Source organism: Ambystoma mexicanum, chromosome 9 (genome assembly GCF_040938575.1).
Source record: "Ambystoma mexicanum isolate Mex_15411 chromosome 9, UKY_AmexF1_1, whole genome shotgun sequence".
NCBI classification, from domain to species: domain Eukaryota; kingdom Metazoa; phylum Chordata; class Amphibia; order Caudata; family Ambystomatidae; genus Ambystoma; species Ambystoma mexicanum.
In genome coordinates, this window is record NC_090931.1 from 1,416,879,738 (window position 1) to 1,417,023,916 (window position 144,179).

Sequence of the window (144,179 nt, forward strand, 5' to 3'; positions counted from 1 at the left end):
TCCCCTTGTATTCAATGCCCTCCCATCCCCCTCTGCCTTTCTCTCCTCCTTCAATCCTATCACACCTGATGAGGTCACCACAGTTGACTGCTCCATGAAGGTCACCTCCAACAGGTTTGCTCCTGCTCCTCCAGAACCATTAAGGACAACATTGGCTGCCTTGCCACTGCACTTGCTGATTTGTGCAACCACTCTTTTGCTATTGGATCTTTCCCCTCCTCTCTCATGCACTCCCTTGTGTGCCCCCCTCCTGAAAAAACCTTCTGCAGACCCATCCTGTCCAGCCACCTCTGCCCCATATCTATCACCCCCTTCCTTAAGAAACACCGGGAGAAGCTGGTCTTCCCCCAACTCACCCAGCACACTGAACATGTTGGTTGCCTCAACGACCATCAATCTGGTTTCTGAGCATAAAGAGGCATGGAAACTGCTTTTGTGAACATCCGTGAGGAACTGCTTGCATTTCTTGTTTCAAACTCTCCAGCTATTCTCATTCTACTTATTCTCTCCTCTGCATTTGATATGGTCAACCACTCCATCCTAATAAAAAGACTCCATGATACACTCGGTATCTCGAGCGGGCACTGGATTGGCTGACCTCCTTCCTTAGTGACCATCTGTGCCAGGATCTTCTGGCCTCTTATTACTGCCACACCTCTATCCCCACCTGTGGCATCCCCCAGGGCTCCAAACTGTCTCCCCGGCTCTTTAATATCTGCCTTGCACATCTCATTTCTACCTTCTCCCCAAACTTCCAGGGTTATGCAGATGAAACTCTTCTTCAAACTTCCCTCTGATCCATTTCTTACTTCCTCCATCATTCCTGACTGCCTATCTGCCATCCAGTCCTGGTGTACTTCCAATGATTGCTGTCTCAAAGCCAGTAAGACTGATATCCTTCCTATTTGGACTCCTGCTCCCTCTTTCTGTCCAGCGTCACTCTGGCCATCGTCTATGGGTTCTCCCCCTTTTCCTTCATCTTAAGCCAGAAACCTTGGAGTCATCTTCAACTCCTCTCTTTCCTTCATCCCTCACTTTCAGGACCTTGCCAATAAGTCTCACTTTCAACTCCACCTCTTCAAAACAATTCTTCCTTTCCTCACTTTCCCCCAGAAGCTCAATATCTGCTTCTCTCTCAGCTAGACTACTGCAATAGCCTTTTCCTTAATCTACCCTCTTCTTCCCAACGACCCCTACAGCTAATCCATAATAGGGTTGTGAGACTTATCCTTGGTCTCAAGCCCAGGGACTGCATCTCTCCAGCAGTAAAAACTCTCCACTGTCTCCTGGTTGCTGCAAGGATCCAATTCAAATTCCTCTGCATCATCCACAAGGCTGTCTATGGTTGGGGACCACGGTATCTACAACTTGCTCTCACTAAATACTCTCCCTCAAGATCTTTATGTTCCTCTGACATTGTCAAGATACACAATAATCGGAAGAGAGGTTGACACTCTCCCCCGAACCACAGAAGTCGAATGAAGTCGACCCTCCCCCCGTGGTTGGCACAGGTACCTGATATCTATAATAGACAGGACACCACGTGGCAGACAGTGGGGGGAAGAGGGTTAAGGAGAGGTTGTGGACAGGGTAGGGAGGTTTAGGAACACTGGATAGAGGGTAATGGAAAACCTAGGTTGGATAGGACTGGTGGAAGCACAGGGAAAAAACCTACTCTTATTAATAACTTATAATACCATAAAATGAAATGCTTTGATCACTTGATACCATATGCCGTAGTACTGCTTGTTACCTATAAACATATACCTTGAGAACACCTTATTACATGTACCTCAATTACTCAGATTTTGAAGGAACTTTTGGGTTGATATCACTTAGAACCCCGTGACCTGATTAAATGCAAACATTTGCAATGTCGCATTGGTGTGCCATAGAACGGAGACTTCGAGTTCCTCAGCTCCGTTTATTTAATTAGGAAACCAGGCTGCTGTGGTCACACCTTATTACTGTGCCAGAAAAAAATGATGCTGGAGACTAAGTCCAATTGCTGTTGTGTGATAAGGAAGTTTAATTGATCTGCCCTATGGATTACACGTGTTTCGGCAAGGTGCCTTTCTCAAATCAGGGCTTATCTAATTATGACCCATCATAAGTGAAAATATTAAATGCACCATCCAATCCCCATGTACCAAACCACATCGTAATAATCAAGGTAAAACGGAATATCCAGAAAAGAAAGTTAAGTAATTCAATCAAACGTTATTGAGAAGAAAACAAAAGCAAATGACATTTTTTAAACGTATGCATTTCCATTTCAGTTTCCCATTCACAGAGAGAGATGGTAGGGGATAAGGGATGGATGTTTAGGTTTGGAAAAGTCAAAAGGAAAAAAGGAAAACACATTAGAAATTAATAATTGGTGAGTGGTTGTGATTGAACAAACTTGTGCTAAGTGTGCTGTAATGTGAGAAAAGATTTCTTACCCAACTTTACTTCTCTTGATCATTACTGGAAGTGTAATAACGGGGATCAATCCCAACTGTGAGGTAAGGGCGTGGGAGAGAAAGGAAAGAAGGTGGCGGTTTGTGAACACTTCTATGCACATTGTCAGCTAAATTTGCAAAAAGGCGCTTTTACTTTTAATGCGGGTCGCATCATGTTAAAAGGCTCGCGCTGCCCTTGGTTCCATTTTAATAGAAGTTAAGACTAATTTGCTAATATTTGTGGTTGTACATTAAAAGCCACAAATGGCGTTTGTGCTGTCAGTTGATTTAAATATCTTAGACCCGATTTTTACATCACATGTGGCAATAGCTGTAACTGATTCAACAAGAGCTACTCTTTGTATTAATATTAATATTTTCGGTTGTACGTTGAAAGCCACAAATGGTGTGTGTGCTGTCAGTTGATTTAAATAGCTTAGACCCGATTTTTACATCACATGTGGCAATAACTGTAGCTGATTCAACAAGTGCTGCTCTTTGTAATAATTCGACTATGTGCTGGAATTAATCGCACCCTGATGCGATTGGTCCTGAGAGCGGGTGGGCTGTCAAAGACCCCAGGGCTTACCTGCAAATATCATTGCTGCGTCCCGCGTTCAAGCGAAGTGTTGCTGTGGTCCCTGCTTGTTGCCATGTAATGAGGGGATGACTTGGCAACTAATCCCTTGTTTGTGTCATTGCCGACTGTCTGTTTGTCTACAGGTTTAGAGTCGGCCATGTTGTAATGTACTTTGTGATAACCTCTTCATGGGAGACACAAACTGAGTGCTAATCACAGGGTTCTATTCCTTAACTGTGTGGGAATCTTATGTTACCATTTATTATTTGATTCATACAGGAGTATTTGAAGCTTGAAATGCATTTAAACTCATAGTCACGTTCCAATTGTTACTAGGTTTGTCTCATGGGATTCTCAGTGGTGTATTGTGGGAACCCTAGTACTGTGTTGGTTACAGTTCTGAAGAGTTAGACTTTGCCTAAAAATCACTTGTAAAGAGTTTTGCATTAAAACTCATAGTCACGTTCCAATTGTTACTAGGTTTGTCTCATGGGATTTTTAGTGGTGTATTGTGGGAACCGTAGTACTGTGTAGGTTACAGTTCTGAAAAGTTAGAATTTGCCTAGAAATCACTTGTAAAGAGTTTTGCATAGTACATATTTGATACGTATTGTATTTAAGGTTGCCCTTGATTCTGGTTGTATCTTAGTAAAAACCTTATATGTATTGAAAGTTTTTAAACCCTGGGGGTAGACAGTTCCTATTGATGGTTGCATGTGCGTGGGAATCTTAAGTCTCGAGGGATTCACAGTGGTGTATTATGGGAATCATAGTTATTAGTATCATTAATATTCTAAATGTGTTTAAGAGTGCCAGGAAAGCCAATATAGTGAAAACATAAGTTACATATCCATCAAAATTATATCTTAGTATAGACCACATTGTTGACGAACAAATTACAGAAAATATGACATCTCATTGTCCGTGTTTAAGCCAGTGTCCACACTTCTGAAGCGACAGATATATCTGGCCTCTTCGCGGCGAAGAAGCTATTCCTGGTTGCCGCCCCTAGGTCCCAATGTTACTTTCTTTAAACCTATAAATCTAATGTCTCCTTTGTCTTGCAATTGGTGTACTTTCTGCCAGTGGCCGGCTAGGGGTAGGTTTTTGTCTAGGCTGCCAATTGTTGAGAGGTGCTCTATTATCCGTAGCTGTCTGATTGTGCTGCCGATGTAAGTTTCTTTACAGACACATATGATCGCATAGACGACATATTTTGTTCGGCAGTTTATCTGCTCCTTTACTTTTGTTTGAATTCCATTCATGTCTTTGTAGAAATCTGTACTAGTCGTTGCATATCTGCACATAGTGCAAGTACCACCTCTTCTAAAGCCTGGTCTTGGGCCGTCTAACCAGCTCAAAGTTTTTAGTTTTTTCTTTTCAGGTAGTAATGATGGGCTTAGACTGGTTCAAAGTGTTTTCGCTCTTCTATAGATTATAGAAGGGTGATCATGAAGAAAAATCCCTACGTGTGGGTCAAGTTTGAGCAGATGCCAGGTTTTTTTTAGACTTTTTCTGATCTCATGATTGTTCGCACAATATGTAGTAATGAACTGTACTTTAGTGTCTTGAGTAGGTTTGTCCTTTTTTAACAAGGTTTGTGTTCTAGGTATTAGTTGCGCCTTGTCCTGGGCAGCTTGTATGCTTTTTTGTGAATAGCCTCTAGCCTTGAATCTATTTGTTAAGAGATTGCATTCCTCCTTGAAATGTATTGGGTCGGCACAGTTCCTTCTTGCTCTTATGAATTCCCCTTTAGAGATGTTTCTAATCACCGGTTTGTGATGACAACTAGTGGCAAACAATGTTGAGTTGACTTCTGTCTCCTTCCAGTAAGTTCTGGTTATAAGTTTGTTGTCTTTAGTTGAGATTATTAGATCCAGAAAGTTAATTTCCAATTGACTGCTTGTGCCTGTAAATTCAATGCCCCAATTGTTGTCATTGGTCTGAAGTATGAAGCTTTTTAAGTCTTGCAAGGTGCCATTCCAAATAAAGAAGACATCATCAATGTAACGTGTCCATTTGATGATGTTAGTTTTGTATGCATCTGTTGTATAGATCAGAAGGTCTTCGAACATGCCCATGACCAGGTTGGCCAATGCTGGGGTGTATTTAACGCCCATTGCCACGCCTTTTTTTTGCTTATAGAATTGGTTTTCAAAAATGAAGATGCTATTTTCTAATGTCGCCATGAGCATTTCTTTTATCATGCATACAAAATGGAAATGTGATGCGGATTCCTGCATAAATGTGTAGGTTATTGTGTCCAGAGCCAGGTTGTGTCCAATTGAGGTGTGTAGGGCTTTAACATCCCAAGTGGCAAGATGGTATGTTGGGAGCCATTCAACTTCTTCTAACATTTGTATTGCTGATGTAGTATCCTTCAAATATGCTTGGATTGCTTGTGCTCTTGGTCGCAGTATGTGGTCAAGATATTCTGCCAAACGCTCGGTTGCCCAACCTATTCCACTGAGGATGGGCCTCCCTTCAGGGATATTGGTAAATGGTTTGTGTACCTTTGGGAGAAAGTAGATGGTTGGAATAGTTGGTTTGGGAACTAGTAGAAAACAGTTTTCTTCAATCGAAATAAGACCTTGGCGATGCCACGCTTGAATTAAGTTACTCAACTCTGTGATAATGTCTTTCTTTGGATTGGAGGCCAGTATTTCGTAACAGTTAGGCGTCTCTAAATGTTGTTGTGCCATTTTGATATAATCTTGTCTGTTCATCACAATGATGTTCCCGCCCTTGTCAGCTTCCTTAATAACTAATTCCTCGTTGATTCTTAAAAGTCGAAGTGCTTCTTTTTCTTGTACTGTTAGGTTATCTTGTTTCCCTCTTTTGGTTTTTCCCTGTTTGTCATGAGCTTTGTGTAGATCTCGTGTCACTGATTTATAGAAAGTGTCTATCATGTCAGTTCCAAAAGAAAGTCTGTTTTCAGATACCAATCCCACCAGACAAGACGCAACCTTTAGTAGGAGGAGAGGAAGGAGGGTGTCAGGTAGACAAGCAGAAGGACAAAATTACCGTAGTCAAATTTACCATCAAAGATTTGGAAGGCATTCACATATTGAGATCGCTCCAGGAACCAGACACTTTCCCAATGCATCAAACTTTGCGAGAATTGGACATTCACCCAGTAGGGCTCATACAAAAAGATCTCAAACCACAATCTAAATTTCTACCGCAATAGGCACCAGACAACATGATAGACGCTTTCTATTAGTCTCCAGCATCATTTTTTTCTGGCGCAGTAATAAGGTGTGACCACAGCAGCCTGGTTACCTCAATTACTCTATGACATGAAACAGAAAGCATTTTACGCAGGATGAAACATACAATGGGAATGTTCCCATGATGAACGACATAACACATGGCCCCCTGGGCTGGCTAATGCAACACTTACAAACAAGAACATGAAGAATACTTCACATATAAGCATAGCGTTTTGCCAAAAATGCACTCTTTCAGCATTAACCTAGAAATGTGCTAAGTGCTTGTTTAGTAATTTTCTCCACTTGCATAGAGTTAGCAGTCCATACCCATTGGCAGTAATGTTGGGAATAATACATACATTCACACTACCCAGAACACAAGTTTAGTGTGTCCAAAATGGGAGCTGCCTCAACCCTAACAAGCCTTAAGTCCTTCTGATAACGTGCTCGTGGTCAGCGTGTGCATATTCAAAAGAAATAAAGCCCTTCCCGCCCTTATCTTAGGTCCGGGAGGCTCCAGAGCCTTCCCGGACGATGCTTGCAGTAGCCCGTAGCAGCCGCCGTGATAATTCCTCTCAAGGCTGCAAACCTGCTCACGCCCGCCGCCTCTGCATTCCTGCAATTTCCATGAACGAGCGGCTCCTGACTTCTCCGACGCAGCTTCGTTCTCCGAATCCAAAATAAGCCACACCCGCCGTGCGTCGTGGGCCCTTCATAAACCGTTGCTAATCAGGATCAGCTGGCCCACGCCGGCACGGCAGTAAACTACCCAGGCTCCCAAGGGCTGCTGGGAATTGTAGTCTTTTAGAGTTTTAGCCCGTTCTGAGCCCCCGAAACACACATCTGCCCTTATTCCTAACAGGCATCAACTCCCTGTGTGTTAAGCACTTCAATTAACAGCGAGCTGGTGGCCGATCTCGTTCCTCAGCAGGCTCCTTCCTATGTAACAGCCTCTCCCTTCCTCTTCTCAAATTCCAGAAGCTCCTCAAGACTTTTGTTTTCACCTTCTCCTTCCCTCCCTCCACTGTTAAATCCCACAGTTGCTGATATTGGTGACCAGGGCCCTTATGTGTCCTCCTGGGTCCTGGCCTCCCACACCCAATCGCCTACAGTCTCCAGCCTCCACACATCCCAGAACTTTTCCTTGGCACTCACTGGCCTATGTTACCACAGGCCTGCACTTATTTATTAGCGGCTGACCAATCCAACTAGGCACTTACAGCTGTTCATTTTCAAGCACTGCCCTCTTGATACACCTAGCATTTACCCCCCCCCCACTACCTCATCCCTTCTCTCTCTGCACTTACAAGTTCTGAATGCTCACAAGGCCTTGTAGGTCTTCCTCTATCTGTCATTGCTGTATCTTTTCTTCATTCCCATGTTGCCTCCGTGTAGCCCTGTGGGCACTTCGAAACACAATTTACTTGATGTGTAAGTGCCTTACAAATGCACAATAAATAAATAAATAAATAAATACACCTCTCTCTCACAGATCTCTACTCTTCCCTCCTATATATCCGGCTTGTCTCTAGACCTAAACTTTACCTCAATGCCTCTTGACTCCCCTATGTCTTCTAATCCAATGTATTCTTCTGATCATTTATTACTTTCTTTCTCCTTAAACTCTACTCTTGCCCCCTCCACTTCATTCCTATGACATGACTTACGCTATTTGTCATCATCGTCTTTACTTTGCTCCCTCTCATCCATCATTCTGCCCCTTGGACATTTCTCTACTCTATCACTCCATCAAGCCTCTTCCTCTCTCCATAACCCTCTCGCTGCTACTCTTGATTCTTACTACTCCCTTTGCCCCATCCTATACTTTCGTAACCCACCACAACCTTGGCTGTCTCCCAATGTCTGTTCCATCCATTTATCCCTATCTAAAGCAGAACACCTTTGCAAGAAAACACGGGAAACTTCTGATCTGACCCTCTGTACTCCACTCATCCAACGATTCTTCATTTCTTTGTGCTAAAAAATCACTATTTCTCTATGCATACCTCTTGTATTTCCCAACAGCCCTGTCACCGTTTCTAATTTACCAATAAAGTGCTATCTTCCACTCCCCCATACTTCTATTTCTTCCAACCTTTCCCCTTCTGATTTTGCTTATTTCGTTACTTCTGTGTCCTGCAAGGATCCGTCTGAGGTCCTCTGACATTTTCTGACTACTCTATTCCTTTTTTCTCTCTTCATGAATCTTTCATACTCTCATATCACTTCAATGATTGTGACTTCCAGATGTTCTTCCCCTTCAGCTTCTTCTCCAGTTCCCCACCATCTCTGCTTGTCTCACTGCTGTCCAATCTTGGAAGCTGTCCCAATGTGTTCATCTGAACCGCTCTAAAATGGACATCTTCTTCTTTCCACTATCGTACCCTGCCTCTCTTTCTCATTCTTCCTCTTTCTGTACTAACTTGTTCTTCGTCTGCACATTATCTTGCTGTCACCTTTGACTCCCCCCTCTGCTTCTCATCTCACAGCTGCTAAACTGCCCACACCAGTAGCTTGCATTTTCACAATACTCATCATATTTGTCCCATTCTGTCTTTTCATGCAGCTAAGATTCTTATGATATTCTCAATCTTCTCTTTTCTGGAATATTGTCCTGCTCTCTTTGTTGGCCTGCTTTCTTCACACCTTACCCCTCTTCACTCAGCCGGTAACTCATCTTTGTTCACTTCCACCTCATTCCTGTACTACCCCTTCTCTTCAGTCCATCTCCTTTCTTCCCTTTGACTCCTGCAATTGCTTCCATAGTCTGTTTTGTCTTGAAATTGTATCACTGACTCACTGACTTGCTCCTCCTTACTTTGCTGCTTTTTATCTTGCCTCACTCCCCTTCCCGTCATCTTCGCTCAAACATCTTCACCTTCATCTATGTTCTTCCCCTCGAACTCCCTGTACCCACTCTCGCTTCCGCTCGTCCTCTCCTTCTTGCGCCCAATCGCTGGAACTCTTCGCCTCCTGACCTTCATGCTTCCGCTTCACTCCACATCTTTCCTAATCACCTGAAGCTCTATCTTCACTCGTCCCTCTCTCCATCCTACAAACCATTGACCTGTTTCATTGTTTAGCAGCTGTTCATATGTTTTACCGTTTCCTGTAATCCTATTCGTTGATTTGGCAAAAGAGCCTTAAAAATCCCGATAAAATACAGATACAATTACAAACGTACACTGACAGGGAGGCTTCCGCCCCATCATGCCAGTCATAAATGCATCTCTTTCTTAGGGCGCCTTCCACACCAATTTAAACAATGAGAAATGACGTCAGCTGCTCTAGAAAACATTGCTGGGGCCTAATGACCTCAGCTCTGACTTTCTCATTGCATGCGTTCCATTCCAGCCACCCAACTCCAAGCACACATTGATGCCAACATGTATTTATATATTTATTTATTTATTTATTTATTTATTTGCATGTATAAAGCGTGCAAAACAACCCAGAGGCATTGTTGTGCTGTTACAAGGAAAACATCTTTGCATGGAGGGATTGTAGGCTTTAGACCGAGATACAGGACAGCGATCACCATGATCTCTGTGGTAGATGGTGTCCTCTACATCCTCGCAATGAACACCCTTGTCTGGTGGTGCTCCTCTACCACTCTGCAGTCGTTGAATGGAATGACATGACTATTGCCGTGCAGGGGTACACGAAGTAGCGGCTGAAGCTACACTGAGCCTGCATACTCCCATGAAACACTTCTAGGAAACAACAGTGATTTCCATTACAAAGGTGAAACAGGCACCTCATTCGTCTTTTGTGACAATCAGTAGAAATATCCCGAGGGGGGAAAAGAAACCATTTGCACCCCCAGATAAACCGGGGTTGGGGGTGGGGGGTGGACATGGCTAGTAACGGCCCACAGCTCTAGACGAGGCACTCGCTTCGGCTGGTGGATGTCCTCCCTCACCCGCCAGGAAATAAACCTCATAATCTCACCACTCCGCTATAGTGAGGGGATGTGCACCGTGCTGCATTCCTATGAGGGAGAGTCATCTATTCTCCCTGGGGTGCCCCAGTTTCCAACAAAGTAGGTCGTGGGAAGCCACAGAAACAAAATAGGAGTCAAGCCCACCAGTGAGCTGCCTTCTCGCATATTCTGGGAAGCTTCAGGGCGTTCCTGCTCCTATGAGAGCATCTGTGCACAATTAAATGAAGGAGCCTTGTTCCAGTGTGTGGCCTCATATTTGGAGCAGGAGTAATTAACTTGTGCACGCGTCCACAGGGGCCGCGTGGCATGGAAGGTGGCAGGCACGTGCAGAACACGTGCAGATCCACACCAAGAGCATCCCTCTTGCTTGTGTTCTCCAGGAAAGAAAACGAGGCGAAAATGACGCTACTCTCTGCCCTTGTGTGCCTCTGGGCTTCCAGCGTGGGGGAAGGAAAAAACAGACCAGGAGTATATGAATTCGGCCACAGCTTCGTGAGCTCTCTGCATCAGCTGGAATGCTGCAAAGGTACATGAAAGAAGTAGAGGTGAGAACAAAGGGAAACTGAAGCTACACCTCCAGTGTCCCCAGCCTAAATCAGAAGGAATATGGGGGAGGGGGGAAAGAGGAAATAGTATAGAAAAGCTCTCCGTCTTGCTCTCTCTCTCTGCATAGCCCACCACAGAAGTGTGTCAGTATCCTATGGCTGTTGCACTGCCTTGACAAGAGGAACGAGGAGCGGCACATGGTCTCGGGAGGATAGCTCAGGGGCAACGGGCTTTTTATAAATAAGCTATCATATCATGAAGGCCACAGCTAACTTACTCATAGGTGGACCCAAGGCCACGTCATTGTGGGCAGTGTTTCAAAAGGAAAAGCATCACAGTATGACCGCATGCCTCACTCTCACTGTGATTTGCGCGCCGAAACACTTGTGTACGAGCATAAAATGTGAAATCATAACACACAGCAGAATATAGGAAAGTAAAGTCTGCCTCCACGTGGTAAATGAAATAGATAAAGGAAGTCACGTGCTCTGAGGGATACCCACAGCCTTCAAGTGTACAAAAAATAACAAAGAGATTGGGCCTCATTACGACCCTGGCGGTAGGGGGTTAACCGTGCCTGTAGAACTGCCGGCGGCGTTAACCCGCTACCGCCTCATTACGAGGTCCGCTCGCGGGACCCGCTCAGGCCACCTGGCTTTACCAGACGTCCCTAGCGGGTCCCACGAGCGGCCCAGCATGCTAACAATGGGCACGTCATTAGCGGGCCCATTGTTATCATGCTCCCCATTCCCATTGAACCCTAGGGGGGCTCAAATGAGAATGGGGATGTGCCGGGTCCGGGTTTTTTGAATGGGGAAATACCGGGCCGTCCTAGGTCACAATGGCCCGGTATTTCCCCTTTCAGGGAACCCGGACCCGGGTTTGGGGGTAGCCATGCTCTTATTAAGTGCTGCTGTACAGTGGGTTGTCCTCTTCCCATTTACACTGCTATCACCCCTGTTCTATTGGTATTATCAGACCTTTATACAGTGTTACACAACTGCTTGCTGCGTTCCAATTCTGCATACACCCATGACATTAACATGCTGAATAGGTTTATTTCAGCACCAAAAACATCACTTCAAGGACTTATCAGTGCCCAAAATATAGCCCGGCACACGCAGCGCTGTCCCCGCACCTCATGTTCTAGGATGATTGTCAAGAGACTGTGCAGCTAGTAGTATCATGTGTGTCCCCTAAGAAACAATGTGCATCTTTCTATCTTAGCGTGTCAACAGAGTGCATGAGGAGGTGGCTGCTCAGCTCAAGCAGCTCAAGCAGCTCAAGCAGACCGAATCAGAGAAGCAATGGCTTTCCTCGTAGGACTTGGAGGATAGCTCAGGGGCAATGTGCTTGTTTTGGAAGCAAAACAATGCAAAGCAACACAGGTTTCAATCCTGGTCCCCTGCTTAGAGACTGGTCTTTGGTTTTAAGCGCGTAATACAAGATACATGAATTAATTGCTTACCTTTAACCTAGCACACTCAAATACCAATGTCCAAACCCCTTGCACTGTTCTCACCTACACACTGGGCCTCATTACGACCCTGGCGGAAATGGAAAAACGATGGCGGAAATGCAATACCGCCATCGAATACCGCTCGTTGCGATTATGACCCGTCACCGTAAAGTACGATGCCATTAGCGACACCGCAGTGAACGGCAACGCTAACTGCACCAAGTACGCGCACGCGCGCCCTGCAAAACCGGAATGACCGCCATGGCGCAATGGTACGCGAATTCCGACCTTAGCGGACATGTACTGAACGCCATCAAGGACGGCGGAAAGTACCAATCCGCCATGGCGAGAAATACGGCATCGTGAACCAACCGTAAATGGCCCACTGAGTGCCTGTACTCCACTCCCTGGCCACATTGCACAACTCCTGGCAGGCGCAATGTACTCACACCATGCAACCAGTGAAAACTACAATTCACCCATGCATGCCAACGTAGAAATGCATGCAGGGGCTCAAAGCGCCCCGTGAGTGGCCATCCATGCACGGCATGCCACCATAGCCGTACTGAAGCAGCACAGGCATGTGAAGGTACAAGGACACCAAAATGAAAAGCAAGAATACATGACACAATACAACAGTAGTCCCCCATCGCTTGCCACCAGCGCAAGGCAACCCCCAAAGCAGTATCCTGACGGAGATTGCACCAGCCCTGTACTAATGCCAGTTAAAAAACCAACCATCAGCAGAAGCACGTACCACACAAGTCGGCAGAGCAACTGAGCAGCCAGGCCATCACAAGAGGGTCCGACAGGAGCTGCAGGACACAGATGGCACGAATACAGATCCAATTCCAATGGACATGACCCCAGTCCCCTCCAACAAACGCACGCAAACACAGGCACCTGTGACCATCCATATACTGATAATCCCATCATCCCACCAATCCACCTGGCTGACAGGCACCAGTTGGCAAAAAGCTAATCCCCCTCCCATGAGCAGCACATCATGTAAACAGTCACAATCACGCCCAATCCGTCACCATACAGTGCTACGCAGGAAATCGCTGCCAGTACAGTACCACGCAACGCAACACAGAATGCGGAACACAATAAATGCAGATGAACCCACGAAACATAGCGCCACTAATAGGAAATAGATACATCACCTGCAATGAATTACGCAACACGTAGAAAAAGTGAAATGATATTGTAAATGGACATCCAAATGACAAAGGCACAGCACAAAAATGCACAATAACACCAGAACATCCATCATCACCGAGGTCCGCATCCGCTACAATAGACCAGCTTCCACTTGTGTGACGCCCTGTCCCTTCATGTCACACAGGGCCTACATCGACGTCCCAAAAGGCAACATGGAAGGGCCAAGAACCGCAGGTCCGTCCCATGAGGCAGGCACTAGTCCAGGTGAAAGGCCGAAATGTCACACCTAGCCACCAGTACTGCGTAAGGGCATGTGGCCCATTGGCGATCGTCCCATAAGATCGTTATGGTGCTCCACTGATTCACCCGAAGCTGCAGGTGTCGAGGGTAAAATCCATCTGGAGGAGTGGCGTACAGATGGCATCTGCAAAAGGGCAGGAGATACCTGACACCCAAAAGAAAGACAAATCAACCGAATGCATAACGGGACTCCTGATGCATCACACACCTCATGACACACACAGAATACACACCCATATGCATGCACGGCCACTCCAACGGAACATATACCCCCCTAAAGTAGCAGCGAATCATTATGTAGACAACAGGGGTAAATACACCATTGCCAACGTCTGTTTCCTTGCATCCATTCATCATTCCCTCATCCCGCCATGCAATCGCATGTATATTCACTCACATAATATTAGAAGCTTCCATTGCGTCTGTGCGTAATGCAGTCAGCAAAAATCACTGTGCACCTGGCAGGATCTTCAGTGTTGTGTGGCAACATGGATTATTAAACGTCCTGCCTTATCGGCCACTACGCTATTGCGCATGCCATTCAATGAATATCATTCATTGCTTGCTCGTTATGGGCCCTGTCCCAAGGACATTCTACAATAGAACGTTACATTTCCAGCAAGACCTGTGGGCGTATCCCCGCCGCTACTACAAGACCACGAACGCTGACCTTCGAATTCCTAATTTGCAACATTACGCCCGAAAACGCGTCTGTGAATGCCTGCATCCACTAATATATCAATCTAGTGCGGCTGTGTGTGATAATGGTAACTGGCTGCTACCACGATTGGGAGGCCACGCCCGTCGGTGAAGTCCGTAGTTGTGCTGCATGAGGGTCCTCCGTTGATCGAGCCCTACATACCACTGAGTCCCCACAAGTATGCCTGCGATAGTAAATACAGCATGTGTAAAAATGTGAGCATAGCAAAATAATCTCCCAACGTACATCACACTGCCATCGGGATTTGATACATGACTGCAATCCCAAGATGCCATGCGGCCATATGCAGCCTTACGGGCGGGACGTGCTCGCCCAGAATGGATTGCAACTGCCACAGATTCATTCAATCAGCACAGGTGGAAGCCATACAGGCCGACAGCACATATATAGCAGACCCAAGCACCTCCCACGACCACTACCACTCCAAAATGCGACCGGCAGCACTAGCGATGTTGGCCCTGGGGGAGCAGATAGCACTGCAAGTACTTCAACTGGAAGAAGACGACGAACTACAACAGGTACAACAACCGGCCGCACAGGGGAGACGGAGGAGAAGGAGGAGGAGGAGGATGGCAAGGCAGGTGCAGCAAGGCCCACCAGCACAGCCACTACCACGCACGGCCCAGGAGATCACCAACGCGGAAGTTGGATTCCATGCACTTGGCGGCATCCCGGGTTGCATCGGTGCCATCGATTGCACCCATGTTGAATTGGTTGTCCCACTTGCCATGGAGGCCCAGTACCGCAACCGGAAACAGTTCCATTCCATGAATGTGCAAATGGTGTGTGACGCGAACAAGATCTTCACGCATTGTTGTGCCAGATTTCCAGGATCCACCCATGATTCTATGGTCCTAAGGAACTCAAGAATACCCCGCTACATGGAGCGACACGCTGGGCACAGATCCTGGCTACTCGGTGAGTCTCATTCAATGCATGACATCGTGGCCCATTTGATGCGTCATTTATCTTGCAGGAAGGGGTGGGGGGGCCAATTAGCACTATCATTCCACTGACACCCCTTATCTGTCTCATATAGGTGATGCCGGGTATCCGCTGAGGAGATTGTTCCTGACACCAATCCGGAACCCACAGGACCAGCATGAGGAGGACTACAACCATGCCCACTCACGTACCCGTGTGGTCATAGAACAGGCATTCGGCCTACTGAAGGCTCGTTTCCGCTGCCTCAGCAGGTCTGGCGGGGCACTCATGTACAGCCATGAGAAGGATTCTAAGATGGTCATGGCATGTGTCATGCTGCACAACATGTGCGTACGTAGGAATGTGCCCATGCCCCCTGACGCTGAACTGCGTGCACCTGAAGATGAAGGCTCTCACTACTTTTCTCCATTTGTGCCTTGTGTGTCTCGGTGGATGTTTCCATGGCTGCCCTAGAACCCCCGCATTCATTTGCATGGTCCTTGAGTAGCGTGGCCACTTCCTGCTGTTGCTCGATCAGCTGGTCGAGGGACTGTTGCCTCTGCTGGGCCATGGACATTTGCGGTGGTGTGACAGAGGGGCTGCTCAACACATGTTGCCTGGCACTGGACTTGTGGGGGTTGGCCAGTCGTCGTCTTCAGGGTGCCCCTGCGTGGTTTCGTCATGGTGTAGGGGATGGAACATGCAGGGGGATTGGGAAAGGTCATGGATGGTACCTACGTCGCCAGCACTGTTTTCCGTATCGGAGCATGCTGGCATGACAGCTGTGTCACCTATGGTGCTGCTACCACCAGAAGCAGTGCCATCAGATACGTCCTTTGGGGGGACCTGTGGTGCTGGTGTTGTGGACTTGCTGGCTGCTGGGGTGCCTGTTGCAGTCCCCTCCAGTGTGCTGCCACTTGATTCCTGCTGCTGCCGTGTCTTGAACCTTGCACCTGAGGTGGAGTCTCTTGGGACGTTGGTCCTGGCCCTCTTTGCAGGCGTGCTGGTAGGGGTGTCCTGCAGCTCGTCGTTGGTATCAGACCCTGTGGTGGAGTGAAGAGGGGCGAGCGTTAGTTATGGGTCTGTGGGAATTGGAATGGCAACGTATCACATGCATTGGGGTGGTACATGAGGGTGATTTGGGACTGGGCCTTGGAGGTGGTCTCATTTTCGTGTGGATTGAGGATGCATTCATTTGGCTGCCTGCAGTTAGGGGGTGCATGCTGCACATGTAGGGGGTGTTTTTGGCTTTTTGATTGATTTGTTTATTTATTCTGACTTTTAGAGTGCGCTGTCAGGGCACAGTATGTATTGCACTATGGGGTCACATGGTACTGCACATGTTCGTGCTTTGTGGATTTCGCATTGTTTCTCTTGGCCAACCTACCTGATTCTCCGGTTGTCGGCACTCCTTTCTCCATCCCTCCGACTCCCTCTATGCTCTCCATTCCTATGGTGGAGGCGCAGATTCCCTCCCAGGGGGTCAACTTGATGGGCGATTCTGATCCCCCCCCGGTAGCTGTGCCGATGTTCCTGCTCGCAGAAAGTATGCTGCGTACGCGGATCCGCAAGTCGTCCCACCGCTTGCGACATTGCTGTGGCGTGCGGGGTGTTGTCCCCACCGCACTTGCGCGCTGTGCCACCAGGGCCCATATGGCCTTCATGTTGGCAAGGGCTGTCCTGGTCATTTGACTGGAGAAGACGACGGCGGCATTCTCCTGTAGGGTCTCGGTGTGCACGGTCAGTTCCTCTCGGGAGAAGTGGACCTGCCGCTTGCGATCACACGCTTTCTTGGCTACCTTTCCCATATTTATTTTTTTAACTGGGGTTGCTAACGGGTTGGGGTGTGTGTCAGGGTCGGATTTTTAATGGTTGTGTTGGGATTCGGATTTTATAGTTGTGCGGCGTGCTGTTTCCCGTTCCGGCTACATGCTTTTACTTCCGTTTCCGTACTTTTACGGTGGCCGGAATTTGCGTTGTTCGCTCATTACGGTGACCGCTCATTACGGTGACCGCAAAGATGGGTGGCGGTATTGCACCTGGTGCAGCGTACGGCGGCGGTAAGGGGCGTTTTGGGGTCATTTCCGCCATCGCGGACTTTCCGATTCCGCCATGGCGTGAGGCTCGTGCCCGATGGGTCGTGATTAGCCGCACTTTGCTCCCTCGTGCAATGGCGGAAACGCTATGTACGCCATCGCGGTCCGGTCTGTGGATTTCCGCCAGGGTCGTAATGAGGCCCACTGTTAGGTGCCTTCCCGGTGCACAGTGCAGGAAGTCCTTTTTTATGTACATAAATATTTATAGTGGACTTCATGTTGCCGCATTACACTTAATACAACACAAAACAGAAGGTTAAACTGTGTGTGTGTGTGTGTGTGTGTGTGTGCGCGCGCGCATGTGTGTGTGTCTATCTGTGACACGGAGTAGACATGTGGCAACTTGTAAAATGGAACCCTTCTTCTCCCCAGAAAAGATCTTTGGTACCATGGTTTTTTTGTTTGTTCTGAGCAGGAGGTGGGGGCAGGTTAATGAATGACTGACACAAGATTCAATATCATTTTTATTTGTGATCTATTGGTAATTAATATGTGTTATTATTATTATTATTATTATTATTATTATTATTATTATTATTATTATTATTATTAGTACTACTTTGAGTACTACTGCTACTATGACTACTACTACTTGTATCTCTACCTAGCGTATGAGATGCTGATCTGGTACTCTCTCTCTCTCTCTCTCTCTCTCTCTCTCTCTCTCTCTCTCTCTTTCTCTATCTGTCCATCTCTTTCATTCCTTATTCTAGCCCTCTCATTCTCTCTCTCTGGCTCTATGTCTTGTGTCTCTCTCTTTGTCTCTCTCTCTGGGTGAGAGTGGAATTGACGGGTGCATGTTTGATAGAGCTTCTCCTGCCATTGCAGACATTGGCATGACCAGAGAAAAATATGCTGATATCTTGAAGGGAGTGTGCTGCATTGTTCATGGTTAAGTGACAGAGGAATGCCTCAATGTGTTCTGCAGGAATGTCCCAAACTCACTGAGGGTGCATTGTCCATACAGAGTGAGGTGAGGGGCCCTGATAGGCTGTTAGTGGGTGTGGGATGTTTTTACCCATGCATCCGAGCCCTACCTCAAAAACTGTGCAGTACTGGCATTGAAAACATCATGATGGCCAGAGCTTCCCAGAAAATGCCCAGGGAAATGCATGAAGAATAGGCTGCCACCCATTTTTGCCGATGTTATGGGCACAGAAGGGCACTGCCTAAAACCCCATTGGACTACCCACACAGTAGCCTGAAACCATTGGGAATGGCAATGCTGATTGCCAAAAGAAACCTAGAATTGTGGGGAATTAATTTCTTAAATCCCAAAAATGGGTGCATTACCAGTACTCACCACTATCCAAAAGCCGGCGTTTTAAAACAACACCAGATTTTACTTTTGTATAAAACTGAATAAATGAACCCAAAACAGGCCAAAGAAAGACTTACTGAGAGGTGGATACAATGTAAAGTTATATTCTGAAGTGACTTGAAGGTTTATAACAAGACTGGCTGAGCTGTGGATTTCAGCAGTTTAAGTAAATTCGGACTGAAAGACACTAAAAATCTAAATGTTTAAAAGAAATGAGTGACCTATTTCTGAGTGTCACATAGGTTGCAATTGTTTAAATGTCATAGTTTTAAACTTAGAATCAGCATTCTAGCTGCATATGTAAAATTGTTAGTTTATTTTAATGCAGAAAACTGGGTAACAAAAAGTGACATTTTATCTGAAACCTGGCTTAAGGAACTGAATTCTGCCCACCAGCTACCCCCGACAGGAGTTGAGACTTGCACAACAGCTGTGTTCCCAGGCCTAGCTGCCCTTTTGCTGCTCCCACCAAAAGGGATATGACACTTCCCTGATTGAATTACCTGGGCTCTGCAGGAAATTGAACAAAGCCCTGTCCTGACTCAGGCAAATGTTTTATTACAGGGGCCGTAAAAAGTGGCTTCCTCCTGAAGGAAAGGGGAGGAGCACTGCCTGTGAGAGCAAGCTGGCTTGGCAGAACTGGAAAAACCAGAAATTCAACCTTGTGCTGGGGGGAAACCACACCCCTTTGGGGCCAGAACATAACTCTAAAAAGATGGATCATTCATAGAGCGGACATGTGAAAATGTTATAAATGATACCATAATTCTTGTGATTTTTCTGCCCACATTTTAAGAGGTTTTTAGAACCAGTGGTATGTTCAGGGGGGTTTTAGCGGAAAAGAGGATATTACTCAAAATGTATGCATGTGAAAAATCTGACACTTCATCAATTAATGTCCATACTCCTTGCGCACATGTGTGTAAATTTGGGTTAATGTCTGACATTGCAAAATCAGTTAAAAAGTGAAATATGTGCCATTTCTGAATGCAAGCCCCCAGGAAGAGCAGAGTTTGAACAGGGGATACCTCCTGTGATATGTGAGGGGTGCATGTAATTTTAAACAAATGTTTACCTGTGCAAATATGTCTTTTTTTTATCAAATATAGATTGTGTGCAATTTGACAGGGGAGTGTCCTCTCTGCAAGCCATAAAATGGCATCGCTCTGACTCACAGTTCCTTCCCCTATCATGGGAGAGGGGAGAATTGGGCCAATGGCAAGTGGAGAGGGGTAGGGTCTAGTGATGCTGCACACACACCCATTTTAAAAACACATAAAAGCAGACAGACAGGACAGATAGGGACATTCAATTCCATTTGCTGCCACGCGCTCTGCCGGACCATACAACATCCAGAGATCCAGACTTCAAATCCATCAATCTCCAGAATCCAGAAGCAGTGCTGTACCCAGAGAGAGAGCAGAGCTGACCCAGACTACTGTTAGCAGAACCAGAGAGCTGACCCAGATCACTGTGAAGTGCAGAGACCAGACCAGAGTCCAGTCTAAAACCTGACCAGATCCGTGGCGAGGCATATTTTAAAAGATATTGTGAGTACCTAGCAGACTGTGCAGAACCAACCTCTTAGTTAAAATAATATAATTCAATCTATTTAATCTAAGTAGAACTGCCTCCTAACTGTCACCTGTCATTTTCTAGTTGCTAGCTGTCACTTGTCTTTTTGAACTTTAAAATTTCAAATCTGAAAAACGACCTTCACAAAATCGCTCATATCTCAGCGACCGTTTGTCTTAGAGACTTGCAGTAACTTTCATCTGGAAGCTGAGATCCTAGGCTTTCCGAGGACCCCAAAACGATATTGCTAGCCCTTGTAGTTCCTCTGTAATCGCGCCTGGCACATTCGCAAATGTTGCCGCGATTTGACATTTTGCCGCGATTTGCAAGTTTCTCCACGTGTGAAAACAGCAGTTTCATTGCTAAAAATGTGTTTGCCTCTTAAGAACCATCCCTGTATCATTGCTAGTGTGAGCCTGGACTAATATTAACTAGATACCACTCACCCTGAACCTCTAGAGGGAATTAAAAGCATTTTAACATATTTTTTTACTTCATTGCCACCACATATAAAAGCATTTTGGGCCTGTGTTTCCAACTTCTGTAGTGTAAGCTTACTGGGGTGAACTGAATCACATTTGATTGCATTTCTGAGAACTGTGTGCCTTCCTTCCATTTCCTTGCATTGCATAAAAAGGGGGGGGGTGGATTGCCAGAGAAAAGTGATTACATTGTTTTGTTGAAATCATATTGAGTATTTTCTATACTGCATTTCATTCATTCAACCTTGCATTTCCTTGAACCCTATAAGCATTCTCTTCCACATTATTCTTCTGTCCCTATTTACCAGTGTGCTACCTTATCCATTTCATGTCAAATCCTTAGTGATTATAAAGAAGTGTGCTAGTGCCAGATTCTCCGTTGTTAATCTTTATCATCTCAGATTAAGTGTGATATCCAATTATTAATTTATTATAAAGTGTGATATATATATATATCTATTGTTTAAATTATCAAATAAACCTTTTAACTTGCAAAACAGAACTACTTCTTGGCTCAGTGGGGTCAGGGGGATTCCAACAGAGGGGTGTTATATAGGGGTAGTCATCCAGAACGCATGAACTGGACATAAAGATATATCAATAAGGGTTTTCATTCAGTATTCTAGACTAGGCGTTGACTAAGCCGTAGTGTTGAATTGAATCCTCTTACATGGGTCTCATGGGTCCCTACAGACATTGCAAGAGATCTATGTATCAGGATGCAGGGCACAACAGAGTTTCGTAATTTATAAAGAAAACTGTGTATATTCTCAACAATAGGATATGTCGAAAATAGGAAATGGTGTAATGATGTTAAAATTCAAACTGGGCCCTTCTAAAATAGTACAATGTTCACTTCTAATGATGTATTCCAGTGCATCTTGTAGTCATTATTAGAAAGTTACGTCTACCTTAATGGGTAAAGCACAGTATCATAACCTAGAAAAAAACATGTAAGTTAATTTCTTATAGAAGGTTACCATTCAAAGATGATTGTATTACATAGATGTGCCAGTCTTATTGCGTCTGTAATAAAATACATGTTTTTGAAAAAGAAAACATCCTACATACAGATGCTACATTTCATATGAAAATATGTATGTATGTAATTGATGTATAAGTAAAAAATAATCCCACATTTTAAACAAAACAAAAAAATCAAAGTAACACAATTAATTGGCAATTCCTCCCAAAATAATATACAGCCCATCTTGACATACATCCTAAATTTCCATATTCGTATCTCTTCTTACACTACATATTCAACTCAACACTACAACACAAAATGCAACACATTGCTAGTGGTTTTTGAAAATTCATCATTGCAAGATGGACAGTCTGTACACCTCTATTGTACTCTTTTAAAACACTCCTATTACAAAAGCAAAGGTGACAAATGACACCAATGTAGTTCGCTGACTGCATTGCATAAAATCAAGGAGCACTGTGGGTACTTATGAACGACCACAGATCGTTATATTTAACAAGTGTGCCTGTCTATAAAAGGTAATATGCCCAAATCATGTACTACTTTATGCACACTTGGCTTGATGCTCATTTGATTTTTCACAACCCTCATCCTAATATTAACGTGTTTGTAAACATGAATTATGTATATATTCAGGCAGCTGTGGCTGTGCTGTTTCCTGTTCCTAAAACCAACACACGGGGCTTATTTAAGCCAGAATTGTACATTAAGATGTGCCGAGAGTGAAGTCCTTCGCAAGGTAATAATGACAGTGCAATTGGATGCAATGCAGACACCCTTAGAGAATTCCATACAGAGGATTATTATATGCGCTTTCCTTATGTTATTTCACACAAACACATTTTAAGGGAAACGTCAGTCCTGCATTGTGTACAGCAATTTGCCCCCCATCCCAACACTCTTGCCATCACTCCTATGATGGTTGATTTAAAACATTGTACAGCAAACGCCCAGCCATGCCGCTGTGTACAAACTGCCTTCCTTAGAATTGCTGTTTGCACATTCAAAGTGAGAATGATATGCAGTATTCTGATAATGGATCACACGTTTGATGCTGCTTCATTCCATTCAATGATAGATGGCAGGAGAAAAGGGACTCATTGCTTGTACAGATGTTTAAAAAAGGTTACAAAACGAACAAAACATGTACTAAAATATACACAAATGGCTCAATCTGTGATGACATACACAAGCTAGAGAACAACATTGCATAGCCGAAAGCCCTAGAATACTGTCCCTTTTCCCCCTGCACCCTGCCACCTCGACCAAAATGGCTGTCTGATTAGTCCAGAGACGGACATTTCATAACTCGGCCATTATCCTGCAGAACATGTCCCGTGGAAGTATTTCAAACTAGAGATCTGTGATGCCATCCATTAGCTCAGCCTTGATCATTACATTATGAACCGGCTTCAACTATTCTTTGAGTTGTACCAGTACCATTTGAATTGGATTTATGTAGAGAGAAACAGGAGGGGTCCAGGCCACATGAAGACCATTGCTCTTTTTGAATCCTGCTGTTGAGAAATGCTTTGGATTGTTGTCCTGTATTATTCTGAGCTTTTTGTGTTTGCTAATCATAAAACCTTTCCATCACCAAACAGGCAATCTGCTTCCTAAAAAATGCTGTACCCATTGGGCCTTCAGAGATTACCATTAGTCCTCATGCATTCTTAGTGATGCCACTATGGACGTGGACTTTCATCAGGTGCTTTGGCTGTGGTTTACTAGAGAGGTGTCATGTATTGCAAAATGCCATCTTAATGAACCATTTTGGTTTGATTTATTTATTTAATTTACATGTTTAAAGCTCACACAGCCCAGGGGCATTGAGACGCTGTTACAGGAATATGTAAATATGCTTAATAAATAGGCTTGAGGTTTCAAAGTGCAGACTTGGGGATCAAACCTGTGTTGCTTTTGGTCGTCTTGTTTCCAAGGCGAGTGCTTGCCACTGAGCTATACTCCCAGGACATGGTGATGTGCAACTCCTACTTCTCCTTGTTATAATATCATAGGTGGCAGCCTCGAATGTAACAAAACAAACTATTACCGTACTGGTTATGTACAGCATGCAAACGCTGTTCAAAAAGTAAAGTTGTCCTCTCAGAATACAGACCCATGGATCCAGACATTCCCAGTTCACCTGGACCCTATGACTTCCTAAAACTCGCCCTCACTGTAATGTATATAGCTGACCACTTCACACAAACACAACACAGAATTCATGTTAGGTTTTACCCACCTCCAGTCCACAAGGAACACTATACAGTCTGACTCACATCACACACTGCCCATTTTAACCCATAGCTCATTGAGCACAGCAGATCACTCCATTTGCGACTTGAGTCCTGCGAAGAGAGGAGAGCAGAGATTTGAGCTGGACACAGTTATTTCATCTTGCGCCGTAATCAAGGAGTCAATGATCTCACATAAGCAGCCAAAAGAATAGCACAGTAAAGTAATGTTACTTTAGGTTGCATGACTTTCCATCACATTTTTTCCATCGAAGGTAAATACCATCGAATCATTTCCAACGAAAAAATGTGCATTGAATGCATTTTTTTTGTTTTTTTGTTTTGTTTGAGGGGTTCCCTCTAACCCCCGTTTTAACCTTTTTTAACCCTTAAAAACACACCCCAATCAAAATTAACCCTTAACCACACAAAAATATGCATTTGATGCACAACTCTTCGTTTGAAAAAATTAAATGGAAAAACCCTTGATGGAAAATATTTTGATGGAAAACCTGCATACCGTTACTTAGTGTTCATAACTATTTTTTTTTTTTAAAACACAAGCCATTGGGCTTTCAGTGCGGTATAAGCTAATAAATAAATAAAATAAATGCAATGAATCACACAATACACTACATCAGCTTTACCTCTGACAACATACTGTAACAGCCACAGCATGTACTCATCCTGATGCTTAGGAATCCTCTTTAGTAGATGGACTTTCCTCGCCGGTGTGATAATATATGTCAGATTATGTGTTTGGAATTTCTTGGAGTTATGAGTCATTGTTGGATTTTTTTAATGGTATTCCAAGCAACAAAATGCTCCCCCAGCTCATCTCTGGCCCGACGATGTTAGGCATTGTGCTGTAGATGAAACTGACGCCCACAGTAGCTGAAGTAGCTCATTAGCTGACATCCACAAAGAGTAAATATATGGTTGTCTTCAAGACAAGGTCCTTCAAGGGGACAGCGTCAAGAGGAATCTGGAGTTTAATTGTTTCATAGCGCACCATGCTGAGCACATGCAAGGTTGAACACTGGCATTGCTCTGACCAACCCTCTGGCCAAAAACATTGTTTTTCAAACTTCCATTTAATTGAAGAAGAGGAAAGACCTTATGCACATCGGTTTTGGTGCCATGCCAAAAGAGGCATGCTTGGCACGACATCTCGAGAGTTGCTTAAAACTATGCCAGAGATTATGATTCATTCAAAACCTTTAATCATTGTTCAGTTTTGTTAAAGTCAGCGCACAGGACAGGTATTCAAGAGAGCTAAACTAAGAGTTTTGTCTGGACTGACCCTTTTGGGGTAGGAACAAACTTAATTTGCATCTTGTCTTCCACTGTCTGTAATGGCATGGCATGCCGAAGTACAATCGTCTGTAGGGTTCCTCTAAGCAGTGCCAGTGGTTATAAAATTGTGTCGCCACTACCTTATAGTTTTTCTGTTTTAAGTACAGAATTCTATCCCATCAACACTTTGGGCCTCATCACGAGTTGGGCGGTAACGCCGGCGCTAACAGCGCTAGCGCTATCTGCCCTACCACCAAACCCCCTGGTGCTATTAGCGCCGGATCAAAGGTTTGGCCGTAATGGAAGTCCCCATTCCCCACTGAGCCATTCACGAATGCCCCATTCCCTATTGGGCTCAATGGTGAATTTTCGCGCTCATACCGCCGGCGGATTTCCCGCATGAGCGCAAATTTTCGGCGTATTTCCCCCCAGCTCGGACCTGGGGAGAAATCCGCCAAAGCCCTGATTTGGCGGACCCATAAATGTGGCGGTAATAGCGCTACTGCCGCATTTAAGGGTTACCGCAAGTCTCGTGATGAGGCCCTTTGTGCCTTAATCAGGGACTATTAGGGCCCGATTTATAGAAGAAGTGCATTGACGCTGCAACGTGCTTTGTCTGTTTGCACATTCTGCGTATTTATGGAATCCAGAGCACAAGTAACCTGACCCACAAAGAAAACCCTGCTGCGCCAGGAACGGCCACTACACAACCCCACACAAACCAAATCCATTGCCAAAGAACAACCTTTATGCAAACCTTTGCTTCCACCTCTAACCCACCATCTAGCACCCTGGTGAAACTACATGCGGTCCCCCGTAAGCCTAGATTGCACCCCAGCAAAACTGAGCGTGGATGGCAGCACCCCAGCAAAACTGCACGCTGCCCTAGTAAGAAACGGCTGCACCCCTATGAAAACTATACGCGGTACTCCGTGAGTCACGGCTGCACCCCGGCAAAACTGATTGCGGTCCCCCATAAGTAATTGCTGCATGCCAGCGAAACTGCTTTCGGTCCCCCGTAAGTCAATGCTGCACCACTATGAAACAATGAACGATACCCCATAAGTAATGGCTGCATCCCTGCGAAACTGCACACAGTCCTCCATAAGTAATGGCTGCACCACAGCGAAACTGCAAACCACCCCCCATACTCCCAAAGCCCCAAAACTGCTGCATATAGCCCTAATTCACAGCAGACCCCTCAAGTCCTGACACCACCCACCAGCCACCCTCACCTCCGACATTACCCCAGGAAGCCTGCTGACAGCCCCTCACCACACACCCCTGACCTCTGACACTACCCCCAGGCAGCCCCCTCAAGTCCTGACACCATCCACCAGGCCCCCTCACCTCTGCCACTACCCCATTCAGCCCCCTCAAGTCCTGACACCACCCACCAGCCCCCCCTCACCTCAGCCACTATCCCAGGTAGCCCCCTCAAGTCCTGACACCAGCCACCAGCCCCCCTCACCTTTGAATCTACCCCAGGTACCACCTTCAAGTCCTGACACCACCCACCAGCTGCCATCACCTCTGACACTACCTCAGGCATACACCTCAAATCCTGAAACCACCCACCAGCCCCCTCTCCGCTGACACTACCCCAGGCAGCACCCTGGCAGTCTGCTGCCCCACCAGTCCAATGTGGAGCCGCATACTTACCGCAACCTCTGTGGTCTGATTCCACCATGAAGTAGACTTGTCATATGTCCACCACCAACACAATTAACTGGTACTACTGCTATTGAATCCAGGAATGGACCATCTTCTGTCACTCCCTGGCAGACCTGAATCTGCAGCACCTCAACCGGACAGCACACTGTTGCACCACCTTCACTGTGGCCACCTAATGTACACATGACATGTGAATGCAATGCAAAGTGGCAACTGCATATTGCCCATGTGTGATTGCAAAGGGCCAAAGCACAGCACGCGAATGCCTGTGGAGGGCAGAGTACCCAGAATCATAGATTGGGCATATCCACGGAGAATGACTGTGCACATTGCAGCCTGTGCTTCAGTAGCCTGAGTGGTAGTGATGTCAAAGTCCCTGTCAGGGACACAAACATTACAGGCCTGTGCATGGGTCATCAGAAGCCAGTCAGAGAGTGTGTGGATCAGTGAGACAGGAAATGTGTTCTGCCACACAGAAATACCAATCATGGCACTCATCTGCATTCCAGTGGCAGAGGTGGTGCATGACATGAAATCAGACAGTGCGTGACTAGCGATGTGGGTTAGTGGTTGAGCATGACATGGGAGTGACACAGCAATGACATGTCAAATGCACAAGTGATGTGTCCAGGCCATGCATCCACATTGAGCACACTTCCCATCCCAGCACCCACATTGCCAAATATACCCTACAGTGAATAGAGTGTGGGCACGTACACAACCCCAAGTATGCGCCAAGGGCAAACCTGAGCAACAGTTGAACCAAAAGGAAAACAATGCAATAGAAAGACCACCTCCAGTATCAAATGTGCCGAGGCAATACAGTTGACACCAGATACTACACACAACATAGATACAGAGATACACCTAGAGAGTATTTAAATGGAACATAACTATAAGTGACAGTAATCAATATACCAGCATAGACAGTGCTAACATGTGTTGACCCACTGGTTCGCGTGGAGATTGAACGAGTTTCTTTAGCTAATAGAATGATACCTTGTCTTAAAAAGAACATTTCATACATTAAAATTGAGAAGGTATTAAGAAGAGTGCCATTCTGAGATTTAACACCATTTGAGTCGTTTGTTTTGTGTTTTTCAGGAATTCAGTAGTCTGACATATTTGTTGGGACTCTCCCCTAAAGTAACCGTTGTCAAGTGACTTTGTAGAAGAGTGACACGGTAAGCCTTAGTTCAGGAAACTTAGGTGCTGACTGAGTAGTACAACAGCAAAGTGCAAAATACTGACTGTTGTTTCTTGTTATTTTTCCTTTATTCTGTTTCCCCAGGTCAAGAATTGTGTGGCGCAGTGTTAATTGTAATTTGTAAACATCACTTAGAGTGAGGAGTTTAATAATGTTGAACCAGCCATAGATGAAGAGAGATGGTTTAAGGGTACAGATGGTCCCCCTGATGAAGTTCTAAAGCATTTTTTTCGAATAAAAGTTTGTTGAACGAAACATGTTGGGCAGTTAAGGGTATTGTGATTTAATGACAATATATGAATAATATTAAAAAATTGAGCTGGAATTCACCCCAGGGTTGCACTGAATGGGGTAGGAATGCACTGAATAGACGATACACTTTAGAAGTGGTATCCTTTTGCAAAAGGGAACCATTTAGCTACTGACCATTGTGTCTCTTGAGGCAGAGTGTTCTCCTTCAAAGTACTGTACATTATTTAGCTTTGTATAGGCAGGATGTCACAGGGTTGAGCACAACACAGGTTGTTTTATGTATGGGAATAGTTTTATGAGAAATTTTGTAAAAGGTTTTTTAGGAATTTGTGCAATACTAAAATAATTTTTTATGGAGTGGAATAATGTTTTGTGATTTATATGAAATTAAAATTGTGATATATTAATTGTGTGTTGACTTAGTCCCTTTTGGTTAAAAGTACTAGGTTGTTCTTGACCTGGTGAATACAAGAAGGGGTAACAGGTCGACGTGGTTTGATCCTTGGTTGAAGGATTGTCCTGAATTTGTTCTTAGGAGCCTGGTCATCACGTCATTAAAATGGCTCCACGTCTCTATACGGTGGTTGTACTACACACAACATCAACATGAACAGGTCGCAATCCATCCCCAATGAGAAAGAAACATCATAAGACATCCACACATCACCACAACCATACCCATATGTACACCATCACATACACACAATGTAAGACTCCACGCAAACCACACTGACACAAAACACGCAGTGCCCCTGCACATGGAATGGAATATGAAAATCATCCAGTCCACACACAAGCTCTCTGATGGCCAAACCCCCACATGTCAAGCACATGGGCACCCCTTTACCAGCAAACATCACAGCATCTACATGACACACACATTCAGGCCACAATACACATGACCTGCAATGAACAGATGCGCTGGGAGAACATTAAAAAATCGAACGCATAGATTGAGAAATAGACTACAAAGCCTGGAATGAAGTCACGGAAAAGCTGTTTTGAGATTCAACTATACAAAACGGGAACGCATGTATGGGGAAGAAAGAAAAAATGAAAAATCACAAATTAAACCTAATTTTAAATAAATTAAGTAATGGGAAACCTCCATTAAAATAGAACGTTGTACATAAAAAAGGTAAGGAATGTCTTGAAGGTCCGGGGAATAAAATAAAAATAAAAAGTCACAAATGAAACATCCTCCTCCCTCAGACAGGCCTCCGTTGTTGCCTGGAAGGCTTGCAGGTTGGCTTGTAGGTTCGGCAGAATCTGTTGTTCCTCCTCCTCTGGCAACCTGAAAGTTGCCTCCAGGATGACTGCCTGGCTCTGCGCCCACCACAGCGCCACCTCAGCCCTGGCCACCATCACTCGACCCTCCCATGCCGCTGCCTCTCTGCAAACATCTGCCTTTGGTATTGCCTGAACATGGAAGACAAAGCCTGGATGACCCGATGAGGAATACCACATTCCTCATCGGGGTGGTATGCCCCATCACAGTATTCCTACTCATAGTTACCATCTGCTGTCACCATGCAGAGTGCAGACTGTGTGTAATTACGCCCTCCGACCTGATGACTGTTGTCGGAGGCATACGGAACCTGCACTGCTACGAGGTGCCTGCTGACCCTCCATTGCCTGTGGCTATGTCGGTGCCTGGGTAGGCATGATGACCACCTCATCTGACGTTGAAGGTAATCCCACCTCAGGCAAGGATGTAAGCTCCACCAGATGAGGTTTCAGTAATTGGACTTGTGCACAGGGGGCTGTGCTGGAATGTGTCCCAGAAGGTACCCTGGAGGATGACTGGTGCACAGAGGAGGAAACAGAGAGCTGATGACAGAGAACAGCCCACCCGAGGACATAGCTGTTGCCAGTAAGGCCATGAGGCGCCTCAGCTTCTTGTGATGATGCACAAGCATACTACAAGTGGCCTGTACACCATCACTGATGACGATGATCCACCTCGTGAGACCAGTCAGCAGGGGCAGCACATGATCCCAGATTGACACATCAGTTGGCATGGTGATGCTGGTCTGGTTGGAGGTATCGCAAAGGTGGGCTCTGCTGCATCCAATGGCCCAGGAACAGGGTTTTGTGCTGGCTCCTCCACAGTGGCCTACACAGCCTCATGGCCCTGGGACAGGGTTGCAGCATGCACACCCTCCTCAACACCCCCAAATGACCCCATCGGCTGGGCAGCAATGGCCACCTCCCCCATCTCCATCTCCATCAACCTGGATGACTCCAGTGTGTCTTCCCCCATCGGTAGCCCCTATGTGGAATCACCATGTCCGACCACTTCTGAGGAGCCCCCCTGCATCCTTCACCTCCTGGGACTTACCCTCGGCATCCACACCCAATGTTCCAGGAGCTACCTCAGCCACATCACTCACTGTGAGGCGCTGAGAGCCAGATCGCTATCTGCATTTGCATATTGAAATAGTACATGTATCTCTGAACTTGTGATTGATGTATTTCATTTTTGTTGGTACTAAGCCTCAATATTTCCTTTGGTCTTTCAGCAGAACAGAACTGCATGAAAAGGCGCTGTTAATGAAACACCCCCAAATCTAAGACTTTTATAATAATCGAGCTGACTAACATTAGTTACTTGTAACATGAAAATATCTCCCACGCCGAGCTGATTGGCGCTCACACATCACACCCTTATAGAAAAACATACATTATGTTCTGTAATTGGGTCCACAAACCTTCCCACACCTTCCACAATTAAAACATCTGACGTCACTATCCAACCCTCAATTCCCACATCATAATGACAATTCATTGAAACATTTCAGATGGCCAGCAGAACTTTATTCAACTGCCACGGTCATCTCATCTAAGTTCTCCTTAGAAGTGTTTCCTTCCATGATGCTGGCAGAACCTTGAACCACAGATGTATTGCTATACAAAGGTTGCATATTAAGAACTCTTTGGCCTTCTTCCTAGGCAAAATGTGCTAGGGGACATTTTGAAACTGCTGTGCTTCTCTTAACTCCATCTAAAAATCATATTTTGCAAATTATTTTAACTTATGAAATGTTTATGCTCGCCATGCCTGTCGATGAGACTCATGGGCTCTAATCTGTGAACTCCAAAAATAACAACTGTTATTTTGCTTCTTACCATACCAACCTGGGTTTGTGGGACCTGCAATTTCTTATCAGCCACTGCGGCTTCATTGCAGATTAGTAAAAGTTAATACATGTTGGCCACAAAGGCATGTAACAAGGCCTATTTACAGTGTCTTAGCCTACCTCTAGGTTTAGATATACTTACTGGTTCCCCAACATTTCTGTTACATGTAAATTATTGTTATTTTGGGTTTGACTTGCGTAACAATTAAAAGTATCCCCCTTCTACATTGCAACTCTCACAATTGTTATATGCACACCTTTTCACCATGCAAAACATGCATTTATTTCAAATAATTCCCCCCTTTCATTGATCTATAAATAACTAACTCTTTTTGTGCCTCATGTTCACTTTCTTCTACTCTATCTTTGTGAATCCCAATTATTTCCAAGATTACCATATGTCCCCTGATCTCCTCCCAACCATCCAGATTTTACCGTACCCATATACACCCTGTGACATCCTGTAGGCATGAGATTCAAAATGGTTGATCATTCTCTAAGTCTGTTGGTTGTGTAAAGACCCACCCATCAGGATCCACTTCTTCATTTCCCCCAGTTATTTTATTACCACCCTTGTTTTCACTATCCTTTTTATCAACACTTAAAGGTAACAGCTGTCCTTTTTTCTCACTAGAATATAATCTAAACATGTCCTTTAATGATGCAGAATGTGATGAGAATGAGCCCCAATGTGGGGATAGTCACTCAAAGCAGTCTGGAAAAACAGGTGGGTACCCAATGTGATAATGCTGTCCACCCAACCACTTGATTACACTCCATTATCTTCACTGGTCATCTTTTCATGAAGTGTCTGTATCTCTGTTAAGGCTGCTTTCAATGTTCCATTCAAAGCCTCTCCAACGGGTATCATAGCGCAGCAGCTGCTCCCGAGCTTTGCAAAGACCCCTCCCTCAATAGCCGTCAACAGGTCAAACACATACCTGTTTTGGAGGGCCACCAAGATTAGCCCCCTTATCTCTTCCTTAATTGCATTCAAACCGTTTGTTGTTGAGTTTGCCAACTGTTGCAGCTCATAGCTTGTGAGCTGCAACCACTTTGTGTTAGTGGAGACCTGATACCTGGGAACAGTAGTGAGGTCAAAAACATTGCAGTCATAGAGAGCAGTCTGACTCATCAGGGATAGAGGCCAGGTTTATGGAACTGTTCTCCAAAAAATTATTGTTTGCCTGTTTCTTCCTCCTTATTGATTTTTGTTCCTCCTCTTGCTGTGCCATTTTTCCTCGCAACACAATCTTCATGGTAGTGCTCTTTTGAGGCACCACCATTGAAGGACTGTACATGGTGCCAAGGACAAGAAAATCCACAAGAGTCAGGTGGAAGCTGGGCATAGGCCTTCGATCCACAGGCCCGCCAGATATCCTTCACTACTGCAGTCCCCTGCATCAGTGCTGAATTACACACCACCTTGGCGCATCCAGAATTAGTGCCCAGGTAAATAGAACCTACTCGACCTGAAACACAAAGGGAATTATCTAAAGCTCTTGATGTCAACTGGTTGATACTTCTCATGTAACCTGGTTAAAGAATGCACACATTTCCCCCAGATTGTCCTGCAACTGTTATTCACCATAGCAGCCATGTTTTGTTCAAAACCTACCAATCCTTCAGCATGACATTGCATCATTCCTCCCTGTCATTGGTCCCCATGCCATGCTGCTCATTCTACCCTCATCAATGGCCTTGGATGACACCAGGGTATGTTTTGCCTCACTTCTGCACCATATTCTCTTGTGGTCACTTATTTGTAATTCCCCTTGTTGAGGACCCTCAAGACATACTCCACTACCTTATGCTGGGTTTCCTCATTTTGAAGCATTTTTGTTAATTTTCCCCTTCATGCACCCACAGAACAGTTACTGTTTTTCCCTGGAATAACCTTCTATTTCTGAAGAGTGACAGGTGCATTAGGCATCCTGCTTCCTCATAGGACAAAACTTGGTATAAGAAAGTGTGGGCACTTCTATCATGTGTGGAATGAGAGAGCAGACGCAGCATGTGCCATTTGCACACTCTCTCCACACATGTATTTTATGTTATTTATTTGAAGGTCGTCGAAAGCCCACAGGTATCGGGGCACCAAAACATGTACACAATAAGAATGACCATCAAATGACAGGACAGAGAACATCTAAATGTACCAAAAATTTCCAGTTGATGAATCTGGCTCTCATGCAGTGCCATGATGAAAACCTTTATCAGTCATTGAACTTCTTTTTTCGATATTTATTTTTTCATAAAATAGTGTTGTACTTTATTCCCTTAAAACAAAACATATCAGAAGCACTAATCCTATACTAAAACATGTTAATATCATCCCACTCCAAAAACACTGAAAACTTCTGTTGCTTCTACATTAAAACATTTTCTTTAAAGACATTTCCATCATTTTCTTTTGCTGGTTTTCCATATAGTCTAAAAGCAGAGAAATAGTTTAAAGAAATGCCCCATTTACTTCCCATCATGTTGTGCTTGGGGAGACAGAGCTCTTGTCTTTGCCTATGTCAGTGATATGGACCCATCCCCACCGCTCTTCGATCTTCACGGCTGTGGCTGTCGAATAGATCACAGTATGTGGGCCGGAGAAATGCTTCTCCATCCAGCTGTGGATGTGATTATTTACAAATATATTCTCCCATGGGTAAAGAGGTGCTCCTTATGGGAATTGACCTGATTTTCCGCTTTTAGTTTTTGGCCTTCTCTGCAAGGAGATGTAGCGAAGGGATTTTGTGAGTACATTGGGGATGTGAATCTAATTCCCCCGCAATATGCAAGAAGAGGAATGTGCATTAGAGTTTGTACGCAACAGCGGAATAGGCACATGCATTCTCCGTCCTGTAAAATTCTCATGCAGAGTCAATTGGTGATCTCCTCAAGGCATATTGCCCAATTCAAACAAAGCAGGAGGCATACAGTGCACCCAGGACTTTCCAAGCATTCTGTATGATAAACCACGCATAGTCTATGCTGTATCCACAGGATTGTTGTTACCTCCTTTATTAAATCATTAGCAAAATATTGACCAATATTGACCAATGTCAGAACAAATTTCATCTGGAGTCCCCCATTTGGGAACACCTGCCTCACCAAGAATTTGGCTGCAGAACACAGTCATTATGGGCACAGGAACCAGCCTCACAGCAGCGTGAGAATGGACACACTACTACAAGCAGATACTTATATGAGGTACATCTCTTTTGCATATCAACACAGTCAATATATAAGTGGGTGGGGTAGTGAAGCTGTTCCAATGCCACCTGCAATCATTTCTTTGGCATGACCACTTTTCTTGTAGCGTCATGCCGGCCTACCAAATTAGTTGGGGATAAAGAGCATCCTCTCCTTTTCCACATGTCTTTCACCCCATCTGATGCTTCTCCCTGGAACTTTATTATCTGCATTATTGGGGTTGCATTAAAATGTTCTGGTAATGCATCTTTTTTTTTTTGCTCACTTGTAATACTGCTAGAAGGGTATTGTTGTCTTTTTGCCAGGGAACAGCATATGTTTTCCTTCTAGTAGATATGCTCCTTATTTTGCTGCTCTGTCTTGCTCTTTCATTTCCTACTGAAACACAATCTTGCCCTCCTGTGTTGGCTTTATATTTTGTTAAAAAAAGTTCTAATGGGAGTACCAACATTTCTAAGAATGTACTGAGTAACCCTGCATGCTGAACAGTGCCATCACTCTCCCATCTTGCTAGTCCTGAGTACACTGTGGAAGTGGCATAGGCCAAATCAGAGAACTTGTTTTCTACCTGGCCCTCTGACATTTTCAGTGCTTCAGTCAAGGTCACCAGTTCTGCCGCTTGTCCACAGTAGTGGTCCGGTAGTCATGTCTGTGAGTACACTATCAACTCCTCCCCTTCATGTACTCCATGTATATGTCCCACCAAGGCAAAACCTGAATGTCTCTGTCCTGCTATCTGATCAATATTGGAGCTTCCATCAGTGAAAATCATGCCCCCCACCTTTGATGATATCTTCTTTATCTAGGGAGTTACTTTTACTCCTGTCTATGCATGCTACACAGTCATGTATGTAATCTCCCCCCGCAATGTCTTCTGCAATTAATTCTGCTAGATTTGTAGTCCTACATCTCACCACTTCTATTGCTGGGTTTGTCAGTATTACCTCATACCCTGGGGATCTCTGTGTTGTCAATGTAGATTTTGTTTTTTCCAGTAATGTGAATAGTGCATGCTCCACATATTACAAACCTATGGGGCACCTCACAGATATTGTGAAAGCCTTCTCAATTGCAGTAAGCTGCTGCTCATATGGGAAATGTCCCTGCATCACTGAATCTAGTGATTCACTGTAATATTAAAATGGTTTATGTACTTGTCCTCTTTTTCTGTATCAGCACGGCTGTCATTAATTTTCCATCTCAATGGCAAAATAGATGAAACTTCTCTTTGCAATCAGGTGTAGCCAGCAATGGTGCATGTGGTAACTCATGTTTTAGTTCATCAAAGCTCTCGGCAATTTCAGGTGTTTCTTCTATGTGTGTTTTGTGCTTCTGAGCTGCTTTTAATGTCTGCAGCAATGGCCTGGCATAAGTGGAGTAATAAAAAACCTATGTCCTGTAGTAGTTGCATAGGCCTATGAAGTGCTGCATCTCTTTCATTGTTATTGATCGTGGAGTTTTACGTATGGCCTCTAATCTTTCTGGTGTTCTTTTTCTCCCATCTGCTGACACAATCTGACCCAGGTACACCACTTTTTTTTCTGACAGTACAGTAATTTCTCTTTGTCCACTTTGTATGCTTTGTTAACTAGCAAAGTCAATAGTGTCACTGCGTCCTTTCCACACTTCTCTTTTGGTGTGCCACAAACCAATAAGTCATCAACAAACTGTATCACTATGCTTGCAACCTGTAGGTTGCTTAAGTCCATTTGTGTAACTCTGTTAAAGTTGCTAGGTCCCTCACAGTACCCTTGTGGCATTCTATAGTGTTTGAATCTGTACGGTGCTAAGTAAATACGGGCAGATACCTGGAGTCTGGGTGTAGGGCAATGGAGAAAAATTAATTCTTCAAATCTAGCACAGTAAAAAAAGCGTGCCTCTGATCGAATGCTACAAAAAATGGTTGCAGGATTTGGAACCAATGTATACTATGCCTCAATAATATTGTTAAGATGGTGTAAATGCTGTATAAAATGCCAAGTCCCTCCTTTTGCTTTCTTGACCGGATAAATAGCTGTGTTGCAAGGTGATGTGCTTTCCTGTATTATGCCTTGCTGCCATAAGGCTTGCAGTGTCTCATAAATGCCTTCACCTGTTTCTCGAGAAAGGGGGTAGTGCTTTACTCGTGGCAATAGTGCTCCTTCTTTTAATTTGATGTTTACTGCCTCAGCCACTTTTAGTATCCCTACATCATGGAGTCCTGTTTCCCACAAGATTTTTGGTACGTTTTCCAAATCTTGCTGCAAATATTTTGCATTCATTTTTGTTATCTGAGTCATCTGGGAATCTGCCCTTTCTTGTATGTGTACTGGACATGGTATGCTCAGTTCAAACACTACCTCTCCTTCCGCATTGTCTTTTGTTGCAAACAATTCTGTGTCACTTACTTCTTTTAATGTCAGTGTTGGCTCAATACATAATATTGAATGCCATTTCATGTTGTCTTCATTAGTGGCAACCAGTATGATCATGTCCTTCCATGCCACTACTTTCTCTAGGTAGAGCTGCATCTGTGCCTGAACTAACAGATGAGGAACACTGTGGCCTGAACAAAAATGTTGAATAGAAGGAACACCATTCCACCAATTCCTCGTAACTATCCCAACAACACGTGCAGTCCATACAAAAACACCTCCATGTGTGTGGGTATCCCTCTCATTGTGCTTTGTGCATAGTATGCCTGGATTAAGACTGCCACCCTAGCTGGGTACATTTTGGGTGGAGCACTCCATCCCTTTCTATGAAAAAGAAAGTGTGCCATTCAATTTGCTGAGTAAGTCCCTTCCCAGAATGTTGATGGGACTCTATTTTGAATACAGTAGTTGTGTAACAATATTCTGTGTCCCATTTGCCACTTTTGTTAGATAATGGAAATCCTTCTTCCTTTATGTATCATCTTGTTGCTCCATTATCTATAAGAAAGGAAAGTCCCATCTGTCCTATCTGAACTGGTTCCTCGGATTTCTCCTCAGGGTCCTCAGTTACCTCAAGAACAGGACACACTTGCACTCTCTCTGGGCACCCCTATTGGGAAAATGTATTGGCGGATGATTTAAATGTATTACCATCCACCACTGTCACTCCCATGTATTGGGGCTCAGAGTTCTGTCCCAGAAGAGTGACCCCTTCTTGTACTTGTGTCTGTGCTGGTGTCTGTAGTATGCTTACTGTACCTGGGGTTCCTGTTACAGTCCCATCTTGCAATTGTACTTGTCCCTGGGTATATATACCCTGTGGTCATGTGAGGTGCATCTGTAATTGCAGCTGCAGCATCACCTGTGCATGCTGTGGTGCTGGTGTATAAGGTTGCTGTTTTGAAGAAGAGGACACACAGGCATTACAAAATTGGGAGATGTAACTGACACAAACTTCCAAAGAAATTATGGTTGGAATCATCAATCATGTGGCATTGGTACACGAGAAAACACTAATGGAAATAAAAGAACTGAAAGAAACAATTGAAAATCTAAACCTTCCAGAGTTAACTTTCAGAAATTATCACATTCTAGATGACTATCTAACTAAATTCATGGAAGGAGTAAAGACCAAAAAACAGAAGACTTTCATCAGGGATGAAATAGACTACAAAATTAGAAGAGTGTACACCTATCAATGTAAATACGACATTAAAGGTCACTCAAAATTCTAATCAAAAGTATCTGCAGCAACAAATGTGGGCACACCGATGCAATTATCGACACAGAAACAAATAGTGAATCAGAAAAAGAAACTGGTGTCACACCGAGCACCTGTACCAATCCTCAGGATTTTTCTTTTTTAGAAGAATTTTGCAGACACAAACTATCAACCAGACTATATACTCAACAAGCCACAACTTCTAAAACAGCATCAAATTTCAACACTGGCAGAAATACTTCAACCAATTTCACAAAAATAAGAGGGGAAAGAGAGGAGGATCAAACAAACAAAGGTTCAGGACAAAAGGGCATGCAAACAAGATCCAAAAACAGAGAAAACAGAGCAAACAAGTGAACCTAGTCATCAATCTATCAAACTGACCACAAAAGAGATGGGTGGAAGGTTTCGAATTAATCTAAACCACTGGCAATTGCTCTGGGAATCCTTCCACACCACTGTTTTTTAGCCCGTCTGCACCATTGCAAAAGGGGACCAGCCATGTGCAAATCAGTCAGCAGCTGCCGCCACCGAAGGTAGCAGCCCAGCCCGAAAACATCGATAGATGAAACACTAAAAACAGCACTGAATAAAGGACGAGTAGAGCAGACTACTTTCATACACAAGTAGATTTGTTTACATTTTGTAGGAAAGTAAAATTGAAAACATACTTTGCTGAAACTCCAATGAAAACTAAAGATCAAAATATCAAAGACATCTCGCCCCTCACTGTGGAACTAGTCGAAGGTTCTGTCAACATTATGAACCTGACTGAAGCAAATTTCTCTCTAGAAGAGTTTATGTAGGAACAGAACATAGATCCATTTCAAACAGAAGAAACATATCTGAAACCAAAATCTAAATTCATTCCAACTCTGATGGAAAACAATGCCATAGATATCTTCCATAAAGCAGTAAGTAATGAACTAAGACAAAATTACCTTAAGAACAAAACTTCCAAAATAAAAAATAAAAAATAATCTTACAAGAGCAGAGAGAGAAGCTTTTGAAGAACTAGCCAATAATCAACAGATAGTTACCAAATCAGCAGACAAAGGAGGAAACATTGTGCTCATACAAAGATCAGACTATATTGCGGAAGGAATCAAACAACTGAGTGACACTAAATGTTACGCTGTATTGAAAACAAACCTGATCAAAGACTTACAAGCACAATGGCACCAAATGGTGAAGAATTGGGAGGAAATAGGCTTACTGACAGAAGAAGAATCAGACTATATGGACATAGCAAAACAGTGATGTCCATCATTTATTTCATAACAAAAATACATAAAAGCTACAAGACTTTTCCACCCTGTAGGCCCATTATCAATGGGATAGGATCTATCACTGAGAGGATTTCAAAGTACATTGACCTATATCTACAGTCACTTACGACAGGACTAGCCTCCTACTTGAGGGACACTAAACATGTTATTCAAAAGATGGAACTTATTCCATGGGAGAACGATTTCCTATTTGTCACCTTAGACGTGGTGTCACACTATACACCAGCATTCAACACATAAAGGGACTGTAAAATGTGGATTTTTTTCTAAAAACAAGATCTATTTAATTCCTACAGCAAAACAATATGATACTAGAAATGCTTAATTTCGTTCTCACCAACAACGTCTTCATGTTTAATAAATGTATCTACAAACAAGAGCAAGGAACGGCCATGGGTGCCAGATTTACACCCTATATGCAAATCTATTCATGGGACACTGAGTTAAACCACGCATGGCAACTTCAAGCATTCATAGGCAAGAACATTGTATACTGGGACGGTACATAGACGATGTACTCATGATATAGAATGGATATAGAACAGAACTTAAAGAATACATTAACCATCTTAACAACAACAACTACAACATAAAATTAACAGAAACAAATCAGTTCAGAGACAATTAAATGTTTGTACTTACAACTCTACACAGACGGGGAAAGAATACTAACTGATCTTTACATCAAACCCACGGCAGTCAACAACAAACTACATGCACAAAGCAATCATGTTAAACATACCATTAAAAATATTCCTTATGGAGAAATACTTACAGTGAAATGCAACTGTAGCATGGAAGGAATATAGCAAACACATATAATGGATCTGAAAGAAAAATTCATCCAGAGAGGCTACCATGAAAATGCCATTGATCAAGCTAGCTAAAAGGAAAGCTGAGAAAATCCCTAGGCCCAGCCTATTAATCAACAAGCAGAAAGAACCAAAAGAATATATAAAACCCATTTTATTACTATTTATAGCAGTGAAGTATTTATCTTGAAGAAATTATTGAACAAACACTGGAATATTCTACAAACAGATGCAACATTAAATAAATATCTAGAAGAGAAGCCAACAATGATTTTTTGGAAAGCACCAACACTCAAACAGAGACTGAGCCCTAGCCATCTCAAGAATCGAAATACTAATAATCTCAGTGAATTCCTGAAAGTTATGGGACCAACAGGATCCTACAAATGTGGCAACTGCACAATCTGCATCCAAATGCTAAAAGGAACTAAGCATATAAGCCTACCAACCGGAAAATCGCAAGAAATCAGACAATATATCAATTGCAAGAGCAAATTTATAATTTATGCAATCATATGTATTTGTGGCAAAAAATACATAAGCAGCACAATAAGAGAATTGAAAATTTGCATCATGGAACACCTAACAGCAATGCAGAATGGAGATGCAAGATATCCTTTGGCAATTCACTTCATCCAAGAACACAACCAATCAAACATCAAGGATATTAAATTCTTGGGTTTAGAGAAAATTGATCAATCAGAAAGAGGAGGTGATCAAGAACTTTTATTATGCAGTAGAGAAGCAAAATGTATTTGTACCCTGGACACATGCCATACAAGTTTAAATACGGAAGATGAGATGGCCTATTAGCTTTAGATCATGATGCTTGAAAAATGAATGTAGTTGATATATGTACAACTGATTTGGATAATGTATGTAAAATGTTGTTTCATTTCTATTCTTTGACGTTATAACCACTTTTTCACAATCTTTGTCATAATTTGTGACAATGCTTTTTCTTTCACCCCATGTCTTCATTTATTTTCCCATTTTTCATGATCCCAGGACTTAGTCTCATAAAATACCAAAAATGTATCATTGTTCATTTTTATCCTCTTAACACAAAATATTCTTTATTTTTATGTTTTCCAAATTATTAGGATTTTTGCACACATGCCGAAATCCTTTCAAATTTCACCAATAATTTGAAGCAAATTAGAACCATACATATATTTTTTAGAAAGGGCGTACTGAACCTATCTGGCCGAGCAGCGGATTTGCCATTTCAATATGGCCACTGCACGTATCTCAACGTGTGACGTCATTGCATTACCTTTACGCAAAGATGTCATTACGGGGAGGATGTGGACTACAAATGCGGAAGCAGTAACAACCAGGATCCATCGCGGATCCTGGCGGTGACAACAAGGCAATCGGACCTTGCTAATCAGAATAACTGAAAAAGGCAAATTATTAAAGAAATAATCCTCTGGGCAAAAACCTTTTTAAGTTTGACTGCCTAGTCTAACCATTCTATGGGACTATTCGAAAAGCCTTTAAACTCCTTATCCCCCAATGAGAAATTCTAATTCTCTCAGTCTAAATGTGTTTATAAAAGGTTTATAAAAGGTTTTTCTTATAGCAAATAAGATACAGGAGGTCTGGTAACTAACTGGACTTTCTGGACTTTTGCAGATTTCACAATTCTGGCAACCCGACTAAGAGAAGCCTATTAAATCATATGATACTAGCCCTCCTTTTTCAACTCCTTTTTTTTTTCTTTTTTCAAACTGAATCATTCTTTCTTTTCATCAAACTAATCACAAGTCTGTATTCCTTTTCTTAACTTTTTTGTTCCCCCTCCCTTGCCTCGTCGCGCCTTGAAACACATATGTACAGTCAGCTGTATCTCAGGTCACCCATTTTCATCAATTCCCACTAGCTTCTCTAAAGATGTCTGCACATCTGCGCGGAGCCCCCTCACGAAGATGTGATAAAACAAAGGTATTTTCTCACCCCATGACTGTTTATTTTCCTGCATCCACATTTATTGTATGGATTGTATATATTCCATGGAGTCCTCATCAGGCTTCATTTTATGAGCCAATGTAGAATACATGTCTGACACAGCTCCCTTAGAGGCTTCCAAGCGTGTGTTTGATAGTTATTAAAGGGTGCTCCATTATGTATGTTAGAGCTTAATTTTAGCCCAGCATATCTGGCCTCTTGACATATTTGGTCACTTCTCTCCCCTACCAACACTGCCAATAAACTTTGCATATCTACAATAGGCAATGGGATTTACGCTGTCTCTTTTTTAAAAAAAAAACATATATCCACTTGCTCGCCCTGTTGGGTGTCCTGACCCACGTTTAAGCTATCATGCCACAACATTTGGTGCTGTGGGCTTAGAAAATTCAAGATGGCGGAAAACCCACATGTGCGCCGAAATCCAGGAAAGCTGCGCAGTTTTTGCGCCCACCAAAATGGTTGCCTCACTTGCCACCCACCAGTGCGAGAATGAAAGGCCGGGTTGCCATGAGGGAAATGGGTTGCCAAAGGAAAAACAGTAGCGCCGGTTAGCTTCAAAGCGCTTTAAAACCACCATTGGACTACCCGCACAGTAGTCTGAAACCATTGGGAATGGCAATACTGATTGCCAAATGCAACCTAGAAGTGTGGGGAATTCATTTCTTAAATCCCAAAAGTGGGTGCAGTACCAGTACTCACCACTATCCAAAAGCCGGCGTTTTAAAACCACTGTGTGTTTTTCTGAAGGCAAGTCAAAATGCCTATTTTCAAACATTCCAATATGTGCAAAATATTTACTGAACACCAGCAGACATTTGGCAGAATGGAGTTTTGTGTGCCTACAAAATCTGGGAAATGAAGATCATAAGACAAGGTTTATAACAAGACTGGCTGAGCTGTGGATTGCAGCAGTTTAAGTTGCACTGGATTTAAAGACACTAAAATCGAAAATGTTTAGATTAAATGAGTGACCTATGTTTGGTGTCACATGCCTTTGTAACTGTTTAAATGTCATAGTTTTAAACTTAGAATCAGCATTCTACCTGCATATGTAAAAATGCTTAGTTTATTTGAAGGCAGAAAAATGGGGAACAGAAATGACAGTTAGTTGAAAGTCTGGCTTAAGGAACTTGATTTTGCCTAGCAACTACCCCCATCAGGGGTGAAACTTGAGCCACAACTGTGTCCCAGGCCAATCTTCCTTTTGCTGCCCACACTAAGGATATGCCATCTATCTGATAATTGAATTACCTGTGCTCTGCAGGAGAGCTGTTTTGCAAGACTGTCTAAATGCAAAGGAAGGGGTCTTATTTCATCAAAGGTTCAAAGGGGTTGCTTGTCCTGAGAACTCTTGACACTTCAAAACTCAACACAAGAAGCCAGGAAATAACAAGGTTCTGTTAATTAAATGCAAAGTGGCCCCCTGGCCTCCTGATGGGAGCTTGCCAGACACCACACAAAGGACCCTTTCCTCTGAAAGGAATATGTTAATTCGGAAAGTTGTCTGTCAACAAAGATCTGCCAGCCAGCAGAGATCTGTGACTGACCCACCCAAGTCTTGGAGGCGGACCTCAACACTCTGAGGACTGAATTGGAAGTAAAATATATATATTACAAAAGCACTGATAACTCTTTGTAATCAAATGACAGAAATGTATAACTTTGAGAGTCTTAATTTAAAAAATGTACCTTTAATTCAAGTTCAAACTCCAAATTGTGTGATGTTCTGGGGCAAAACCCCATTGTTTATTAATATTACAGACTCCCTGTTTCAGCTAGACAAACGAAAATGCATTGGTATGTGGGTAGATATGTGAGGAACAGTTGTATAAAATTTAATGAAGATCCAATGTTGTGCAGCACATGAAAAAGTGCTAGAAGTTGCCATTTTTGAATGCAAGCTCCTAGGAAGAGCAGATTTGGACAGAGACATGGCTAAATTCAGCCACACCATGTATATGTAATTTCAAGCAACTGTGTAACTGTGAAATATGTCTTTTAATATCAAATATAGAATGGGTGCACAGATGACAGGGGAGTGTCCCATCTGCAAGCCATAAAATGACATCACTCTGACTCAGTTCATTCGCCAATCAAGTAAGGGATGAAAGCTGGACCAATGACGAGTGAGAGGGGCAAGTCTAGTGATGCAACACACACACCCACTCTCAAAAACACATAAAAGCAGAGAGTCAGGACAGATAGGGACCTTCAATTCCATTTGCAGCAACACACTCTGCTGGACCATACAACATCCCGAGATCCAGACTTCAAATTCATCAACCTCCTGAAAGCCAAACTAGAGACTTCAATCTATCCAGAGCAGAGAGACCCAGAGAACCGGTGCCTAGCAGAGACCAGACCAGAGAGAAAGCAGTGCTGTACCCAGAGAGACCCAGAATCAGCATTCTAGCTGCATATGTAAAAATGCTTAGTTTATTTGAAGGCAGAAAAATGGGGAACAGAAATGACAGTTAGTTGAAAGTCTGGCTTAAGGAACTTGATTTTGCCTAGCAACTACCCCCATCAGGGGTGAAACTTGAGCCACAACTGTGTCCCAGGCCAATCTTCCTTTTGCTGCCCACACTAAGGATATGCCATCTATCTGATAATTGAATTACCTGTGCTCTGCAGGAGAGCTGTTTTGCAAGACTGTCTAAATGCAAAGGAAGGGGTCTTATTTCATCAAAGGTTCAAAGGGGTTGCTTGTCCTGAGAACTCTTGACACTTCAAAACTCAACACAAGAAGCCAGGAAATAACAAGGTTCTGTTAATTAAATGCAAAGTGGCCCCCTGGCCTCCTGATGGGAGCTTGCCAGACACCACACAAAGGACCCTTTCCTCTGAAAGGAATATGTTAATTCGGAAAGTTGTCTGTCAACAAAGATCTGCCAGCCAGCAGAGATCTGTGACTGACCCACCCAAGTCTTGGAGGCGGACCTCAACACTCTGAGGACTGAATTGGAAGTAAAATATATATATTACAAAAGCACTGATAACTCTTTGTAATCAAATGACAGAAATGTATAACTTTGAGAGTCTTAATTTAAAAAATGTACCTTTAATTCAAGTTCAAACTCCAAATTGTGTGATGTTCTGGGGCAAAACCCCATTGTTTATTAATATTACAGACTCCCTGTTTCAGCTAGACAAACGAAAATGCATTGGTATGTGGGTAGATATGTGAGGAACAGTTGTATAAAATTTAATGAAGATCCAATGTTGTGCAGCACATGAAAAAGTGCTAGAAGTTGCCATTTTTGAATGCAAGCTCCTAGGAAGAGCAGATTTGGACAGAGACATGGCTAAATTCAGCCACACCATGTATATGTAATTTCAAGCAACTGTGTAACTGTGAAATATGTCTTTTAATATCAAATATAGAATGGGTGCACAGATGACAGGGGAGTGTCCCATCTGCAAGCCATAAAATGACATCACTCTGACTCAGTTCATTCGCCAATCAAGTAAGGGATGAAAGCTGGACCAATGACGAGTGAGAGGGGCAAGTCTAGTGATGCAACACACACACCCACTCTCAAAAACACATAAAAGCAGAGAGTCAGGACAGATAGGGACCTTCAATTCCATTTGCAGCAACACACTCTGCTGGACCATACAACATCCCGAGATCCAGACTTCAAATTCATCAACCTCCTGAAAGCCAAACTAGAGACTTCAATCTATCCAGAGCAGAGAGACCCAGAGAACCGGTGCCTAGCAGAGACCAGACCAGAGAGAAAGCAGTGCTGTACCCAGAGAGACCCAGACCAGCAGAGAGAGCTGACCCAGATCACTGTGAGCAGTTCCAGAGGCCAGGCGCTGTGAGCAGAACCCGGGAAGACCTGACCAGACTGAAGTCCGTGACCAAGTCGCCTTCCTGTTCAAAATCTCTTGTGAGTACTTAGCAAAACTCAGAACACATCTCTTAGTTAAAATCATATAATTCAATCCATTTTTAATCTAAGTAGAACTGCAGCGTAGCAATTGTGTTATCCTGCCATCATTTTTCAAGCTGAAAAAGCGTGCGTTTAAAATTTGCGAAAACCAAAAACGACCTCTAGTAAATCGGTCATATCTCCGCAACCGTTTGGGCTAGAGACTTGCAGTAACTTTCATTTGGAAGCTGAGATCCTAGGCTTTCCTAGGACCCCAAAACAGTAGAGATAGTCCTTGCGGTTCCTCTGTAATAGCGCTCGGCGCATCCGCGAATTTTGCCGCGATTTGCAATTTCTTCACGAGTAAAAAACTGCTGCTGGCTTTCCATTTGCCAGAAATTCGTTTAACCTGCTAACTATCCCTGCATCATTGCTAGTGTGAGCCTGGACTAATATTAACTAGATACCACTCACCCTGAACCTCTGAAAGGGAATTAAAAGCGTTTCCAGCATATTTCTCATTCATTGCCAGCACATATCAAAGCAATTTGGGCCTGTGATTTCAAAACTCCTATCTGTTTTCTGTTGTCTAAGCTTGCTGGATTGAACTGATTACATTGATTGCATTTCTGAGAACTGTGTGCTTTCCTCCCATTTCCTTGCATTGCATAAAGAGGGGGGGAGTGAATAGCCAGAGGAAAGTGATTACATTGTTTGGTTGAAATCATATTGAGTATTTTCTGTACTGCATTCATTGAATATTGCATCCACCTGAGCTTACATAAAGCATCCTCTACCACATTATACTTTTGTTCCTATTTACCAGTGTGCTACCTTATCCATTTCATGTCAACTCATTAGTGATTATAGAAGTGTGCTAGTGCCAGATTCTCCGTTGTTGATCTTTATCATATCAGATTAAGTGTGCTATTCAATTATTAATTTATTATAAAGTGTGATATATATATATTTTAATTTATCAAATAAACCTTTTAAACTTGCAAAACAGAACTACTTCTTGGCTCAGTGGGGTCAGGGGGATTCCAAGAGAGGGGTAGTCATCCGGAACGCATGAACTGGACCTAAAGATATATCAATAAGGGTTTTCATTCAGTATTCTAGACTAGGCGTTAACTTAGCTGTAGTGCTGAATTGAATCCTCTTACAAAGTGGGGGCTCGAGCCGAGACGTTGGGTTAGATTTACCATTTGTGCAGCTTAATACAGTGTGCTAACTGACGGGATACATACATCCGGTCGGATCACCACGCTGCATTACGCTGTGAAGCATTCCTCAAAAGGGACACTCAAAGAAAAGTTCTGTTCTGCAAAAATAAAATACTAACTTCTGTAAGTCAGGACAGAGACCAATCTCTAGAATGACGACCTTGGTAGATATGAAAATAGGCAGAGAGCACTTCTTACATAAGTTATTTGTGAGAGGTGAGTGGACTCACCAGGACCAAACAGTCTGGTTGCAGGCCATCATGCAACAGGTCACGGAAACAGGGTCAGACTTATGGAGAGATCAGGGTCCATTACATGTGGCCCTGAGTGAACTATATATGGCTCCTAAGGCCAAAGATGAACACGACAAGATTGTTAGGATAGCGGCATATTTATATTTATATATGGGAGCCATACAGAATAAATGTGCTGAAGGCCATGATCTGGCAAAAAGGCAACAGATGGCGTTAGAGAAGGCCCAATCTGACCTGGTCTCTTCTGAGCAGAGGCTGCAGAGGAGCCAGGAGTCAGAAGATGATAGTAGGCAGCACATCATTAAAATAAAGAAGGATATGGATGTGCTGCAACAGGAAAAGGTAGAACAGGATACTAGATTTCTGGCCCTGCAGAAGGAGCACCAAGACAGTTTGGACTCCTTACTGCAGAGCCAGAAAAAGCTGGAGCAACAATTAGACTTTAACAGGGCATGCACGGAGCAGGTAGCCACCCTGCAAAGTCATCTAGATAGAGTGAAGGTAGAGAGCAAGAAGCTGATCTTGAAAGACCTGGATACCCAGGCAGAGTTTGATTAAGAACGCCAGAAAGCTGGTGCCTTTCAAAGGCAGAGGGACGACCTGGCGGCACAAATGCAGGCTCTTAGTCAGGAAAGAGACGCCTTAGGCCAGGAAGTCTGCCATTTAAAAAGAAAAATGGAAGAAAATCACCTGGCCCACCAGGGACTGGGTGACCTCCAAAAAGAACACCAGAACTTGCTAGAGCACACCAGGAGGGTGGAGGATGCTCTAGCAAGAAAGGAGCAGGCCAATAGGGACACAGCTCAGGAGGTAACCCTCCTGCAGCAAAGACTGGCCCAGTTCTCCAGGACCAACCAGGAAGCACAGAGGGAAAATGAGGCTCTCTGCCAGCACAATGAGAGGCTCCAGCAACAGGTAGCGATGCAGGAGAAACTGATAGAGTCGAGTAAGGCCTTAACAGAGGAACTGAAAGCACAAATGCAGGCTCTTGCATTGCAACAGGGAGCAGGGGCGGATAGAGATGAGGTCCGCTGGGAAAGAGAGACTCCTGACTGTAACCGCAAGAGCCCTAACACCAGGGGCCTTCATCTTCCCCAGTCCCTGGACTCTACCACCCCCATGTCCCCTGGCGCACATGAGCACAGGGCCACAGGGATGGCAGATTACTATCCAGCTAAGAGTATGGGGCTCATAGGCCAGTACCACTCAGGAATGGAGGGGTGGGCATCCGGGTATGGGCACCCAAGTACAGTACAGTTCAGTGGGGAACCCCAGGAGAGTAGGCCCATTAAGGGCATCCTGAAAACCTCTGCCCAGTTAGGTCAGTGGAGGGGGTACCCATCAAATCCTGGCAGCAAGGAGGAATCTGAAGACTCCTCTGAACTGCGCAGGACACAGGAGACCAGGTCCCCACATTCTGCCAGCCATTCCCAGGCTCGCAGAATCCGGGAAAACCTGGAAGAACAGACGGGAACCTCTGGGAGCAGTGCCTCTGAGTCCGAGGAAGAATGGACAAGGGTTACCCGAACCAAAAAGGCCAATAAGGCAAAAAGGGCCTTGCTTAAGGACCCCTTAAAGCAGATTAAGGCGATCAGGAGCGTCATCACGCCTTACCATAAGAACGCTAAGTATTCTGTTTGGGAGCACTTAGAGTTGTTTGAACAAATGATGGAGACTTTCCATTTGAAGGACAGCCAAAGCTGCATTCAATATGTAAAGTGGACCTTCTCCCCGGAATACTCCAGTTTCTTTGCGGGGCTGGAGGACCAAAATCATTTAAGATGGTCCACCTATAAGGCGGCCATCCTGAAACATTTTTCTGTTCACAGAAATCCTCAAGAGGCTCGCAAGGCAGCCTACAATTTGCAATGTGGGGAGGATCAGGCCCCACAAGAATTTGTGCAGGAGTTGAAGCGTGCTTTTGCACAGACCACAAGAAGGGTGCGCACAGATAGTAGAGAGTTTATAAACACGTTTTTCCATGCCTTGCCCAAATATATCATGACCCAGCTCGTGAGGGATTTTCATGAGAGAAGATCTTTGGACTGGGTCATTGAACAGGCTACCCGGATCTATGAGGTGCAGAAGCCCATAGAAAATAAAAGCAATGCCCAGAAAAACCCCAAAGCCAACAGCACCCCTGCTGCTGCCAAGGTGGCAGAGGTAAAGGTCACCCCCGTTTTGGATTTGGAGATGGGGGGGCCTAAAAACCTACCTGCCCCTAATAATGCTAGGCCCAGAAGGTCCTCGGGCCAGTCACAGACAGGAAGCCAGGGAGGCAGCCCCACAAATGGGGTCCCTCGCTCTCCTGATTATGTAAGTCCCTGTTACAAGGGAAACAGACCCATCCTGGGTTATGTGTGGACTCCTCCAGCCCAAGGGGGGGGATCCAGCCAAGCACCTAACCCAGGGAACTTCCCTCCAAACTTCCCACCGGAGGGCAGAAATTTACCAAACCCTGGCCAGAACTTTTTCCCCAGATATCCTCCCGACTTTCAGCTTCAAAACCATCCATCCTTCTTTCCGCAATTCCCTGAGCCCAGACCACTGAATCCGGGAGAGGGGAGGCCAAGGGTGGAGGGGTACCCAAATCTTCCCAACCAGGGGTACTACCAAAGAAGGGACAGCTACCCTTCCCGGGATCAGCCCAGGGGAGAAAACAGGGCCCCGTATCAGCCTGAGCGGGTTTCCCAGTTAGAGCGCCAGGTTCAAAACATGGCGCGGGATCTGGGTCACATACTGAGGGCTCAGCAGAACCCTCAGATGGGCGTGCCGGCGCAGAACGCACCCAACTCTGGACCTGGTGCACCAGAACAATGACGGGGGCAGCACCCCGATAACTCACCGGTTCCCAGGGAGGAGGCACAAAGGGAAGGGGGGTGTAAAGCCTTGGAGGAAGCTCCCTTCCTCACTTGTAAACAGCCCCTGGAAACCCAGGAACCGGAAACAAAATCTCCTGCCCCTGAAAGTCTGCCTCCTAAGGAGCAGAGGGGGGGTAGGAGAAACAAAAGACCCAAACAGACTCAGTTTGAGGAGGAGGTACAGATCTTTCAATTTGAGGGAGAGGGATCCTCAGAGGATCCTGGGAAAAGGATCTTCTCCTTCAGAGAGGGGGGAACTCCTCCCAAAGAAAAATGGGTCCCTAGGGATGCAAATCCAGACTGGGGAGATGTGGAGACTGAGCTACCGCCGCCCACCATCTCATCCCAGAACCAACAGCAAGAAAATCCCCTGGTTCAAACCCATCCTGGGGACTGCCTCCAAAAAGGGGGGGGCGGCCCAGAAACGGAGCCAGGGGAACCCACAATGGCTCTGATCTCCAGTTGCAAAATTTTTCTTTCAGATTCCCAAGGCTCTCCACAAGATTCTGCCCAAATCCCTTTGCTAGCGATGTCCAAAACCAGAAAGTTAGCCCACCAGTTGTCCAAAAATGTACATTATCTGTGCCCCCTTGAGGAGAAGGAGGGAAGATATTATGCCCCGGTACAAGTACAGGGGCAGGGTACAATCTCGGCACTGGTGGACACTGGATCTCAAGCTACCCTTCTGTCCAGAAGGGCCTTTGACGAACTGAATGCAGGAAGGGGAGAGAATTACCAAATTCCTCTCACCTCTCTTCCTGGACAACTGCAGAACTTTGACGGGAAGGAAATTCCCGTCGAGGGGACGGCAGACTTGGACATTAAGATCGGGCGACACAAGTTGAAACACCCGGTCATAGTTGTGACCCCAGAGGGCACCCCTTGTTTACTAGGGAATGACCTCCTGAGAAGGTTGTCACCCCTAATAGATTGCATAAACAAGGTACTCTGGACCCAGACTAGCCGACCAATAAAATTAAAACAGAGTGTCAACCATGTTAGTTTAAACGGCACATGCCACATGGTTGAACAAAAATCTGACCAAGTAGAATTTCACTTCCAGAACAACCAAATTCCAGACGTGACAGTAATAGCAGTAGGACAACAGACTGGTGTTGGGGGGTCCTCTCTATTTCTGAAAATCAACCTTCCTTCCAGTCTAAAGTGGTATTCCACGCTGGAAGGAAACACTCTGAAATTCTATACTAATCCACAATCTGAAACTCCCACTCCTATAGTCCAGAAAGATGTGAAATCAGCTCAAAGCCTCGCTGACATTCAGCAAATTGGAGAGCAGTTGTTCATTCCTGTTCAGTTAAATGATGGGAAGGACTCTGTTCTCGCTCGAGTGTGTGTGAACAACGGTAAGAGCTTCATCAGCGAAGCAATGTTTCGCCAACTCCCAAAAGATCCAGCCATTCCCACCTTCAAACTGATAGACAAATGGGAAATGGACCTGGAAGCACCCAATTCAAAACATCTCCTGCCAAGCAGGTGTATGCTCAAAATCTCCATTGGCAACAAGAGCATAGTCCACAATTGTTGGGTCGTGCGAGACGTCCCTGCCGCCTTTTACTTAGGCAGTGACATTCTCAATCGCTTCGCCATTAGTTTGGACCTATTAAACTTCAAAGCTTGGTCCCGATTAGCGGATAATCCCATGGGCTTTGATGATCCAGAAAAAGCATTTAGGTCAGCTCAATTGCTACCTTATGCAGTTGAAATTCAGGTTAAAGAGGAAGTCACCATCCCAGAAAGGACTCGACAATTCTCCCTGGAAGTGAAAGTTAAAAGGGGACAAGAGTTGAAAAACCCTGATGCTTACATACATCTAAACGCTTCTCTCCAACAGCAAGGGTTGGGGGTAAACCCAACACCATTAGTCAACATAGAACATGACACCATTCCAATAGAGGTGGATAACAGCGACTTAAAGAGTATTACTCTAGCCGCAGGCACCATTATTGGAATGGCGGTTGATGACCGACATTTCTCCATTGATCTTGTAAATGAACTGTTAGGACCAATCCCCAAGGACTGTGTTGACAGTGACAGTGAGGACAATACAACACCAGACAGGATTTTCACCCGGCATGGGGGGAACTTCCTGGTGTACACTTCCTGCCCCTATGGTAAGGAAGATGTGACTTGTGACTTCAGGAGGGATGAGGTGATTTTAAAGGTCCATGAGGGCTGCCTTTCCCACCTGAAGCCTCCGGTCCAAATCAGCACTCTGACCAGGGACTTCTCCACCCAGTTGGAGGAGGCCGCTGAGATAGCCAAACCAGAAGTCTTTCCAGGCTTCAAGCAGATGGTGGAAGAGAGAGTCAACTTAGCTGATGCCTGTGTGACGCTGGAACAAAAGCAAAAGTTGAAACAAGTTTTCTTGGATTTCCAAGATCTCTTTGCGGTAGACTCATATGACTGTGGTCGCACTGACATCCACACAACAACAATCCCAACGGACCCTGGCATGACTCCGGTGTTTGTGAAGCAATATCGCTGGCCTCTCGCATCAATGGAGTCCCTTACTGAAATAATTAAGAACCTTGAGTCCCGGGGAATAATCCGTCCAGTCCACAGCACCTTCAATAATCCGGTGCTGGGAATATTGAAGCCAAACGGCCAGTGGAGACTCTGTGCCGACCTCAGGGAGCTCAACAAACGGGTCCATACTTCCCGATGGCCTCTGCCCTACATTGACCAAGGGCTGGCCCAGATCCAGGGGTCACAGGTATTCACTGCAATAGACCTGACCAATGGATACTGGACTGTGCCTGTCAGTAGGGAGGACCAATACAAACTGGCTTTTACCTTTGGGGGCCAGCAGTACACATGGACCCGGACTCCCTTCGGATACCTCAACTCCGGCAATGAATTCAACATTTTCCTACATAAGGCCATGCCCGACCTGGGTGCGAGGGGTAACCTGGCTTATGTAGATGATGTCCTCATCAAAAGTTCATCTGTGGAGGAACACATAGCGGAGATCTGTTATGTTCTGACACAGTTGAGGGCCGCCGGAGCAAAACTTTCCTTTCAGAAAGCACAGTGGTGTAGAACCCGTGTTAATTTCTTGGGGCATGAGATTACTCCTCAGGGTCTCTGTCCCCAGGAAAAGAAAGTGGAAGCACTTCAGAAACTGAAAGACCCCACAACTCTGCGAGAACTAAGGAGCCTCCTTGGACTAACTAATTACAGCAAAAAGTTCATTGAGGGCTACGCAGAGATCACCAGACCCCTGATTCATCTCCTGAAGGGGGGGGTCAAGTGGGAATGGAGTCCAGAACAAGCCGAGGCAGTAAGACAACTCAAAAGAAGCCTCTCACAAGCGCCTTGCCTAGCTTACCCTGTCAGAAACAAGGAGTTCTTCCTGGAGACGGGGTTCTCTAATACGTGCTTGACGGCAGTATTATACCAAAAGCATGACAAGGTCAATAAAGTAATCTCCTATGCGAGCAAAATTTTATCCTCTGTGGAGGAAAAATTCAACGATTGTGAGAAGGCACTCCTGGCAACGGTGTGGGCATTGAAGAATTACCGCCCGTTTATCCAGGGGGAACACATCACAGTGGAGACTCCACACCAGCCTCTGCAATATCTCCAAAGTGACAGAATCCGGGCCGGAAATGTGAGTAATTCCCGAATTACTTCCTGGATTCTGTCAATGCAAGGCTTTCCTGTGGAGGTCAGATATGGCCAAAACAAGAAGAGTCGCCTCGCGCAAGGTCTGGCTGATTTGCATGATTGTGCCAGAGAAAACTGTCTCGAGGACGAAGGTCTAAAAATCAAGGACAACATGGAGGCATACCTTAATTCCCCCCACAAAGTCTTTGAAGAAGACAAGTGTGAGGGAATGCCCACTGTGTATGTGGATGGATGCTCTTACCATGTTGACAACGACGGGGAGAAAGAACTGGTGGCCGGCGTAGGGAATGCATGGGTGAATGAGTCCCCAGAACCCTCCGCTGGATACAAAATTGGTCCCCGAAGTAGTCAGGTGGCAGAATTGATGGCTGTGCATCAGGCCATCCTCACTGCTGTCCAGCATCAACTCCACGAACTGGTCATAATCACAGATTCGGATTATGTACGGAACGGGTTCGTGGAGCACCTGGTTAATTGGAAAACCAGAGGCATGTTATGTGCTAACAACAAACCCTTGAAACATGGGAAGTTGATCCAAAACATTGATGATCTGGTCACATCGAATGGGATGACCATCTACTGGAAGAAGATCAAGGGTCATTCCAAAGTAGAGGGACCAGACAAAACTGGAAATGACTTAGCTGATCAGCTGGCCAAAACCGGAGCCATCCAAGGGGATCTAATTGAGATTGAGTCCCTGTTGGGGGAAATCCAGGTCACTGCCATCACTAGGTCCCAGACAAATGCTCACAACAACCTTTCAATTGCACAATGGAGTAAGGAGACCCCTGATGCTGATTTGATTACTGCTCAGAAGGGGGATCCAATTATTGGTAGATTTTACCAGCACCTTGAGGACCCTGAGAACTTTCCCCTGACGGATACCGATTACATTGGGAAAGAGGACCTAAGAGTGTTGATGAAATGTCCAAAAATGTTCCGAATCCAAGACGGTTTGCTGGTAAGGAAATCCAAAGCTGGCCACGATCAGTGGGTGGTTCCTACCTCATTCCGTAGCCTGATGTTAAGTCACGCCCATGATGCGGCCACCGCCGGTCATAGGGGGTTTCACACAACATTGGAAATCTTAAGAGAGGTTGCATACTGGCCACACATGGGCCAGGACCTCAACCAGTACCTGAAGGGTTGTCTTGTGTGTGCACAATTTCAGCCATCATCCCTCACGCACCGCGCGCCTCTCCAAAAGCGGGGGATGACCCTGCCATGGTCAGATTTACAAATCGACTTTGTCGGCCCTGTGATTCGCTCGGCTAGGGGGAATAAGTACATGTTGACTGTGACATGCTTGTTTACCAAGTGGGTGGAATGTCTCCCAGCCCCAAATTGCAAGGCAGAAACTGCAGCTGCCTTGATGATTAACCACATCTTTTCCCGTTTTGGTCTACCTCAAAGGATTGAGTCAGACAGAGGTAGCCACTTCACCAGTGAAGTAATGACAAAGATGTGGGAGATACTGGGGGTCAAGAGAAAGCTGCATATTGCTTATAGACCAGCTTCTTCTGGGGCAGTAGAGAGATATAACCGGACAATTGTGAGCATATTAAAGAAGTTTGTGGCAGATTCTGGGCCAAGTTGGGATATCCGATTACCTCTGGTCCTAATGGCCATCAGATCTACCCCTTCATCTGCAACCAAAATGTCACCATTTGAGTTGATGACTGGGCGCAAGATGGTGCTTCCTCAGCATTTGCTCTATAGGACCCAAGAGCAGACACTGATAAATGCCTCCACTACTCACGAGTATGTAGAGAATTTAAGGAAACACCTCCAACATGCTTTTGCTTACGCTCAGCGGAATCTAGAAAGATCGGCTGATAGCATGAAGACCCATTATGACCTGAAAACTTCCAGGAAGGAATATCAGGTGGGAGACCGGGTCTATCTATACAACTTCCAAAGGAACCAGGCCAAGCAGCGCAAATTTTTGCCTACATGGAAGGGACCCTTTGAGATCGTCGATAAAATCTCCCCTGTGGCCTACAAAATCCACATCCCCAAAGGTCCTTTGGCAGAGGGGGAAGACAAGTGGGTCCACATAAACCAGTTGAAATGTTGCCATCCCAGGCACACTCTGCAACAACTGGAGGAATCCTCTGGAATCCTAGCGGGTATTGTCTCAGACTAATTCAGTTCCAATCATGAAACATACCACATCTAGTCTCTAAAATATTGTGATTTGCATGAAACTGTGTCTTAGTTATACTGTTTTTATCAAAATAAGAATGTAATGTTTCGTTATGATGAAATGCATATGCTGCCCCACTATCTCAACAGTGGTGGAAAAAACGTCTATGAGTAGATATTGCCGCTCTTCCTTTATCATCCTAGGAGAGATGAAACCATGAAGAATGACTAAGAAGGACGATCCGGAGACCGGGAACGGAGATCCAATGGGCCCAGTGGACCGCCCAATAATTCCCATCAGGACCGGTGAGGAGAACCGATCGATCAGTACCGGATGGAGAAGAAGATGCTGAACTGTGCCATCTACAGAAGAGGAAGAAGATTATGCGGACAGACCGGTGCGTGGGTCAAAACCCTTGGGCACGCGACTCCCCATCGACTCAAATTCAAAGTACAGTCACGTGGGGGGGACTTGTTGGGTGTCCTGACCCACGTTTAAGCTATCATGCCACAACATTTGGTGCTGTGGGCTTAGAAAATTCAAGATGGCGGAAAACCCACATGTGCGCCGAAATCCAGGAAAGCTGCGCAGTTTGTGCGCCCACCAAAATGGTTGCCTCACTTGCCACCCACCAGTGCGAGAATGAAAGGCCGGGTTGCCATGAGGGAAATGGGTTGCCAAAGGAAAAACAGTAGCGCCGGTTAGCTTCAAAGCGCTTTAAAACCACCATTGGACTACCCGCACAGTAGTCTGAAACCATTGGGAATGGCAATACTGATTGCCAAATGCAACCTAGAAGTGTGGGGAATTCATTTCTTAAATCCCAAAAGTGGGTGCAGTACCAGTACTCACCACTATCCAAAAGCCGGCGTTTTAAAACCACTGTGTGTTTTTCTGAAGGCAAGTCAAAATGCCTATTTTCAAACATTGCAATATGTGCAAAATATTTACTGAACACCAGCAGACATTTGGCAGAATGGAGTTTTGTGTGCCTACAAAATCTGGGAAATGAAGATCATAAGACAAGGTTTATAACAAGACTGGCTGAGCTGTGGATTGCAGCAGTTTAAGTTGCACTGGATTTAAAGACACTAAAATCGAAAATGTTTAGATTAAATGAGTGACCTATGTTTGGTGTCACATGCCTTTGTAACTGTTTAAATGTCATAGTTTTAAACTTAGAATCAGCATTCTAGCTGCATATGTAAAAATGCTTAGTTTATTTGAAGGCAGAAAAATGGGGAACAGAAATGACAGTTAGTTGAAAGTCTGGCTTAAGGAACTTGATTTTGCCTAGCAACTACCCCCATCAGGGGTGAAACTTGAGCCACAACTGTGTCCCAGGCCAATCTTCCTTTTGCTGCCCACACTAAGGATATGCCATCTATCTGATAATTGAATTACCTGTGCTCTGCAGGAGAGCTGTTTTGCAAGACTGTCTAAATGCAAAGGAAGGGGTCTTATTTCATCAAAGGTTCAAAGGGGTTGCTTGTCCTGAGAACTCTTGACACTTCAAAACTCAACACAAGAAGCCAGGAAATAACAAGGTTCTGTTAATTAAATGCAAAGTGGCCCCCTGGCCTCCTGATGGGAGCTTGCCAGACACCACACAAAGGACCCTTTCCTCTGAAAGGAATATGTTAATTCGGAAAGTTGTCTGTCAACAAAGATCTGCCAGCCAGCAGAGATCTGTGACTGACCCACCCAAGTCTTGGAGGCGGACCTCAACACTCTGAGGACTGAATTGGAAGTAAAATATATATATTACAAAAGCACTGATAACTCTTTGTAATCAAATGACAGAAATGTATAACTTTGAGAGTCTTAATTTAAAAAATGTACCTTTAATTCAAGTTCAAACTCCAAATTGTGTGATGTTCTGGGGCAAAACCCCATTGTTTATTAATATTACAGACTCCCTGTTTCAGCTAGACAAACGAAAATGCATTGGTATGTGGGTAGATATGTGAGGAACAGTTGTATAAAATTTAATGAAGATCCAATGTTGTGCAGCACATGAAAAAGTGCTAGAAGTTGCCATTTTTGAATGCAAGCTCCTAGGAAGAGCAGATTTGGACAGAGACATAGCTAAATTCAGCCACACCATGTATATGTAATTTCAAGCAACTGTGTAACTGTGAAATATGTCTTTTAATATCAAATATAGAATGGGTGCACAGATGACAGGGGAGTGTCCCATCTGCAAGACATAAAATGACATCACTCTGACTCAGTTCATTCGCCAATCAAGTAAGGGATGAAAGCTGGACCAATGACGAGTGAGAGGGGCAAGTCTAGTGATGCAACACACACACCCACTCTCAAAAACACATAAAAGCAGAGAGTCAGGACAGATAGGGACCTTCAATTCCATTTGCAGCAACGCACTCTGCTGGACCATACAACATCCCGAGATCCAGACTTCAAATTCATCAACCTCCTGAAAGCCAAACTAGAGACTTCAATCTATCCAGAGCAGAGAGACCCAGAGAACCGGTGCCTAGCAGAGACCAGACCAGAGAGAAAGCAGTGCTGTACCCAGAGAGACCCAGACCAGCAGAGAGAGCTGACCCAGATCACTGTGAGCAGTTCCAGAGGCCAGGCGCTGTGAGCAGAACCCGGGAAGACCTGACCAGACTGAAGTCCGTGACCAAGTCGCCTTCCTGTTCAAAATCTCTTGTGAGTACTTAGCAAAACTCAGAACACATCTCTTAGTTAAAATCATATAATTCAATCCATTTTTAATCTAAGTAGAACTGCAGCGTAGCAATTGTGTTATCCTGCCATCATTTTTCAAGCTGAAAAAGCGTGCGTTTAAAATTTGCGAAAACCAAAAACGACCTCTAGTAAATCGGTCATATCTCCGCAACCGTTTGGGCTAGAGACTTGCAGTAACTTTCATTTGGAAGCTGAGATCCTAGGCTTTCCTAGGACCCCAAAACGGTAGAGATAGTCCTTGCGGTTCCTCTGTAATAGCGCTCGGCGCATCCGCAAATTTTGCCACGATTTGCAATTTCTTCACGTGTAAAAAACTGCTGCTGGCTTTCCATTTGCCAGAAATTCGTTTAACCTGCTAACTATCCCTGCATCATTGCTAGTGTGAGCCTGGACTAATATTAACTAGATACCACTCACCCTGAACCTCTGAAAGGGAATTAAAAGCGTTTCCAGCATATTTCTCATTCATTGCCAGCACATATCAAAGCAATTTGGGCCTGTGATTTCAAAACTCCTATCTGTTTTCTGTTGTCTAAGCTTGCTGGATTGAACTGATTACATTGATTGCATTTCTGAGAACTGTGTGCTTTCCTCCCATTTCCTTGCATTGCATAAAGAGGGGGGGAGTGAATAGCCAGAGGAAAGTGATTACATTGTTTGGTTGAAATCATATTGAGTATTTTCTGTACTGCATTCATTGAATATTGCATCCACCTGAGCTTACATAAAGCATCCTCTACCACATTATACTTTTGTTCCTATTTACCAGTGTGCTACCTTATCCATTTCATGTCAACTCATTAGTGATTATAGAAGTGTGCTAGTGCCAGATTCTCCGTTGTTGATCTTTATCATATCAGATTAAGTGTGCTATTCAATTATTAATTTATTATAAAGTGTGATATATATATATTTTAATTTATCAAATAAACCTTTTAAACTTGCAAAACAGAACTACTTCTTGGCTCAGTGGGGTCAGGGGGATTCCAAGAGAGGGGTAGTCATCCGGAACGCATGAACTGGACCTAAAGATATATCAATAAGGGTTTTCATTCAGTATTCTAGACTAGGCGTTAACTTAGCTGTAGTGCTGAATTCAATCCTCTTACAGCCCCTGCCGTTATAGAAGACAGATGGTAAACCAAATTGTCCCTATCCATTGTATGCCATGGTATGTGATGAACCTTGTCCTCGTTTTCTACAAAAGGGGCATCTGTGTGCAAGCTCTGCGTTTATTGCCAAGTTGTGGTCTTGTCACTACTGCTCTTCATGTGTGTCTACTTTGAAGCCTATTTCCCCAATCTCCCAATTTCTCCACTTTGTCCTCCTCTTCTCTCTCATTTCATCTCATTTCCCCTGCTCACATCCATCAAATTGCATGTCTCTTAACTCGTCATCCCCATGATCGCTGTTGCCACAGTCTTCCCAATCTGATGCAGTGTGCACACCTTCTGTCGTGTCATCTTCACCACTGTCAGAGTCCTGTCCCCAGCTGTCTACTCTAAATTGTATGCATCCTGCTGTGCACTCCTGTTTGTCAGCTGCCTTTCCTTGTTATTTTCCTTTTTTCTCTATCTCCTTTTCCATGGCTTTCTCGGGCTTCCTTGAACACAGAGTCAAGTTGTTGCTGGGTGTTCTTTTTAATGTCCACTCACTTCACCTTCATCTTTCCTTTTATGTGTTCCTTCCTTAGTTTGAGACACTCGATTAGGATTTACTCACTTCACCTTCATCTTTCCTTTTATGTGTTCCTTCCTTAGTTTGAGACACTTTCTTAGGATTTGTATATCTGCAGCTGGTTTTAGTAATGGGTTGATCGTATATGGAGGGGGGGCACTACCCTGCTCCTCCTCTTTCCCCTTCTCCGTCTCTTTATCCTTTGCTTCATATAACTTCCAAAGTCTTAAAATGTCCTGCCCCTTTAAAAGCTTTGCACCTTTGTGGGTAGCTGACAAATATAAATACATATTGTCGATAATATTTTTGTCGAACGTTCCTTCTCCAGGCCATTCCTTGTAACATTTCCCCACTATGTCATGTACCCACTTAAAATGGTACTTTCTTGTTTTGTCAGGATATTGGGGCAGTTTCCTACACATGTGCTTAAGTTGTGCATCTTCCAATAGGACATCATTATCACACCTTAATTTTTTGTGTTGCAATACAATTTCTTTCCTTCTTCCTCTTCTCCTTTAATAATTTAAACCTTTAAACTCTCAAACCCTTATTCAAACAATCCCACTCACTCAATGTTAAACGTACTGTTTACTCGTTTTCTCTAATTTCATTCACTCTGGCCTTCTGTGCTTGCTCTGACCTTTCATACCTTTCACTCCACACTTGCTTATACTGGCCTTTGCCACAGGACTGTCTTGTTAGGTTATATTAGTACATGATTGGCATGCTCCTCAGGACCAACACCTTAAATAATGCCCTACGTTAGTATGCTAAAAGAACAGTTACTCCTCCCTTCACTCGACCACACCTTAAACTCGCGCTATACAGTTCTGTACATATGTACATGTTATTTCGGCTCTGGCCCTTCCGTCATCTCCATAGCAACATTAATCAAAAATAATGACCAATTTCTACAACAATAAGAGCAAACTTCTACTACTCACAAAAAATGTGTGCGCCCGTCCCTCAAAAGAATTCTTCCCCAAAGAAAAGAAAATTACACAACTTTACCAATTGCCTGAATAACACCCAGCTCTTGTCTAACAAGGTCTGCCACTTACTACGCAACCCTGTGCTCTAATGCAGATGTGCCACTGTCTACTTGCTCCCTATTGGATCGACAGACATAAGATCTAAGACAACTATGGTCAATCGCCATCCACCACTCTGAGGTTGTGTCGCTATTGTGGGATGTTTTTACCCATGCATCCGAGCCCTACCTCAAAAACTGTGCAGTACTGGCATTGAAAACATCATGATGGCCAGAGCTTCCCAGAAAATGCCCAGGGAAATGCAGGAAGAATAGGCTGCCACCCATTTTTGCCGATGTTATGGGCACAGAAGGGCACTGCCTAAAAACCCCATTGGACTACCCACACAGTAGCCTGAAACCATTGGGAATGGCAATGCTGATTGCCAAAAGCAACCTAGAATTGTGGGGAATTCATTTCTTAAATCCCAAAAATGGGTGCATTACCAGTACTCACCACTATCAGAAAGCCGGCATTTTAAAACAACACCAGATTTTACTTTTTGTAAAACTGAATAAATGAACCCAAAACAGGCCAAAGAAAGACTTACTGAGAGGAAGATACAATGTAAAGTTATATTCTGAAGTGACTTGAAGGTTTATAACAAGACTGGCTGAGCTGTGGATTTCAGCAAATGTGGACTGAAAGACACTAAAAAAATCTAAATGTTTAAATTGACTGAGTGACCTACTTTTGAGTGTCACATAGGTTGCAATTGTTTAAATGTCATAGTTTTAAACTTAGAATCAGCATTCTAGCTGCATATGTAAAAATGTTTAGTTTTATTTGAATGCAGAAACTGGGGAACAGAAATGACATGTAGCTAAAAACTGGCTTAAAGAGATTCCAATTTTGCCTGGCAACTACCCCCATCAGGAGTGAAACTTGAGTCACAGCTGTGTTCCCAGGCCTAGCTGCCCTTTTGCTGCTCCCACCAAAAGGGATATGACACTTCCCTGATTGAATTACCTGGGCTCTGCAGGAAATTGAACAAAGCCCTGTCCTGACTCAGGCAAATGTTTTATTATGCGGGTCGTAAAAAGTGGCTTCCTCCTGAAGGAAAGGGGAGGAGCACTGCCTGTGAGAGCAAGCTGGCTTGGCAGAACTGGAAAAACCAGAAATTCAACCTTGTGCTGGGGGGAAACCACACCCCTTTGGGGCCAGAACATAACTCTAAAAAGATGGATCATTCATAGAGCGGACTTGTGAAAATTTTATAAATGATACCATAATTCTTGTGATTTTTCTGCCCACGTTTTAAGACGTGGTAGGACCCGGTGGTATGTTCAGGGGGGTTTTAGCGGAAAATAGGATATTACTCTAAATGTATGCATGTTAAAAATCTGACACTTCACCAATTAATGTCCATACTCCTTGCGCACATGTGTGTAAAATTGGGTTAATGTCCGACATTGCAAAATCAGTTAAAAAGTGAAATATGTGCCATTTCTGAATGCAAGCCCCCAGGAAGAGCAAAGTTTGAACAGGGGATACCTCCTGTGATATGTGAGGGGTGCGTGTAATTTTAAACCAATGTTTACCTGTGCAAATATGTCTTTTTTTATCAAATATAGATTGTGTGCAATTTGACAGGGGAGTGTCCTCTCTGCAAGCCATAAAATGACATCGCTCTGACTCACAGTTCCTTCCCCAATCAAGTGAGAAATGGAGATTTGACCAATGGCAAGTGGAGAGGGGTAGGGTCTAGTGATGCTGCACACACACCCACTTTCAAAACACATAAAAGCAGACAGTCAGGACAGATAGGGACATTCTTTTCCATCTGCTGCGGGAAGCTCTGCCGGAAAAATCCACACTTTACCTCCATCAAACCTCCAGAGAGCCAAACTAGAGACTTCAAATCCCTCAATCTCCAGAATCCAGAAGCAGTGCTGTACCCAGAGAGAGAGCAGAGCTGACCCAGACTACTGTTAGCAGAACCAGAGAGCTGACCCAGATCACTGTGAAGTGCAGAGACCAGACCAGAGTCTAGTCTAAAACCTGACCAGATCCGTGACGAGGCCCATTTAATTCAAGAATATAGTGTGAGTACATAGCAGAACTGTGCAGAACCAATCTCTTAGTTAAAATAATATAATTCAATCTATTTAATCTAAGTAGAACTGCCTCCTAACTGTCACCTGTCATTTTCTAGTTGCTAGCTGTCACTTGTCTTTTTGAACTTTAAAATTTCAAATCTGAAAAACGACCTTTACCAAATCGCTCATATCTCTGCGACCGTTTGTCGTAGAGACTTGCAGTAACTTTCATCTGGAAGCTGAGATCCTAGGCTGTTCTAGGACCCCAAAAGGATATTGCTAGCACTTGTAGTTCCTCTGTAATCGCGCCTGGCGCATCCGCGAATTTTGCCGCAATTTGCAAGTTTCTCCACGTGTAAAAAAATCTGCTGCTGCTTGCCTTCCGTTAAAGAAAAATTCGTTTAACCTGCTAATCATCCCTGAATCATTGCTAGTGTGAGTCTGGACTAATATTAACTAGATACCACTCACCCTGAACCTCTAGAGGGAATTAAAAGCATTTTTAGCATATATTTTACTTCATTGCCAGCACATATCAAAGCACTTTTGCCTGTGTTTTAAACTTCTGTAGTCTAAGCTTGCTGGGGTGAACTGAATGACATTTGATTGCATTTCTGAGAACTGTGTGCTTCCCTTCCATTTCCTTGCATTGCATCAAGGGGGGGAGGGGATTGCCAGAGAAAAGTGATTACATTGTTTTGCTGAAATCCTATCAAGTTATTTTCTGTACTGCATTTCATTCCACATTGCATCCATTTGAAACCATAAAAGTATTGTTGCTATCTTATCCATTTCATGTCAACTCCTTAGTGATTATAAAGAAGTGTGCTAGTGTCAGATTCTCCGTTGTTAATCTTTATCATATCAGATTAAGTGTGATATTCAATTATTAATTTATTATAAAGTGTGATATATATATCTATTGTTTAAATTATCAAATAAACCTTTTAACTTGCAAAACAGAACTACTTATTGGCTCAGTGGGGTCAAGAGGATTCCAAGAGAGGGGTGTTATATAGGGGTAGTCATCCAGAACGCATGAACTGGACATAAAGATATATCAATAAGGGTTTTCATTCAGTATTCTAGACTAGGCATTGACTTAGCTGTAGTGCGGGATTGAATCCTCTTACAAATTGGGGGCTCGGGCCAGACGTTTGGGTTAGATTTACCATTTGTGCAGATTAATACAGCATGCCAGCTGACCAGATACACATATCCGGTCGGATCACCACGCTGTGTTACGCTGTAAAGCACTCCTCAAAGGAACGCTCTAAGGAAAAGTTCTGTTTTTCAAAAATAAAATACAAACTTCTGTAAGTCAGGACAGAGACCAATCTCTAGAATGACGACCTTAGTAGACATGAAAATAGCCAGAGAGCACCTCTTGCATAAGCTATTTGTGAGAGGTGAATGGACCGAACAGGGCCAGGATGCGTGGTTGCAGGCAATCACACAACAGGTCACTGAAATAGGGTCAGATATATATAGAGATCAGGGTCCCTTACATGTGGCCCTGAGTGAACTATACATCGCCCCTAAGGCCAAAGATGAACACCACAAGATTACCAGGGTAGCAGCATATTTATATTTACATATGGGAGACATGCAGGATAGATGTGCTGAAAGCCAAAATCTGGCAAATAGGCAACAGATGGTGTTAGAGAAGGTCCAATCTGACCTGGTCTCTTCTGAGCAGAGGCTGCAGAGGAGCCAGGAGTCAGAAAATGACAGCAGACGGTACATCACTAAAATAAAGGAGGATATGGATGTGCTGCAACAGGAAAAGGCGGACCAGGATACCAGATTTCTGGCCTTGCAGAAGGAGTACCAAGAAGGTTTGGACTCCCTACTGCAGAGCCAGAAAAAGCTGGAGCAACAGCTAGACTTCAATAGGGCATGTGCTGAGCAGGTAGTCACCCTGCAAAGCCACCTAGATAGGGAGAAGGCAGAGAGCAATAAACTGATTCTGAAAGACCTGGATACCCAGGCAGAGTTTGATCAGGAGCGCCAGAAAGCTGGTGCCTTCCAAAGGCAAAGGGACGACCTGACGGTACAGATGCAGACTCTTAGTCAGGAAAGGGACACCTTAGGCCAGGAAGTCTGCCACTTAAAAAGAAAAATGGAAGAAAATCACCTGGCCCACCAGGGACTGGGTGATCTCCAAAAAGAACACCAGAACTTGTTAGAGCACACCAGGAGGGTGGAGGATGCTCTAGCAAGAAAGGAGCAGGCCAATAGGGACACAGCTCAGGAGGTAAACCTCCTGCAGCAAAGACTGGCCCAGTTCTCCAGGACCAACCAGGAAGCACAGAGGGAAAATGAGGCTCTCTGCCAGCACAATGAGAGGCTCCAGCAACAGGTAGCGATGCAGGAGAGACTGATAGAGTCTAGTAAGGCCTTAGTGGAGGAACTGAAAGCACAGGCTCTTGCATTGCAACAGGGAGCAGAGGCGGATAGAGATGAGGTTCGCTGGGAAAGAGAGACCCCTGAGCATAACCTTAGGAGCCCTAGTGCCAGAGGCCCCCATCTCTACCCGTCCCTGAACTCTGCCACCCCCATGTCCCCTTGCGCACATGAGCTCCGGGCCACAGGGATGGCAGATTACTATCCAGCCAGAAGCATGGGGCTCATAGGCCAGTACCACCCAGGAATGGATGGGCGGGCATCCGGGTATGGGCACCCAAGCACAGTGCAATTTAGTGGGGAACCCCAGGAGAATAGGCCCATTAAGGGCATCCTGAAAACTCCTGCCCAGTTAGGTCAGTCGGGGGGGTACCCATCAAATCCTGGCAGCAAGGAGGGATCTGAAGACTCCTCTGAGCGGTACAGGACACAGGAGACCAGGTCCCCACATTCTGCCAGCCATTCCCAGGCTCGCAGAATCCGGGAAAACCTGGAAGAGCAGACAGGAACCTCTGGGAGCAGTGCCTCTGAGTCAGAGGATGAATGGACAAGGGTTACCCGAACCAAAAAGGCCAATAAGGCAAAAAGGGCCTTGCTTAAGGACCCCTTAAAGCAGATTAAGGCGATCAGGAGCGTCATCACGCCTTACCATAAGAACGCTAAGTATTCTGTTTGGGAGCACTTAGAGTTGTTTGATCAAATGATGGAGACTTTCCATTTGAAGGACAGCCAAAGCTGTATTCAATATGTAAAGTGGACCTTCTCCCCGGAATACTCCAGTTTCTTTGTGGGGCTGGAGGACCAAAATCATTTAAGATGGTCCACCTATAAGGCGGCCATCTTGAAACATTTTTCCATTCATAGAAATCCTCAAGAGGCTCGCAAAGCAGCCTACAATTTGCAATGTGGGGAGGATCAGGCCCCACAAGAATTTGTGCAAGAACTGAAACGTGCTTTTGCGCAGACCTCCAGAAGGGTGCGCACAGACAGTAGAGAATTCATTAATACATTTTTTCATGCCTTGCCCAAATACATAATGACCCAGCTTGTGAGTGATTTTCACGAGAAAAGATCTTTAGACTGGGTCATTGAACAGGCTACCCGGATCTATGAGGTGCAGAAACCGGTAGATAGCAAAAGTAATGCCCAGAAAAACCCCAAAGCCAACAGCACCCCTGCTGCTGCCAAGGTGGCAGAGGTAAAGGTCACCCCCGTTTTGGATTTGGAGATGGGGGGGCCTAAAAAACTACCTGCACCTAATAATGCTAGGCCCAGGAGGTCCTCGGGCTAGTCACAGACAGGGAGCCAAGGAGGCAGCCCCACAAATGGGGTCCCTCGCTCTCCTGATTATGTAAGTCCCCGTTACAAGGGAAATCGACCCATCCTGGGTTATGTGTGGACTCCTCCAGCCCAAGGGGGGGGGGATCCAGCCAAGCACCGAACCCAGGGAACTTCCCTCTAAACTTCCCACAGGAGGGCAGAAATTTACCAAACCCTGGGCAGAACTTTTTCCCCAGATATCCACCCGAATTTCAGCCCCAAAACCATCCATCCTTCTTTCCCCAATTTGCTGAGCCCAGACCACTGAATCCGGGAAAGGGGAGGCCAAGGGTGGAGGGGTACCAAAATCTTCCCAACCAGGGGTACTACCAAAGAAGGGATAGCTACCCTTCCCGGGATCAGCCCAGGGGAGAAAACAGGGCCCCGTATCAGCCTGAGCGGGTTTCCCAGCTAGAGCGCCAGGTTCAAAACATGGCGCGGGATCTGGGTCACATACTGAGGGCTCAGCAGAACCCTCAGATGGCCGTGCCGGCACAGAACGCACCCAACTCTGGACCTGGTGCTCCAGAACAATGACGGGGGCAGCACCCCGATAACACACCGGTTCCCAGGGAGGAGGCACAAAGGGAAGGGGGGTGTAAAGCCTTGGAGGAAGCTTCTTTCCTCACTTGTAAACAGCCCCTGGAAACCCAGGAACCGGAAACAAAATCTCTTGCCCCTGAAAGTCTGCCTCCTAAGGAGCAGAGGGGGGGTAGGAGAAACAAAAGACCCAAACAGACTCAGTTTGAGGAGGAGGTACAGATCTTCCAATTTGAGGGAGAGGGATCGTCAGAGGATCCTGGGAAAAGGATCTTCTCCTTCAGAGAGGGGGGAACTCCTCCCAAAGAAAAATGGGTCCCTAGGGATGCAAATCCAGACTGGGGAGATGTGGAGACTGAGCTTCCGCCGCCCACCATCTCATTCCAGAACCAACAGCAAGAAAATCCCCTGGTTCAAACCCATCCTGGTGACTGCCTCCAAAAAGGGGGGGGGCGGCCCAGAACCGGAGCCAGGGGAACCCACAATGGCTCTGATCTCCAGTTGCCAACTTTTTCTTTCAGATTCCCAAGGCTCTCCACAGAATTCTGCCCAAATCTCTTCGCTAGCGATGTCCAAAACCAGAAAGTTAGCCCACCAGTTGTCCAGAAATGTACATTATCTGTGCCCCCTTGAGGAGAAGGAGGGAAGATACTATGCCCCGGTACAAGTACAGGGGCAGGGTACAATTTTGGCGCTGGTGGACACGGGATCTCAAGCTACCCTTCAGTCCAGAAGGGCCTTTGATGAACTGAATGAAGGAAGGGGAGGGAATTACCGAATTCCTCTCACCTCTCTTCCTGGATGTGAGAAGGCACTCCTGGCAACGGTGTTGGCATTGAAGAATTACTGCCCGTTTATCCAGGGGGAACACATCATAGTGGAGACTCCACACCAGCCTCTGCAATATCTTCAAAGTGACAGAATCCGGGCCGGAAATGTGAGTAATTCCCGAATTACTTCCTGGATTCTGTCAATGCAAGGCTTTCCTGTGGAGGTCAGATATGGCCAAAACAAGAAGAGTCCCCTCGCGCAAGGTCTGGCTGACTTGCATGATTGTGCCAGAGAAAACTGTCTCGAGGACGAAAGTCTAAAAATCAAGGACAACACGGAGGCATACCTTAATTCCCCACACAAAGTCTTTGAAGAAGACAAGTGTGAGGGAATGCCCACTGTGTATGTGGATGGATGCTCTTACCATGTTGACAACGACGGGGAGAAAGAACTGGTGGCCGGCGTAGGGAATGCATGGGTGAATGAGTCCCCAGAACCCTCCGCTGGATACAAAATTGGTCCCCGAAGTAGTCAGGTGGCAGAATTGATGGCTGTGCATCAGGCCATCCTCACTGCTGTCCAGCATCAACTCCACGAACTGGTCATAATCACAGATTCGGATTATGTACGGAACGGGTTCGTGGAGCACCTGGTTAATTGGAAAACCAGAGGCATGTTATGTGCTAACAACAAACCCTTGAAACATGGGAAGTTGATCCAAAACATTGATGATCTGGTCACCTCGAAGGGAATGACCATCTATTGGAAAAAGATCAAGGGTCATTCCAAAGTAGAGGGACCGGACAAAACTGGAAATGACTTAGCTGATCAGCTGGCCAAAACCGGGGCCATCCAAGGGGATCTAATTGAGATTGAGTCCCTGTTGGGGGAAATCCAGGTCACTGCTATCACTAGGTCCCAGACAAATGCTCACAACGACCTTTCAATTGCACAATGGAGTAAGGAGACCCCTGATGCTGATTTGATTACCGCTCAGAAGGGGGATCCAATAATTGGTAAATTCTACCAGCACCTTGAGGACCCGGAGAACTTTCCCCTGACGGATACCGATTACATTGGGAAAGAGGACCTAAGAGTGTTGATGAAATGTCCAAAAATGTTCCGGATCCAAGACGGTTTGTTGGTAAGGAAATCCAAAGCTGGCCACGATCAGTGGGTGGTTACTACCTCATTCCGAAGCCTGATGTTAAGTCACGCCCATGATGCGGCCACCGCCGGTCATAGGGGGTTTCACACAACATTGGAAATCTTAAGAGAGGTTGCATACTGGCCACACATGGGGCAGGACCTCGATCAATACTTGAAGGGGTGTCTTGTGTGTGCACAATTTCAGCCATTATCCCTCACGCACCACGCGCCTCTCCAAAAGAGGGGGATGACGCTGTCATGGTCAGATTTGCAAATCGACTTTGTAGGCCCTGTGATTCGCTCTGCTAGGGGGAATAAGTACATGTTGACTGTGACATGCTTGTTTACCAAGTGGGTGGAATGTCTCCCAGCCCCAAATTGCAAGGCAGAAACTGCAGCTGCCTTGATGATTAACCACATCTTTTCCCGTTTTGGTCTACCTCAAAGGATTGAGTCAGACAGAGGTAGCCACTTCACCAGTGAAGTAATGACAAAGATGTGGGAGATACTGGGGGTCAAGAGAAAGCTGCATATTGCTTATAGACCAGCTTCTTCTGGGGCAGTAGAGAGATATAACCGGACAATTGTGAGCATATTAAAGAAGTTTGTGGCAGATTCTGGGCCAAGTTGGGATATCCGATTACCTCTGGTCCTAATGGCTATCAGATCTACCCCTTCATATGCAACCAAAATGTCACCATTTGCGTTGATGACTGGGCGCAAGATGGTGATTCCCCAGCATTTGCTCTACAGGACCCAAGAGCAGACACTAATAAATGACTCCACAACTCATGAGTATGTGGAGAATTTAAGGAAACACCTTCAACATGCTTTTGCTTATGCTCAGCGGAATCTAGAATGATCAGCTGATAGCATGAAGACCCACTATGACCTGAAAACTTCCAGGAAGGAAATCAGGTGGGGGACCGGGTCTATCTATACAACTTCCAAAGGAACCAGGCCAAGCAGCGCAAATTTTTGCCTACATGGAAGGGACTCTTTGAGATCATAGACAAAATCTCCCCTGTGGCCTACAAAATCCACATCCCCAAAGGTCCTTTGGCAGCGGGGGAAGACAAGTGGGTCCACATAAACCAGTTGAAATGTTGCCATCCCAGGCACGCTCTGCAACAACTGGAGGAATCCTCTGGAATCCTAGCGGGTACTGTCTCAGACTAATTCAGTTCCAACCATAAAACATACCACATCTAGTCTCTAAAATATTGTGATTTGCATGAAACTGTCTCTTAGTTATACTGTTTTTTTTTTTTTTCAAAATAAGAATGTAATGTTTCGTTATGATGAAATGCATATGCTGCCCCACTATCTCAACAGTGGTGGAAAAACGTCTATGAGTAGGTATTGCCGCTCTTCCTTTGTCGTCCTAGGAGAAAGAAAACCTGGAGACGGGCCAAGGAGGACGATCCGGAGACCGGGAGCAGAGACGCAATGGGCCCGGTGTACCGCCCAATATTCCCATCAGGACCGGCGAGGAGAACCGATCGATCAGTACCGGATGGAGGAAAAGATGCTGAACTGTGCCATCTATTGGAAGAAGATGAGGAAACATCCCAGGTCTTGCGAGTCCCATCAGTGAAACAGAATGGCCATCGCAAGAGGGGGGCTTGTGGGATGTTTATACCCATGCATCCGAGCCCTACCTCAAAAACTGTGCAGTACTGGCATTGAAAACATCATGATGGCCAGAGCTTCCCAGAAAATGCCCAGGGAAATGCAGGAAGAATAGGCTGCCACCCATTTTTGCCGATGTTATGGGCACAGAAGGGCACTGCCTAAAAACCCCATTGGACTACCCACACAGTAGCCTGAAACCATTGGGAATGGCAATGCTGATTGCCAAAAGCAACCTAGAATTGTGGGGAATTCATTTCTTAAATCCCAAAAATGGGTGCATTACCAGTACTCACCACTATCAGAAAGCCGGCATTTTAAAACAACACCAGATTTTACTTTTTGTAAAACTGAATAAATGAACCCAAAACAGGCCAAAGAAAGACTTACTGAGAGGAAGATACAATGTAAAGTTATATTCTGAAGTGACTTGAAGGTTTATAACAAGACTGGCTGAGCTGTGGATTTCAGCAGTTTAAGTAAATGTGGACTGAAAGACACTAAAAAAATCTAAATGTTTAAATTGACTGAGTGACCTACTTTTGAGTGTCACATAGGTTGCAATTGTTTAAATGTCATAGTTTTAAACTTAGAATCAGCATTCTAGCTGCATATGTAAAAATGTTTAGTTTTATTTGAATGCAGAAACTGGGGAACAGAAATGACATGTAGCTAAAAACTGGCTTAAAGAGATTCCAATTTTGCCTGGCAACTACCCCCATCAGGAGTGAAACTTGAGTCACAGCTGTGTTCCCAGGCCTAGCTGCCCTTTTGCTGCTCCCACCAAAAGGGATATGACACTTCCCTGATTGAATTACCTATGCTCTGCAGGAAATTGAACAAAGCCCTGTCCTGACTCAGGCAAATGTTTTATTATGCGGGTCGTAAAAAGTGGCTTCCTCCTGAAGAAAAGGGGAGGAGCACTGCCTGTGAGAGCAAGCTGGCTTGGCAGAACTGGAAAAACCAGAAATTCAACCTTGTGCTGGGGGGAAACCACACCCCTTTGGGGCCAGAACATAACTCTAAAAAGATGGATCATTCATAGAGCGGACTTGTGAAAATCTTATAAATGATACCATAATTCTTGTGATTTTTCTGCCCACGTTTTAAGACGTGGTAGGACCCGGTGGTATGTTCAGGGGGGTTTTAGCGGAAAATAGGATATTACTCTAAATGTATGCATGTTAAAAATCTGACACTTCACCAATTAATGTCCATACTCCTTGCGCACATGTGTGTAAAATTGGGTTAATGTCCGACATTGCAAAATCAGTTAAAAAGTGAAATATGTGCCATTTCTGAATGCAAGCCCCCAGGAAGAGCAAAGTTTGAACAGGGGATACCTCCTGTGATATGTGAGGGGTGCATGTCATTTTAAACCAATGTTTACCTGTGCAAATATGTCTTTTTTTATCAAATATAGATTGTGTGCAATTTGACAGGGGAGTGTCCTCTCTGCAAGCCATAAAATGACATCGCTCTGACTCACAGTTCCTTCCCCAATCAAGTGAGAAATGGAAATTTGACCAATGGCAAGTGGAGAGGGGTAGGGTCTAGTGATGCTGCACACACACCCACTTTCAAAACACATAAAAGCAGACAGTCAGGACAGATAGGGACATTCTTTTCCATCTGCTGCGGGAAGCTCTGCCGGAAAAATCCACACTTTACCTCCATCAAACCTCCAGAGAGCCAAACTAGAGACTTCAAATCCCTCAATCTCCAGAATCCAGAAGCAGTGCTGTACCCAGAGAGAGAGCAGAGCTGACCCAGACTACTGTTAGCAGAACCAGAGAGCTGACCCAGATCACTGTGAAGTGCAGAGACCAGACCAGAGTCCAGTCTAAAACCTGACCAGATCCGTGACGAGGCCCATTTAATTCAAGAATATAGTGTGAGTACATAGCAGAACTGTGCAGAACCAATCTCTTAGTTAAAATAATATAATTCAATCTATTTAATCTAAGTAGAACTGCCTCCTAACTGTCACCTGTCATTTTCTAGTTGCTAGCTGTCACTTGTCTTTTTGAACTTTAAAATTTCAAATCTGAAAAACGACCTTTACCAAATCGCTCATATCTCCGCGACCGTTTGTCGTAGAGACTTGCAGTAACTTTCATCTGGAAGCTGAGATCCTAGGCTGTTCTAGGACCCCAAAACGATATTGCTAGCACTTGTAGTTCCTCTGTAATCACGCCCGGCGCATCCGCGAATTTTGCCGCGATTTGCAAGTTTCTCCACGTGTAAAAAAATCTGCTGCTGCTTGCCTTCCGTTAAAGAAAAATGTGTTTAACCTGCTAATCATCCCTGAATCATTGCTAGTGTGAGGCTGGACTAATATTAACTAGATACCACTCACCCTGAACCTCTAGAGGGAATTAAAAGCATTTTTAGCATATATTTTACTTCATTGCCAGCACATATCAAAGCACTTTTGCCTATGTTTTAAACTTCTGTAGTCTAAGCTTGCTGGGGTGAACTGAATTACATTTGATTGCATTTCTGAGAACTGTGTGCTCTCCTTCCATTTCCTTGCATTGCATCAAGGGGGGGAGGTGATTGCCAGAGAAAAGTGATTACATTGTTTTGCTGAAATCCTATCAAGTTATTTTCTGTACTGCATTTCATTCCACATTGCATCCATTTGAAACCATAAAAGTATTGTTGCTAACTTATCCATTTCATGTCAACTCCTTAGTGATTATAAAGAAGTGTGCTGGTGTCAGATTCTCCGTTGTTAATCTTTATCATATCAGATTAAGTGTGATATTCAATTATTAATTTATTATAAAGTGTGATATATATATCTATTGTTTAAATTATCAAATAAACCTTTTAACTTGCAAAACAGAACTACTTATTGGCTTAGTGGGGTCAGGAGGATTCCAAGAGAGGGGTGTTATATAGGGGTAGTCATCCAGAACGCATGAACTGGACATAAAGATATATCAATAAGGGTTTTCATTCAGTATTCTAGACTAGGCATTGACTTAGCTGTAGTGCGGGATTGAATCCTCTTACACTATACACTAAAACATAGCCCCCCCCTTGCGCTTTTCATGGACGAGTACACTCACGTATCCTTTTAGGAGATTCTTCACTTCTCTCATCCTCACAGTCTCCCTTTAAATGCCTGCACTTCAGTCAGAGTTAAGGCAGCACTGGACCAGGAGGACCTTTGGGAAAGTGGCGTCCACAGTCCTCCTCTGGCTCAAGCTCTTAGTACCGGCCAATGGACGCTGTCCTGCACTCCTCTGGGAGTACGGCTGGTATACCCACAGCTCTGTCAACATGCTGAGATATCTCACTGGAGCCTCCAATGTGTCGGAGGTCACCTCAGAACTCACCAATAACAAACTACAAAAGTAGTCAAAAAAGGAGTGTGCGCAGGCAAGAAGTAATGCAGGTTTATTTAGGGCCCAGACACAGCTGGGACATCTATATTGAAAAATATTGCGAAACAGAACTGCATGAAAAGGTGCCGTCAAAGAAAGGCCCATAAATCTAATAATTTTAAAATAATCGAGCTGACTTACATTAGTAACTTGCAACATGAAAATATCTCCCCACGCCGAGCTGATTGGTGCTCCCACATCAGACCCGTATAGAAAAACATATATTATGTTCTGTAATTGGGTCCACAAAACTTCCCACATCATGGCAATTCATTGAAACATTTGAGATGACCAGCAGAACTTTATTCAACTGCCCCAGTCATCTCATTTAAGTTCTCATCATGAGCAGAGCTCCCTTCCATGATGCTGCCAGAGCCTTGAACCACAGATTCATTGATATACAAATATTGCATATTAAGAACTCTTTGGCCTTCTTCCCAGGCAAAATGTGCTAAGGTGCAATTTGAAATTGCTCTGGTTCTCTTAAATCCATCTAGAAATCATGTTTTGCAAATTGTTTTGACTTCTGAAATAGTTATGCTCGCCATGCCAGTCGGTGAGACTCATAAATTCTAATCTGTGACCTCTCAAAATAACAACTGTTGTTTTGCTTATTACCATACCAGCCTGGGATCGTAGGACCTGCGAGGTGTTACCAGCCACTGCAGATTTGTTGCAGATTAATTCACGTTAATACACATTGGCCGCAAAGGCATTCTACAAGGCCTGTTTACTGCATTTTACTCTACCTCTAGGTTCGGTTCTACATTTCTGTTACATGTAAGTTATTTTTATTTTGGGTTTAACTTGTATAACGATTAAAAGGAGCCCTCCCTTTTACAGTGCTACTCTCACAATTGATATGTGCGCACCTTTTCACCACGCAGAACATACATTTTTATTAGAATACTTCAAATGACAATGTCATCTGATGGGTGCCGTCATCACGCACAATGTGCATGGACACTGCATTTACATGAATTCAACTAGGCATACAGTAGGGTACTTGCGCCCATGTACAATCACACTCAGGGAGCTGGTATACCTGTTGTCATCATTGACATGACAGATCAGACGTTGTCAGTCACATATCTATTCACATATTTTGCCCAGGACAGGGAGAGTTTGACTGCAGGGGTTTGCGATTTTGCCTGAACACTCACCATTGCTGCACTCATATCATGTCATGGACTCTACATGGTCTATGGTCTGCAGAATGACACAATGGACCCTGCTGTGCAAACAAGGTGCAGTCACATTTTGGGGACATTTCACAGTGGTTGCCATGTTGGTAGGATGGAGAGGAAGTAGATGGCAAGGGAATGCATGTGGGCCAGGTCCCAATGCAACCCTTGGAACACGTTGGCAAGTACATCACATGTTGCCTTCCTCAGACATGCAGAATGTGTGGCAATATAGTGAAATGTATGAACAGTCTTCATGTGGATATCGACATGACATGGTTCTCAAGTAAATACTTGTGATCACATACTGTCTGTCAAATGTTGTTCTTGGTACTATATGTGGATTTAGCTGGCTAACTGATGCCATGTGCTGACCTTTAGCATTACGGTGAAACATGTGCAGTACTTCTCCTGGGGTTGTGTACTAAAATGCCTGTTATATGGACCATCAGTCATGAGTAGGTCACATTTGTACGGCTATGTCCACACTAACTGCAGGGGCAAGAGGGTGGAGGGCATATGTCAACAAAAGCTATACATCTGTGGCATACTGCCACAGTGTGACAAGTCACGATGTCAGATGTGTGGTTGTACAGCCATATTCACTCTGTATGCCCTTTTATGCACATGTGTGTTTTTATGAGGATACACATTACTCAAAATGTCATTGCCTGTCCATGGGCAGGTGATGATGCAGCGGAAGTAGAGGAGAAGGAGGAGTTGGTGCATCAGTCCACCAGTGCAGGCTGTGGTGTCCTTCACCATGAAAATCAATAGGTGTTACGGGCGATCCTCAGTCATGCTCCTGCTTCTTCTGACTCTTCTGACTCTGCTGATTCATATGCAGAGCCAGAAGTGGATGACTCACTGAGGGAGAAGTTGAGTGTCCCAATGGCCAGATTGGATGGGGCTGTTGAGTCTGCGGCAGTGCAGCATGCTTCACAAGGCCAGACAGTGATGTGCCCCAAGTTCACGGTGCTTACATCTGCAAAACCACCCTCACATGAGTTGGTGTCAGATTCTGGGTCTGTTGGCTAATGGAGGGTTGTATAGCTGCAGGCAATGAAATGGGCCCTGCAGCAACAGGCCTGATCCCTTGCATCACACCACTATAGGCACCGTCCATGTGGTGGACTTGTGCATGCTGGAGAGACAGTGTGGGAGCAGAAAATGTGTGTAGCCACCATAGGGCATTCCAATAAGTTGAGTAGTATTACAGAGGGCATGGATCACCTGGTTGAGAACATGTCCACTCCAGAGGCCCAGGATGTGCAACAGCAGAGGATTGAGCGGTCCTCAAGGCTCTCCCACAGACTGGGCATTGCAGTCAACATCAAGGACAGACAGGCTGATCGGAAGTGGGTACAGGACTCCTTGCACGCAGATGCTAGGGCACATAGAGAGGCCCTGAGGCAGGAGATGCTGGTCAGATAATGTTAATGTGCAGCACTCATCACACTTAAGCCATTGGCAGTATTTGCCACATTCAACATCAACATACTCATTCACGTCCTGCATTCTCTGTTCTTGTGGACTCTGCTTTTTGATTGTTCAGCTCTTGCCTCACTGACAGTTATGATGTCTTCTTACTGTCACCCTTCACCCCCACCCACCCCATGTGTCCAACGGGGACCTGCAGGTGCACTCCCTGTCCACACTACTCTTTGGCCTGTGCCAGAGCCCACTTCACACCCTTATCTGCCCATATGACCTGCCCTGCTACAAGTCCACATCTTACACACACGTCCACTCACAGGTTTACACAACCTCCCCTTCATGGCCTTGCTCTGGACCACAGATCTGGCCATTTTCCTCCATTTACTACACAGGAAAGCTTTGACACACTTGGTGCATATAGGTTTGTACTGTTTTGTACCCATGACAGACTTTACCTGTGTGCCACTATCACATAACATGTTGTTTTCTGTATGTTTTCTCCTCCTGAATGTGTTGCATGACTTGTATTTCTATTACTTGTTGTTCTGATCCAGCATTGTGAGTAACTGCATGGTATGTGTGTGTACATTTTTGGCACATGCATGTGGTGCTTCGTCCGATTCCTGCAAGATTCTGTTCATCTGTTGGCTCTGTAGGTGTTGCGACTTCACCTTATGATCCCCGCCCCTTCACTGGGAATGTCTTGTCCAGGATGTAGGATCTGTTAGCTGGTGATACAATAGCTGGGGAATGTTGTCATGTCCATTTATTCTGGTGTTTGACAGGGGGCGTTTGTGGTTGGTGCAGAGGTTGGGTTATGGTTGAAGGGACATATTTGTGTGGATATTACAGACATGGGTCTCTTTTTGGTTTGCATACCATGGTGGATTGGGCATGTTTTTGTGATGCAGAGCTGATGATTGTCCTTTCACAGGTGGAATTTGGTTACCAGTCTGCCCTTCTCTCTCACACTGTAGCGTCCTTTTTGGACACCAACATGGGCTATTTCTCAATCAATGTGCTTTCTAGGCTCTCAGACCATGCCTCTTTTTTCCTTTCTGTCTCTGTCTTCCTCTCTTCACCACATTCTATCTGCCCTCACCCACTGTAACGTACACCATCTCTCTTCTCATCTCCCCACCAGCCAGACTCCTCTTTCCACATAATTCCATGTCCCTCTCTCTCTATCTCCAATCCGCAGGTACACATTCATCACTCTGTGTCCTGTCACCCTCTTGCACTATATCATCCTTCACATTGTCTCACACACTTATACGTTCGCTCTCCAGGCCTTCACCTACACACTTATGGTGGCCTTTTACTCCCCTGCATACTTGGGTGGCCCAAAGGCACACCTGACAGTGGTTGTGCAGAACTGTTAAGCCTGCAATCAATGGCCGGGCTGACACCTTTTTCCAGAGTGCATGTGGTGCTGTGCTTCAAATCTGTTTGCTTCACTGGCAGTGTTGCTCTGTCAATGAGTTTAGATGATGTAAGAATGATTGTTGGCCACATTGTGTTATGTGTACTTCTGGACATTGACACTGGGTGGTCCATGGTCTTTACCTTGTTCCATGCGGGAGTTGTCAAGGCTGCCCGGTTCCTTTGATTTAATGCAATGCATGTCTTTTCAAGGATAGAACATTGTTTCAGGTGGGATGTTGTAGATGCGAGACAGGTGGGTTACATGTTCAGGTAAGTTTGAGGCACTCAGGGGGCAAGTGTTAGGGTGTTGTTGGTGGAAGGGTGTCTGGCACTGTGTGAGGTGATTTTGTATTGCTTTAGACTGAGTTGAGCAGGTCCGGCTTCATGGGTGCAGGGACACTTGATGTTGGTAGGCTGGTGAGTCTATAATTGCTGTTTTTGCAGTGCAATTGGGGGACACTGGATGCAAGGTGATTGTTGTGAGGGAGGCTGTCACTGTGAGGGATGTTTATTGTTGAGTTATCCTGAGTTGAACAGGTCCAGCTGCATGGGTGCAGGGACATATGGTGATGGGAGTCTGGTGAGTGATTGCTTGCAGTTTTTACATGTGTCTTGCCTGCCATGCAGCATCTCGTTCACTCAGCTTTTCATGGAATGTCTACCCATGCTTGCAGTCCAGTGCTGGCACTTCTGCCCCTTCTAGGGGTGCTGTCCTAGGACTAACCCACACATAACACACAATTACACGACATTTGTGAGAAGCCATTTTCACCCCAGGCACACGCCATTGGCCTGGTGTTGTTGTTTGCCATGGGGACATGTACCATGCATGGTACACTAGTAGATGTTTTGCTACCTGTTGACAGAAGTTGAATGCATCTCAAGTCTCCCTTCAGTTCCCGGCTCATTGGTCCCTGTTCAGTCCAGTCCCTCTGAACTCTGACTTCCCTTCCTCTTGCCTTTTCCATGCTCCCTTTTTTGTGCCAGTCTCCTTGACCTCCACTTCGCATTCCACTCTAATGTCTATCTGTTCTATGCCAGTTGCCTCTGTGCCCTGCTTTCCTCTCTGAATACCGCCTGTTTTCCCAGCTGCCTTCTGGCATATCCTGTCTTCACTGCAATTGATGAGAAGTGTGCATTCTGTGGTCTTGGACATTCTATCATCTTGTCTCCTCCCAGTATTGACTGCACTGTACTGATGCCACGTTAATCCGGGGATTGCTATACCGTGGTATTGGGAGTGCTTAAAAGGGGATCCTGGGTTTCAAACCTCACAGGGACCACTATTTGCGAGTCCTCTCTGTGTCATTCTGACTCCAGCTGGATCTGAGAGTTTGCAAAGGCCATTCACCAAGGGGTAAGTAGTACCTGGTCCTTCACTGCATGGCACTCTGGGTGGCAGGCAGTGTAGGTGTTGTGGGTGGGAAGGTGTCACTGTGTGGGGTATTTTAATTCTATTGGCCTGAGTTGAGTGGGTCCGGCTGCATGGGTGCAGGGACACATGGTGCTGGGTGGCTGAAGAGTTACTGCTTGTTTTTGTTGCATAACACACAGAGGACACATGTTGCAGTGTCATTGGGGGCATGGATGTGTTACCTGCTCTGACCGTGTGTTGTTTTTGCATACTGAAGCATTCTGTGAGGGAAGAGGGTTGATGATTTTCTGGAGAACAGTGATGTGGGATGCTTGCATGCAACACATCAGCAGAGTAGGCTGGCGTGTAGACTACGGAGTGGATGAAGGATGCATTCCAGTGTAAAGCTGCAGCAGGCTCACAAGCGGAAAGGTCTGAGATAAGATGTGCATCTTTCTTGTAGTGAACCAGTGCTTTTCTCATTCTGTTTGTCTATTTTCATGTAGATGTGTATTGTGGGCATACTTTTTGTGAGTGAATGGGGTGGCCACTCAAGCAGTACATTGTTGTGTGTCATGCATATGGTGGCCTGGGCGTTCCATGCAGGTTTTGGTTGTGGTATCCATTTAGTGCTGTGCAACCCTACTTGTGTTCTCCTGTGTGTTGTTGGGCATCTGCATGCACTAATGTTGGTTGTGGCCATGTGAAAGTGGTGACGTATTTTGTTGTTTTGTTTGGTGTGAGTAACATGGACACTGTTGTTTACTGTTGCTATGACTGTGTCAGTGTTTGTTGCAGTCTATGTTATCACTATGGAAATGCACAGTTTGCCTCTCCCAGACACACATTCTCATGGTGTTATTTTGGGCATAGTAGGATTGGCCCTAAGTCATCATTTAATGGCACCAGGGATGTGGTTTCATTGTGTGTGCTCCACAGGGGCAGCTTTTCATGTAAAGTATGTTTGCACATGCTGATTGTGTGCAGCCTCTACCTGTGCCCTTTGTCCAACCAAGGGAAAGGGTGGTGCTTGTGGCTGAGGGTGATGACCCTCCTACATATTGACTGGTATGCCACACCATGTGGCAACATTTTGTAGGACACATGCTGGCACAATGATTTTATATACTACTGGTGGGGCATACAGCAATACCCCACCAGAGTGGTCAAGGGAGTGGAAACGTGACTTGAGCACCCCAAATGTGCACTCCACTATATCACTCATGGCTGTATGTGCTGCTTTGTACCTTACCTCGGCTGCTGTGGCAGGGTTCCCGATTGTCGTGAGCAGGAATCCGGATAGCGAGTAGGCACTGCCTCATGCAAATGTGTTGATGGTTGTTATTGCCATTTATTGTCATTGTCAGGTGTTCACTATATCACATGACTGCATGCATGTGCATGACAGTTACTACTCACCTAGGAGGCAGCTTTTGCTGAACATTCCCGATGCCAAGGCCGGGTACAGTGGTAACTGGCAGTAGATGTAACTGTGATGCGTGATTCCAGGAAAATGTTTGTTGAGGTGCATGATGACTCCTTTTGCATCACAAACAACCTGCACATTAATGGAATGCCAATGCTTCCAGTTGTGGTAAATGTGCTCTGTCAATCTGTTGTGGGGGTGTAGCGTGACATGTGTACAATCACTGGCTCAAACTACATTTGGGAAGTGTGCTACTGCATAGAACTCCTGACACACTCTTTGCCTTTTCTGCAGTGTGTGCAGCATGTGTACGTGCCTATGCACTAGGCAAACACCTGGTGGAGACAATGGGATTGTGTGGCCTGAGATATGCCACCAACAATAGCTGTGGTGAGTTTGAAGGATTCTGTGGCTATGAAATGAAGTGCTGTGAACATCTTTTCCAGTGGGTTTAGGGCATGGGAGCAGATGGTGGGGGATGCAAGGTCTTCTTCCCACTCCCTGACCAGTTCTAGTATGACATGGGGTGCAAACCGGTACATTGTATACACCTGGCCGCCTGGCATCCCAAACAGCGTGGTGGTTTTGGGGGAAATCGGGGTCACTGCATCCTCCTCCTTCTGTGCCCAACTACGATAGCTCCCAGTATTTCTGCATTAATTGCGGCTGACCAATGGTGGAATGGTGTCCATTGCATGCTTTATATGAGTTGTTTTCTGTGTGCATTGTACTTTGCAACTGTTATGAGGTGGCAGTGAGATCAGGAGGTTTGTGCGTGACTTTACCTGACGTGATGTTGCAAAGTGAAATTCATGAATTTGGTTGTTTGTGCTTGGATAGGTGTGTTGTTTATTTACATGGCCTGTCCCTCAACACACTCCTGTTATTCCTTGTTCATCCTCATTTTCCTGGGGGAATGGGTATTGATATTGATATTGATATTTTATTTCCATCGCGCTCATACACAAGTGGTTCAGAGCACGACAAGGCAAGGGAAGGGGAACAGAGGAGAAACAAAAACAACGATCTTACTAGGCCCAGTGACATTGAGAACACGCAAGTGCATGGAAGAGGGGGAGAGGGAGAAGTGCATGGAAGGGGGAACAAAAAGGAGAGCGCGGAGCAAGGAGGGAAAAAAACATAAATATAAATAATAATAATAATAAATAAATAAATACATAAATAGGCAACAAACAGAGGGAGTGCAGCCACAAGTGGCAGTGCTGGGTTTAAGGCAGCAGGCTGGGTAGGTCTGGTAAGAGCAGGAAGAACAAAAGGGTGGGGGCTGTATGGGTACAGATACAGACCCCAGTGCAAGGGGTTGCCCGGATGCAGTGCGTGCGGGTGGCAAAAGGAGCAGGTACCTGGGCCCGGAGGAAAGAGGGTGGCCAGGTGCATGGTGCTGAGGGAGAGTAGAATCAGCAGGGGAGAGCGGGGGCAACGGCAGAAGCAAAGAGGAAGGTCTTGAGGTGCTCCCGGAACTGGAGATGGTTCTCCTCAAGTTTTAGAGGGGCAGGGAGGCTGTTCCAGAGGGAGGCCCCAGCCGAAGACAGAGATCTACCCACAGCTTGTTTCTTTGAGAAACGACTGACCCTGAGGGAGTTAGAGGTAGATGAGTGGAGTGCTCGAGAAAGGAGGTATTTGCGGAGGGATAGCTGTAGGTATGTTGGACCCAGGCCCCAGATAGCCTTGTGGACAATGCAGAGGGTTTTGAATGTAATCCTTGCATCCACTGGGAGCCAATGGAGAGATTTCAGAGCTGGAGAGATACGATCCCAGGGCTTGAGGCCAAGGACAAATATCGCAGTCCGGTTCTGGATAAGTTGCAAAGGACGGAGAGTAGAGGTAGGTAGATTAAGAAAGAGGCTGTTGCAATAGTCCAACTTAGAGAGAACCAGAGCTTGGGAGACAGTGAGCTTCTGGGGGAATGACAGGAAAGGAAGAGTACCTCTGAGGAGGTGCAGTAAGAAGTTAGACTTTTTTGATACATCAGCGATGTGGGTGGAGAAGGAGAGTGTGGAATCAAAGGTGACACCAAGGTTCTTGGCCACGCAGGTGGGGATAGGAGGAGGGCCAAGGGAGGCCGGCCAGAGAGTGAGGGGAAAGGATGGAGAAGGTATGCCGATGAGGAGGATCTCAGCCTTGCTGGCATTCAGACAAAGATCGTTGGTGGCACACCAATCTTGAATGGCAGTTAGGCATTCAGCGATGAAAGAGGTGGAGGAGGTGGCCGAGGGCAGCCTGAAAATGACTTGAGTGTCATTTGCGTAGCGCTGGAAGTTTGAGCAGAAAATGGCAATACAGCGGACGAGAGTTGCTAGTTATTGGTTGAAAAGCCACGGCGAGAGGTTAGACCTGTGGGTAACACCACAGGTGGAGAGGAAGATAGATGATAGGAAGGACCCAAGTTGGACCTGGGAGGGTCGAATCTGAGAGGAAAGAGGTCAGCCAGGCCAGAGCCTGATCGGTGATGCCCAGGTTATCATGGAGACGGTTGAGTAGGATGGTATGGTTGACCGTGTCGAAGGCAGAGGAGAGATCGAGTAGGATGAGGACAGAGGGAATGCTAGAGTCAAGGTTGGAAAGCCGATCTTCACGGATGTTCAGGAGAGCAGTTTCCGTGCAAAGGTTTGGGTAACATGAATGTTCTGCCCCTTATTTATTTAGTTGAGTGGGGCCATCCCACAATTTGCATGGAGTGTCGTGCACGGTGCTCGACAGCATGCAAAGACCTAACGGTCCTGAGCATCATCATGGAAATGCACACAGAGTCTGTTCCATAAATCGCTGAATTGAGTTTTGCATGCTAAAAAGTACGCTGTCATTTTTCAAAATATTCTATAAATCGGTCCCTTCTAATTTTGATCCCTGGCAAAGCGGCAAACAATGTCTAAAAAGGATCAAACACCTGTGCAAAAGCACAGAGGCAGTACCAGGCACATAATTGCATATCAGTGGGGCACCACAGTCAATATTTTAGAGGCATACAGGGTCAAAAGGGAGGCAGTGGAAAATAATGGGATAGAGAAGGGGGAAACACACATTTGGCTGTTTTACTGAAGCAATTAAAAAGTGTGATATAGTTTGCCATTGCTCAGGAAGTGTTTGCAAACTGCAATTTCTTTGATCCTTTGACTGACCATCTGAAGCACCGAAACGTCACACACGGCTCTTGGCTGTTAACCTATGGGGCTAATTTTTTCAGAAATAAATAAAACCTACAATACAGTTAATGATATGCTTTTTCCAGAATCTTCAACTGTTAATCAAAAGTTTTAATTGTAAGCCTTTAAAAAAATAAAAGGGACCTGAAAGTGGGATTCAAACCCCACTCCAAAGCTGCTCCTTTTAAGAGATGAGCCCTTAAACCCTGAAGCTGGAGTACACATGTTGCTGCCACGAAGCCTGTACAAGTTTGGATACATGCAAGCACATGGTGTCATCATACGTCAACATGCCCTCGGCTATACCTTGCACATGGGCTTTGCAGTGTCAGTCTAGCAGAGGGGTCTTCATCCTGCGGCTGTCCACATGTTTTTGACACAATTCCCATGATCCCTCACCATTGACAATAATGACTGGGACTGATGGGATTTGTAGTCCAAAACATCTGGGGAGCCAAAAGTTGCATATCCCTGGTCAAGCATCACACAATGGGGGACGTTTAGAGGTGTTGTTACTGTCTCTGTAGGCATATTGGCGATGTGGGAAAAATAGTAAAATCAGCTCAGGGTCACGCGCCAGGACAATGAGCCTCAATGTGTGCAGAATGGTGCACTGCGTCTGTCGAAAAACATTCTAAATGCCCCTAACAAGTGTTGCACATTTGTTTCACCCAGTGGTCCACTGGGCAAGTATGTTGATGGTTGGGGTCATAAAGATAATGATGTGTTATTTAAACAGCACTTGACATAGAACATGCTTACATGAAACAGCACCCAAGCGAAGTTGGCATTCATGTGTCGACCTCGGAAGGACGAAAGGCTGAGTTGGGCATGCCAGGATTACGAACCTGCAGATCACACACTGCTTGCTAGAATGAGCGCTCAACCCGCTGAGCTATCTTGCTGGCGAACACTGCAAGGCGAATTGCGACCACTGGCAAGACACATTCCCCTCCACCCAGGGTGCACCGGTGCACAAGCGCATACCATCACAGATCCCCATTCACGTGGCCGTTGGTTGTGTTTAGATTTCTAGATCACAAGCGTCCCTTTATCTAGGCTTGAAGATTCCTTCTCGTTTCTTGTCCTAAGGTAAAACTGCATTACGGATTTAATTAATACAAATGCAACGAAGGGTCCTTGTTCTTTGCGTGATTAGGCTCACATTTTGTAGAAGAATAAATGCAGGCACTGTATTGTTTGTCAGTTCTGCTTCTTAACTGACAGAGGACAATTGGAGTCATCAAACAGGAGTCTGCAGGGGCTTTCAAGGAACGTTCGGACCCCGAGGGAGGCTTTTCTTAGAAATGCGCCCTCTCTGGCGCTGGGCTCTGATTGAACGCTGTGTTTCCAGGAATCGCTATCTGTCGAGGCAAGCAGTGTGTGTTTCTTTTGTGTGTTGACTATACATCAGCCCCCACAGATCTCTGCTGTTTAAACTGCAGGCAATGAAAGCGTGCTCTGCGGTGCAGAAGAGAAGAAAAGGAATGATTAAGAATGCCTTTTGACAAAAATGGTTGCAAAGTCGTCCACGTATGAGAATCAGGTATTAGGATAAAACACGTATTTATATTGGGACTTCTCAGAGGGCTCCCTATCCCGCTGAGGCCACTTCTAAGCGCTTGTCTTGTGCATGGGTCTGGACTCACGTTGACTGGCGGCTGTAAGTGAATGATTGGCAATAGGTCGTTTCATCTGGAGTTTGAAAGCGAGTGAGCAGCAGAAAGGAAGACTGGACACCCATGACACTGCACCACGGCTCCATTGCTGGTTACAAACACACCTCCATGGTGACCACTGACATGACCCATTTCCCTCCATGCAGGCTTCACTGATAACGATAACACTGTTGCATTTATAGAGCGCTACGAACGCTCAGGCATCGGAGCGCTGCTTATTATTTCCCGCGGTGTGTGGTGCTTATTTATAAACGTCAGAAGGGCGAAAGGCTGCGCTTGGCCCTGTCAGGATTCCAACATGCAGCGGCAAGCTCTGCAGGGTGTCAAAGCGAGCACTCTACTTGCTGTGCTATCTGTCCAGCAAGTAATCTCCACATACCAGGACGGACAGCATTTGGATTTGAGGCATCCTGAGGTTTTGCCATAGGGGAGTGCCGCCAGTGAAACAATACATGCGGTCTGGTCTAATCACCAGATATAGATATACTAATATTGCAGCACACATGATTCAGTGTCTTGAAATGCGTACGCACAGCCATATATTTATAGTCCTTCATGTTGCCATTTGTATAGCGCCTTTCAACATAATGATGGCCCCGAAGCGCTGTTGGTTGAACACCCTCAGAGGGACTGCAGTCCAAGTTGGGAGAATTGGGAGGTGCTATTATGCGAATGTCCATTGGGCTGTAAAGCTACAAAGAAGCACTTGAGAAAGATTGATATGTAACAATAAGCAAACCACAGAACTTAATGTCTCCTATCCCTGTGGATCGACCATGTGCTTAGAATTTATCCTGAGCAGAAAGAGGGCCACCAGTTACAAGAGACAAGTGGGAGGCCTAGTCAGTGGATTGGGAGAGGAGAGGTGTCCGACTCTTGTGCAACGCTGAAAGAGAAGGATAACAGTGAAACCTGAGTACAGGGCTCATTGTTCTAATGTTATCGTGAGCGTTGGTCAAGAGCAGTGCTCACCACTGAAGTGCTGTACCCATCAACGTTGGGAATAAGTGCCTAGGCTCTTGAGAAGATCATATGTTCGAGCTTTGGGTGAAAGTCAATTGCACAGTCTTGATGCATGAAAATTCGCCAAGAGAGTGGAGTGTTGCTAGGTCTGGAAAAGATCTGGTGCTGTGCTAATTTTGGGACTGTTGGGACTGGGGCGAACTAGCCTTTTGGCTGTAGCCCCCGAGCTTCTATACAGGGCTACAACCAAAAGACCCGGGGATATAGCCCCCTCAGGCTCCGCCCCTAGCCACGCCTCTGGCAAGAGAGATACATGCCCGACCACCAGAACATGATCTATTGCAGCGAGTGAGGAGAGAAGGTTTATGAGTGAGGAGAAAAGGATTCTGGTGAGGGTTTGTGGTGAAACGACAAAACACATACCACATAAAGTAAGCTTTCATCCTCAGTTTATTAGAAATCAGGACGTGGGTTGTATGAAAGACTATAAAGTCTTAGGCCCTCATTTAGAGTTTGGTGGTATCCTGCTGGTAATTACGGTGGGATGCTACCAAAAAGGAATTAGCATTCTCTGGATATTACGGGCAGTTGAAATGCCGGTAACTCCCCATTTCATGGAGGTAATTGTAGAGTCGACGAACCCGCGAGAAGTCGCACCCGACCTCTCGTGAGAAGACGCGACCCAGCAAGAGGTGGGCCTACAAGCGCCATTCGAAGCGTGAGAGTGGCAAAGAATGCCACGGAATCCCGGTGCTCCTCCTGACACTTGCCTAAATATTGACTGCAGCTGTGCAGCACCACTTCTTGCACCATCACATATAGTTGATCGGTCTACAGCTCAAGGACAGTAAGAGCCAGTATCTGTTAATGAGCAAGTTAGCAATAAAGCCCCTACTGTTGAAAGTAATCTGTGTATGCATGTTCTTTGAGTGGGCCACAACATAATTGGCAATGAGGATTCACAGACCGCCCACGACCTTCAAGATGCAGGGAGCGATGAAACACCCACTATTCCTACAGGCCCCATGCAGGCCAGTCATTCCATGGCTTAAATGGGGTCCCCTACTTCAGACGTATTTGGAGGTGGTTGGAGGGAATGATTACCCTGCGGCACGAAAGAAGGCCATGCTGCTCAATGTGCTAGGGGCCAAGGCCTGAGGGCTTTTCCAAGATTTAATCCCAAAGCTACGAAAGGGGATGATGCCGACGTGTATAAAGAAGCAGTGAGGTGGATAGCATGAAGTTTTTGTCCAAAGCAAACATAGTCGTGCATAGAATCATGACAGAAAACAATAGCCAGCAGAGCTAAGCGAATTTGCGTTGATGTGTGCATTTGGCAGCACGTCGGAAGACAGGATTTGCAAAATACCCTTTGTCCAAACCAACAATCGAAAGGTCCAGGAGAAACTAATCCTCGAGAAGGAGCTTAGACTAGACAAAGCCTTCCAGATTGCGAGAGCAGTGAAGGAGACATCCTGCAGACAAAAGGAGTGGGAAGGTAGTGTCTCAGTACCGAAGGTGCAGGTAGTACACTACAAAGGCAGGCAAGATAGATGGCAACGCAAGGCCAAGGAAGATTCCAGGGGGAGACGTGGGCTACTTAAGTGCCATAGGTGCACCAGCACCACTCAATTGGCGAATAGCAGAAATTGTCCTGCAAGGAACAGGGAGTGAGCCAAATGGAGAAGGTTTGTATATTGTGAAGAGGCAAGAATGCAGCAACGGCATCGCAGAGTGATGAGGTCAGGGATGAGGCCTCCTCTGAAGAAGAAGGATGACCCACGGTCTTTATGGTCAACAGTGTCACAGATTTCAGAGAAAATCCCTACTGCACCATCAAGGTAGAAAGACGTGAGATGAGAGTGATGACAGAATCCGGCTCAGACCTCACCATATTGCCGTTAGACATGTACAAATGCATGGTCAGCAAAGAGAAATTGGATGTGTGCATGACTAAGCACACTCCCACAGTCTTTGGTGGGCCCACAGTGAATTTATTGGGATACATCCAAGCTACCGTGGAGTTCAAAGGAAGAAGTACAAAGACCATGGTATACTCTGCAGAAAGGGGTGCAGCTGTTTTGGGATGGGATGATCAAGCCAAGCTGCACATTAGACTTGATCCCAGTTTAGAGGGGCAGGTCCTATCCGTAGCCGGAGGAGGAGCGTCAATCACTAAAGGGGGCCATACCAGTAAAGCACAGTAAAGCACAGGATGAGACTGGTACCAGAAACAACTAGAAGTGCACTGCAGGTGAAGCTCAACAAGATGCTGATGGAAAGGACGATTGAACCGGTAGAGTCATCTGAATGGCTCAGTCTGGTAGTGCTCATGAAAAAAATAAAACACAGGGGATCTATGAATTTGCATTGACTTAAGTAGCCTAAATCTTGAAGTGTATCGGACAGCTATCCCTTACCAAGCATCAATGAATTAATTCTGTTAAAGAAAGATGCCAAGGTGTTTTCGAAGCTCGACATGTGAGACACCTATCATCAGATCAGTCTGCATCGAGGGTCAAGACCCCTTACAGCTTTCATAACTCCATTTGGTACATACCAGTTTACACAAATGCCATTCGACCAGTTCGAGGCCGCGTCAGCCTTCCAACGCATGATGGACTCCTTGCTGAAAAACATAGGGAATGTGTCCTACTTTCAGGACGACATCCTGATATGTGCTGAGGATCAGGAGACGCACAACAAAGTACTAGCCACATTATAGGAAGCAGAAGTTTGACTACGCTACAACAAGTTCATATTACAGGCTGCAGAAGTGGAGTACCTGGTCTACACGATATCCAAGTCAGGTATTAGCCCGAAGAAGGATCTGTTGCAGGCCATAGTGAAGGCACCCCCAGCCAACTTTAAGGAGGAGTTGAGGTCATTTTTTGGCCTGTCCGTGTACTATGCAAAATGTGTGCCTAACTTCTCTGAAACCACACACCCCATGAGGGAACTACTCAAGAAAGTTTCAGCTCATCAGTGGAGAGAGGAGCGTACAAAGCCTTTGAAGAGGTCAAGGAAGGTATCGCGCATGTGCCCTGCCTTCAACCATTTGGCCCACATATGGATTGGGGCCGACGTTAACCCAGAAGGAGGGTGATGAGGAGCACATCATGGCATTCACCTCAAAAGCACTTTTGCAAGCGGAAAGGAATTCATCCACCATAGAGAAAGAAATGCTGTTGTGTGCCTGGGCAGTAGATTACTTTTGAACGTTTGTGTGGGGCACCAGATTTCGGTTGGTAACGGACCACATGCCCTTGGTGCACATGCTGAGTCCAGGAAGTACCCAAACATCCACACCACGCCTGGCCTGCATTGCAGCAAAGTTTCAATAATATACTTATGAGATACAGCATATAGCAGGGTGGAAACATGCCCAGGCTGACTGCATGTCCAGGTTACATGAATAAAAGACACAGCGGCCAGCTTCCTCAAAGATGAATGCATAGTTGCATCGCTAGGCGATCTCAGGAGCAATGAGTTCCTGGAGATGAGTGAGAATCATTGGAAGGAGGAGGCTGCTAAAGATACCATGAGAAAACATGTCACTGAATAGGTCCAGAAATGCTGGCCGGACAAGAAGGCAGACCCCGAAGAGCTGCGTCCATATTGGAATTTAGCTGATGAGATTTTTGAACATGAGGGGATGTTAATGAGAGGCGATCAAGCAATCCCACCAGTGACACTGAGGAGAATCATCATGTGCAGGGCCCACGCAGGACACCTGGGGAGCAATATAATGAGGAGGCATGTGAGAGAATCATACTGGTGGCTGGGCATGGACTCTGACATAAGAGCAATGATGGAAAGGTGTGATGAATGTGTCAACAGCGATAAAAGACTCAAGGTCAAGCAAGCTCCATTACACTCAACGGAGGTGCCAGAAGAGGTGTGGCAACAACTTGGGTTGGACTTTATAGGCCCATTGTATTTAATGAATCCGGAAAACAAGCATTGGATTGGGTTGGAAGACTACCTCTCGAAGTGGGTGGAGGTAGAGGGTGTCCCAGATATCACCACAGCCATCATGATCTGCTTCCTAAAAAGATGTCTTCCAAAGAGAAGGGTTACCAAGAGAATTGGTTTTGGACAATGGTGTCCAACTTGTCTCAAGGGAGATGGAAACATTTCCAAAGGAAAATAATATCCACCAGATAAAGGCAACCCTATATCATCCTCAAGCAAATGGCCTGGAGGAATGTGCGCGCTGGTTTATCAAAAGGCCATGCAACTAGCCACAGCAGAGCCTCAGAGCACAGTTAAGGAGGTTGTGGCGGCCCACCATCTCAACCCAATGGTATCACAAATATATCACTGTTCTGCCTTCTCAGAGGTCGGAGAGCAGCGCCCACCTTAGTCCCACCATGGCTGTCAAAAATAAAGTAAGATGACACAGTGGGCATGGAGGTATTAGTCTGGTCAATGAGGAGAAGCAAAGAATGCATGAAAATGTGGAACATCAACAGGAGAGCTCCACAGTGAGGCACCGTCCAAGAGGGTGACCGTAACAAAATCAAACTGTCAAATAGAGACCGTGTGACGGGATCCAAGTTTAGTCCACCAGTGAGAGTGTATGGGTGAGGTACCAATCATGTGCACACCTAAGATGGGAGGAGATGGAACTTAGAATGTGTAGCCCTATATGAAAAGAGAATAGCTGAAATGCACGGTCCATAAATTCAGGACTATTGTAGTGTTGAGAGAAGTTCTGGTGGTAACAAGTGGCTAGCTGAATAACGGTCTCAACAGGCAATAGAGCAGTCTGTGGGAATTCAAGCTCAAGAACGGAACAGTCCAAGGAGGAGTGAAGTACTGCTGGAGAGAACAGCAGAGATGGAAACCTTACCATGCAAGAGAGAGGTAGAAGGGACTTGCTGCAAAGAGAAAGCAGAAGACCTGGACATTTTGCAGACTATGTGATGGAATAACTGTTTGTCGCTCAACAAAAAGAGCTATGTAGAGTGGAGGAACTCACGAGAAGTTGTGCTCGACCTCTCGTGAGAAGACACGACCCAGCGAGAGGCGGGGACAGCCCATAAACTGCCATTCGGAGTGCGTGAGTGGCAAAGGATGCCACGGCAGCCACTGCGCTCCTCCTGACACTGGCCTAAATATTGGCAATAAATTGGGAATAAAGCCCCTACTGTTTTAAGTAATCTGTGTATGCATGTTCTTTGAATGGGCCACAGCAGTAATTGCAGCATTTATTAGCTGGCCGGGTCCTGATCTACCGGCAGAACAGCCTTAATGATGGTTGTACTCTATCTCATTTGACCTTTGTGTCTGTATTTTTATTCTTTGTTGATCTCACACATGGATCTCGAATTTCAGATATTAATGGTTTTCCCGTCTCAGTTCTTCTCTGCTCTCCAACCACGGTGTTTGTTGACACTCACAGTGTGAAATAGAAACACACCTTGATGAATCAACTGGGCAGAACACTCAGGGACCTTCATATTGATGGCCATATCCCCCAGCATAATTTGGCTTGCACCAGTTTCTTGCGTCTTGAAGAAGATCATACGTAAATGACAAGTGACACAACTGCAAGCTAAACTATAAGACAGCTCTACTATGACTTTGGGTGGGGTGTGATATACTGTTACATTGTGGTTCGAATTTGTTGGATCACAATTATGACAGGAACAACAATATAGCTATGACACTGTCTGAGGACATATACATGTCTGTGTTCACAGAGAAAAACAGCACCAGCATCAAGAAGTAATTCTTTGTCTGTGGTTGCCCCATTGGAACCATATGAAGACATTGTAGTGAAGTCAGCACAGTGCAGCTTGGGTGAGGGAATTGTGTGATACTAACCCAGCATGAGATAACATTATCTGCAGCAGAGGGTAGTCGAGTGTGGTACCACTAAGCCTGCAATCATGTATATTGATTCTTGACCCATTAAGGGTTGGATGTGAGAGTACAGTACAGCACAGCCTCATTCCCTAATTTGTAATCTTTAATGTTTCTTTTAACTTCTCTTTCAAACTGAGATTATATGTGTGTTGCTGATTCTTCGATCTTGGGGTGGCGGTGTGGAGAGGCCAACAGTACTCAATCACATTACCCTTCTATGAATGTCAGGGTGAGCACACTGCCTCCCTAGTTATAAATTGGGTGGAGTAACCCAGATTGGACTATGCCTCAAGTAATGTTGGGGGTCATGGATATGACACAACAGTGTGTGAGGTTTATAGGAGCCAGGACACATGGTTAGGAAGGGTTGGAGGACATGGCAGAGAAGGATTGTAAACATTGTTTTTTCTCTCTCTCTCCCCCCTCCCTTTTTTCTCCCTTGCTCGTACAAGTGCCTCTCCTGGGAACATCTTTCGCAGTAATTAGATATCTTGGAAAATGGAAGAAACTAGACACTGAATATTGGATAATGTCTAATTCACACCAACCCGATTTCTCATTAAAAGAACTGTTTGTTTTTGTACTGTATATGTCCTGATGAGGTGCACCAGACGGAACTGTTTAGGCTGTTCTGGTTGCCTGAAACTCGAGTCGACATCACCATAGAGCCCACCGCTCCCAGGGTTGGCTCTAACTTGGGTTCACACAGAACAAATGTGATAAATTGACATATGTTCAAGAGCAACCATTTTTGTAACATTTACCCTGTCTTTGGCTTTCAAAATAAACATTGCCAATTAGGCCTTTTTTGAGTAAACTAAGTACAAACCCATTTGTATGGGAGTTCTGTTTATAGAACAAAGTTATCACAACTGTGACCTTTGCACAAATACGAGCGGTGTGTTGTATGAATGGGGATGTAAGAGTATGTGAGAAATGATATGTGCGATGTGAGTTTTACTTGTTGGTGTGAAATGTGTTTTGAATCATTGACTTGGTTATGATAACTTTTATAGATGTGATTTTAATGTGTTGTATGCGATTTTTTTGTAAATGTTTTTTTATGACTATGTTTGATTAACTAATAAAATAAATGAATTCCTATATATACTGTTTTTCTGTCTAGAATTGATACCCTCTAAGTAGGGTTGTTCGTTGGAAGGGATTATGTTACGTCTCTATGCACACATTTTTCATTATTAATGATTGGAGGGTGTTGCACCGATCTACGGATATTTGCAGCTTTTGTATGGCTACCGGCAGAACAGGCCTGGAGGTAGATCTGTGGCTGCCACCAGTGAACTTGTGTTTCCACAGTCCAATAAAAATGCTCGTGCTGGAATTACCAGCAATTTTACCAGCATTGTTTCTGGATCTTGGAACATGTAATGCCCCCCTGAGAGATTATCTACACCTACTTCTGGAGATCCTATAGAGGAACATTCTAAGCAAAATGTAAGTGTACTGGCTGATCAACTAGAGAGTGGCAAGGTCCTCAGAATGGTAGAGACACAGGTCTCCCTCAGGTTCAATAAAGTCTCTGAGTTGATCGCCAAAAAGCATCTTTCACACCAATATCAGCCATAGGGAGATAGCTCCCAGATGCTTCTTGGCTTACTTTCCAGTCATAGATAAAGAGCTTCCAGCTGCTTCTTGGACCACATCACAGTCACAAGGGATATAGCACCCAGCTGCCTCCCAGCTTACTTTGTGGTCAGAGGTATATGGCTCCCAGATGCTTCTCAAATTACTTCACAGTCACAAGGATATAGCACCCAGCTTCTCCTTGGCTTACTTCACAGTCAGAGGGATATAGCTCCCACCTGCTTCCTGGCCCAATTCACAGTCTCAAGGGATATAGTTCCCAGCTGCTTCTTGGCTTACTTCACAGTCATAGGGAGATAGCTTCCAGCTGCTTCTTGGCGCACTTCACAGTCAGAGGAATTTAGCACCCAGCTGCTTCTCGACTTACTTCACAGTCAGAGGTTATGGTGACCAGCTGCTTCTCAGCTTACTTCACAGTCAGAGGGATATAGTGCCCATCTGCTTCTTGGCTTACTTCACAGTCAGAGGTATATAATGCCCAGCTGCTTCTGGGCTTACTTCACAATCACAGGGATATAGCTCTCATCTGCTTCTTGGCCTACTTCACAGTCAGAGGGATATAATGCCCAGCTGCTACTCGGCTTACTTCACAATCACAGGGATATAGCACCAAGCTGCTTCTCAGCTTACTTCACCGTCAGAGTGATAAAGTGGCCAGCTGTTTCTCAACTTACTTCACACTCACAGAGATATTGCTCTCAGCTGCTTCTTGGCCCACTTCACAGTCAGAGGAATATAGTGCCCAACTGCTTCTTGGCTTACTTTACAGTCAGAGCAATATAGTGCCCAGCTGCTCCTCTGCTTACTTCACTGCAGAGGGATATAGCACCCCACTGCTTCTCGGTTACTTCACAGTCAGAGGAATATATCGCCCAGCTGCTTCTCAGCTTACTTCACAGTCACAGGCATATTGCTCCTAGCTGCTTATTGTCACACTTCCCAGTCAGAGGGATATAGCACTGAGCTGCTTCTTGTCTTACTTCACCATCAGAGTGATAAAGTGCCCAGCTGTTTCTCAACTTACTTCACACTCACAGAGATATTGTTCTCAGCTGCTTCTTGGCCCACTTCACAGTCAGAGGAATATAGCGCCCAGCTGCTTCTCGGCTTACTTTACAGTCAGAGGGATATAGTGCCCAGCTTCTCCTCATCTTACTTCACAGTCACAGGTATATTGCTCCCAGCTGCTTATTGTCACACTTCCCAGTCAGAGGGATATAGCACTGAGCTGCTTCTCGTCTTACTTCACCATCAGATTGATAATGTGCCCAGCTGTTTCTCAACTTACTTCACACTCACAGAGATATTGCTCTCAGCTGCTTCTTGGCCCACTTCACAGTCAGAGGAATATAGCGCCCAGCTGCTTCTCAGCTTACTTTACAGTCAGAGGAATATAGTGCCCAGCTGCTCCTCTGCTTACTTCACTGCAGAGGGATCTAGCACCCCGCTGCTTCTCGGTTACTTCACAGTTAGAGGGATATAGTACGAAACTGCTCTTCAGCTTACTTCACAGTCAGAGGCATATAGTGCGTAGGTGCTTCTCAGCTTACTGCACAGTCAGAGGGATATAGCACTGAGCTGCTTCTTGTCTTACTTCACCATCAGAGTGATAAAGTTCCCAGCTGTTTCTCAGCATAGTTCACACTCACAGTGATACAGCTCTCAGCTGCTTTTGGCCCACTTCACAGTCAGAGGAATATAGTGCCCAGCTGCTTCTCGGCTTACTTTACAATCAGAGGGATATAGTGCCCAGCTGCTCCTCAGCTTACTTCACAGTCACAGGTATATCGCTCCCAGCTGCTGATTGGCACACGTCACAGTTAGAGGAATTAAGTAAACAGCAGATTCTTTCTCACTTCACAGTCAGAGGGATATAGTGCCAAACTGCTTCTCTGCTTACTTCACAGTCAGTCCAGGTCAGTCCTGGGTCCTTTTCGATTCTCCCCATATACCTCACTTCTTGCTCCTATAATTTCTTCCTTTGGACTATCACACCACTTCTATGCTGATGATACTCAGCTCTTTCTATCATTTTCGTCTTTTACTCCTGATATTCATCACACTCTCTCAACATGACTTTCTGCCATCAAATCCTGGATGACCTCCCATTTCCTTACTTTAAATGCCAGAAAGACTGAGTTCTTATTCTTTCCTGCTAACACTCTCCTGCCACAGTCTCCTCTTCCTTCTATTTCTTTTCCTCCCTCTATTCTATCTAACTCTCCCACTGCACGTAACCTTGTTCTCTATTTTGATTCTAATCTGACCTTGGCTCACCATATTTCTCTGACAACTCGTTCCTGTCGATTTCATCTCTATAATATTCACAGAGTTCACCCTTTTCTCACTTTCCACGCTGCAAAACCGCTCATCTCTTCACTAATCTTCTCTTGACTATTTGATTGTTCTGTCACATTATTTGGTCTTCCCTGCTCACGTCTCGCTCCTGTTAAATCAATTTACCATTCTTCTTTTTTTTGTTTAATAATTTTTATAAGAATAATAGCTATCATAAAAACAACAGCAGACCAAATTGTCAATCAGTAGTAAACAGTTAATGCAAAGATCAATAGCTTGTAAGTCGGATAAAATTGTGAAGAAGATCTTAATAATTAACTGACATCTGCTTGGTAAGAACAAGAACATTTTACAAGATCGTAATGAGGGCGGGGCGAAGACACAGGGAACAAACAAGAGGCAGAGGGATAACGGGGAGGGAATTTATCAAACTAAAAATCTTGATAACATAAACATGACATCTGGTAAATAGAGGATCTTATGCATAATAAAGAAGCAGTGAAACTATCCAGTTATTGAGTGAGAAATGACCATTTAGCATTCTGCTTGGAAAAAGAGTCTTGTACTTTAGCCATGCATTGTTCCATTCTCTGTATGTGTCAAATAGTATTCCACCAGCCTCTGCAACTAAGAGAACGAGAGTTCTTCCAATTAGCAGTGATGAGTTTTAAAGCAATACATATGAAAATATCATACAGATATCTCTTTGATTATTGCATATCATGGGAATAAAAAGCAATATGACCTAAAACAATGTTCATAAAGGAAAGGGGAATGTCAGTCATAGAATAAGTCTAAGATATTTCCATAAATCTTGCCAAAATGAAAAAAACAACAAAAGGACAGCTATAAAGCATATTGTCAAGTGACTCCAATCAAGCAATCCCACTAAGTCAGTGCCTCGTCTGGGACGCCCAAGGGAAGCCCTTATTTATATATTTTTATAGCAAGTTATGCCCTAGATGATAAACCCTCGTATGACATCCCTCTCTTTGAATCCCCCTGACCTCACTGAGCCAAGAAGTAGGTTTGTTTTGCAATTTAAAAGATTTATTGGAAAAAGTAAACTATATATATATATATATATATATATATATATATATATATATATATATATATATATATATATATCACACTTTTATAATAAATTAATATTTGATATCACACTTAGGCATATGAATATAATGTTGATCAACAATAGATAATCTGACACTAGCACACTTCTTTACAATCAATGAGGAGTTAGTATAGGGAGGATAAAGTAACTGAGAATGCTTTCATGATTTCAAGGAATGCAGTGATGGAAAAATGCAGCACAGGAATAAACTGATATGGGTTCAACAAGAGCTAATATGTTCACTTTTCCCCTTGTGGCAATTCACTCCCCCCCTATGCAATCTAAGGAGATGGAAGTAAAGCACACAATTTTCAGGAATACAATCAAAGGCAATTCAGTTCCTGTTCCCCCCAGCAAGCTTAGAGAAACAGGGATGATTTTAAACACAGGCAAAAGTACTTTAAATGTGGTATGCAAAGAAGGGAAAAATATGCTAAAGATGATTTTAATTCCCTATCAGAGATTCATGGTGGGTGATAGCTACTTTGTATTAGCTCAGGATCACTTTAGCAATGCTCTATGAATGATTATCAGGTTGCAAACGAATTTCAGCAAAGGAAAGCAAGAAGCTGCTATTTTGACAAGTGAAGAAATTTGAGCCAAATCGCAAATCGCGGCACTTTTTCTGAGTGCGTCGAGCATGATTCCGGGACAAATATAATGAATAGAAAGTCAGTTCTGGGTTCGTTGGAAAGCCTAGAATCTTAGCTTTAAAACGAAAGTTAAAACTCACTCCTAGCACACACGGTTCAAGAGATACAGACAAATTCGTGAAGGTAGATTTTCAGAAATGAAATTACAGTTTCAGAATGACAGATGACAGTTTTGCAGCTGTGAACTCACAGAATAGACACACAATTCCTTATGATGCAGTTCTAATAGCTTAAAATAGTTTGAATTACATTATGTTAAACTAAGAGATTGGTTTTGCACAGTTCTGGCTGGGTACTCACACTATAAATTTGAAATAGGGCGTCAGGGTCTGGTCAGGTTGGGACTGGACTCCGAGCGGTTGGTTCTGAAGTCACAGCGAACTGGGTCAGCTCTGCTCTGCTGGTCTGGATCTCTGGTTCTGCTCTCAGCGATCTGGTCTGGTCTCTCTGGATACAGCACTGATTTCTGGGTCTGCTACCGGTTCTGGCAAAAGTTCTTGGCAAAGATTCCAACAGCTCACCCGGCTGTAGAATAGTTTGGTTGGATTGCTGGATTCTGAAGGTCTGCTGAGAAGAGTTCTCAGCTTGTGGGTTAGGCCTTTGCTTTAAGTTCTGTAGTCTATCTGGAGTCTAAGTTCTGGATCTCTGGATGTAAAGTCTGGAATCTGGATGTGAAGTCGTCCGTCAAAATGCTCCGCAAGAAAGTGGAAAGTCCATCTCTCACCTGTCCACGCAGTCTCTTTTTATGTGTTTTGAAAATGGGTGTGTGCGTGGGCATAACTAAGCCTGCCCCTCACAATTTATCATTGGCCAAGCTCTCCTCTCTCCCTTGATTGGGGGAAGGAAATGGAGTGTCATCGTGATGAGGTAGTTTATGGGTCAGAGGATCCACCCTGGTCAATTTGCACACAAATCTATTTTTGATCCAATACATATTTATCTACGTACAATTTTTCTAATATTATATGTCCAGTTAACATATTTTCTGTAGCACCAAACCATCCGATCCCTGTCTTTGTAAGATGTTGTGTCCACTTATGACAGAATTCTGCCCTTTTCATCAAGAACACAACCTCTAAACTTTTCCAGAATTTAAACAAACATGCACAAGGAATATGGGCATGAGATGATAAAGTGTCAGATTTTTAACATACAGACATTTGGAGTAATACCTTATTTCCACTACTACCCCCAAGAACATACCACAGAGTCCTAACACCTCTTAAAATGTGCACAGAAAAATCACAAGAATAATGATATTAATTACATAATTTTGACAAGTCCGTACTATGAATTATCCATCTTTTTAAAATTATGCTCTGGCCCAGAGGGGTGTGGTTTCCCAAAGCACATGGTGGAATTTCTGGTTTGTGCACTTCCTCCAACTCAAGTTGCTCACAGAGGCACTGCCCCTCCCAGTTTCTCTCAAGAGAAAGCCATTTTACGACCCCCCTGAATTACCATTTGCCTGAGCCAAGGAAGGCTCATTGTTCAGTTTCCTGCAGTCCCCAGCTGCTCCTCCCCTAATCCAATCAGAGAGGTGTCATCTCCCTTTGGTGAGGGCAGGAGAATGCAGGCCAGGCCTGGGAACATTTGTTGAGCAAGTTTCAACTTCCGTCGGGGGTAGTTGTCAGGCAGAATTCAATCTCTTTAAGCCAGGCTTCAGTTAAATGTCACTTTTGTTCCCAGTTTTTCTTTATCAAAATCAAACTTACAATTTTTACACATGCAGCTAGAACGCTGATTCTAAGTTCAAAACTATGACATTTAACAGTTGCAAACTATGTGACACTCAACAGTAGGTCACGCATTTATTTTAAACATTTAGATTTTAGTGTCTCAGTTCAATTTAACTTAGGCTGCTGACATCCACAGCTCAGCCAGTTTCATTATGAACATTATTTTAGACTCTTTCTCTTTCCCGATTTTGTATGCACACAAGAATACATTCTGCCAAATGTCTGCTAGTGTTCAGTGAGATTTTTAAATATCTTGCAATGTTTAAAATAGGCATTTTTAGCTTGCATTTCAGAGAAACAAAGGTGATTTCAAAGCGCTTTTTGAGCTGACAGGCACTGCTGTTTTTTCTTTGGCACCACGTTTCACTCATGGCGCTTCTGGCCCATCACGCTCGCACTGGTGGGTGGTAGGTCAGGTGACCATTTTGGTGTGTGCAAAAACTGCGCAGTTTTCCTGGATTCTGGCGCAATGTGGGATTTTTCGGCCATCTTGGATTTTCTGAGCCCACAGCCCCAAATGTTGCATCATAATAACTCGAACATGGGTCAAAACCCCTGACAATATGTTCGTATGAGGCCAGGGCAAAACCACAAGTCCAACAATTGTCCTTCAGACCCATCTTAGATTTGGCCTGTTTGGCAGGAGTGAGGAAGGCCCTGTGAATGAAGAAGAAAAAGTGTTGTGTGATGTTGGCAGACACTGAAATGTTTCTTACTTTAGAAAAAAATGAAGGACTATGTGTGTACATCTAGGCCTAAACCAAAGTCCCTTTCCCACGTCCAACAAACTGACAAGGGTACAAAGTGCGTGTTAAGTGCGGAGTAAATATTGGAGGCCGAAAGATTGGGTGAAGTAGTGAGTTGCAACATTCTAAAGGCATAAGGTGACAGGATGTTGTGGAAGAAATGATGAAGAGTATCCAAACAGGCATTCATTAATCAAGTCATTATAAATGTGAAAATCAGTATTAGGGATAGAAAACAAATGTCGCATTCACTGAAAGGGTAAGATAGTTGAGCCAGTAATGATTTGTTGAATAAATCTAATACCCTTTTTGAGACAGGATTTACGGTTTAAAATTCTATTGTTGATGACAAGATTTTTGTTCTGCCAGAGTAGGGGAGATAAATCCTTTTTTGGGGTTTTGTTATGAGGAAAAGGGAAGGTCTGTAGAGCAGCTATTGTGGCTTTAATAGGATCAGATATAACCAAGGAAGTATTATTGAATCGATATATAAGGTCAGCTGGATCATACGGATAGACCATATTTTCCTAAAATCTGGACCAAGACAGGGTATCAGCCTTAAGAAGACAGTTAATCCAATAACAGGATTGTTTCACCCGGAAGGCTGAGTGATAGAGTTTGAAGTCGGGAAACTTAACCACACCCTTGTCATAAGAGACTTTTAATTTGGCTATCGCAATCCTCTTACATTTTCCAGGTCCCAAAAGAAAGTCTAACAAGAGGGAGTAGATGGGTTTAAAAAAAGACAACAGGAGAGAAATAGGAAGGAGTTGTAGAAAATAAAGAATAATGGGAGAAAGCATTATTTTTATTGTGTCAAGCCTACCCCACCATGATAAATAGAGAGGTGACCATTTAGACGTAAGATCCCTAAGTTTGTCAAGTAATATTCGCAAATTTAGTTTGATAGTGTCTGGAATAGTGGGAGCAAAATAGATACCTAAGTATTTTATAGAGACCTTGCACCACTTGAGGCCAAAAGAATCAAGCTCATTTTTAAGACAGTAAGAGTTGAGTGGAAACATTTCAGATTTTTCTTTGTTAAGTTTATATCCAGACACAATGCTGAATTGGTGAAGTATATCACGTAATTGAAGTAATTGTGAGAGGTGGTGTTTGGGATTTCTAATAAAAATAAGAACATCATCAGCATAAGCAGCAATTTTACAATGTGTAGATCCTCTAACTATTCCCGGTAAATCTTTATGAGATCTGATGAGTTCGAGCAGAATATATAAAATTGGGGAAAGGGGGCAGGCTTGTTGTGTGCCTCTAAGTAGGAGAAAGACGGAGGAGGATTGGCCATTCATGCAGATAGACAATTTGGGGCAAGAATAGAGCAATTAAACTAAAGATATACATTTTTCACCACAACTATTCCAGCGGAGAGAATGGAACATGAAGTCCCAACTAACATGATTAAATGCTTTTTTGCCCATCAAGAACAATGGCTGCATATCCCTGTATGTCCTTCTTGTCTTTGGAGACAATATGAATAACATCTAGAAAGAGTCTGGCGTAAGAAGAGATATTGTGACCTTTAACATAACCTATTTGGGCTGATTTAATCATAGCAGGAAGGGAGGATTCTATTCTGTTGGCAAAAATGTTAGCAAATACTTGACACTCTACGTTAATTAGGGAAACAGGACGATAATTGATAAGGCACGTGGGATCCTTATCGGATTTTGGGAATAGTATGAGCAAAGACTAAAATTAATTGTTCCATGTGTGCGAACAACAAGGCTGAAAAGAAATGATGCCTACCTTACATTACAGGGTATTCAGACACTAAAATGCATTCTTCCCAAAGAGAAAACTGCCATAGAAATCAATACATTTTGCAATTTGGGTTGAAAGGAACTGTTTACAGAGGAAACTCCTTGCCCTGAACCATTAAAATGTAGATTATAATGTGAAGTTGTACTTTAATGGCCTGATGCAAGATATTAAAGCAGGCCTCATGTGTAAAGGAATGGCATCATCCAAAAAGACCCATTTTCTGTGCATGTGGAAAGACTGTGATTAGCCCATATTCATGGGATTTGAAGGTCCATCTCCCCAGAACCCTTATCTGAATATTAAGGAATGTCTTGTGTAGCTCAAAGAGCCAGGAAAATGAGCAGAGCTCATGCTGGACTAAGAATTAATGATGTAAACAGATGGCCACTATGAAAACAAAAGCCCCAGTTAATGGAAGTCAATTCTTAAAAATACATAGAATTTAAATTTGATTCCTGGTGAAGTCTAGGATCTAACTGACAAGTTACAGGAGACTGCCACATGAGTGAGGGGGGAGTTATACCCGCATCTCAATGAAGATAAGGATAGATTGGCATTAGCCCTGGGAGAAATAAAAGTTAAAAGGTTTATAGCAGGCTTTGATCAACGAAGGCCAGAGGACAAGCCTACATACAGATCTTGGGAACAAAAATATGCCAGTCAATTAAAGGGAAGAATATGCATGTCATTATTTTTACATTGGATTGTATGGAGAATCACACTTTGGCCCTTTTCTTTGGAACCATAATTCACACAATAATGTTTCAGATATCATTAAATAGCTTATGGGAAGACCTATCAGTTGAGACAACGTTGATATGAATTTGACTTTGGGAAATAAAGTTATAAGCTCAAATGTGATGATAGCTTCCCAGAAAATTTCCCAATGTGGAGATTTTGGGAGATAATAGCATTTTGAATAAGATTTCTGTATAGAACATCTCACGTTGATAACATATAGTTTGTGACTTGTATTTGTAAATTAAAACGTTTTGCATTTTTTAGTTTTTAAGGTAATAACTGAAGTGGGCAAACATGCAATTTCAAACAGGTGGAGTTATTACTCACAGGGATGATACCTAGTAACTAAAGGAACCAATCATTGCAAAGGGGGTGAAAAATAGATGTTCAACCAGAACAGTTAGCAAATCAGCTGGCACATCCTAATTTGGATAAGTTGGGGAGTGTTTAAGGTTTTATAAGGAAACCCACAATGGGAAAGGGGAAGAGCTATCTGATATGATCTGATTGGGATTACTGAAAATGTCTGGAGTGCCAACATTTCCTGGGAGGTGGAGGAAACCAGGGAAAGACCGAAGCTGGGATCCATACACTGAGAGGTAAATCAAGGGGGAGTGATGCTGGAGGCGATCTATGACGGAGGCTGGAATCAACCAGATCCATGTCCTTTCTCCATGAGATGATCCAGGAGTTGGTGTCTTTTCCTGTGCACAAAACCCAGAGCTGGACTATGTAAGTAATTTTTCCATCCAAACCAAGTCTTGTGTGGGCCAGTTTGAGTTAATACCTTCCCCTAATTTAGTGGGTGGGGTATGGAATAGATCCCTGGCATTTTCTTACCAAGTCATGATTTAATTAATTTCCCTATAGCCAACTGACATAGGGTGATTTTGTTGAAATTCAAATTCAACAACATTGCTTCCAGTGTGAATAAAAATATAGTCTGTTAAAATAATTACGTTCTCCTATTTCTTTTTGCCAACCCCAATATTCTTAAAGCGAGGGGTGCATAAAAACCAAATTCCCAACTGTTCCCCATTCACCAGATCTTGCTTTAAAGTAGATATTTTCCATAGTAAACTTATTATCTCGGTTTGTGCTGGGGTAAAAAAGTGTCTTGCCAAATTAAATACAGTGACGTCCCTGATTAAAAGCATACTCTCTGTAGAGAGTGAGAAAGTGACTCCCGATTGTTCCATTTATATAATAAGTGTTATGTTTTTAAAAGTCTGATGTACTCCAACACTGCTAGCATTGCCAAGTGCGCAGGCTGATTAAAAATAACGAACGCTACTTATGTGAAAATGCTTTTGTCAATAGAAAAGTGTTGCATATTATTTAAATTAAACTTTTATGACAAGTGTATTGCCAAGACTATGATCTGGTCAGGTTTCAAGGAGCTACATGTTATAAAGTAAACCCCCATGCAAAGTATAATGTGAGTTACATTGTTACGTCACGTCCAGGGTGCTGCTCAATTCTGCACATTAAGAGTATTTTGTGAGTGACCCAGGAATCTGAGGTATTCTATAGACCTGAGTTTCTATGGAACTAGAGTGGAAAAGAACCCAAAAAGGAAAACTGTGCATGTTGTTGTGTTAAAGAGTCTGTGATCTGAATTATCCTAATCCAACCAGTGTTTTCAATGTATGTGAAAAGTGAATTGTCAGGAAAGTAAAGAATTTGGCCCATGGAGTGAGGTGGCGTGTTGTGTGATTTTGTGTAAACATTAGTTTTACATATTACTTGAAAAATATGTATTCTTTTTAGACACCGGCATGGTTCTTTGCTTACCTAATGCCAAAGGGGGAGGGATGAGACGGTATGATAGGGTTCATACACAATGCTAGATTGAATTAGATGAACAGGTATATTGGTGTGGTGCTTTTGTGTGGATGGACCTTTAATCACCCTCACCCAAACAGGCCCACCACTTAAGAAGTGAGTTCACAGTTGTACGTAAAGCAGGTTTATTGTATAACTATCCGGGGAGCAGTTTGATGGCACCGTAGGACCAAACTAACCCAAGGCTCAACAAACCACATCAGTTGACATCTTTTATACATGTTTGAAACACTTAAAACACTGCCAGATACTTTATTACAATTTAACACCACATGTAATTGTCTTCTTTAAAGAAATCTCATCTTTCTCCAATCCCTACATTTTTATTGGTAGCCCTTATCTTAACTACCATCTTCAGCTCATGTGTATAACACACCTCTTCTTTAGGATTAATTTGTTGGGGGTCATGACATCATTATTTAGTAAAACAGTGGCATGCAAACAAAATTCATTGCCAGCAATAACTGTCCTAAACTGGGTAAATATATTCGCTTTGAGTTTGTGATGCTATCTCATTCCCCAGGTCATTGGTTTCATTGGAGAATTTCTATCTAAATAACCATTGCCTTATTGCACAAAGCACATCTGACAATAAAACTAAAACTCCTGGTTTCTCATTAGTTAGCCTTGGACATTGAGTCACCCCATGTTTTACTGCTAGCCAAAATAAATAGTGAAACTACTTCTATCGTGCTCCCATTCATCAGGAGATTACCGCTGCCGTCTGCAATATTTATCAGATCATAAAACTCATGGCCAGTTTCTGCAGCTGAGCTGATTGTGAAGGTTGTAAAGTTACTTATTCACCCATCCCCTGCCTGTCCTCTAAAACCTCACTGAATCAGTTTCACAACAGTCAAAGTTCACTTTAAAAAAACAGCTGCAACTACCGTGTTTTGATTCATTTGTAAAAAGCCCACTATATTGAGATTCATGAATTCCCCATGTAAAAATCCCATTATATTGAGATTCATAAATTCCCTGTGTATTTGTATTAATGTGCATGTATGTTTTTAAATTTGGTGGGTTTAACATTTTATCTTTCTGTGCGCGTGCAAGGTAATATGTTTACATTCTAGACAAACAGTAACAATAAAGTAAAAGTATCCCAAACATAATTAACTACACTCGATAAATATGAAATTGCAGCATCACGCCCAGTTTGCCGCCATCCCCAGTCATTATTACAGCACGCACAACACCAACCCCTTGTAATCATGGAGGCCCTTCCGGACCACCGCAACATTTTTAATTGAGGGAACAAACTCCCTGCAATAAATGTTGCCCTATAAATATACCCCACCAGAGGGATATAGTACCCATCTGCTTATCGGGTTACTTCATAGTGAAAAAGGATATAGTGCCCAGCTGCTTCTTGGACTACTTCACATTCAGGGGGATATAGCACCCAACTGATACTCTGCATACTTCACAGCCACAATGGATATAGCTCCTATCTGCTTATAGGCTTACTTAACAGTCAGAGGGATAGTGCCCAGCTGCTTCTTGGCCCACTTCACAGTCACAAGGGATATATCTCCCAGCTGATTCTCGACTTACTTCACAGTCACAAGGGATACAGCTCCCAGCTGCTTCTCAGCTTACTACACAGTCAGAGGGATTTAGCACCCATCTGCCTCCTGGCCCGCTCCACAGTTACAAGGGATATAGCTCCCAACTGCTTCTTGGCTTACTTCACAGTTATAGGGAGATAGTTCCCAGCTGTTTCTTGGCCCACTTCACAGTCAAAGGGATTTAGTGCCCAGCTGCTTCTTGGATCACTTCACATAAACAGAGATTTAGTGCCCAGCTGCTTCTCTGCCCACTTCACATTCCCAAGGGATATACTTCCCAGCTGCTTCTCAGCTTACTTCACAGTCAGAGGGATATATTGCCCAGCAGCTTCTTGGTTTACTTCACAGTCAGAAGGATATAATGCCCAGGCAGCTTCTCGGCTCACTTCACAATCACAATGGATATAGCTCCCAGATGATTCTCAGACAATCGTATCCGATGCACACCCTCGAAAGCGACCGCCAAGATGATCTAAGACCAAACAACACTTCCAGGTAAGCCCAATAACAGCAACCTAGCATATTCCAAATGGCAGAACTTATTTTTGTTAAGAAGATGTTATTTTTCAATTGTAATAGGCAAACAGCCACGCTAACATCAATTACACATTTAAAAATTATTTTTTTGTAGATTGTTCAGAAAACTTTGGATATAGACAACGAATTTGTGTTAAAAAATGAGACGATCAAGGAAATTGATGTAATATCAGAAGATAGCATTAACAAGGAAATCCCAATATATGTAAGTAGGTACCGTATATAAATAAACTCGAATAGGGCGAACCTGATGATGATCTGCTCTACTAAGCATTGATTTGCTGCTTTTTTCTTTCGGTTCCCCTTTTCTCTTTAGCTCTAACTAGCATAACTATACGTTAAAAATCCCTCCTGAAGATCCTTGCCAACACAAGCAAGGTGAAACACGTGTAGAGGGTGAACCTTATAACCCTCACAACTGAGAAACAATGTATTGAATTAACTGTGTAACCAATCAAATAAAATTTATATTTGGAGCGCAAAAGTGGAAGTCTGGTATTTTTTCAGGTGATTCTCAGCTTACTCCAGCCAGAGGGATATAGCACACTGCTGCATCTCAGCTTACTCCAGTCAGAGGGATATAGTGCCCATCTGCTTCTTGGTGCACTTCACAGTCACAAGGATATAGCACCCGGCTGCTTATTTGCCAGAATTTCTCTACACAGGGATATACTACCCAGCTAGTTATTTGTGATCCAACCAAGAGGAAAGTGCCTGGCCAGTTCTCGCCCAGTAGATATATTGCTCCTCTCACTAGCAAACAATAGTGCCCCGTTCTCACTATCAAGCTATATGCAGTGCCCTTCCCACCAATAAGGGATATTGTACCTTTCTCAATGTTAAGGAGTATATTGCATTGCTCACTGGTAAGCAGTCTTCATCCTCTTAGGATCTCCAGAAGCTCCCACTCCTAGGACAATTAATATCTCTCAGCATCAGCAGCTGACCTGCCTGTCAAGTGCGGCCAGGACTATCAAGGCTTCTGGATCCCACAGTCTGTGTCTGTCATCCCACTTTGGATGTTCCTGCTATAGTTCTTGAATCTGCCTGTTATTCTTGATTTGAACTGCTGACAGCTGCTTCTGCCCAGTTCTTGCCCCTCTCTCTGTGCCTTTTGCCCCACATTTCTCTAAAATGTCTGTTCTGATTGTGTTTTATTTATCTTAGTTTGTAAGAGGTTCTTATTTAGGTCAATTGGCCTAATTGCAATATGAGTGCCCGGTTCCTATTGTAGCTAGAGATCGAGGTATGGTCCCTGTCACTTCTTCCCTGCAGCTTTTCTTCATCTCCCTTGTCAGCCCTCAACTTGCATTGTTGTACGCACCACAAAAACTCACACGAGATATCACTTTCTAATGCATTTGCAGGGTTGCGTATTCATGGGAAAGACCCAGTAGCAGCTCGAAACTCCCTGTCTTGTTCATTACTCTAGATGTCATCACCAGGTGTCAGCTTCTCATAACTCAGCAGGGTTCCCTTTCTTGCATATGCGACCCTCTGTTGTTTGTCCCCCACGCAGAGTTTGTCTAACAAAATGTGTTTGTTCAAAGAAAGTAATCACTGTGTGGGTTTGCTGTAACCCACTAGGCCTTGCATACAAGGAAACACTGGTTCTTGGGTCTTTCTCTGTGATATAGAAGATATTTGCAAGAGAGAAAACAATACTATTTCATGCTCTGAGTCTTCTAACTCTGGGATTACATAATGCAAAATAGGGCAAGACCGGCAACCTAGTTGGGGGCCTCTTCAACACACACCCTACACCACCTGCGGGTACTCCATAGCTCAGGCAATACTGCGCTGTGAGGCTAGCCTTTCTGGATTGTAGAGTCGCTCCAGGACTTGGAACAGACACAGGAATATTACTTTGTCACATGGTTTACTGATGGCTAGTGACACGACAAAGTCCAACAACATTATCCAGGTGCTGTTAGACACACCATTGGGTTTGCTAGGAAACTACATTGGTATCCCTGGTTGCCCTATAATGCCATAACTACAGGCCGGAGTCAGAGGGGAAAATATTCCCCTCAGCAAAAGGCCTGCGCATGAGCACGTGCAAAATGAGGCACATGTCCAAACACGAAGGAGCAGATTTAGGCATCTAAGCCTTGTGAGGCCTGATAATGATCCTTGCCACACATGAGGGGAAGACCTCAGGAGACTTTTGAGAAAGATACGGAAAGGCTAGGACCATCTTGGGAAAATCAGCAGCGTCCAGCATGTACATTTGTGTGGAAACTTGCACTGCAGAATGGAGTTTGTACTTTGACCCAAATCATTGCCTTCCATTTTCCTGTTTAGTTTAAGATATGCCCTGAAAATGGGGGCAAAAGTAAAATCAAGGAACTGTGCATTTGTGCACCATGAGCCCATAATGAAATTAGATAGTTCGCAAAATCCACGTGGAGTAATGCAAAATTGCCACAGAATGAAGTGTCACAGCTGAAACTTTCTGCAGCAAAATTGTAATTGTGTTTTTAAACACCAACACTTGAAGTGTTCACATGTTCAGTCAAAGACATGTAAACTACATTGGGCCTCATTATGAGTCCGGTGGTAGCCATCGCGGTAAATACCAGCAAGGCTTCCACCAGAGTCATGACTTTACTGGCACCCGGCAATGGGCAAATACCGGGGTGTTCCGGTACTGCTGGACCCAGTATTTGCCCATTGTCGGGTGCCGGTAATAATTACTCCCCAATTCCATTGAGCCCAAAAGGGCTCAATGGGAATGGGGAGGTTGGATGCACCGGCACCATTCATGAATGGTGCCGGTACATCCGACATGGTCTGCTCGCGGGTGCCGTTCTGCCCGCCAGGTCAGCCCTGGCGGGCGAAAAGGCACCCACGAGCAGACCTCGTAGTTTGCCGGTCCGGTGAAAACATTACCGGCAAGCTTACTGGTACCATTGTTACCGGACCGGCAACCTTATAATGAGGCACATTATGTTGCTTTTCTATAATCAGGGATTGCAGGCAACCACTGTGTGAATATTTTTACATATTGTAATTGTGCCATTCTAATAGTTGATTTAAGAAAATGATTGCAGTGGAGGAAATGCCGGAGTTTCACTTTCATTTCTGCTTTCGGCTCCTGAGGTGTGATCCTAGCGGTGTCCAAACCCTTTTGCCAAGGGGATGGCTTGAGGAATCCTCTGCTTTCCTAGTTTTATGACCAAAAGCACTTAAGCCCATCATAAAATCTACCATAGCTTGCATTAGCCCTTTGTAGCTGGAACAACAACCCTCGTGACATCATAGCTCCACATGGCAGACGGTGGGGGCAGATTTATGGAGGGGTTGGTGTCCCATGGCACACACTGGGGAGATATGCTTTTCTTTGTGTAATATCCCCAATATTTATCTCCGAATATTCATGTGCAGATTTCTGGAAAGCTGTCTGCAAGCTGCATCAACTGAACTTAACACAAGTTATAAGGGAGACATTGATTATGATCTCTGCGTAAATATGACGATCATAAAAAATTGAGAAAATGTGTAACAGATGATAGGCATTCTGTCACGACTCGCTCCCTTCGCTCCCGTTCCCGCCACTTGGGGGCATGTTTTGGGACTTATTCCTTGCTGGACATTTCCTCCGAACCTAATGCCACAATGTTGTAATGAATTGGGAGCGCTAAATCCCTATTTTCCAAACTACTTCCCTTCCGGATCCATTCCAGGTTTTTGGCAGCCAGCATGCTTCTTTAACCAAATGACTGTGCTTCCCAGAATGCCTGGCCCACTGCTCCACCTCCACCCTTGCAGGACCAGGTTGGGTGGAGGATAGGCAACACCTGTGGCTGCAGGTGCAGCAGTCAGCTCACCTGAGGCGTGTGCTCGTTAAACAGCTTTAAAAGCCTCAGTCTCACTTCAGTCCAGCGCTGGTCATCGTTTGCAGTGTTCCTGTTTTGACTAGTCCCTGGTTCCTTGTACCTTGCCATTGTACCTTGTTCCTAGTTCCTGTTTTCTTGTTCCTCCGCCCTGAATCTCGGATTCATGCTCTAATTGATTTTCTGCTCCCTTGATCCCCTTTTTGTCTTCCTCTGTTTGCAGGCAGCATTTCTCAGTGCTTTCCCCTTTTAGAAGCAGCCCAGTTTGTCTGTGTTCTATATTTCTTTGACTTTGTCCTTTGCTGCTGTAAACCTTTATGCCTTAGCCTTCCTTTAAGATTAGCTTTCTATCTTTTGCTTGGAGGAGTGGGGGAGGTTTGCCTTGGTTATTTCGTTTTTCCCTGCTCCTGATCCTTACTTTCCTTTGTGATCCATTCCATGTTTTCCATTACACTTTTGCATTTATTTCCTATTTTATTATTGAGTGTGGGGAGCTGTTGTAACTAGCTCCCGTGCGATTATCTTTTGTTTTCCACTCTGTTCTATTCCTTCTTGCCACTTGACTTGGGTTTAGGTATTTAGTTATCCTCACTCTTTGCCTTTACTGCCTTCTGGGTTCTTGTTTGATTTACAGGGTTGTGGGTTAGCACTGACTTTTGAGTGGTCTTTCCGGTCCTCGTGAATACGGACATCCAAGTGGTCTTTCCGGTCTTCGTGAGTACTGGCATTCATGTGGTCATTCCGGTCCTTGTGAGTACTGTTTCCAAATCCTTTATTCAGTACCGTCTAGAGTGTCAGCTCACAGATTCTGTCCTTGCTTGCCCTCCACGTGGGTTTAGCGCTGTCAGTACCTGTAACAGCAATTGGGGGTAAGGCGCTTTTGCCGACTTTCCTCGCGGTCAGGTGCTTACCCCACATCCCTTTTCACATATTAGTTTTGTTCTCACACTTTATTTGCAAATCCTGGGTTTAGTATACATGAGTCTTGGTTCCTGGGTGCACATTTCCCTTGCCATATTCGCTGCCTTTGTACTCGCCTGACTAATCCTGACACATTCTGCCCATCGAATGCCTGATTTGTCAGTAATATAGGTTGGCCAGAAACAAGGGTAAACTGTAGCTTCACACCGGTAGGTCCCAACGTCATCACACAACGTTTAGTTGACTGTCTGAAAAATATAGTATGTAGCAATATGGCCATCAGTGACAAAACATGATGAGAAATGGTAGTTATTCAAATGTGAGATGTCTAGGTACCAAAGCCAAATCCAAACCCCTGTTTTGTCAGATGATTGACGGGGTAACCTCCTCTGGATGCTCAAACCAGTCCTCCATTCTCTGGTCCTACCGGTTTATGGAGGGGGAGGGAACCCTTGACCACTGCCCAATCAGTTGTGTGAGGAGGATGACATGGCAGTGATGTCATTTGGCTTATAAATAGGTTAATCCTCCTCAACTGGGGATTCTCTCTACAAAATTCGAGGTGTGCAGCTGACTGAAACTCTGGATCCATACTTGCAGAAATCTCAACCTAGTCTTGAAGGGAAGCAGGGAGCTGGTAGTAGCTGCTTGGGAGGACAGAATGAGGTCTTGGTTGACCCCTTTGATGATCCCTGCAGTGGAGCCCTGGTGCCATTGATGACTGTAGAGTCCTTTTCTTCTGTAAGCATAGATCTCCACAGCCATTGATTAAACAAGTCCTATCTATTTAAGCACTACCCTAGAGTGTCCCCATAAGGAAAAATCCTCTATGCTATCTGTTTGTGAAATTATTTTATTTGTCTGTGCAATTTGGTAACTCTCCCCTTGAAAAATACTGTGTTCCTCTGTGCATTTAAGTCATTTTTCGTATGGAACAAAATCATCCCTTGTGTATCTGTTGATTATAGTTCCCTTTCCCCTAAAGGTCCTTTGTTTGTTTGCATAGTTAAGTAAGTTATTCCCCTAGTATTTGGCTTAGTAAATCAATTAATTCCCATTGAAATACATGCATCAAGATTGTTGCCATTCAAAATCAACAATCTTGGGCCCAGTGTTGTTATTTAATTGTTATAGTCATTAAAGTGTTGCCCCAAAAGAATTGTTCCCATTATGAGCTAAAACCAGATTTGTCCATGTATCACATTGTGTGTTTAAAAACAAATCCCCCTTTACATCTGTCCTAAACCCAGACTGTTGTTCCCAATGTGAGAATCTCTTTGCCCAAAACATACCTGTGATTTGCCCCTGTCCTTATCACTGAAAACCATGATTCCGATGTGCCTTTCTCATTGTTGAAAGCATGTGTGTCCTCCTTTGCCCCCTCCAAATTAGTAGGATTTGCAATTTCGTTTTTCCAAATATTTCTTTTCATCCTTTAAACAGTGATTTTCCTAGAATATTCCCCTTCCTCTATCATGTTCTGATCTCAGATTTGGTATTGCCTTTCCTTCATTCATTTTTCATGGTTTTGAGCGTGCCTGGCATTTCCAGTTACATACACATTTAGTGATATTTGCAATTTTGTTCTTCTAAATCTTTTTTTCCCCCTTTGAAAAATCGTTTTTCCTACTCTATCTTTCTTTCTCTATCATACTCTGATCACGGATTCAAATTATATTCCCTTTCTTTTGGATTTTTGTTTTTGTTTCTCATGTGCTACCTGTGTACCTATGTGTGCTAGCTAGTCTGTTTTGACGCCCTATTTGTTCTCTAGTGTAAATGGCCCAAAGTATCTTTGTGTGATGTCCCATGGTAGTAGTATTAAATCATTGAAACACTGTTTTCCATTGTCACGGTGGGAGTGCTTAACCTTCTTGCAATCAGTTGAGGGGAATAATTTGGCTTTGCTTTTCACAACACATAATTGGTGTGGCTTTGAAGTATCTTGTAATCTGGTTATGTTCTAAAAGCATGTGCATTGTGTTGCCACAACATCAGTGGTTGCTGTCATATTTTGGTTCTGATTGAATATTAATATGATAAATTAATACATTATTCATTTTCAACACACCAGCCTGGTCCTGGTCTATTGGGGTGCTGGTGCAGGTTGGGTGCAATATGGGTTGGAGGCATCTGAAGAACCTGGTGTGAGCACTCCTATCCCCCAACCTCACCTCATCACCAGTAAGTTGATGGTGTGGTGTGAGCGGAGAAAGGACAGTGCCATGGAAGGAGCAGCATTTGGCCAAAGCAGTTCACTTTGAAGTACCCAGGAAGCTGCACCGGTGTTGTGCACAGCTCTCGTGTGGTGTCCTGGCCTTCACCTCTCAATAGAATAATGCTGCAGTGTTGGGATCCAGTGAAACCCTGTGTGCACAATGGTGTGTTATAGGGATACGGATGCCTATTGCAGGTAAGAGTTGGCTGAGTAAAGGGGAAACGGGTCAGACAGGAAGAAGGTTGTGATTAGTGCCAGATTATCCGTTAGGCCAAGTAGGGACAGGCCTATGGGCCTCACTCTCTTTAGGGGCCCTTCGACAACAGATCAAAATAAAGCAGTGCAGAAAATTAAAAACGTATTAGGAGATAATTTGCGAGGGGGATGGCCCCGACGTTTCAACCGCCTAGGTGCCTCCACAGGGTTTAATCCGGCACTGGTTGTGGTGCAGCCAGCAGAGCGTACTTTATGGAAGCACCTGGGCATATGCAAGGTAAGGTGATGCTTGACATAAAATGTCAGTGTCAGTACTCTGACATATGAACTGCACGTGGCATATGATGGCTGTGCCTACAATTTGTAGGATTTTCCTGGCATACAATAGCAGTGCTGTAGCATTTGAGACTGCAGTTGGCATGTGTAAGGTTACATGGAAGGCTTAGGGGCAAATTATACCATGAGTTCTGCAGCATGGAGCGTGGCATCCTCATTAGGTGGCGGAACCAGCAATCGGCATGGGACAGAAGATGTCTTAAGAAAATGCCATTAATTTTAGGCATTTTTCGGAAGGTAATATGATCATCTACATTGTCAATTCAGTCAGGAAAATGCCAAGAGTCAAACCTGCACTGAGATAATTCATCCAGCTTGTCGCAGTGATATCTTTCAGCCAATAGTACACTATGGTGTGGCTTATAGTGCCTGAGTTTCCCTATCGGGGAATGCGTTCCCATAGTTCTGAAAGTCCTTGCGGATAAAACAGAAACCCTGGCATGTCATTCTTTCCTCCACTGGTAACCAAAGGATCTGGGCTAAGGCCTGCATGACATGACATCTCCTAGGGAGTTTGGGGCGACATCTGGCAGCCATGCTTTGGACTCTCTACCGTTTTATTCTTAGTATATGTTGGCAACCCAAGGCATGCTGAACTAGTTATCCGGCCCGGCTCATATTTAGGCAATTATAAGAGTGATGTGATGGGTGAAGGAGAAGAGGTGAAGGCACCTGCTGACTGAGCACAGCTGGAACAGGCAGCATTGTGATTCCATTTGCATTTGGAAATCCAGACTGTCCGCATGGATGCTTAAATAGTAGACACATGAGACAGCATTATGTTCAGGACCCAAAACCTGGGGCTAGATTGACTGATTGATGTCAGATCAACACTGCAGTTGTGCCTGAATTAAACTTCAACAGCCTTTTTATATGATGGCAGCAGTTGGGCATCAAAGTCTGTACCTTTCATTCAATTAATATACTTGGCATCTGAGAGTAAAACTGGCATGAGATTAAAGTCCCCACCACAGGAAACTTGATTTGACACATAACACCCGCTCCAGGGGGGTGGGGCTATAATGGACTAAAGATGGCAGTAAATGGCCTTATGAAACTGCACTGACATCTGAAGACTGGTTCCTCGTCTATAATTTATTTTAGTTTTATTTTATTTTGCATTTGTAGAGCACACTACAGCCCACAGGCAACGAGGCGCTATAAGGAAATTTAAGAAGGCTTGCTTGAGGGTTACAGTAAGCGGCCCTAAAAGGCTATATTTAAATACATTCGCTTAGGTGCATTTGCATGGTTACAGAGAATACACATAGGTCGTTACAGTTGGTTACTAATACTCTAGTATAGGTAACAAGTGGGAAGGCAGATCTTCCCCTATACAGGGTGATACAATAGACATGCATACCTAGAGGGACAGGGGCTTTAGGTGAAGAGGTTGGTTTTTAAGGCCTTGCGGAAGGACGACTGTGAGTCGATTGATCTGATCTGAGCTGGGAGACTATTCCATAAGGTTGCCACCATAGTAGGGAAGCTGGTGCCTCCTGCGCGCACTCTGATTATGATTATAATCATTATGATTATGCTGCGTGTGCCCCTTCCATTGAATGACCCCATCCATGCCGGATTCATGCAGCAGCCTCATTAAAATATAGGTGTTAACTACAACAGACTGTTGTGAGCCTTGTATGTTCATCTTACAGTTTATTTATTTATTTTTTTGTATCCACAATGAGCAAAGGCCACTTACTTTGATGTCATCAGATGTCTGATGTCTCATCGGCTACCACTACCATTATAGGGAACAATCAGTCCGAGGTTTGGACTTGTCCCTTCAAGGCTAAAATCAGCCATCTGCATATATTAGGCCTAAGCGCATGCTTGACTCCATGGTTTGTGACCTGTTACGTCAGAAGGGATAAACAGAGGGGTCGAGGGGCAGGTTTTATAAAAGAAATCAAGATTACTCTGCTGTATGCTATGGAAAGGATAAAAAGTGAAAAACAGGGAAGCATATGTTTCTGTAAACGCTGGAAGAAAATTATACTGAGAGGTTCTGGAAATATTCCCAGGGCTAAGGACCAATCCCTGGTTGGGCTGGATAGTCACCCTGAGTTCATAAAGCAAAGGTACGCACAGCTGATCTGGTGGTATGTCTTTGCATCAGAGGTTGCTAGTTGAAGAGTTAGATGAATATTGTTGTCAGGAGACTGTTGATTTCTTCACGTTTCGGCACAGGTAGAATTTAGGCTTTCTCTGTCATCCTTCCCTGAACCTGTAACTGCCACATAAAAGACAGTATTTGGTCACTCTTCTTCTTAATTTCATCTCATGTGAGACTCCCACAGGCACGACTCTCCTTCTAGCTCTTTCATACCATGCTCAGCCTCAGGGAGGTCTTTTGTTCTCAGGTACACGACAGAGTCTCTGGCTCATCGGTCAGTCCCTTTGGATTTCTGGGCAAGTGTTTTATTTTGATTTACTTATTGTGCATTTTGTAAGGCGCTTACACATCAAGTAAATTGTGTTTCAAAGCGCCCACAGGGAAACAGGGAGGCAATATGGGAATGAAAGCAAGTAAACAATGAAAGATTGAGGTTGACCTACTAGGCCTAGTGAGCATTCAGAACGTGCAGGTGCAGAGAGAGACGGGATGAGGGAGTGGGGGTAAGTGCTAGGTGTACAGTGGGGAAGTGGTAGGGAGTGAGCCACTGGTATGTGGTCAGCTGCCAATAAATAAGTTCAGGCCTGTGGTGGCATAGGCCAGTGGGTTCCCGAGGCAAGTGCTGGTAGCGGACGGAGGCTGAAGGCGATTGGGTGTGGGAGGCCAGGATCCAAGAGGGCACATAGAGGACCTGGTCACCAATCTCAGCAACTGTGGGGTTTAGCAGAGGAGGGAGGAAGGGAAAGAGGAGGTGAAAAGGAAGGTCTTGAGGAGCTTCTGGAATTTGAGGAGAGCCGACTCAAGATGAAGAGGAAGGTGGAGGTTGTTCCATAGGAGGGAGCCTGCTGAGGAAAGAGATTGGCCACCAGCTTGATGTTTAACGAAGCGGAGCGCTTGACACACAGAGAGTTGGTGCCGGAAGACTGTAACATTTTAGAAGCAGTTGTTTAATTATTTTGGTCGACTTGTAAATATGACCAGCTGCAGCAAATGGCTACCAGCTAGCAAGATGTCATCTCCTAGTTCTAGTCTCTATACTGAATGGCAAACATTTTTTAGTGTCACTGGTGGACACACTCTACCAGCACTGCACACACAAGCACACACACAAACCGCTCAACCTCCGGCAATAGACCTGTACACTCCAACCAAGCAATGCACCACACAGCCCCCAGCATCACAGACCACCAACAAAACTGCAATCACCTCCCCCAACAATTCAGACAGTTCCCACAGCATGTGCACGCTCAAACACACAAACACACACAATCAAACAGACAAATACTGTTTCACTACTTGTCACACACAAACACATGCACACACCAAGACACACACTGCACCATCAATGCCCACACATGTACATTGTGCCTGGGCTTATTGTGCTTGCTGGTGGCAATGAAGATACCTTCTTTCTTCACTGTGATAACTATCAACAATGGAATGTGGCCTTACTGTGTTAACTGTCCACAATCATGAATCTAGCATTCCTGTGCTAACTGGTCCCAATAACATCTGTTCTAACTGTGCTAAGTGGCCGCGTAAAACCTGGTATCACTGTCCTACTTGGGCATAAGGGGCACTTGCATGTTTATGCAAGCTGATCATCATTGATTATTTGATCCTAGAATGTGTGTACTAGCTGGACATAAAGGAGGAACTGTGCCCTGTTTTGCAAGTCACCTTAATTTAACTGGCTTTGCCCTGAGCTACGAGCATAATATGACCTGGAAAGGGTTCTACTAATTCAGCAATGGGTAGCAACAGAGCTCATCCCTGGGATGTTGATGGTAATACCAGGCAGCTCCCTCTGCGCCTTACACTGTGATAACAAACATTTTTAATGTAGTAAAACTCACACGAGATATCACTTTCTAATGCATTTGCAGGGTTGCGTATTCATGGGAAAGACCCAGTAGCAGCTCGAAACTCCCTGTCTTGTTCATTACTCTAGATGTCATCACCAGGTGTCAGCTTCTCATAACTCAGCAGGGTTCCCTTTCTTGCATATGCGACCCTCTGTTGTTTGTCCCCCACGCAGAGTTTGTCTAACAAAATGTGTTTGTTCAAAGAAAGTAATCACTGTGTGGGTTTGCTGTAACCCACTAGGCCTTGCATACAAGGAAACACTGGTTCTTGGGTCTTTCTCTGTGATATAGAAGATATTTGCAAGAGAGAAAACAATACTATTTCATGCTCTCAGTCTTCTAACTCTGGGATTACATAATGCAAAATAGGGCAAGACCGGCAACCTAGTTGGGGGCCTCTTCAACACACACCCTACACCACCTGCGGGTACTCCATAGCTCAGGCAATACTGCGCTGTGAGGCTAGCCTTTCTGGATTGTAGAGTCGCTCCAGGACTTGGAACAGACACAGGAATATTACTTTGTCACATGGTTTACTGATGGCTAGTGACACGACAAAGTCCAACAACATTATCCAGGTGCTGTTAGACACACCATTGGGTTTGCTAGGAAACTACATTGGTATCCCTGGTTGCCCTATAATGCCATAACTACAGGCCGGAGTCAGAGGGGAAAATATTCCCCTCAGCAAAAGGCCTGCGCATGAGCACGTGCAAAATGAGGCACATGTCCAAACACGAAGGAGCAGATTTAGGCATCTAAGCCTTGTGAGGCCTGATAATGATCCTTGCCACACATGAGGGGAAGACCTCAGGAGACTTTTGAGAAAGATACGGAAAGGCTAGGACCATCTTGGGAAAATCAGCAGCGTCCGGCATGTACATTTGTGTGGAAACTTGCACTGCAGAATGGAGTTTGTACTTTGACCCAAATCATTGCCTTCCATTTTCCTGTTTAGTTTAAGATATGCCCTGAAAATGGGGGCAAAAGTAAAATCAAGGAACTGTGCATTTGTGCACCATGAGCCCATAATGAAATTAGATAGTTTGCAAAATCCACGTGGAGTAATGCAAAATTGCCACAGAATGAAGTGTCACAGCTGAAACTTTCTGCAGCAAAATTGTAATTGTGTTTTTAAACACCAACACTTGAAGTGTTCACATGTTCAGTCAAAGACATGTAAACTACATTGGGCCTCATTATGAGTCCGGCGGTAGCCATCGCGGTAAATACCAGCAAGGCTTCCACCAGAGTCATGAATTTACTGGCACCCGGCAATGGGCAAATACCGGGGTGTTCCGGTACTGCTGGACCCAGTATTTGCCCATTGTCGGGTGCCGGTAATAATTACTCCCCAATTCCATTGAGCCCAAAAGGGCTCAATGGGAATGGGGAGGTTGGATGCACCGGCACCATTCATGAATGGTGCCGGTACATCAGACATGGTCTGCTCGCGGGTGCCGTTCTGCCCGCCAGGTCAGCCCTGGCGGGCGAAAAGGCACCCACGAGCAGACCTCGTAGTTTGCCGGTCCGGTGAAAACATTACCGGCAAGCTTACTGGTACCATTGTTACCGGACCGGCAACCTTATAATGAGGCACATTATGTTGCTTTTCTATAATCAGGGATTGCAGGCAACCACTATGTGAATATTTTTACATATTGTAATTGTGCCATTCTAATAGTTGATTTAAGAAAATGATTGCAGTGGAGGAAATGCCGGAGTTTCACTTTCATTTCTGCTTTCGGCTCCTGAGGTGTGATCCTAGCTGTGTCCAAACCCTTTTGCCAAGGGGATGGCTTGAGGAATCCTCTGCTTTCCTAGTTTTATGACCAAAAGCACTTAAGCCCATCATAAAATCTACCATAGCTTGCATTAGCCCTTTGTAGCTGGAACAACAACCCTCGTGACATCATAGCTCCACATGGCAGACGGTGGGGGCAGATTTATGGAGGGGGTTGGTGTCCCATGGCACACACTGGGGAGATATGCTTTTCTTTGTGTAATATCCCCAATATTTATCTCCGAATATTCATGTGCAGATTTCTGGAAAGCTGTCTGCAAGCTGCATCAACTGAACTTAACACAAGTTATAAGGGAGACATTGATTATGATCTCTGCGTAAATATGACGATCATAAAAATTTGAGAAAATGTGTAACAGATGATAGGCATTCTGTCACGACTCGCTCCCTTCGCTCCCGTTCCCGCCACTTGGGGGCATGTTTTGGGACTTATTCCTTGCTGGACATTTCCTCCGAACCTAATGCCACAATGTTGTAATGAATTGGGAGCGCTAAATCCCTATTTTCCAAACTACTTCCCTTCCGGATCCATTCCAGGTTTTTGGCAGCCAGCATGCTTCTTTAACCAAATGACTGTGCTTCCCAGAATGCCTGGCCCACTGCTCCACCTCCACCCTTGCAGGACCAGGTTGGGTGGAGGATAGGCAACACCTGTGGCTGCAGGTGCAGCAGTCAGCTCACCTGAGGCGTGTGCTCGTTAAACAGCTTTAAAAGCCTCAGTCTCACTTCAGTCCAGCGCTGGTCATCGTTTGCAGTGTTCCTGTTTTGACTAGTCCCTGGTTCCTTGTTCCTTGCCATTGTACCTTGTTCCTAGTTCCTGTTTTCTTGTTCCTCCGCCCTGAATCTCGGATTCATGCTCTAATTGATTTTCTGCTCCCTTGATCCCCTTTTTGTCTTCCTCTGTTTGCAGGCAGCATTTCTCAGTGCTTTCCCCTTTTAGAAGCAGCCCAGTTTGTCTGTGTTCTATATTTCTTTGACTTTGTCCTTTGCTGCTGTAAACCTTTATGCCTTAGCCTTCCTTTAAGATTAGCTTTCTATCTTTTGCTTGGAGGAGTGGGGGAGGTTTGCCTTGGTTATTTCGTTTTGGCCTGCTCCTGATCCTTACTTTCCTTTGTGATCCATTCCATGTTTTCCATTACACTTTTGCATTTATTTCCTATTTTATTATTGAGTGTGGGGAGCTGTTGTAACTAGCTCCCGTGCGATTATCTTTTGTTTTCCACTCTGTTCTATTCCTTCTTGCCACTTGACTTGGGTTTAGGTATTTAGTTATCCTCACTCTTTGCCTTTACTGCCTTCTGGGTTCTTGTTTGATTTACAGGGTTGTGGGTTAGCACTGACTTTTGAGTGGTCTTTCCGGTCCTCGTGAATACGGACATCCAAGTGGTCTTTCCGGTCTTCGTGAGTACTGGCATTCATGTGGTCATTCCGGTCCTTGTGAGTACTGTTTCCAAATCCTTTATTCAGTACCGTCTAGAGTGTCAGCTCACAGATTCTGTCCTTGCTTGCCCTCCACGTGGGTTTAGCGCTGTCAGTACCTGTAACAGCAATTGGGGGTAAGGCGCTTACCGACTTTCCTCGCGGTCAGGTGCTTACCCCACATCCCTTTTCACATATTAGTTTTGTTCTCACACTTTATTTGCAAATCCTGGGTTTAGTATACATGAGTCTTGGTTCCTGGGTGCACATTTCCCTTGCCATATTCGCTGCCTTTGTACTCGCCTGACTAATCCTGACAGTATACCCAGCCCAAAATTCCCATTGAATATGGCAAGTTTAAGAAAGAAATGCAGCAAGGCCTCTAACAAGTTTATACAGAAAGCTTCCCCTACATTTACCTGTGACAATCAAATCACTAGTCTTGGCTTAAATGAACTCCTTGTCACGAATGGGCATTTACGAGCAAAGTATTTTTCCCATAGGATGGCACATCCTACATTGCCTGATCCTAGTTCGATCTTTTGTTCTGATCCCGATTCTATGTCAGCGCAAGCCTTAGCCGCAGAAAACAACACACTGTCAGACTTATTATACAAGAGTACCTCGGTTGTTGAACCCCATGATTCCAGTTGTGCTTCACCTCAGATAGAACAGTTTCATGGTACAAACATAAAGAATGGAGGGGTTCCTTGCATAACTTCTGTTTTCTACCCTCAGTCCAAATACTTCATTGCACAAGTACATACGGTAGTCCCTAATGTCAAGAGGTCTAAGGTCAATAGTTTGCTTAAGGGTAACACAGACCAAGTTAGTATGAGAAAGTATAAATCTCAGAACCTGAAAGCAGTAGAGGACAATGCACAATCGGTGCACATCCAGATTGCTAGTGCAGGATCCAGCCCTAATGCCACTATGCCTCCCCCTGTGCCTACTGATAGTGATGTACAGTTAATGCAGGGCATGCTAAGAGCTAAGCTTGAGGAGTTAACACAAGAATTCATTTCTTTACAAGAGGAGAATAAGATCTTGCACGCATTCCTGAATACACCTCAGACTTTATCCATTGATGTTGATGAAGTGAACACAGTTCAGCCCCTGAGTGCAGAGACTTTGGTAAATCATGATAATTGCCAATATGTTAGATCTATTGGAAATGAAAGTCTTTCTTCTAGCACAGCGCTCAATCTTGGCACAGTTTCTAACAATTGTTCTGCTGATTGTCAGGGATTGCAGTTAGCTGAAGATTTACAAGCCACTCCTTTACCTAAAGTTTCCTGTGTAGCAGTCTGTCATAATTCTGAGCTAGCACACATACAAGCTTCTGATCTCCAAACACAATACACAAAGGTGGCATACACAGATTCAGTCACTACTGTAGGCTTAGGTCCTGCTCTCGATACAGCTGCTGAGACTGAAGTAGATGTTAAAGCTGATGTGGAAGACGATCTTACCTCTGGGTTCACTCTTCCTTCTGCCAATTCTGATCAATACGAACAGTCAGAGACAGTACAGATTTCATGTTCTGATGAACTCATTCCACAGTATACAGAACCAAAAGACCAGCAGGCGAATCCTGAACTGTTGATTGTTAATCTGCCTCTTTCAGAAGCTAAGACAGAGGAATGGACAATTGACGAAATCCTGATTAACAGAGACTTTACGATGGTGATTCCACTGGTTGATTTTGACTTCCACAAAGAAAGAGACTCTGTGTCACCCACTAAAGAAAAGGACTGCAAGGGTACAGTACAGTCCTTGGTTACTGGAGCCAAGGAGTCTAATGCCCTAAAGGTGCCCTCCATTCCTGAGCCACCAATGTGTCTATCAACTTCTGAGACTTCTGTGTGTCCTCCTACAACCATTGACTCTTCTATGATCCAATCCACAGCCCTGCAGTCATCTTTGGTACACGTGTCTTCAATCAATGAACCGCTGCCATGTCTGCCATTTAATCAAGAGCCTCCACCATGCACGGGGTTAGTCCCAAAGACCCTGACATGTTTGGATTCAGCTACCGAGATGGCTCCAACTTGCATGCCTTCAGCTTCAAAGTTTCCTCTGGCCTGCCTGTCTTCAGCTACAGTGACTCATCCAGAAGATCATCCTTCAGCCAGAGAGCCTCCGGTAGTCCATCATATGTGCATGTCTTCAGTTCCAGAGTCTATTGCTTGTTTGCCTTCAGTTCATGATACACCGGTATCCTGCTTAGCTTCGCTTCCAACATCAGAGGTATACCTGTCTACACCATCAGATCCTGCTGTATTTTCTACTGCTCCAGACAGTCCTCCTGAATCCCAAACATTTACTGTCGATGAACGTTTAGATTGCCTTTCTTCTGCTTCAGGAGGAGCACCAGAATGCCTGCCTTTTCCACAAGACGATTCTCCCAACTACTTCACTTTAGCATCAGAGCCTCCAAAAAATGCAGCATCAGATTTTGAGACTTTTGCCAGCTCCCGCTTCAGAGTCATCAAGCTGGACCAAGTGGTGAGTCAGAACCACTCACCTGGGTGTGCACAGGGGGTGGTGCAGACCGGCGTATTACCTACAGAACTTGTGCAACAGAATTCCGCCAAGAAGCACCAGTTGGGTGCTAGTAGCCAAAGGAAGGGAATGACTGCTGCAGTTCAAGATGTGTCTGTTATTGCTCCTTCTGCGAGTGTGCCTGAAATACCAAGTACTGTGTCTATCACTCCTATCAGTATGCCAAACGTCCCTGCTGTTGTATCCAATGTGCAACAAAGTGGCTACACGACTGTCACCAGGAGTACCAGCCTCGTACAACCCATTGGATTTCCAGGCATCCAAGGCGTAGAATATGTGCAATCAAACCTTAATCATTTTCAACCACAAGCCTTTTCCCAGATGGATGACAGAAAAAGATCTGAACCTCTACCTCAACCGCCACCTTCTCTAATAGCTGAACATGAACATTTCCTGAAGCCAGCAACTTCCTTACCTCCCGCATGTCCGCTCTCGGCAGAAAGGCTAACAGGGCTTCTACCATTGTCTAAGGCATGTTGCACCAGCCTGCCTCCCTCCTCAAAGACTTACAAGGGTCCACTCCCAGTGACTGAGCTTCCTGGACCTTCCAACTCTGCTCCAGGTCCTGTAAGTTCTTCATGCCTTTCTTCGAACCATGAGTCTCTTCCTCACCAGAAGTCACCGTTTCCATCAGTATCACCTCCAAAGACAACGCACTCTTATCATGGAAGCCCATCTGCCTTTGCCCACAAGCCACCATTTCCATCAGTGCCACCTCCAAGGAAAAAGCACTCCCATCATGGAAAGAAGAAGTCTCGTGCGGGTGGCGGGCACCCGAAGAGGGCCGTAGGAGGGGGTATACTGTCACGACTCGCTCCCTTCGCTCCCGTTCCCGCCACTTGGGGGCATGTTTTGGGACTTATTCCTTGCTGGACATTTCCTCCGAACCTAATGCCACAATGTTGTAATGAATTGGGAGCGCTAAATCCCTATTTTCCAAACTACTTCCCTTCCGGATCCATTCCAGGTTTTTGGCAGCCAGCATGCTTCTTTAACCAAATGACTGTGCTTCCCAGAATGCCTGGCCCACTGCTCCACCTCCACCCTTGCAGGACCAGGTTGGGTGGAGGATAGGCAACACCTGTGGCTGCAGGTGCAGCAGTCAGCTCACCTGAGGCGTGTGCTCGTTAAACAGCTTTAAAAGCCTCAGTCTCACTTCAGTCCAGCGCTGGTCATCGTTTGCAGTGTTCCTGTTTTGACTAGTCCCTGGTTCCTTGTTCCTTGCCATTGTACCTTGTTCCTAGTTCCTGTTTTCTTGTTCCTCCGCCCTGAATCTCGGATTCATGCTCTAATTGATTTTCTGCTCCCTTGATCCCCTTTTTGTCTTCCTCTGTTTGCAGGCAGCATTTCTCAGTGCTTTCCCCTTTTAGAAGCAGCCCAGTTTGTCTGTGTTCTATATTTCTTTGACTTTGTCCTTTGCTGCTGTAAACCTTTATGCCTTAGCCTTCCTTTAAGATTAGCTTTCTATCTTTTGCTTGGAGGAGTGGGGGAGGTTTGCCTTGGTTATTTCGTTTTTCCCTGCTCCTGACCCTTACTTTCCTTTGTGATCCATTCCATGTTTTCCATTACACTTTTGCATTTATTTCCTATTTTATTATTGAGTGTGGGGAGCTGTTGTAACTAGCTCCCGTGCGATTATCTTTTGTTTTCCACTCTGTTCTATTCCTTCTTGCCACTTGACTTGGGTTTAGGTATTTAGTTATCCTCACTCTTTGCCTTTACTGCCTTCTGGGTTCTTGTTTGATTTACAGGGTTGTGGGTTAGCACTGACTTTTGAGTGGTCTTTCCGGTCCTCGTGAATACGGACATCCAAGTGGTCTTTCCGGTCTTCGTGAGTACTGGCATTCATGTGGTCATTCCGGTCCTTGTGAGTACTGTTTCCAAATCCTTTATTCAGTACCGTCTAGAGTGTCAGCTCACAGATTCTGTCCTTGCTTGCCCTCCACGTGGGTTTAGCGCTGTCAGTACCTGTAACAGCAATTGGGGGTAAGGCGCTTGCCGACTTTCCTCGCGGTCAGGTGCTTACCCCACATCCCTTTTCACATATTAGTTTTGTTCTCACACTTTATTTGCAAATCCTGGGTTTAGTATACATGAGTCTTGGTTCCTGGGTGCACATTTCCCTTGCCATATTCGCTGCCTTTGTACTCGCCTGACTAATCCTGACACATTCTGCCCATCGAATGCCTGATTTGTCAGTAATATAGGTTGGCCAGAAACAAGGGTAAACTGTAGCTTCACACCGGTAGGTCCCAACGTCATCACACAACGTTTAGTTGACTGTCTGAAAAATATAGTATGTAGCAATATGGCCATCAGTGACAAAACATGATGAGAAATGGTAGTTATTCAAATGTGAGATGTCTAGGTACCAAAGCCAAATCCAAACCCCTGTTTTGTCAGATGATTGACGGGGTAACCTCCTCTGGATGCTCAAACCAGTCCTCCATTCTCTGGTCCTACCGGTTTATGGAGGGGGAGGGAACCCTTGACCACTGCCCAATCAGTTGTGTGAGGAGGATGACATGGCAGTGATGTCATTTGGCTTATAAATAGGTTAATCCTCCTCAACTGGGGATTCTCTCTACAAAATTCGAGGTGTGCAGCTGACTGAAACTCTGGATCCATACTTGCAGAAATCTCAACCTAGTCTTGAAGGGAAGCAGGGAGCTGGTAGTAGCTGCTTGGGAGGACAGAATGAGGTCTTGGTTGACCCCTTTGATGATCCCTGCAGTGGAGCCCTGGTGCCATTGATGACTGTAGAGTCCTTTTCTTCTGTAAGCATAGATCTCCACAGCCATTGATTAAACAAGTCCTATCTATTTAAGCACTACCCTAGAGTGTCCCCATAAGGAAAAATCCTCTATGCTATCTGTTTGTGAAATTATTTTATTTGTCTGTGCAATTTGGTAACTCTCCCCTTGAAAAATACTGTGTTCCTCTGTGCATTTAAGTCATTTTTCGTATGGAACAAAATCATCCCTTGTGTATCTGTTGATTATAGTTCCCTTTCCCCTAAAGGTCCTTTGTTTGTTTGCATAGTTAAGTAAGTTATTCCCCTAGTATTTGGCTTAGTAAATCAATTAATTCCCATTGAAATACATGCATCAAGATTGTTGCCATTCAAAATCAACAATCTTGGGCCCAGTGTTGTTATTTAATTGTTATAGTCATTAAAGTGTTGCCCCAAAAGAATTGTTCCCATTATGAGCTAAAACCAGATTTGTCCATGTATCACATTGTGTGTTTAAAAACAAATCCCCCTTTACATCTGTCCTAAACCCAGACTGTTGTTCCCAATGTGAGAATCTCTTTGCCCAAAACATACCTGTGATTTGCCCCTGTCCTTATCACTGAAAACCATGATTCCGATGTGCCTTTCTCATTGTTGAAAGCATGTGTGTCCTCCTTTGCCCCCTCCAAATTAGTAGGATTTGCAATTTCGTTTTTCCAAATATTTCTTTTCATCCTTTAAACAGTGATTTTCCTAGAATATTCCCCTTCCTCTATCATGTTCTGATCTCAGATTTGGTATTGCCTTTCCTTCATTCATTTTTCATGGTTTTGAGCGTGCCTGGCATTTCCAGTTCCATACACATTTAGTGATATTTGCAATTTTGTTCTTCTAAATCTTTTTTTCCCCCTTTGAAAAATCGTTTTTCCTACTCTATCTTTCTTTCTCTATCATACTCTGATCACGGATTCAAATTATATTCCCTTTCTTTTGGATTTTTGTTTTTGTTTCTCATGTGCTACCTGTGTACCTATGTGTGCTAGCTAGTCTGTTTTGACGCCCTATTTGTTCTCTAGTGTAAATGGCCCAAAGTATCTTTGTGTGATGTCCCATGGTAGTAGTATTAAATCATTGAAACACTGTTTTCCATTGTCACGGGGGGAGTGCTTAACCTTCTTGCAATCAGTTGAGGGGAATAATTTGGCTTTGCTTTTCACAACACATAATTGGTGTGGCTTTGAAGTATCTTGTAATCTGGTTATGTTCTAAAAGCATGTGCATTGTGTTGCCACAACATCAGTGGTTGCTGTCATATTTTGGTTCTGATTGAATATTAATATGATAAATTAATACATTATTCATTTACAACACACCAGCCTGGTCCTGGTCTATTGGGGTGCTGGTGCAGGTTGGGTGCAATATGGGTTGGAGGCATCTGAAGAACCTGGTGTGAGCACTCCTATCCCCCAACCTCACCTCATCACCAGTAAGTTGATGGTGTGGTGTGAGCGGAGAAAGGACAGTGCCATGGAAGGAGCAGCATTTGGCCAAAGCAGTTCACTTTGAAGTACCCAGGAAGCTGCACCGGTGTTGTGCACAGCTCTCGTGTGGTGTCCTGGCCTTCACCTCTCAATAGAATAATGCTGCAGTGTTGGGATCCAGTGAAACCCTGTGTGCACAATCGTGTGTTATAGGGATACGGATGCCTATTGCAGGTAAGAGTTGGCTGAGTAAAGGGGAAACGGGTCAGACAGGAAGAAGGTTGTGATTAGTGCCAGATTATCCGTTAGGCCAAGTAGGGACAGGCCTATGGGCCTCACTCTCTTTAGGGGCCCTTCGACAACAGATCAAAATAAAGCAGTGCAGAAAATTAAAAACGTATTAGGAGATAATTTGCGAGGGGGATGGCCCCGACGTTTCAACCGCCTAGGTGCCTCCACAGGGTTTAATCCGGCACTGGTTGTGGTGCAGCCAGCAGAGCGTACTTTATGGAAGCACCTGGGCATATGCAAGGTAAGGTGATGCTTGACATAAAATGTCAGTGTCAGTACTCTGACATATGAACTGCACGTGGCATATGATGGCTGTGCCTAGAATTTGTAGGATTTTCCTGGCATACAATAGCAGTGCTGTAGCATTTGAGACTGCAGTTGGCATGTGTAAGGTTACATGGAAGGCTTAGGGGCAAATTATACCATGAGTTCTGCAGCATGGAGCGTGGCATCCTCATTAGGTGGCGGAACCAGCAATCGGCATGGGACAGAAGATGTCTTAAGAAAATGCCATTAATTTTAGGCATTTTTCGGAAGGTAATATGATCATCTACATTGTCAATTCAGTCAGGAAAATGCCAAGAGTCAAACCTGCACTGAGATAATTCATCCAGCTTGTCGCAGTGATATCTTTCAGCCAATAGTACACTATGGTGTGGCTTGTAGTGCCTGAGTTTCCCTATCGGGGAATGCGTTCCCATAGTTCTGAAAGTCCTTGCGGATAAAACAGAAACCCTGGCATGTCATTCTTTCCTCCACTGGTAACCAAAGGATCTGGGCTAAGGCCTGCATGACATGACATCTCCTAGGGAGTTTGGGGCGACATCTGGCAGCCATGCTTTGGACTCTCTACCGTTTTATTCTTAGTATATGTTGGCAACCCAAGGCATGCTGAACTAGTTATCCGGCCCGGCTCATATTTAGGCAATTATAAGAGTGATGTGATGGGTGAAGGAGAAGAGGTGAAGGCACCTGCTGACTGAGCACAGCTGGAACAGGCAGCATTGTGATTCCATTTGCATTTGGAAATCCAGACTGTCCGCATGGATGCTTAAATAGTAGACACATGAGACAGCATTATGTTCAGGACCCAAAACCTGGGGCTAGATTGACTGATTGATGTCAGATCAACACTGCAGTTGTGCCTGAATTAAACTTCAACAGCCTTTTTATATGATGGCAGCAGTTGGGCATCAAAGTCTGTACCTTTCATTCAATTAATATACTTGGCATCTGAGAGTAAAACTGGCATGAGATTAAAGTCCCCACCACAGGAAACTTGATTTGACACATAACACCCGCTCCAGGGGGGTGGGGCTATAATGGACTAAAGATGGCAGTAAATGGCCTTATGAAACTGCACTGACATCTGAAGACTGGTTCCTCGTCTATAATTTATTTTAGTTTTATTTTATTTTGCATTTGTAGAGCACACTACAGCCCACAGGCAACGAGGCGCTATAAGGAAATTTAAGAAGGCTTGCTTGAGGGTTACAGTAAGCGGCCCTAAAAGGCTATATTTAAATACATTCGCTTAGGTGCATTTGCATGGTTACAGAGAATACACATAGGTCGTTACAGTTGGTTACTAATACTCTAGTATAGGTAACAAGTGGGAAGGCAGATCTTCCCCTATACAGGGTGATACAATAGACATGCATACCTAGAGGGACAGGGGCTTTAGGTGAAGAGGTTGGTTTTTAAGGCCTTGCGGAAGGTCGACTGTGAGTCGATTGATCTGATCTGAGCTGGGAGACTATTCCATAAGGTTGCCACCATAGTAGGGAAGCTGGTGCCTCCTGCGCGCACTCTGATTATGATTATAATCATTATGATTATGCTGCGTGTGCCCCTTCCATTGAATGACCCCATCCATGCCGGATTCATGCAGCAGCCTCATTAAAATATAGGTGTTAACTACAACAGACTGTTGTGAGCCTTGTATGTTCATCTTACAGTTTATTTATTTATTTTTTTGTATCCACAATGAGCAAAGGCCACTTACTTTGATGTCATCAGATGTCTGATGTCTCATCGGCTACCACTACCATTATAGGGAACAATCAGTCCGAGGTTTGGACTTGTCCCTTCAAGGCTAAAATCAGCCATCTGCATATATTAGGCCTAAGCGCATGCTTGACTCCATGGTTTGTGACCTGTTACGTCAGAAGGGATAAACAGAGGGGTCGAGGGGCAGGTTTTATAAAAGAAATCAAGATTACTCTGCTGTATGCTATGGAAAGGATAAAAAGTGAAAAACAGGGAAGCATATGTTTCTGTAAACGCTGGAAGAAAATTATACTGAGAGGTTCTGGAAATATTCCCAGGGCTAAGGACCAATCCCTGGTTGGGCTGGATAGTCACCCTGAGTTCATAAAGCAAAGGTACGCACAGCTGATCTGGTGGTATGTCTTTGCATCAGAGGTTGCTAGTTGAAGAGTTAGATGAATATTGTTGTCAGGAGACTGTTGATTTCTTCACCTTTCGGCACAGGTAGAATTTAGGCTTTCTCTGTCATCCTTCCCTGAACCTGTAACTGCCACATAAAAGACAGTATTTGGTCACTCTTCTTCTTAATTTCATCTCATGTGAGACTCCCACAGGCACAACTCTCCTTCTAGCTCTTTCATACCATGCTCAGCCTCAGGGAGGTCTTTTGTTCTCAGGTACACGACAGAGTCTCTGGCTCATCGGTCAGTCCCTTTGGATTTCTGGGCAAGTGTTTTATTTTGATTTACTTATTGTGCATTTTGTAAGGCGCTTACACATCAAGTAAATTGTGTTTCAAAGCGCCCACAGGGAAACAGGGAGGCAATATGGGAATGAAAGCAAGTAAACAATGAAAGATTGAGGTTGACCTACTAGGCCTAGTGAGCATTCAGAACGTGCAGGTGCAGAGAGAGACGGGATGAGGGAGTGGGGGTAAGTGCTAGGTGTACAGTGGGGAAGTGGTAGGGAGTGAGCCACTGGTATGTGGTCAGCTGCCAATAAATAAGTTCAGGCCTGTGGTGGCATAGGCCAGTGGGTTCCCGAGGCAAGTGCTGGTAGCGGACGGAGGCTGAAGGCGATTGGGTGTGGGAGGCCAGGATCCAAGAGGGCACATAGAGGACCTGGTCACCAATCTCAGCAACTGTGGGGTTTAGCAGAGGAGGGAGGAAGGGAAAGAGGAGGTGAAAAGGAAGGTCTTGAGGAGCTTCTGGAATTTGAGGAGAGCCGACTCAAGATGAAGAGGAAGGTGGAGGTTGTTCCATAGGAGGGAGCCTGCTGAGGAAAGAGATTGGCCACCAGCTTGATGTTTAACGAAGCGGAGCGCTTGACACACAGAGAGTTGGTGCCGGAAGACTGTAACATTTTAGAAGCAGTTGTTTAATTATTTTGGTCGACTTGTAAATATGACCAGCTGCAGCAAATGGCTACCAGCTAGCAAGATGTCATCTCCTAGTTCTAGTCTCTATACTGAATGGCAAACATTTTTTAGTGTCACTGGTGGACACACTCTACCAGCACTGCACACACAAGCACACACACAAACCGCTCAACCTCCGGCAATAGACCTGTACACTCCAACCAAGCAATGCACCACACAGCCCCCAGCATCACAGACCACCAACAAAACTGCAATCACCTCCCCCAACAATTCAGACAGTTCCCACAGCATGTGCACGCTCAAACACACAAACACACACAATCAAACAGACAAATACTGTTTCACTACTTGTCACACACAAACACATGCACACACCAAGACACACACTGCACCATCAATGCCCACACATGTACATTGTGCCTGGGCTTATTGTGCTTGCTGGTGGCAATGAAGATACCTTCTTTCTTCACTGTGATAACTATCAACAATGGAATGTGGCCTTACTGTGTTAACTGTCCACAATCATGAATCTAGCATTCCTGTGCTAACTGGTCCCAATAACATCTGTTCTAACTGTGCTAAGTGGCCGCGTAAAACCTGGTATCACTGTCCTACTTGGGCATAAGGGGCACTTGCATGTTTATGCAAGCTGATCATCATTGATTATTTGATCCTAGAATGTGTGTACTAGCTGGACATAAAGGAGGAACTGTGCCCTGTTTTGCAAGTCACCTTAATTTAACTGGCTTTGCCCTGAGCTACGAGCATAATATGACCTGGAAAGGGTTCTACTAATTCAGCAATGGGTAGCAACAGAGCTCATCCCTGGGATGTTGATGGTAATACCAGGCAGCTCCCTCTGCGCCTTACACTGTGATAACAAACATTTTTAATGTAGTAAAACTCACACGAGATATCACTTTCTAATGCATTTGCAGGGTTGCGTATTCATGGGAAAGACCCAGTAGCAGCTCGAAACTCCCTGTCTTGTTCATTACTCTAGATGTCATCACCAGGTGTCAGCTTCTCATAACTCAGCAGGGTTCCCTTTCTTGCATATGCGACCCTCTGTTGTTTGTCCCCCACGCAGAGTTTGTCTAACAAAATGTGTTTGTTCAAAGAAAGTAATCACTGTGTGGGTTTGCTGTAACCCACTAGGCCTTGCATACAAGGAAACACTGGTTCTTGGGTCTTTCTCTGTGATATAGAAGATATTTGCAAGAGAGAAAACAATACTATTTCATGCTCTGAGTCTTCTAACTCTGGGATTACATAATGCAAAATAGGGCAAGACCGGCAACCTAGTTGGGGGCCTCTTCAACACACACCCTACACCACCTGCGGGTACTCCATAGCTCAGGCAATACTGCGCTGTGAGGCTAGCCTTTCTGGATTGTAGAGTCGCTCCAGGACTTGGAACAGACACAGGAATATTACTTTGTCACATGGTTTACTGATGGCTAGTGACACGACAAAGTCCAACAACATTATCCAGGTGCTGTTAGACACACCATTGGGTTTGCTAGGAAACTACATTGGTATCCCTGGTTGCCCTATAATGCCATAACTACAGGCCGGAGTCAGAGGGGAAAATATTCCCCTCAGCAAAAGGCCTGCGCATGAGCACGTGCAAAATGAGGCACATGTCCAAACACGAAGGAGCAGATTTAGGCATCTAAGCCTTGTGAGGCCTGATAATGATCCTTGCCACACATGAGGGGAAGACCTCAGGAGACTTTTGAGAAAGATACGGAAAGGCTAGGACCATCTTGGGAAAATCAGCAGCGTCCAGCATGTACATTTGTGTGGAAACTTGCACTGCAGAATGGAGTTTGTACTTTGACCCAAATCATTGCCTTCCATTTTCCTGTTTAGTTTAAGATATGCCCTGAAAATGGGGGCAAAAGTAAAATCAAGGAACTGTGCATTTGTGCACCATGAGCCCATAATGAAATTAGATAGTTTGCAAAATCCACGTGGAGTAATGCAAAATTGCCACAGAATGAAGTGTCACAGCTGAAACTTTCTGCAGCAAAATTGTAATTGTGTTTTTAAACACCAACACTTGAAGTGTTCACATGTTCAGTCAAAGACATGTAAACTACATTGGGCCTCATTATGAGTCCGGCGGTAGCCATCGCGGTAAATACCAGCAAGGCTTCCACCAGAGTCATGAATTTACTGGCACCCGGCAATGGGCAAATACCGGGGTGTTCCGGTACTGCTGGACCCAGTATTTGCCCATTGTCGGGTGCCGGTAATAATTACTCCCCAATTCCATTGAGCCCAAAAGGGATTACATAATGCAAAATAGGGCAAGACCGGCAACCTAGTTGGGGGCCTCTTCAACACACACCCTACACCACCTGCGGGTACTCCATAGCTCAGGCAATACTGCGCTGTGAGGCTAGCCTTTCTGGATTGTAGAGTCGCTCCAGGACTTGGAACAGACACAGGAATATTACTTTGTCACATGGTTTACTGATGGCTAGTGACACGACAAAGTCCAACAACATTATCCAGGTGCTGTTAGACACACCATTGGGTTTGCTAGGAAACTACATTGGTATCCCTGGTTGCCCTATAATGCCATAACTACAGGCCGGAGTCAGAGGGGAAAATATTCCCCTCAGCAAAAGGCCTGCGCATGAGCACGTGCAAAATGAGGCACATGTCCAAACACGAAGGAGCAGATTTAGGCATCTAAGCCTTGTGAGGCCTGATAATGATCCTTGCCACACATGAGGGGAAGACCTCAGGAGACTTTTGAGAAAGATACGGAAAGGCTAGGACCATCTTGGGAAAATCAGCAGCGTCCAGCATGTACATTTGTGTGGAAACTTGCACTGCAGAATGGAGTTTGTACTTTGACCCAAATCATTGCCTTCCATTTTCCTGTTTAGTTTAAGATATGCCCTGAAAATGGGGGCAAAAGTAAAATCAAGGAACTGTGCATTTGTGCACCATGAGCCCATAATGAAATTAGATAGTTTGCAAAATCCACGTGGAGTAATGCAAAATTGCCACAGAATGAAGTGTCACAGCTGAAACTTTCTGCAGCAAAATTGTAATTGTGTTTTTAAACACCAACACTTGAAGTGTTCACATGTTCAGTCAAAGACATGTAAACTACATTGGGCCTCATTATGAGTCCGGCGGTAGCCATCGCGGTAAATACCAGCAAGGCTTCCACCAGAGTCATGAATTTACTGGCACCCGGCAATGGGCAAATACCGGGGTGTTCCGGTACTGCTGGACCCAGTATTTGCCCATTGTCGGGTGCCGGTAATAATTACTCCCCAATTCCATTGAGCCCAAAAGGGCTCAATGGGAATGGGGAGGTTGGATGCACCGGCACCATTCATGAATGGTGCCGGTACATCCGACATGGTCTGCTCGCGGGTGCCGTTCTGCCCGCCAGGTCAGCCCTGGCGGGCGAAAAGGCACCCACGAGCAGACCTCGTAGTTTGCCGGTCCGGTGAAAACATTACCGGCAAGCTTACTGGTACCATTGTTACCGGACCGGCAACCTTATAATGAGGCACATTATGTTGCTTTTCTATAATCAGGGATTGCAGGCAACCACTGTGTGAATATTTTTACATATTGTAATTGTGCCATTCTAATAGTTGATTTAAGAAAATGATTGCAGTGGAGGAAATGCCGGAGTTTCACTTTCATTTCTGCTTTCGGCTCCTGAGGTGTGATCCTAGCTGTGTCCAAACCCTTTTGCCAAGGGGATGGCTTGAGGAATCCTCTGCTTTCCTAGTTTTATGACCAAAAGCACTTAAGCCCATCATAAAATCTACCATAGCTTGCATTAGCCCTTTGTAGCTGGAACAACAACCCTCGTGACATCATAGCTCCACATGGCAGACAGTGGGGGCAGATTTATGGAGGGGGTTGGTGTCCCATGGCACACACTGGGGAGATATGCTTTTCTTTGTGTAATATCCCCCATATTTATCTCCGAATATTCATGTGCAGATTTCTGGAAAGCTGTCTGCAAGCTGCATCAACTGAACTTAACACAAGTTATAAGGGAGACATTGATTATGATCTCTGCGTAAATATGACGATCATAAAAATTTGAGAAAATGTGTAACAGATGATAGGCATTCTGCCCATCGAATGCCTGATTTGTCAGTAATATAGGTTGGCCAGAAACAAGGGTAAACTGTAGCTTCACACCGGTAGGTCCCAACGTCATCACACAACGTTTAGTTGACTGTCTGAAAAATATAGTATGTAGCAATATGGCCATCAGTGACAAAACATGATGAGAAATGGTAGTTATTCAAATGTGAGATGTCTAGGTACCAAAGCCAAATCCAAACCCCTGTTTTGTCAGATGATTGACGGGGTAACCTCCTCTGGATGCTCAAACCAGTCCTCCATTCTCTGGTCCTACCGGTTTATGGAGGGGGAGGGAACCCTTGACCACTGCCCAATCAGTTGTGTGAGGAGGATGACATGGTAGTGATGTCATTTGGCTTATAAATAGGTTAATCCTCCTCAACTGGGGATTCTCTCTACAAAATTCGAGGTGTGCAGCTGACTGAAACTCTGGATCCATACTTGCAGAAATCTCAACCTAGTCTTGAAGGGAAGCAGGGAGCTGGTAGTAGCTGCTTGGGAGGACAGAATGAGGTCTTGGTTGACCCCTTTGATGATCCCTGCAGTGGAGCCCTGGTGCCATTGATGACTGTAGAGTCCTTTTCTTCTGTAAGCATAGATCTCCACAGCCATTGATTAAACAAGTCCTATCTATTTAAGCACTACCCTAGAGTGTCCCCATAAGGAAAAATCCTCTATGCTATCTGTTTGTGAAATTATTTTATTTGTCTGTGCAATTTGGTAACTCTCCCCTTGAAAAATACTGTGTTCCTCTGTGCATTTAAGTCATTTTTCGTATGGAACAAAATCATCCCTTGTGTATCTGTTGATTATAGTTCCCTTTCCCCTAGAGGTCCTTTGTTTGTTTGCATAGTTAAGTAAGTTATTCCCCTAGTATTTGGCTTAGTAAATCAATTAATTCCCATTGAAATACATGCATCAAGATTGTTGCCATTCAAAATCAACAATCTTGGGCCCAGTGTTGTTATTTAATTGTTATAGTCATTAAAGTGTTGCCCCAAAAGAATTGTTCCCATTATGAGCTAAAACCAGATTTGTCCATGTATCACATTGTGTGTTTAAAAACAAATCCCCCTTTACATCTGTCCTAAACCCAGACTGTTGTTCCCAATGTGAGAATCTCTTTGCCCAAAACATACCTGTGATTTGCCCCTGTCCTTATCACTGAAAACCATGATTCCGATGTGCCTTTCTCATTGTTGAAAGCATGTGTGTCCTCCTTTGCCCCCTCCAAATTAGTAGGATTTGCAATTTCGTTTTTCCAAATATTTCTTTTCATCCTTTAAACAGTGATTTTCCTAGAATATTCCCCTTCCTCTATCATGTTCTGATCTCAGATTTGGTATTGCCTTTCCTTCATTCATTTTTCATGGTTTTGAGCGTGCCTGGCATTTCCAGTTCCATACACATTTAGTGATATTTGCAATTTTGTTCTTCTAAATCTTTTTTTCCCCCTTTGAAAAATCGTTTTTCCTACTCTATCTTTCTTTCTCTATCATACTCTGATCACGGATTCAAATTATATTCCCTTTCTTTTGGATTTTTGTTTTTGTTTCTCATGTGCTACCTGTGTACCTATGTGTGCTAGCTAGTCTGTTTTGACGCCCTATTTGTTCTCTAGTGTAAATGGCCCAAAGTATCTTTGTGTGATGTCCCATGGTAGTAGTATTAAATCATTGAAACACTGTTTTCCATTGTCACGGGGGGAGTGCTTAACCTTCTTGCAATCAGTTGAGGGGAATAATTTGGCTTTGCTTTTCACAACACATAATTGGTGTGGCTTTGAAGTATCTTGTAATCTGGTTATGTTCTAAAAGCATGTGCATTGTGTTGCCACAACATCAGTGGTTGCTGTCATATTTTGGTTCTGATTGAATATTAATATGATAAATTAATACATTATTCATTTACAACACACCAGCCTGGTCCTGGTCTATTGGGGTGCTGGTGCAGGTTGGGTGCAATATGGGTTGGAGGCATCTGAAGAACCTGGTGTGAGCACTCCTATCCCCCAACCTCACCTCATCACCAGTAAGTTGATGGTGTGGTGTGAGCGGAGAAAGGACAGTGCCATGGAAGGAGCAGCATTTGGCCAAAGCAGTTCACTTTGAAGTACCCAGGAAGCTGCACCGGTGTTGTGCACAGCTCTCGTGTGGTGTCCTGGCCTTCACCTCTCAATAGAATAATGCTGCAGTGTTGGGATCCAGTGAAACCCTGTGTGCACAATGGTGTGTTATAGGGATACGGATGCCTATTGCAGGTAAGAGTTGGCTGAGTAAAGGGGAAACGGGTCAGACAGGAAGAAGGTTGTGATTAGTGCCAGATTATCCGTTAGGCCAAGTAGGGACAGGCCTATGGGCCTCACTCTCTTTAGGGGCCCTTCGACAACAGATCAAAATAAAGCAGTGCAGAAAATTAAAAACGTATTAGGAGATAATTTGCGAGGGGGATGGCCCCGACGTTTCAACCGCCTAGGTGCCTCCACAGGGTTTAATCCGGCACTGGTTGTGGTGCAGCCAGCAGAGCGTACTTTATGGAAGCACCTGGGCATATGCAAGGTAAGGTGATGCTTGACATAAAATGTCAGTGTCAGTACTCTGACATATGAACTGCACGTGGCATATGATGGCTGTGCCTAGAATTTGTAGGATTTTCCTGGCATACAATAGCAGTGCTGTAGCATTTGAGACTGCAGTTGGCATGTGTAAGGTTACATGGAAGGCTTAGGGGCAAATTATACCATGAGTTCTGCAGCATGGAGCGTGGCATCCTCATTAGGTGGCGGAACCAGCAATCGGCATGGGACAGAAGATGTCTTAAGAAAATGCCATTAATTTTAGGCATTTTTCGGAAGGTAATATGATCATCTACATTGCCAATTCAGTCAGGAAAATGCCAAGAGTCAAACCTGCACTGAGATAATTCATCCAGCTTGTCGCAGTGATATCTTTCAGCCAATAGTACACTATGGTGTGGCTTATAGTGCCTGAGTTTCCCTATCGGGGAATGAGTTCCCATAGTTCTGAAAGTCCTTGCGGATAAAACAGAAACCCTGGCATGTCATTCTTTCCTCCACTGGTAACCAAAGGATCTGGGCTAAGGCCTGCATGACATGACATCTCCTAGGGAGTTTGGGGCGACATCTGGCAGCCATGCTTTGGACTCTCTACCGTTTTATTCTTAGTATATGTTGGCAACCCAAGGCATGCTGAACTAGTTATCCGGCCCGGCTCATATTTAGGCAATTATAAGAGTGATGTGATGGGTGAAGGAGAAGAGGTGAAGGCACCTGCTGACTGAGCACAGCTGGAACAGGCAGCATTGTGATTCTATTTGCATTTGGAAATCCAGACTGTCCGCATGGATGCTTAAATAGTAGACACATGAGACAGCATTATGTTCAGGACCCAAAACCTGGGGCTAGATTGACTGATTGATGTCAGATCAACACTGCAGTTGTGCCTGAATTAAACTTCAACAGCCTTTTTATATGATGGCAGCAGTTGGGCATCAAAGTCTGTACCTTTCATTCAATTAATATACTTGGCATCTGAGAGTAAAACTGCCATGAGATTAAAGTCCCCACCACAGGAAACTTGATTTGACACATAACACCCGCTCCAGGGGGGTGGGGCTATAATGGACTAAAGATGGCAGTAAATGGCCTTATGAAACTGCACTGACATCTGAAGACTGGTTCCTCGTCTATAATTTATTTTAGTTTTATTTTATTTTGCATTTGTAGAGCACACTACAGCCCACAGGCAACGAGGCGCTATAAGGAAATTTAAGAAGGCTTGCTTGAGGGTTACAGTAAGCGGCCCTAAAAGGCTATATTTAAATACATTCGCTTAGGTGCATTTGCATGGTTACAGAGAATACACATAGGTCGTTACAGTTGGTTACTAATACTCTAGTATAGGTAACAAGTGGGAAGGCAGATCTTCCCCTATACAGGGTGATACAATAGACATGCATACCTAGAGGGACAGGGGCTTTAGGTGAAGAGGTTGGTTTTTAAGGCCTTGCGGAAGGTCGACTGTGAGTCGATTGATCTGATCTGAGCTGGGAGACTATTCCATAAGGTTGCCACCATAGTAGGGAAGCTGGTGCCTCCTGCGCGCACTCTGATTATGATTATAATCATTATGATTATGCTGCGTGTGCCCCTTCCATTGAATGACCCCATCCATGCCGGATTCATGCAGCAGCCTCATTAAAATATAGGTGTTAACTACAACAGACTGTTGTGAGCCTTGTATGTTCATCTTACAGTTTATTTATTTATTTTTTTGTATCCACAATGAGCAAAGGCCACTTACTTTGATGTCATCAGATGTCTGATGTCTCATCGGCTACCACTACCATTATAGGGAACAATCAGTCCGAGGTTTGGACTTGTCCCTTCAAGGCTAAAATCAGCCATCTGCATATATTAGGCCTAAGCGCATGCTTGACTCCATGGTTTGTGACCTGTTACGTCAGAAGGGATAAACAGAGGGGTCGAGGGGCAGGTTTTATAAAAGAAATCAAGATTACTCTGCTGTATGCTATGGAAAGGATAAAAAGTGAAAAACAGGGAAGCATATGTTTCTGTAAACGCTGGAAGAAAATTATACTGAGAGGTTCTGGAAATATTCCCAGGGCTAAGGACCAATCCCTGGTTGGGCTGGATAGTCACCCTGAGTTCATAAAGCAAAGGTACGCACAGCTGATCTGGTGGTATGTCTTTGCATCAGAGGTTGCTAGTTGAAGAGTTAGATGAATATTGTTGTCAGGAGACTGTTGATTTCTTCACGTTTCGGCACAGGTAGAATTTAGGCTTTCTCTGTCATCCTTCCCTGAACCTGTAACTGCCACATAAAAGACAGTATTTGGTCACTCTTCTTCTTAATTTCATCTCATGTGAGACTCCCACAGGCACGACTCTCCTTCTAGCTCTTTCATACCATGCTCAGCCTCAGGGAGGTCTTTTGTTCTCAGGTACACGACAGAGTCTCTGGCTCATCGGTCAGTCCCTTTGGATTTCTGGGCAAGTGTTTTATTTTGATTTACTTATTGTGCATTTTGTAAGGCGCTTACACATCAAGTAAATTGTGTTTCAAAGTGCCCACAGGGAAACAGGGAGGCAATATGGGAATGAAAGCAAGTAAACAATGAAAGATTGAGGTTGACCTACTAGGCCTAGTGAGCATTCAGAACGTGCAGGTGCAGAGAGAGACGGGATGAGGGAGTGGGGGTAAGTGCTAGGTGTACAGTGGGGAAGTGGTAGGGAGTGAGCCACTGGTATGTGGTCAGCTGCCAATAAATAAGTTCAGGCCTGTGGTGGCATAGGCCAGTGGGTTCCCGAGGCAAGTGCTGGTAGCGGACGGAGGCTGAAGGCGATTGGGTGAGGGAGGCCAGGATCCAAGAGGGCACATAGAGGACCTGGTCACCAATCTCAGCAACTGTGGGGTTTAGCAGAGGGGGGAGGAAGGGAAAGAGGAGGTGAAAAGGAAGGTCTTGAGGAGCTTCTGGAATTTGAGGAGAGCCGACTCAAGATGAAGAGGAAGGTGGAGGTTGTTCCATAGGAGGGAGCCTGCTGAGGAAAGAGATTGGCCACCAGCTTGATGTTTAACGAAGCGGAGCGCTTGACACACAGAGAGTTGGTGCCGGAAGACTGTAACATTTTAGAAGCAGTTGTTTAATTATTTTGGTCGACTTGTAAATATGACCAGCTGCAGCAAATGGCTACCAGCTAGCAAGATGTCATCTCCTAGTTCTTGTCTCTATACTGAATGGCAAACATTTTTTAGTGTCACTGGTGGACACACTCTACCAGCACTGCACACACAAGCACACACACAAACCGCTCAACCTCCGGCAATAGACCTGTACACTCCAACCAAGCAATGCACCACACAGTCCCCAGCATCACAGACCACCAACAAAACTGCAATCACCTCCCCCAACAATTCAGACAGTTCCCACAGCATGTGCACGCTCAAACACACAAACACACACAATCAAACAGACAAATACTGTTTCACTACTTGTCACACACAAACACATGCACACACCAAGACACACACTGCACCATCAATGCCCACACATGTACATTGTGCCTGGGCTTATTGTGCTTGCTGGTGGCAATGAAGATACCTTCTTTCTTCACTGTGATAACTATCAACAATGGAATGTGGCCTTACTGTGTTAACTGTCCACAATCATGAATCTAGCATTCCTGTGCTAACTGGTCCCAATAACATCTGTTCTAACTGTGCTAAGTGGCCGCGTAAAACCTGGTATCACTGTCCTACTTGGGCATAAGGGGCACTTGCATGTTTATGCAAGCTGATCATCATTGATTATTTGATCCTAGAATGTGTGTACTAGCTGGACATAAAGGAGGAACTGTGCCCTGTTTTGCAAGTCACCTTAATTTAACTGGCTTTGCCCTGAGCTACGAGCATAATATGACCTGGAAAGGGTTCTACTAATTCAGCAATGGGTAGCAACAGAGCTCATCCCTGGGATGTTGATGGTAATACCAGGCAGCTCCCTCTGCGCCTTACACT